Source organism: Cucumis melo, chromosome 2, assembly GCF_025177605.1.
Source record: "Cucumis melo cultivar AY chromosome 2, USDA_Cmelo_AY_1.0, whole genome shotgun sequence".
Classification (NCBI taxonomy): Eukaryota; Viridiplantae; Streptophyta; class Magnoliopsida; order Cucurbitales; family Cucurbitaceae; genus Cucumis; species Cucumis melo.
Window position 1 is genome coordinate 17,053,788 of NC_066858.1, and position 115,629 is coordinate 17,169,416.

General features: G+C 32.0%; 7 protein-coding genes and 2 long non-coding RNA genes across 31 annotated transcripts; 5 read left to right on the forward strand and 4 right to left on the reverse strand.

The window, feature by feature from the left end:
* Window positions 1–9,835: 9,835 nt before the first annotated feature.
* LOC103501526 (uncharacterized) lies at window positions 9,836–11,920 on the reverse strand. Of its 7 annotated transcripts, none has more exons than XR_540335.3 (4): window positions 11,335–11,920; window positions 10,850–10,898; window positions 10,341–10,379; window positions 9,836–10,183 (listed from the first exon to the last, which is right to left on the reverse strand). It is a non-coding gene; the product is annotated as an uncharacterized LOC103501526 (long non-coding RNA). The 7 variants fall into 7 exon arrangements; XR_007818552.1 differs by having other exon boundaries at window positions 9,836–10,180; window positions 11,280–11,920; XR_007818547.1 differs by having other exon boundaries at window positions 11,280–11,920.
* A 29,084-nt stretch (window positions 11,921–41,004) lies between these two features.
* On the forward strand, window positions 41,005–44,908 carry LOC103501527 (sodium/pyruvate cotransporter BASS2, chloroplastic). Of its 2 annotated transcripts, XM_008465123.3 has the most exons (13): window positions 41,005–41,458; window positions 41,541–41,661; window positions 41,812–41,938; window positions 42,062–42,103; window positions 42,203–42,316; window positions 42,421–42,483; window positions 42,589–42,716; window positions 43,209–43,290; window positions 43,742–43,793; window positions 43,902–43,999; window positions 44,110–44,268; window positions 44,382–44,471; window positions 44,603–44,908. In XM_008465123.3, the coding sequence occupies exons 1-13, from the start codon at window positions 41,350–41,352 to the stop codon at window positions 44,678–44,680; spliced, it is 1,263 nt and encodes a 420-aa protein (XP_008463345.2). In that variant the 5' UTR covers window positions 41,005–41,349; the 3' UTR covers window positions 44,681–44,908. The 2 variants fall into 2 exon arrangements, with proteins under 2 accessions (XP_008463345.2, XP_050936529.1); XM_051080572.1 differs by lacking the exons at window positions 44,110–44,268; window positions 44,382–44,471; window positions 44,603–44,908 and adding an exon at window positions 44,075–44,093 and having other exon boundaries at window positions 41,140–41,458.
* Window positions 44,909–48,971: 4,063 nt separating this feature from the next.
* On the reverse strand, window positions 48,972–52,390 carry LOC127148202 (uncharacterized). The gene is made up of 3 exons (XR_007819009.1): window positions 52,252–52,390; window positions 50,263–50,332; window positions 48,972–49,523 (listed from the first exon to the last, which is right to left on the reverse strand). It is a non-coding gene; the product is annotated as an uncharacterized LOC127148202 (long non-coding RNA).
* A 5,895-nt stretch (window positions 52,391–58,285) lies between these two features.
* Window positions 58,286–63,024, forward strand: LOC103501528 (transcriptional corepressor LEUNIG-like). Of its 11 annotated transcripts, none has more exons than XM_051080754.1 (10): window positions 58,286–59,298; window positions 59,501–59,598; window positions 59,700–59,809; window positions 60,013–60,228; window positions 60,300–60,376; window positions 60,480–60,570; window positions 60,648–60,711; window positions 61,226–61,275; window positions 62,070–62,336; window positions 62,821–63,024. In XM_051080754.1, exons 1-10 carry the CDS (start codon window positions 59,234–59,236, stop codon window positions 63,007–63,009), a joined length of 1,227 nt encoding a protein of 408 aa, XP_050936711.1. In that variant the 5' UTR covers window positions 58,286–59,233; the 3' UTR covers window positions 63,010–63,024. The 11 variants fall into 11 exon arrangements, with proteins under 11 accessions (XP_050936711.1, XP_050936718.1, XP_050936713.1 ...); XM_051080761.1 differs by having other exon boundaries at window positions 62,175–62,336; XM_051080756.1 differs by having other exon boundaries at window positions 60,480–60,555.
* A 284-nt stretch (window positions 63,025–63,308) lies between these two features.
* Window positions 63,309–66,296, forward strand: LOC127146286 (transcriptional corepressor LEUNIG-like). 2 transcript variants are annotated; one of them, XM_051080767.1, is made up of 7 exons: window positions 63,309–63,445; window positions 63,582–63,691; window positions 63,859–64,008; window positions 64,174–64,329; window positions 64,449–64,565; window positions 65,272–65,478; window positions 65,916–66,296. In XM_051080767.1, the coding sequence occupies exons 1-7, from the start codon at window positions 63,337–63,339 to the stop codon at window positions 66,054–66,056; spliced, it is 990 nt and encodes a 329-aa protein (XP_050936724.1). In that variant the 5' UTR covers window positions 63,309–63,336; the 3' UTR covers window positions 66,057–66,296. The 2 variants fall into 2 exon arrangements, with proteins under 2 accessions (XP_050936724.1, XP_050936725.1); XM_051080768.1 differs by having other exon boundaries at window positions 63,314–63,421.
* An 8,725-nt stretch (window positions 66,297–75,021) lies between these two features.
* Window positions 75,022–87,501, forward strand: LOC103501529 (uncharacterized). Of its 4 annotated transcripts, none has more exons than XM_008465127.3 (8): window positions 75,022–75,229; window positions 75,309–75,598; window positions 75,803–75,970; window positions 83,128–83,287; window positions 83,513–83,773; window positions 85,981–86,160; window positions 86,673–86,941; window positions 87,039–87,501. In XM_008465127.3, exons 2-8 carry the CDS (start codon window positions 75,353–75,355, stop codon window positions 87,201–87,203), a joined length of 1,449 nt encoding a protein of 482 aa, XP_008463349.1. In that variant the 5' UTR covers window positions 75,022–75,229; window positions 75,309–75,352; the 3' UTR covers window positions 87,204–87,501. The 4 variants fall into 4 exon arrangements, with proteins under 4 accessions (XP_008463349.1, XP_016903017.1, XP_050937633.1 ...); XM_017047528.2 differs by having other exon boundaries at window positions 75,022–75,218; XM_051081676.1 differs by lacking the exon at window positions 83,128–83,287 and having other exon boundaries at window positions 75,026–75,218; window positions 83,527–83,773.
* Window positions 87,502–94,026: 6,525 nt separating this feature from the next.
* LOC103501530 (protein PGR) lies at window positions 94,027–96,908 on the forward strand. Of its 2 annotated transcripts, none has more exons than XM_051080681.1 (6): window positions 94,027–94,163; window positions 94,266–94,418; window positions 94,548–94,661; window positions 95,385–95,607; window positions 95,971–96,219; window positions 96,658–96,908. In XM_051080681.1, the coding sequence occupies exons 1-6, from the start codon at window positions 94,054–94,056 to the stop codon at window positions 96,787–96,789; spliced, it is 981 nt and encodes a 326-aa protein (XP_050936638.1). In that variant the 5' UTR covers window positions 94,027–94,053; the 3' UTR covers window positions 96,790–96,908. The 2 variants fall into 2 exon arrangements, with proteins under 2 accessions (XP_050936638.1, XP_050936639.1); XM_051080682.1 differs by having other exon boundaries at window positions 94,091–94,147.
* An 840-nt stretch (window positions 96,909–97,748) lies between these two features.
* LOC103501531 (auxin-responsive protein IAA16-like) lies at window positions 97,749–99,361 on the reverse strand. Its single transcript, XM_008465131.3, has 5 exons — window positions 98,907–99,361; window positions 98,601–98,807; window positions 98,248–98,362; window positions 98,044–98,105; window positions 97,749–97,925 (listed from the first exon to the last, which is right to left on the reverse strand). The coding sequence occupies exons 1-5, from the start codon at window positions 99,145–99,147 to the stop codon at window positions 97,909–97,911; spliced, it is 642 nt and encodes a 213-aa protein (XP_008463353.1). The 5' UTR covers window positions 99,148–99,361; the 3' UTR covers window positions 97,749–97,908.
* Window positions 99,362–106,255: 6,894 nt separating this feature from the next.
* LOC103501532 (palmitoyl-acyl carrier protein thioesterase, chloroplastic-like) lies at window positions 106,256–109,860 on the reverse strand. Its single transcript, XM_051080677.1, has 7 exons — window positions 109,546–109,860; window positions 108,190–108,814; window positions 107,910–108,043; window positions 107,521–107,634; window positions 107,226–107,397; window positions 107,063–107,131; window positions 106,256–106,983 (listed from the first exon to the last, which is right to left on the reverse strand). The coding sequence occupies exons 2-7, from the start codon at window positions 108,679–108,681 to the stop codon at window positions 106,714–106,716; spliced, it is 1,251 nt and encodes a 416-aa protein (XP_050936634.1). The 5' UTR covers window positions 108,682–108,814; window positions 109,546–109,860; the 3' UTR covers window positions 106,256–106,713.
* Window positions 109,861–115,629: the final 5,769 nt, after the last annotated feature.

The window sequence follows — 115,629 nt, forward strand, 5'->3', positions numbered from 1 at the left end:
AAAAGTTAAAGATCAAAAGCTTGTAAAATAAAAAAACATATTTATTTATTTGAGTTTTTTAAAAATATAAAAAAAGGCAAAATATTAACTATTCCAAAAATGAAAAAAGTCTACAGACTCATCATCTAAAGTACAAAAAATGTCTCGTCAATAATGTGTAATATATTTGGTAACGTGATTTGGTATCGATCGTTTAGATTTGACTATTTTTTGGAGTTTAATTTGGTTATACAAGATCGTTTAGCGATTTTTTTTTTTTCAAAATTTAGTATAAATGATTTTTTTAATATTCTTTATACATAATCTTTTAGTTTTGGTTACCTAATTTATATGATAAAAAAAATGGCGGGGATGAGAAAAAGAAATGGTTAAATTTATGATTTGTTATATTTAGGAAAGTTTCCCTTATTTATTTTGAAAATAAGAAACCGTAAAAAATAGAAAAACTCACCAAATATTTAGTGAAGCATAATAAATTTTGTTTTTTAATGATTTTTTTATGAATGGTAAATAGTTTGTTTTTTTTATTTTTGAAAAACCCTCTATTTATAATCTAAATTTATTTTTTTAATCTCTTTTATAATTGTTCTAGAAATATTCATCGAAATCGATATTTTATTGAAACTTTATTGAAATTTCTTTAAAATTAAAATTTCTATACTTTCGTCGGTATCAATATTTTAAACATCGAATAAACAATAACAATAGAAGCAAAGCATAAGAAATAGAAGAGAAATTAAAAAGAGAGCAAATATTCAACCCAATTGTGATCTGTAGTATAACATACAACATAACACTATTCGGTGAGAGGTTACACACTTTTATAACACATGTAGAGATATATCAAAATGAACTAAAATGCATACAAATATAGCAAAATGTTGTTGTGTATCCGTAAGAGATAGTGATATACTAACGTCATCTATCATTGGTGGACACTAATTTTAGATACTATGCATGTCTATCGGTGAAATAGTATATTACTATTAAAATTTTGTTATATTTGTAAATATTTTTAACAGTTTTATCATTTTAAAAAGTTTATTTATAACAACTTTATACATTTTAAAAAGCATGTCAATTTAAATTCTAAACTAATAACAATATCTATTTGAATTCTAAACTCCTATAGGTGTCTAGGGGAAGGAAATGAAGAAGGGAGAAAGGAATAAGGAAAATTGGAAATTATGAAAAAGAAAGGATTATGATAATTTTGTTTGGGGAAAGAATAAAAGGTAGGATTATAGGGGATTATTATAATTCTTCTTTGGGGAAGGATTATGCGGGAAGAAATACGATGGATTATGATAATCTTTGTTTGGGGAAAGAAATAAGTGGGAAGAATTATGACAAAAAAATTTATTCTTATTATTTTTTTAATTCGTACAAATGTATTTTTTAAAATTCGTATTATAAATTCAATACACAAATATTCGTAGTTTATTTATCGAAATTTGGAATTTTTATCAGAAAACATGTTTCATTAGTTTTTGTAAATATGATGTCAATTTTGAACATTTTGTATGCAAGTTTTTCATGCCAAAAAATTAATTGATGCATTACATGCAAAAGAAATTACATTTATTTTCTTTAAATTGACGTTGTAAGTGCAAAATCGGAAAATTGCATATCGTTAATAATTAATTTAAAAAACGAAGACCAACATAATAGCATTGAAATGAAATGAAATACAATAAACAAATGTTTTTTTAATGCAGTTAAATAGTGAACGTCAATTACATCGTACATCAGGATAATACAAAATAAATAAAAACAATGAAAACCAAAACAAAAACGGATCATGGTTTAATCGAACAGATAATCATGGATTATCGTGGATGTAACAACTCTATTTTAAAATATATAATAATAATAATAATAATAATAATAAATTTCTTAATTTAAAATAATAATGATAATATCACAACTTTTGAAGAAGAAATAGAGGGATTAAGAGAAAAAAAGAGAAGGATCGATAGAGATTGGGAGGAAGAAATTAAAGAGGAGGATTAAGAAGTAATAAAGAAAGATTAAACTTATTCCTTTCTTCTCCCTTATTCCTTTCCCCTTCGTTATTCTTTGTTCCAAAGGTGGGGACTTTCCTTTCCTTTCTCTTTCCAAATATCCCTTAATATTAAATAAGTCAATTTAAAAAGACTTTAAAAAATAAAAAATAAAAAAATAAAAGTTCAAAGTTTCAAATAAAACAAAAGTCAAACTTTGATAGACATTGATCGTAGAAACCTATTAGTGTCTATCGTTGATAAGATTTAAAACTTTCCTATACTTTGTAAATATTTTAGTTTATTTTGTTATATTTAAAAATATACTAAAGTAAAATAATATTTAAGTTTTTTCTAGTCCAATATTAAACAAAATAAAAAAGAAAACTTTGACTTTTTTTCTTCAATATTATAATATCTTAACCAATTGAACATATTTAAAAAGTAAATTTGAGTACAGTACGATGAGAAATTATAATTAGCAACACTTTACGAATTGATAATTTAAGTTCTATAACAACATTATTCTTGAAAATCATAAATATAGAAAAAATTATTATTGATATGGTTTATTCCTGATACAACTCTATTAATCTCTCACTCATACTCTCTTATTATTAACGATAGAAAAAATAGGGAAAATATTTGTTAAAAGTCAAATTCGGAATACATAATATGCAAAAGAAAGCTGAACTCAAGAATTTTGCCATGTCCCTAACTTTTTATACATTTATGAGATACATGTAATTATACCATCTAAATTTGTCATATATTATTTATTTATTTTCTACACAAATAAAATCAATAAATGGAAAATCTATTTTTCATCTTAGAAAATACTATTCTTTTCTATAAAAATGCGTAACTTATTATAATCTAAAGTACTGCTAAGATAATATAACACCCTAAATAATTTTACAATATACAAGATATTTTTCCTTTTGTCACATAACTTAGAATTTTCCATTAAATTAAAAAAAAATTAAATATAAAAGAAATTCAAATTATACCCATGTTTAACTATGTCTATTAGGATTTTATAAATATTTATATTAATTTTATCATTTACGATAAATTCAATTAAACTTATATCATTTCATACCAAACATGTGTGTCATGATTTATATATATAATAAACCACGTAGGTTATTGTACTCAAACTCCTTTTTAAAAACTTATGTGCATTATAATATATATAATAAATTATATATGTACACGAAAGGGTAGAGAGTCGTGAAGCACGACGCATGACAAAATTTAATATCATAGTGAGAAAAGGCCATGCTGTTTGTTTTGTTTTGTTTTTTTTGTTTTTTTGTTTTTCTTTTGGAGTAAATTAAGACAAAGTTCTACGCATTGTCTACTAGAAACTAATTATAAAATTCAACTACAAACCTTTGGTACTGATTTTTTTTTTCATTTATAAATTTGGGGTGTCACGAAGTTTTCTGAAAAATATGAACTTTTTCTTTTTTATTTCTTCTATGTCGTTACCTCATGTCTAACGTACTTGTAGGGCTTTTAAAAAGTGTTTATGTTGTTGAATTGATTATTTTAGTTTTGGAGTTATAATAGTATGTTGGCTATATAATAATTTGCATTTGGGAGTGAAAACTATTGATCTAATCAAAGTTACAATAGTTGAATTTAGGGTGTAGACTATTTTACTTTGTGTATTAAATATAAACACCGTAACAAGGAGGAAAAAAAATGATGAACAGAGAAAATAATAAATATAGTAACAAAGAGAGATTTTTTTAAAAAAAAATATTGTAGTTAATTATTATATGATATGTTCCGAAAGAATTATTATATGTTTTAATAGTTGAAAATACCAACTATTATAATTGGAGCCCATGAGCTATAATAGCTCACTCCTCCCACCTAATATTGTGGCCTAAATACCCACAGGTAGAATACTTGCTTAAGTTTTTGGTTCAAGTGGATTGTGTATGTGTTTTAAATGTTAGGGAGGAGTGAGTTGCGCTTGGGAGTGAGCTTATTTCAATATGAATTGTTTTTTTAAAAAAGATATTGTAATACAACTTGGGGGTGAGGAATTTGAACCTGAGATCTTTTATCCTCGAGTACCAAATAGGTGTTAGTTGAGTTGAATCTATGTTACCAATGTGCACTAGTTAGGAGTCTCTTGAAATAGGAATATGAGATATAATTTTAATGATAGGTCACATTTCATTGGAGTCACTTAGAGATGGAGAAGTTTGTTATTTCATTGAAACATGATTGATCTTTTGAAGCTCATATGCAAGGTAACTAGTTTACTTAGACCAATAGTTAGATTGTAATTGATTTAATTCTGAGACTGCTTAATCAAATTTTTGTGAAGGATACGTGAACTTTTGCTCCTCCTTTGTTGTTGGTCTATGCTCATGCTTAAGGGTTGTTAGATCATTTGGCTCTGGTCTTCAACGACGAGGCTCAATTGGTCTGCCATTGGCCTATTTTTTGTTTCTTCAATATCTTGACTAATTCTACTGATTATGTGGAAGTGGTTAGAGGTAGCTAGAGTAGGTGAGATGACTTTTCTACCTTAGTGAGTATGCAGTAGAACCTTTAAATCTATATTGAAGAATAAGTGTGGTTATTCGATTAATGTGATTGGCATAAAGGTAGCTAAAGCACCATAGGGAATGAAATTGATGCGTGTTGAGCTAGGAAAGCCCCCAATTCAATTAAGTTACAATGTCATGCTAGGGAAGAAACGCCATCATAAATTCAATTATTTCATGGCTTGTTATTTGGAATCAATTATAGATGCGATATCATAATTTATGTTCTTTTGGTAAGGTTGTTTGGAGGACATGCTTTTGTATGGAAGGTTTTTTATATAGAATCTCACATTGGGAAGAAAACTTAGTTATGTTTGTCATTATAACACAATTAATCGACTAAAAAGTAATATTTGGTGTCATGCCCTGCTCCAATTCACTCTATGTGATGGAAAGGAGACGCGACCGCCCAGACATCCTATGCGAGATTCTCCGCAAAGTAACAAGTCGAACAACTAATAATTAGCAAAATTAAAGGACAGTCACAAAGAAATTTAATGTGAAATGTAAACTTTGATGAACTTCAAGAATTTCATTGATAATTCGAATATATATACATCCAGTACTTTTACAACATTTGTCACAAAACTAGTAAACATGACTCAACAAGACTTGGACTTTTCTTGCCTAGCTATTATATGCTATGTGAGTATACAATGGCCACTGGCCATTGCCAGACAATGCAATTAAGGAGGCACGATAGGCAGTCAAGACTGCAAGTTCAACGTTGGAAGTCCTTCGTTATCTAGAGAGAATAAAACAAAACATTTATGTAATGACCCAACTACTTATACTAAGCCGAAGTCATTATTAATTTAAAAGATAAGTAAAATTTCTTAAATTTAAAAATAGAAAATAAAACAAAACCTCAAATACTCATTAAAAATCATAAATAAATGTACATAAAGATAAAATTAAATAAAATCCTAACTCGAGCTCTATCTAGTTTTAAGAGAAAAATAAATAAATGAAGAAAAATAAAATAAAATAAAGTAAAAAGTGCATCTGATCAATGTCATAAAGCGGAAGCAAAAAAGATCTCTATGGCTAGCCATGGTCACTTCTTGTCATTCGCCAACTTGCCTATGCCCTTACCTCTACCTCTGCCTGAAAAATTAAACAAGAAAGAGTGAGTATAAAAATATACTCAGTAAGGGACCCACTACTAGTCCCGCTAGGTGACTATTAACTTCCTATTAGAGTCCTGTAAAGTAGTATCCCTAAACTGGCATGTTCCTGAATACGTGTAATCTGTGATCTCGTAGGAACATATCTGGTTTTCGGTGAATCCAAAGGAACACCTAGGACAACGGGTCTTTAGTGTACCCGAAGGAAACACTAAGACAATCAGGCCAGTGATCCCGTCGAGTCACTCATAATCATGTCTATGTCTATGTCATATTGGATTGGTGATCCCGTCGGACCACAGTCATAAAAGGTGGTGATTTCGAAGGACACCCATGCGGGTACGACTCTAATAGCTAAACTTAACCTAACCATAGCATGTAACATAACATACATCATCATAAGCATGTCATAAGTATCGATCATGTCATTTTAATCAAACATTGTCATCAAAGACATAACACAGACGTCATCATCCATATACTACCAGTAATAAACATGTTAACATCCATCATCATCAAACACCCTTATAATAGTAGTCATTATCAGTAGCATCCAGTTGTACATTTTAGCCATCACTAATGCATAACCATGAGTACATGCAGTCTCTAACATTTTGTTCGAGGGTCTAATAGTAAAATCTCTTACCTGGAGATTAGTTAAAACTGAGATTTTCCTAACAATCGTGGTCAAGCTTCTCAAGGAAAATATCCTAAGCAACAAGGATAAATAACTAAGTTTAAATAATTTAACTCGCAGTTGATTAAGGATCCAAAAATCCAGTTGATTTAACTTACCCAAAATCGAGGCTAAAATCGATTTACACTTAGTTGGATAAATTCCCAGCTCGGTTTCTACTTAAAATCAAAATTATGGGAAAAAATGCCAAAAATAAACTAGATGACTTGAAAATGGCTTGGCGGCTCAAGGCTGAAGAGAAGGGTGGCTAGAGTAGAAGGTAAAACGGCTGGCGGGTGGCTTGAGACCGCGGCTCGACGCGAGGACACGCACGCGGCTAAAGAGAAACGGCTGCGTGCGGCTCGAAGCGGAAGTTGACGGCACTGGTCAGCGACTCGGGTTGGGGCGTGCGTGCAGCTCGGACTGCGCACGAAGTCGGCTCTTCGAACGGACGGAGCGTGTTTGTTGACGATGGCGAGCGACGAACCGTGACGACAAGCAGACGACTGACAACTCGTGATAGAGACACTGATGGCTACAGATGTGCGACGGAGGCGGATAGCTGGCAAAATACGAATAGCAAGGATGATTGGCTGGATGCAGCGACTACGACGGAAAACCACGGCGGCACAGCGGTCGGCTCGACTTACGACGGAGGAGATGGAAGCGGCGATGGCGTCGAAAAACTTGGGAGGCTAGGGTTTTCTTGAGGAAGATAAAGATGAATAAGGTTTTCACACATCCCAAAGCCCTATTTAATAAAAAAAACTTCTTTTATTTTTTATTTTTTCCTTTTTCTCTTTCCAAAAAATCTTCACTCTCTCTTCATTTAAAACCCACAAAATCTTTTCTTTAAAATTAAATTTCCCTCTCTCTCCAATCCACTCACCTTTATCTTTCAAAAAAATATAATAACCCTAAATAATTACATTATCTTTATAATATAATTATTTTATCTTCAAAATCACTTAATTAAAAAAAAAAATCAATGCACACTTAAACAAATTTCCACAAATACAACAATTGGAAATTTTTTCCAAAACATCTAATAAGTTTCAATAAAATTCAACAATTAAATAACACCCAAAAATTCAAAGATTAAACTTAAGATATTTATAAATAAATTACCTTAAATTTTGGGGTGTTACAATTTGAAAGGTTAGACGAAAATGCCTAATGAGGTGGGATCTTTTACCAATCGTCGTAATCAAATCAAATTTGCTTTATCACAACATGATCATTTGTCCAACCAAGCGTTATAGCAAAAAGGTAAATCAATTATCCAATTTCAGAGAAACATTTGTTCAAAACATTCGTCGTTTTTATTTATTCAATATTGTATAAATCTCAAGGATGTCTCCCTTTATTATTCATCACAACATTTATCACGTTGTATGCTTCTTGCACTCTAAATCACGTTGTATGCTTTTGTCATGTTACGACCATGTGGAGAAATCTCAATGCACTAGCAATTATCATCAATTTCCTTATGCATAACACCTTCTAATGCCAGATCACACAACAAGCAAATGACATCCAATACCAAATCACTCAGCAAGTATGAGGCATCCTATTCAAGATCACACAATATGAATAGAACATCCTATCATATAGGGTACAAGAATATTCTTATTTTCTTTTTAACATCTCACAAGCATTTTTCAATTAATATCAACATTGTAAATAATATATGTCACATGTTTAAATCATGATTATCATATGAGGTTCAGGAGAATGGTTTTCGAAAAATTTCCTTCCCTTGGAATTTCACACACTACACTGGCTAAGTAGTTTATTGTCTCATTCTAGTTCTTTAATTCATTCATATGTCATACACACTGTGGGAATTTGAAAGCAAGAGGAAATTCATAACATTATGGTTTCAAAGAAAATATGTTTAAGGATTCAAATATGTTTTATAAATCCCTTTTATTTTGGAAAGTATTTGTAAGAAGAACCACTCACAGTCACAGTCAACTAGCTCCTTAACCTAGCTTCCTCGATCAAAGAGCCTCCCTTTCACTTCTAGGGAAATGAGCTCGTTCTGCATCTTGAATCCTTCGATATCCCCCCAGTTCTTATTTAACAAATTCAGGGTAAAAGCAACTTCAAAATGACTTAATTCCTCTATTTATAGATCTCCGGTGAGTTTTTCCATGCCGAAATGATTGTCCTAGCCAACGGCGAGAAGTGGCTCAATCTCAAAATGCCACGTGTCTCTTTCATTCCCTTATCCTGAACTCGGATTGGGTAGTAGGGTTCAATCAATCGTTGACCCATTAACATCAAGACCACATCACTATTCCTAGGTGAAGTAGCCCAATCTTGCTCAATTGTTTGTCATGTAACTCTCTTCGCGTAGAGGCCCTTCATCGCATAATCACTTCACGCAGTATCCTTATTGTAGGGCCTTCATCGCATTAGCAGTGCGCAACTAGAGCCTTACATTTGCTGAGTTGCTTGATGTGTTGTTTATTACTTTTGGCATGAACGTACTATGTATATCCATGGTTCTACGTTGCCTCCTCCTCAAATGATTAATCTTGGTTGTTCAGTTTGAGATTCTTATTTGTTGTTCTAAAGTGGTTTGAGCCTTCTCTCGTGGGAATCCAAGTGTCCTCGCTTCTCTGGAGATATTTTTTCCTTGAGTCAAGTGTGATTTATATATTTTTGTTTTGTTAATATCTCACTATTCATTCTCTTGGTTGATTGTGTTTGTGATGTTTTGTTCGTCCCTTGACCTTAATCTTAGTTTGTGAGATCTCTGTTTCGTCTTTTTTTTTCTTTAACAATTCAATACTTTTCCAACTTTGACATACTCAACATTTAAAAAATAGATAATAAAAGATCTGTTAGATATATATAAAAGTGAATGTTGTATCAAATAAATTCATAAACTTTCAATTTTGTGTTGGCATGGATTCTACGAAATGTTGAATACTTAAAGTTATATACTTAATAATTAATTGAACACAAGATTAAAAGTTTAAAAAATTATTTGAGGACATTAGAGAATGTGCTCGACTTGAACTTCTTTAGAGCAAATGAAAAAGGATAAATAACATTTTAAATTAGCATATTGTACTTTCATTGTGATTAATGACTAGGTCCAGGAGAAAAATCAAGACACACTAACGACAATAGAGAAGCCTAATATTCTGTAAATGAGGAAGATTTAGAGAAACTTGATTAAAAATACTTGCAGGAGACCTCAAGTATACCTACCTCACCCACACTTGTTGAGGGGTGAACGTGAATGAAAGCTTAAAAAAGATGACAGGTTGTTCCCAATCTTTGCAAAATAGAAAATAAATAAATAAAAAGATTGATTTAAAATCACAATTCTAACCATTCAGCCAACTTTATATATACTGTATCACGTCAGGGAATACTAATAATTCGTATAAAATTTTAAACACTCAGAGGAAGATTTCTTTGGACGATGCACACAATCAGCCATGACATATGAATGTATGTATGATCCCATTTACCTACAATTTCCAATCAAAACTCAATTACAATGTTACAACAACACACTTGCATATCCCTCCCCAAAAACTAGATGAATAAGATTACTAAATAAGTTCAGTTATGTTGTAAAGCTTTTTTTTTTTTTATAAACCAGCAATGTAAAAAAACAACAATAGAACTAGGAATATTCAGTGACCAAAATTCTAAAAGGTTACAAACCACAAAGACAAAACTAGGATAAGTTGCTTTCTGCATTGCCTTCATTGCAGATGGTCCTGTTCTTAGAGCATCTACCGTCTTCGTTGTAGCTAAAAATCTTGGCCATACACAACCCTACTATAAAAGAAATAAGATAGCTACATTTCAACTGGAAGCCATAAAGACAATAGCAAAAGCCAAAAGAGATCAACGAAAGAAAGGAACCTCCAATACAACCTCCACTAAGAAAGGAACTTCAAAGTAACAAACTCTAAAGTTTTACCTGAAAGTTTACCTAATATCAATGAACAATTGTTTATTGATCTTCCTTGGCCTACAACAAATATACAGATGCATAATAATCGATCCCAACAACAAGCAAAGCCAACAGAAAACAACCACTCTATGGTTACTAGATCAAAGTCAAGACAACAAAAAAATCATAACACCTTTCTTAACATTCTTTTCCTATAGAGCCTAAAAACTAAAAGGAAACACTTCATATACTTGAAACGTAACACCATCATTTTCCATTAAACAAGGATCGATATACTCCGCAAGAATCTATAAGTAACCAACAAGCTTAAAATTAACCAGTAGCATATGAGAAAATAGGAAGGAAAAAAGTATCCTTGTTCTTTTTAAAATTTTGTCCACATGCAGCCTAAGATGATTAAAATGAGATGATTAAAATGAGATGATTAAAATTTTGGCCCATAATGACTTTGCTACAGGGGACAGTTTAGATACATGTCAAAGTATAGTCAAGTTGCTTGAGGTAAGATAAATTTTTTTGTGTAATACCTTCAATTCCAAGAAGTTGACTAAAGCTTGAACTTGAACCATCAATTTCCTACACATTAACATGATTCAAATTGAGAATCTATGGTTCTATTGCCTTAAGAGTGAACTAAGCAAAAATGAGAAGTGAAAATGTACATCTATGAGATGGCAACATTTTCTTATAAGCACGAAAAACTACTCGACAATAAACTTAAGTGAACCAATAAATGAAACTGGATGTGAAACCAAAAGACAATGCAGAACAGTCTGGGTGATATTGAATGGAAATAAATTAAAACTATACAAACTTTTAAATCTTAAATTTTGTCGAGGATACCATACATATTGAAAATTGCGACCAATCTCATAGTTTTTATACTACTCCCATTACCAATTGTTATCTAACAAATTTACCATCTACAAACAAATTAAACATATTGACAACATTAACCTTTGGGACAATATCAACATATTGGAAGCAACATGAGGAAGATCGAAATTAATACTTTTAATCCATGGACAAGCCTTTACTAAAATACTCAAACAAGTCCCATTCCTCCTCCAACATCCACCAGACATCAAACGCCGTCAAAAATCTCTTCACACCTGCAACGACCTAACTTTCAAACAAATCAAACATGAGGTTCAGAAGCAACATTCAACAAGGTCGTTCAAATTCTAATGAACTCCATTAATCAAGAAACGACGAATGAAGTATTTACGACGAGTCAGCGACAAGTCTGGCGAGCAAGGAAGCGACGACGTTCGGATGGTAGCAGAGGCCTCCGGCGACATTCGGATGGTAGTAGGTATCGGCAGCATTTCGATGGTAGCAGGTAGAGGCGACGTGGAGAGAATCGCGTCAACATCGAACTGCTATGAAGAGAATTGCGTCGTCATTTGAACTGTCGTGGAGAGAATTGTGTCACCGTCAAACTGCCGTGGAAAGTTGTGTCACTGTCGAACGTACTGTGGCGGTCTATGATGATGAGAACGTATTGCGACGGTTGGAGTAGATAGAGAGCAGTGGGGAGAGGCGGCAAACGTGGAGACGATGGAGGCATGGGTAAGGGTTTTTGGAAGAAAAGGGAAAATGAAAGGATTTGAGGGAAAGATTTAATAAAAAATTTTATTAAAATAATTTTTAATAAATTTATTTTGTTAAGTTTATTTTAATAAATTTATTTAATGAAAGTAATACTTTTATTTTTATATTTTTATATTTTTTATACTTAACATTTATAGAACATTTATAAATAAAAATTTAATTATACTTGACGTTCCACGTCAGGTAAATATTAACGATACTTAACGCGAAAAATATCAAGTAAACTCTACACTATACTTAACGTTAAAAAACTGTGAATTAAAATATCTACTATACTTGACGCGAAACAAAATGTCAAGTAAAAGATAACGTAAAATAATTCGAAAATTTTATTTTTTTTCAAACTATACTTGACGCATTTTTCACGTCAAATAAATGTCTGTTATACTTGACACGAATAAAATAGTTCGAAAATTTTCGTGTAAACTCCGCATTTTTTAGACTATACTTGACGTTTTTTCTTTAAAATGGTTAATACTTGATTTTTTTTCGATAAAAACGTCAAGTATGTAAAAGTAGCTAGTGTAAAGTAAAGTAGATTTTGTAGTAGTGCTTGTTTCGGTCGTTTGCATTCTAGCAGTTGAATAAGTTGCTTCTCTAGCAGCTGCTCTAACATGTCTGCAATATCAGAATCAGGAAATGGATAAATTTTTTCTTGTCTTTCTTTAAGAGTTGGGAGTTGCTTTTTGTGCCATCATATTTTCTTTCAATTTTTGTTTCTATCCTTTTAGAGAAAGATTTCAAAGGAGTCGCATGAATAACCATAAACTCATGACACTGTTTGCAATCTTTTAGTGTCATTGATTTCATTCTTGTCATTTCTCATTTTTTGAACCAAGAAATCTTTTCCTCTCCTATTGGCAATATTCACTTCCATATCGTGAGCGCGAGTCACCAACTCTTTGAACGTGCGGGGTTTTATTTCCTGCAAAATATAGAGAAGTTCCTAGTGAATGTCTTGGGTGCACATCTCCACTATAGATAGTTTTCTGATCTTGTCTTTGCAATCCAGGCAGCTCTCCATCGGTTTAATTATGTAGTCGATGACTAGCTCTCCCTTTCGTTATTTGGTGTTTGTCAACTCCATCATGCTAACGACACGCCAAGGGCTATAGAAGTGGTTGAGAAACTTCTTTTCTAGCTGTTGCTAGCTGTCAATGACTTTCAACTTCATATTGGTATATCACTCGAAAGCATTTCCTTTTAAACTTCGAACGAACTGCCTAACAAGTTGGTCTCCTCTTGATCCTGTGTTCGCGCATGTTTCGACGAAGTGAATGATGTGCTACTTCGAGTTGCCCTTTCCATGGAACTGTTGGAATTTTGGATGTTGGTACCCAAGCAACATTCTTAAGTTGTTAATTCTTTTAGTGTACGGCTTAGAGTACATGAAAGAAGTTTGCAACGAGCCTACATACTGAGATTTGATGGAGTTCTCAATCATATCTTGTAGCTGTTGAACTAAGAGGGAAGCAACAAAAATTGATTGTTGTTGTGGTTGATTTTCTTGGACCACATTCTTTCCTTTGTCACCAGTTTAGACAATAAGAATTTGACTCAAGTAAGTAGTTTCACGAGTTTGCATTTGATCTTTCAAGGCAGGGATTTCAAGATCTCGCTCCTCCACAACTTTCATTAGGAAATTTATTTTTCTCTCCATCTCTTCCATAGCGGCCTTGACTGTTACATCAGCCATCATGACAGACACTACTTCAAGGAGTGATTCCTTCTTTGATAGATCAGAAGCAGGAGTAGAGTTGTCGAACGAAGGCTTCACTCTGATGATGATCTCGCCTTTAGGAGATTCCATCATTTGTTCCTAACTTTTCTTTGTAAGGACAAAACTTTGTTCTTATTCTTGCATGTTCCTCTTTGAGTGACTCAGCTGGGCGATAAGTCTAGTGTAAGTGTCGTTTGCGACAGTAGCTTTGAATGCAACTTTCCTTAGTGTCATTAGTTTGCTTATAGATTTGAATGACGAGAGAGAGATGAAAGGTAGAGATCTCTCATTGGACGTGCCAATTTGTTAACACTAGATTTCTGGAGAAATTTGATTCGTGGAGTTGAACTTATGTTGATGTTGTATTTACGTTGATTTGATGCGATGTGGTTCGATCTCTAGAATTTGATCCTCTAATTCTCTCTTGGCTAGATGCTTACACTTGATTTAAGGAAGTGGAGCACGTGATGATCTTGAAGATCAAAGGAGCTTCAATCTTCAAGAGTTGGTTGACTTCAGGAATTAAGAAGTCTTCTGGCTCTTAAGAGTTCTCTGTAGACCTTTTATGGACTTGGGCCTAGTTAATCCCTAGACCATACCCATGAACTCAACCAAATGAGTTTGTGTCATATTTAACTTTTGGGCTAAATAGCCTAGTTTTTGGCTCAATTAAATTTTAACCCTAGTAAATAATATTTAATTGAATCAAAATAATTAATTTGATCCAACAGTCATACTAAACACATGTGGCATTATCAAAATTGGCCAATTTATGTCTTTAATTTTAATTTGGGACACGTCAATTTTTAATTAATCTCAAATTTAATTATTTTAATAAATGAAGTGGCAATTTTGGTTCAAAAATTTCTTATTCAACTCCATGAAATTGAGAGAAAGGGGAGAAAATAGAGAAATTTGAAAATTTTGAGTTTTTCTAATTTTATATTTTATTTATTTTATTTTATATTTTATTTATTTTAATATTATATTTTTCCAATATCCATGTTTCGATTGTGCCTTATTCTTACGATAAATAACAAAATTTACTTCAAATTACCATAGTTGATCTTATATGACAAAATATTAATGATAAGTAGCTAGACCAGAAAAAAAAAAACAACTTAAAAAAATTGTACTGGCAAATAACAAAATATTAATAAAAATTTTATTGAAATTACAATAGACTTTCTAAATGAATAAACATCGTAAACAAGATATTGTAATGGGGGATTGCTAAAGAAAGTCGCAAAAAGACATGAGTCAAAGTTTTGGAGCTGTTGCATTAACTCCCTACCAAACAACAAACTTCTCTAGCTATTTAAAGCAAATTTCTTTTAATTAAAGCAAATTTCTTCTAATCCATCCAAATTGAGATAATTCTAAATAAATAATACTACCAATATGTTTAACAAATTAATAGTTACACACGAAGAAAAATCACCCAAGAACAATTTGAATGAAAAATGAGAGAAAAAGAAAAAGAAAATGACAAGTGAAAAAAAAGAGTGAAAAAAAAATGTTAAAACAAGTTTTAAAAAAAAAAGCTGAAATTGTGGTTGATCTTGAGTTTATATAACTTAATTTCGTGGTCAAATGGAATAGGAGTGAAGTGATTGGTAGAAAAAAAAAAAAGAGAGAGGAAAGGGAAAAAGTAAGTGAAACCCATTAAAAAGGTAATAAAGATTACACGAAAAAAAGTAAGTTTTAAAATGGGGTTTAATTATTAGATAATCTAAAAGGCTACTCCTCATGGGTTTTCTAAAATTAAAAGATTTTAAAAGTATTTTTAGAAGGAGTATTTAAAAAAATACAGTGGTTTTTGAAAATATTGATATAAATAGGATAGTTTGAAAATAAATGATAGGAATAAAATAGTTTAACAAACTATTAGAAAAAATAGAGTGATTTTGGATTTGGAAGGTTTTCATTGATACAAGTCGGCATCTGACCCGTTTGACACCACATGGAACGTGACTGTATGGAAGTCGTGTACCAAATACACAACTTTCTTTAAAAGAATTAATTTTTTATGTGCGTTCCCACTTTTAACGCATAAAGCCAAAATCTAATTTTAACCCATTAAATTCCATTTCTACCAAACTAATTTGATCACTTCCTAAGGAATGGGTTTCAATTTAATTGATGTTCTCCCAATAAAATTTTTAAAGAAAACAAAACCCTATCCCAAGCAATCAGGTTGTAGACTCCATTTCTCATATATCTAATTCTAACCATAGTTTTTAGATAATTTTTTAGCTGATTTGGAAAACACACTCCATTTTTTGAAATGTTTTATAAAGCCTTTTTTAACACCCATTAATTTGGTATTGTTGTTGCACTTCAGTCTTCAAACACAAAACTTGTCCAGATCCAGACACTAGTAATTAAAGAAAGAAAATCACAAATGAATGGCAGCAGAACAGATAGATGGATAAAAGAAACAGAAACTACAAAAGAAAAATTATATTAGTAGATGGCTGAGTCGCGAAACTCGTTCTCTTTAAGACGTTTCACGACTCTGCTCTGAATTGTACAAACAGATTGTTGCTTCGTCATCCCTAGGATAAAACAGCCTCACTCGTCAGTTGATTTTGCATAGAAATCAAACTGGTAATCTATAAATCACTCAAAGCTCGACAAATACACACATAGCTCGGGAGATTTGAATAGGAAGTGAATGAAGAGAAGATCATTTTTCTATGTTGTGTCTAGAAATGAAAACTGAGGGATGTATATATAGTGGTGGAGGATCAGCAACGGTTAAAAGAATTTAATTGTGAAACGTCACGAATTTATTATAATAAAACATTTAACGGTCAAAAAATTAATTCGTAACGTTTAACTGTCAAAAAATTAATTTGTAATAAATGTTAAAACGTTTCATATTTCTTACAAATTTTTCATTCAATAATTTCCCACTTGAAAAATTTTTACTATCAGTACCCCACTTGAAAATTTTAAAAAATATTTTCATCGAGTAGTGTCTGTCTCTATAGTGCTATGCTTTAAGTAAAGGTGTCTGATGACTTGAACTTTTACGTAGTGCCAATATAGTTTAGAGTATTGTAAAGTAACTTGTAGTTGTGAACTTTACTTCTAACGATATCGCACACACAACATTATTTGAGCGAAGTTTTAAAATAGTCTGTGATTTATGGCCTTGCACGTATATCCCAGTTCAATGAATGCTCTAGAAATCTGCCCAGAATTTCATAGGAAGCAGCCCTCACTTCCACATTCACAAAGGTGGATCTATCAAGAGTACTCCAGTAGCTAGGTACCCTACTTGATATCAAGTACAGATTTCATTAAGAACAGAGTTCAGCCTCATTATACGCTTCAGGATGTCATGCTAATCACTAAATCATAAGAATGAAACTTTTAATTATTTAGCATGATTCTCGTCATATTACTTGTGATCAGTTATTACCCATTGAAATTGTTTCTTGGGATCTCCAGTCTTTCAAGTTGGGTTTACCTCACATTAATTCAAGTTTTAATAGGCTTGAGTCCCATTCTTTCTAAGGTTTTAAAAACCTTTTCTCTAGTGAGTCCTTTCGTCAAAAGATCAGCCAAGTTATCGTCAGACCGTACATAATCCATTATCACTGCACCAGTAATGAGCAATTCTCTAATGATACTGTGCTTAGGACATATCTGTCGTCTCTTACCGTTATAGTAATAGTTTTGAACTTTTGCGATAGCTGCAGTACTATCTTAATGGATTAGTATTGCTGGTATCGATCTTTCCCATGTGGGAATCTCTGATAACAAGCTTTGAAGCCAACTTGCTTCTTCATTAGTAGTAGCTAGTACTATCATCTCTAACTCCATCTTTGACTGGGCTAAAATTGTTTGTTTCTTGGATTTTCAAGCCACAGCTTCTTCTGTTATTTTAAAAATATAGCCACTTATAGCCTTTGAGTCATCTGAGAGGGAGTTCCAATCAGCATCGATGTAACCTTCAAGTACAGTGGAAAACTTGTTATAATGTAATCCTAGGTTTTGGGTTTTCTTAAGGTATCTCATTACTCTCTCTATTGCATTCCAATGTTCTAGACTGAGTCTACTGGTAAACCTACACAGTAATCCTATGGTGTAAGCTATGTCTGGTCTAGTGCAATCAGCAGCATACCTCAAACTACCTATGATACTAGCATACTCGGATTGGTTAACACTGTCACCAGTGTTCTTGAATAATTTCACACTAGAGTCATAAGGTGTACAAGCTGGTTTACTTTCGAAGTAGTTGTACTTCTTTAGAATCTTTTCTATGTAATGAGATTGATCTAAAGAAATTCCATTTTCAGTTCTTGCAATTTTGATGCCTAAGATTACATCAGCTTCACCTAGGTCTTTCATGTCAAAGTTTGCGCTCAACATAGATTTTACATCATTTATGATGTGCAAGTTTGATCCAAAGATTAACATGTCGTCTACGTACAGGCATATGATAATACATACCCTACCTTCAGTCTTATAGTAGATGCATTCGTCACTTTCATTTACTTTGAATCCTTTTGACATGAGTAAGTTGTTAAACTTTTCGTGCCATTGCTTGGGAGCTTGTTTAAGGTCATAGAAGGATTTATCTAGTTTACGAACTTTGGTTTCTTGGCCGTGAACTATGAAACCTTCAGGTTGTTTCATATAAATCTCTTCTTCTAAATCACCATTTAGGAAAGCAGTTTTGACATCCATCTGATGGATTAAAAGATTGTTCAGGGCAGCTATAGATATCAACACTCTAATTCAGGTGATTCTAGTGATCGAGGAAAAAGTATCAAAGAAATCTATATTCTCCCTCTACCTAAATCTTTTTGCTACTAATCTAGCCTTATATTTATTTACTGATCCATCAGGTTTGAGTTTCTTCCTTAAAACTCATTTGCAGCTTATAGCTTTACATCCGGAGGGTAGATCTACTAGGTGCTAAGTTCTATTGGATTCAAGAGAATCCATTTCATCATTGATAGCTTCTTGCCATAAATTGGCATCTACTAAGGATAAGGCTTCTCTTAGATCTTTTGGATCTTCTACGTTGTACATTTTGAAGTCTTCTTCAAAGTCTTTTACTATTCTAGTTCTCTTGCTTCTTCTAGGTTCAGGATCTACTTCCTTGTCTTGGGATTGGATCCTAATTGAAGATAGACTACTGGAACTTGAGCCTCCATTAGTTTGACTATTTAAGCCCTCGCTATTTCTAGATTTAAAAGGAAATCTATCCTCGAAAAAATCTACATCATTCGATTCTATGATTACTTTGTTTTCTAAGTCAGAGAACCTATAGGCTTTACTGTGTTCAACATATCCTATGAAGACACATTCATAGGCTCTACTTGCTAATTTTCTTCTTTTTGAATCAGGTATTCTAACATAAGCTAGACAACTTCAAGTTCTAAGATAAGACAAGTTTGGTGTTTTATGTTTAAGGACTTCGTATGGTGAATTTTTACTGTTTGATTTAGGAATCTTATTAAGGACATAATTAATAGTTTTAATTATTTCACTCCACCAAGATGATATTGCTTTTGACTTAAGTAAGATAACAACTACTAACTCAGTTAGAGTTATATTCTTTCTTTCTGCTTTTCCATTCATTTCAGGAGAATAAGGTGCAGTAGTTTCATGAATTATTCCTTTTGAGTTATAAAACTCATTGAAGGCAACTGAATCATATTCAGTTCCTCTTATCACTATGAAGTCTCTTAATTATTTTGTTAAATTAACTCTATATTTCAGTTACAAAAACTTTGAACATGTCATAGGCATCTCTTTTATTTTTTAACCAGATAAATAAAAGTGTAGTCAGAACAGTCATCTATAAAGGTAATTACATACCTTTTACTGTTTCTAGTTAAGGTGCCATCAAATTCACATAAGTCAGAATAAATTAATTCTAAAGGCTCTGTTACTTTAGTTACAGACTTATGCGAGGTTTTAGTTATCTTAGTTTGACTACAACATGCACATTTCTCAAAATCATGCAGAGATAACTTAGGTATAAGATTTAACCTACTTATGTTGCTAATTAACCTTTTATTAACATGACAAAGTCTAGCATGTCAAGCATTAAAAGAAGACAACATGTAAGTAGAGGATGCAATCTTATTCATTTACAGATTCAATTTGAACATGACATCAGTAGTGTAACCCTTCCCCACAAAAACATTGTTTTTAGTTAAGGTAAACAAGTCTGATCCTATGGTTTGTGTGAATCCAGCCATGTTGAGGAGATATCCGGAGACCAAATTCTTTCAAATTTATGGAGTATGCATAACTTCCTTCAGCACAAGCATCTTGTCGGATGTGAATTTCAGTTCTACTTCTCCAATACCGGCCACCTTGGTTGTGTGATGATCTCTTAGAAAGATATTCCTATCCTTAACCTCATTATATTTTCTAAAAAGATTAAGATCATGACAGGCATGGCGGGATGCACCGGTGTCTAGCCATTAACCTTCAGACCCTCAATTACATTAACTTCAAAAATTATAGTTACTAATTCATCTTCTATCAGGTTCGCCTACGCAGCAGGATGACTCCTATTTCTACAATTTATAGCTAAATGACCAGGCTTATTATAATTATAACAAATAATTTGTACCGTACTTCTAGACTGGGGGTTGTTTTGTTTGTTGGATCCTCGTTTCATCTTGTTTCCTTTTGGCTTCAGGTCCGGTTTCAGAATTGCAGTGGGCTTCTTTCTGGGGATAGCGTTCACCTCTTCTTTTTTATCATGCATCTTTGCTTTCTCCTCTATCCTTAGCCTCATGATTAGACTTTCCAATGCGAACTCCTTGGTTTTGTGCCTTAAAGTGTTCTTGAAATCCTTCCACAATGGATGTAATTTATCAATAATAACAGCAACTTGAAATTGATCATCAAGTGGCATACCTTGACTAATAATCTCGTGGGTTTTTTTTTCTGGATTTCATGTGACTGTGCCTCCATGGATCTGTCATCAGTCATTTAATATCTCAGGTATCGACTGACAGCGTACTTCTTCAACCTCGTTTCCTCAGTATCATACTTCTTTTGTAGTAGTCATGGTACTGTAATAGTCATATAGTTCATCAATAAGACCATTAAGAATTGAGCTCTTATAGATGAAGTCGGTTTCTATCCAGATGGCGAGGTTCTTTAGTTGTTCTTCTGTAGGATCTTTTTCTTAAACCTTTGGCTTTTCAGTAGTGCAAGCAGTAGCCACTTTCTTCAGCATAAGGAAAAGCAACATTTTTTATTTCCACCTTTTGAAATGTGCTCCTTCAAATCGGAATGGACGATTGAGATCAAAAGACATCAAATCAGATTGGAATTGTCCGGCCATCACAGCAGAAAAGATTCGTCTTAAAATTGTTGTTGCACTTCGGTCTTTAAACACAAAACTCCTCCAAATTCGGGCACCAGTAATTAAAGAAAGAAAATAGCAAATGAACGGCAGCAAAATAGATGGATAAAAGAAACAGAAACTACAAAAGAAAAATTATATTAGTAGATGGCTGAGTCGCAGAACTCGCTCTCTTTAAGACGTTTTGCGGCTCTACTCTGAATTGTGCAAATAGATTGTTGTCCTGTCGTCCCTAGGATAAAACAGCCTCACTCGTCAGTTGATTTTGCACAAAACTAAAATGGGTATTCTATAAATCACTCAAAACTCGACATACACACACACAACTTGGGAGACTTGAACAGGAAGTGAATGAAGAGAAGATCATTTTTCTATGTTGTGTCTAGAAATGAAAACTGAGGGATGTATATATAGTGGTGGAGGATCAGCAACGATCAAAAGAATTTAATTGTGAAACGTCACAAAATTTATTATAATAAAACGTTCAACAGTCAAAAAATTAATTTGTAACGTTTAACAGTCAAAAAATTAATTTGTAACATTCAACGGTAAAAAAATTAATTCGTAACGTTTTAATGTCAAAAAATTAATTTGTAATAAACGTTAAAACGTTTCATAATTTCTTACAAATTTTTCATCCAATAGGTATTGGCCAACCTCCCTCCATATTTAAATTTGAGAAATAAAACATATTGCTAATTTTCAATTGAAATCTATCGTGAACGTTTCAATTAATTTTACTTTGTCAATAGAGAGATTATCCAGACTGTAAAAAGAAATCACAAATTGCTATATAGCTTTCAAAGTTTGATCTCTATTTTAATTTGAGAATGTATAAGAATAATCCACTAAAACAAAATAGTATCATCCATATAATTTGTCTAACGTGACATTTGTATAAAAAAAATTCAAAGTAATATAAATTATATTGCTTTTAGAAAACAGACTTCTAAAATTAATATAAATAGTAGGATTCATGAAAACAATTCTTTCTTTTTGTACTTTTCCTTATTCTCATTACTATGCATCATCCACTCAATATCTCCAATTTGACCACTCAATCTGTATTTTATAGTGTGTCAAACTGAACCATATTCAACTGACGTACAGATATATACGTTAAGATACGTTGTTAGAACTTTTCTATATTCTTTGTTGTACTCTAAATAATTCAAAATTTACTCTCTTGTTGGTTTTGAAAACTCTTTTGATTAAAAACGATACTAAACCTATATCTCGGGATCAAAAGTGTAATTATTACAAGAAAAATTTGAAAGTATAACAATTTTAGAGTTGCATTTGGTGGGATGTCAAAACAGAAACTTAATAAAATGTATAGCAAAGAGGGCAGCTGCACAATATTTTTTTAATGAAATTTCAAAAAACCACCAGAAGAGTGAAGTGAGCAAAGGGTTTGCGTTTAAACAAGGAAAACTACTATCAAGTTAAAACGACTTTCTAAGAATAATACAATTTATACGCTACTGTTCGAAGCATTTCATATAACATAAATAAATTGTAAGGAAAGAAAAGAATTAATTACAAAAAACAACTAAGTACACGACATATACATCGACTTCGTCAAAGAAAGAGTTTTATAATCGTAGTACCTCGTTTACGAATGCTTAAACCTTTACAACCTGAAGATACAAACAAAAAATGAGCTTGTTATTACATATGCGTGCCCATAAAGATAACGTATTATAAAAAAATGAATGACAAAATGAAAATGAAACATACCTTAACCACAAATGAAACTTCACAAATCCATGGAACGGTTCAAAAAATCAAACAAAGTGTGAGTACATAATGTATGTAAAAGAAGGTAGTCTCAGAGTTAATTTGATTCTCGCAAAGACGTTCAAGAAGAACGCATTTACGGTACCATTTTTTGCGGTGGACTTGATAACATCATACGTAAAACAGAAGCAACCAAATAGAGACATAAAATAGAGATCCTTCTAATGTGTTTCATGGAGACATATTCAGAAAACAATGATCAGTGTCACAACATAGTACGGGAACAAACATGGAGCATTGAAAACAGCAAGCATTACTTGTGACAGTGCATAGGGAAAAAAAACCATAGGGAGAACAGAGTACAACAAGCATACTTGTTAGTACAATTAAGAAATAAAGTGTCAAAATTTTGAAGAATATACAAATTTTCAAAATCAAACAATGAAGCATTTTTGGAACAGAGTACAACACAGTAGGCATGACATTTTTTTCAACAGTTGGCATGACATTTTATTACATAGGCTACAGGAATAGATATAATTGAGGATGTGAGAGCAATTGAATACAACAATTGAAATGGAAGATGTTCTAAAACAAATCAAAACATGTTCAAGATACGAAATTCTAACAAAATTTAGCACATTAGGAGGCAGAACAAGTTATGATCACATATGGACAGAAAACAAAGGAATACATGAGAAAAATAGAGAGTCAGGATGAGTAAACAAATTCAGAATACATGTGAATAACAGAGAGTGCGGATGATAGAACAAATTCGGAATACATGTGAAAAATAGAGAGCGCGGATGATTAATCAACTTCACAGACGAGGCATTAAACAAAAATTCAACAGAAGCCCTAAATTAAACTCATCACCGCGAACAGGAATGAATATTGGACCGATAATAAGAACAAAAATTACACAAAACAATCAGATTGACCACCACAATGCTCATCATAGGCTGACCATACCTTTGGTGCACACCGAGAACCCCTATCGTGCTCCGTCATGCCCGTACTCGAATTCCTTTCACCGATTTAGTGTAGCATCTACCATAAAATGGTTGTTCGGTATAAAAAAAGTGTAGTAAACTCGTTTTAGGACTGGCAAGAGTGGGGAGCGGCAAGGGTTTCTTCGGCAGACGAAGGGTATGAAAATATGGAGAGAGGATGAGAAACGTTTCGGAGGTCACGCACGTTGGTGGCAACCGATCAACGAAACAGAGAGAATAAGAAGGATTTCGGGAAGAGTAGGGCAAAAAATGGAGCACGAAAAACACGGACATCTCCTTCGAAAGAAGATGAAGGAGATGTAAATTAATTTCAAGACGAAGAGAGAAGATATCGGTAAACGGGAGGTAATCAGAAAAAAAAAAGGAAGATAATGAGAGGAAAACGGAAAAAAAAAATCGCGAGAAGAACTACGGCATCGGATCGAAAAATGCTAGGGTTAGGAGAGGCGTACGACGGGTAAGGCAGTAGGAGAAGATAGGTTAAAAGGGGATTAGGATAACCCTAATCCCCTTTGAACAAAATACTTGGGCCAAACAAGGTTTGGCCCAAATTCTTTTTCCTTTTCTCCCTTTACCCGAGGCCCAAACATCCCCTTAGAGATTTGTAACAAAGGTAAATTATCAAACATATAAAACGATTAAGATTATTTTAAAGTGACTCTTTTACACTTGTATCGCAATGTGAAAAACAACCTAGTGCTACAATTTTAGGGAAGCCAGTAAGGTATATTGAATGTATTTATTTGAATAATTGAGGTATTTTTAATGGGTTATTTGATATTGTAGATCTTTAATAAGAGAAAATCTGCACAAACTAGAGTTTTAATTTGATCAATTGACATGTTGCAATAAGCTCCTTGTATTATATGTTGATTAAGTTAAAAGTAGAGATATCTATGGAGTGGAGCCCGAAACGAAGTGGGGATTCCCCGTGGGGACTTCAAGGGAAAATATTTTCCTTTTTTTAAGTTTGATATCATTTTTCAATCACATTTACTTAAAATGTATATACATTTCCAATGTTGTTTTATTTTTTATAGAATATTATCAATTTTCTTATTTAAAACAATTAAAATGTCAAACTTGCATTGTTTACAAAAATAAAAATTCAACTATTATACATTTAGAAATCCATCCATAAAATTCAGAAATCCCCACAAAAAAATAAAATCAAAGATTAATACATAAGTATTCTAACAAAGTCTTCAATCACATTATATTTTTTAAAACACAACAACATATTTTTTTAAGAAAAAATTTTACGAATCACAAGTTAAGACACAACATATACATATACTTTTTAAGAAAAGTTAACAACGTAGAAACAGAATTAGTGAAAAAAAAATAAAGAAATGGAATAGAGAAAAGAAGGAAGGAAAGGATATCAAAATAGGTTTTCCTTTACTCTTTTACCATATTATTAAGTAAATAAATAAATAAATAAATATTTATATTTATATTTAATTATATTTTTTGTTTGGGGCAAGGTGGGGGATTGGGCTGGGGTCAAGGTCGGGGAATGTATTCCCCGTCCCCGACCTCGTGTTGCCAATGAGGAAAAATATTTTCCCACCTTTTCCGTGTATTCAAGGATTTCCCGCCTCGTTCGGGATGGGTCTCGCAAATTAAATGGACATCTCTAGTTAGGGAAAATTAGTCAATTTCATATATATATATATATATATATATATATATATATATATATATCACATGTAATCTAGCTAGCGTTCCCGATGAGTGGGGAGTGGTTGGAGATCTTAACCAAGCCCGATATCGAAGAAGAGAGCAGAAGGTTGAGAGATAGCAAGGGATTTGATAATTAATTAGAAGAAAAGAAAAGTCGAAAAAGACCTAGCACTTCAATTTGGAAGATGTGTCTCACATCCAAAATAATAACAAGAACCAAAAGAGTAAAATCATAAAATTACAATTACCAAAACCCCACCCGTCGAAACATTAGCAAAGCAAGTGTTTGAGACTACTAGCATGCCAATGTGGGACAAAAGCATCGTCCTTTACAATGACCTAAACTATAGGTACTATCAAATATAGGAACGATAATGGCATGAGTATGACAACAAAATTATACATATTATCACCACCAACGCACTTTAATTATATAACTAACATGCCTTGGTATTTATAATCTTTGTCCTGTCTTTTGCTTATGGGCCTTAGCCCACAAGTCCTTTCCAACAACAATTATAGAGTAGCAATAATCAAATCAGAAATGGGATAGCAAAATTAATACTGTAATGAGGTTAGCTAAGAAGGAAGAACAAATGGTGGGTTTAAGAAGAAACAAAAAGTTGGAAAAGGCAAAGTCACAAAGATGTGATCGAGATCGTGGATGAAGGGAAAAGGTCGAGCATTGTTTCGGAACTTCCATTCTTTTTATTATTTCTTTTACATATACGAGAATCGAGTAATTTGCCCTCTTTTAATTAGACATCAAATAAGAAAAAAAGCTTAGTTAAAACACATAATAAACTATAGGGGTCTAATTGATCAAGTTAAAACTTTAACTTGATCAAAACTCAAAGTTTATGGTTCAAAAATACACCTAAACTTTGGAAGGTTAAGTAAAAAAAATGCCTCTAGACTTTGTAATTTGTATAAAAAATACCCATAAACTTTTGAAAAGTTTCAACAATGCTCTAAACTTTTAAAAAGGGTTAAAAAATACTAATATCGTTAGTTTTTGATGAAAATTGTTAAAGTTTTGTTTAAAAAATACCACTGAACTATTGAAAAAGTTTCATAAATGTCATTGAACTTAAAAAAGGTTTTTTTAAAAAATACTCTCATTGATCCAAATTTTAAACCAATTTTCTCCCCTCTCAAAATAAAAACCTAAATTTTAAGTTAAAACCATAACCTTAAGCTTATTTGATTATTAAAACATAATGATAGATCATGAACACAACCAATCTCTATAATTATTGTTGTAATAAACATACAGTCAATTATCAAATAAAAAAATGAATTTGACTATTAATAGATAGAAATGGTCTGATAGATCTATTAGTGTGAGATTTTTTTTATTTTACTAATTATTGTTTTAGTACGTGAGATTTTTTGAAATTTTATGTTTTAAGAAAGGTTTAAAATATTAATGTTGATATCAAAGTCTTAATTTTACATAAATTTTCATTTTGATGTATATTTATGGAAAAATTATAAAAAAAACTTCAAAAAAATCAATTTAAATTATGAAATAAATATTTTATTATTTGCAAATAAGTAAACATGTCTATTATTTATATTAGCGTTATTTTGTTGTTTATTTTTGTGATTCGTAGATTTTTTTTAAGATGTAATGGAAGTATCGACTTACTCTTTCTATCGATATCAAACCCATGAAAATGAAAAAATATCGACAAAAATATCGATATATCAATGAAAGCTTAAAATTATGGTTTTAACTTAAAATTTTGGTTTTTATTTTGATGTTGAAATTTTTGGGATAAAAAATGAATTAATGAGAATATTTTTAATTTTTTAAAAAATTTAAAGATATTTATTTAACTTTTCAATAGTTTGAGGATAAAACTATAACAATTTCCGTTTAAAATGAATAGTAAAAATATTTGAATTATTTTAAAAATTTTAAGAGCGTTTTTTTTTATTTTGAAAATATAAGAGGATCGGAGAGAAATCACACATTTTAGTGACATTTTTTATAGAGGCGACAAGAAGAATAAAAAAATCTAAGGTTTACTTTGGATAAATGTCAAATTTATTTTTAAATTATCAAAATAGCAAAACAGTTAATTTCCACATAATAAATAGGATAACTATGCCTTAAATACCCCTACCTACTTTAGAATATAGACTCCTAAATACAATAGTAAGAAAAACCACAAATATCATGTAATTAATACATACTATGCACTCCCTTCAATTTTCTAGTTTTTCCTCTCAAAAAAATAAATCATCTTCTGTAAAGCTTTCCGACGTATTTGTTCTTCCGTTTTTTAAAAAACGCTTTCCGACACATTTCCATCGTCGCTTTTCCACCGTAGCTTTCTCTTCCGTTTTCCACCGTCGCTTTTCCACCATCGATTTCTCTTCCGTCACTTTTACACCGTTTGCACACCCTTCCTTTTTTAATCGGTTTGCACCACCCAAAGTATCAGTGAGTTGTTTCGTTTCACGCTTCTGTTCCTTCTTCAACCTTTGGATTTTTCCTATGTTTTCTGCATGCATCGGTAAAAAATACCGAGTTATCAAAAAAAATTTCAAATTTTCTCCGGTTCTAACATTCTTCAAATTTTCAAATGGCTTTCCACTCGCACCATCGCTTTCCACCTTCTTCTTTTAGTACAAATTTTCGTTTCCCTTAATTCCGGTTGATTGTCTTCCGGTGAATCTTCTATTTTTGTTTCCCTTAATTCCAGTTGGTTGGCAAAATTAAAGATAGATCACATTTTATTTAGCATGATTTTAGAGAGGGTTGGGATTTGATTCTAAATTTAAGTATTTCCATTATATTTGCCATAATTAAATCATATTTTATTTGGCATGATTTTAGGGAGGGTTGGGATTTGATTCTAAATTTAAATTTCCATTATATTTGTCATAATTTTAGGGAATGGTTGGAATTTGAATTTGAATTTTACTTGAGATTTGAAATTTAAATCTTTTAAATGATTTTTCGTTACTTTTTAAATATTTTTGTTAATAGTTAATTATTGCATCATCTTTATCATTATTTTAAGAAGTATTCATTGCATTAACATTATAGAACGTTAATAGCTAAAGTTTGAATATATAATTATTGAAGGTAAAAATCGGAATAATTAGGAGATATTGAAACCAATTGAATATGTTTAGAGATTTTTGAAAGAATATAATAATTTTTTGATTTATTTAATAATTATCATAAGTGGGTGTGTTCACAAATACACTGTAATCGAATATGTGATATTTTATTTGATTTTTCTATCTCCTTAAATATACTGTATTTGAATCTGGACAGTTCTCATCCATTGAGTTTTATTTGATCATTGTCGGGGAATTTCGATATAAGTAACATAATCCAAGACACATCCTTATCATCAACAATCCAAATGAGTTTCAAATTGTTGCAATCTTTCCAGTAAACGGTCAACCTAGAGACAGAAATTTCTGAATTTGGAAAAAGTCTACGTTGGATACAATTTGCAAATTCTTGAAACGAGGATGAAACTGGAACATATACATCAAGGAGGCGATAGTCAATATACCGGCAAGACTCAATCCATCTACCATCGAATACGATCTTCACTCGTTGTAAAGCCATGGAAAAAATTCAAAGGGAACACGTTTATCGAATAAAGTATTCACTGCTAGATTGTATATAGGAGGGATGAATATTAAATTAAATTATTGTTTCATATATTATATGGGTACCTGTTTCATTTGTAAGGATCATGTTTTAATTTGATGTAATGGTCGGATATTACGAAAATATGGTAGACAAGGGCAAAGAAATAAAATGTATATAGTATAATCTTATGAATATAATGTTGGAAAGGCAATATTAGTTATTTTTCTAAAGTAGTTTAGAATATAAAGATGTTAAAATTTCAAAAAATAATATGTTTTGCTCCATTCTTTGTTGAAATTTATGTTTTAATGGCCATGAACGTTCTGGTGAAATTTCAAAAAGATTGTCTTTCGGTGAATCTTGTGTTTGGTTTCGATTAATTCCGGTTTGTTTGCAACATTAAAGATAGATTACAATTTTAGGGATATTCCCAATTTTAGGGATAATTCCGGTTTGTGTTTTAGCATGATTTTATGGATAGTTGGGATTTGAATCTAAACTTATGTATTCTCATTATATTTGCCATAATTTTAGGGAATGGTTGGAATTTAAATTTGAATTCTAGATATTTGAATTTTGAATGTTTTAAATGCTTTTCCGTTAGGTTTTTTAATGTTTTTGTATATGGTTAATTATTGCATCATGTTTATCATTATTTTAGGAAGGAATAATTCATTGCATTAAAATTTTAGAACCTATTCATTGCGTAATAGCTATTGAAGGAAAAAATTGATGGCTAAAGTTTGAATATATAATTATTGAAGGGAAAAATTGGAATAATTAGGGGATATTGAAATCAATTGAATATGGTTAGAGATCTTTGAAATAATATAATAATTATTTGATTTGGTTAATAATTATTATAAGTGGGTGTGTTTACAGATACACTGTAATCAGCTATGTAATGTTTTGTTTGATTTCCCAGGTTCCTTAAATATACTGTATTTGATTATGGACAGTTCTCATCCGTTGAGGGGCATTTTCGGTCGAAAAAAGTTGAAAATTATTCCAGATAGTTAGTTTTACCGTAAATTAAAAAAAAAAACAGTTTGCTATTTTGACAATTTTCATTCTTATGTTTGTCATTTCCACGAATTTTCCTTTTTTATACTTTTCAGTCTGGGAAAGCTGGAGACCGGAAATTGAGTGGCCCATGGGACACGCGCCAACGACAGCTTTTTATGTTCATTGGAAGAGTAGTTGAAAGCGACAAGGGCGACGGTAGGAGCCCACCTCTTGGCATCAAGTGTCGTCATTTCCAAACTCATTCGCCGTCCAATCCCACTGTTCCCTTTCCCTGCGCTTCCAAACAAAACTAGAATTAGCAATGGAATCTGTTGAGCCATAGATTGGACTTTGGCCCAGTCCATTATTTCTTCAGTGGACCACCGCCCCTCATAACCCCCCTGGCCCAACCAAAATCAGAACTTGTTGCAAGCAAAGGTTTCATGTGAGAGAATAGTTAAAACAAAGTTGGATTGACATCCCTGGTAAATAAAATACTCTTTCACTAACCATGAGATTTTTAATTACATTTCTCGTTGCTATATTTAAATTTTGAAAAAAAATTAACATCTTTTCTTATATCTAATCTCTTTTTTTTTTTTTTTCTATTTTAGTTATATATTAACAAAAAAAAAATAGTTACATAAATCTCCTTAAGTTTTCGTACATGATATATACCACATGTAAAGGTAGCTATGGAAAGAATAAATAGATTTCAGATTGCTTATATATGACTACAGCTTACATGAAAACTAGTGAAAGTTGAATTCCATCATGTTGGAACATCCATCGTTAAACAATTTTTTGTTGACATCTTAAAATATTTAAATATTTGAAATTTTACCGGAGATGACCTAACACACTTCACAACATTTTTGATTTGAATGATAGACACATGCAAATTTTTTAAAGCATTACTAACAATTAAATTAAGGATTCAAGAGCAACTATCTAACATGAATAAATTCATCATCCAATACCAATCCATTTTTGTCTGTAAATTTTTTAACCAAATATGTAATGTACATCATTTGAACTAATAGTAAAATGCCCAACTTTGTAAGCATTTTTCAATGGCTCTACCTATTGTATTTCTTTTATGATTAGCCATTTGGCAAAAGTTCAAAGTTCGTTTATGCAAAATTCAAATCATTGTCAAAGAAATGAGTCATAATAACCATATAATTAATATTCTGCACAAAAGTCCATGAATCAGTTGAACTCTTTGACCACTCCGAGTTAATGCACTCTTTAACATTTTTTTTTTCGTCATATACATTTGAAAACAATCGTTTGCAACAGTCACTCTTGATAAAATCACAAACTTTGGATTTAATGTCTGACAAAATTTACGAAATCTTTCACTTTCTACAAACTTAAATGGCAATTCACATCCAAGATGACCATACAAGCAAACATTAATCTACAAGTTTCTTGGGTGAAGGATGTAGTCTGATCAAACTACTTTTAGAATCTCCCTCCCCTTCAACATTTTAATTTCTTCTAATTTATTTGTATACTTCTTACATTTGTCTAAATGTCTTTTTAGATTAGTTGTACTATTTCTTTTTGAATCACAAACACATATAGCCTCAGAGTGTTTACAAGCAACCCTAAGATATTTAGGATCACATCCTTCTATTATCAATCAATGATAATCAGAAAACTGTGGAACTAGCATCTTCACTACTAGAAAAATGAGTTTTAATCACACTACTAACCAAGATACTGTGTCGTTAAAAAAAAAAAGAGTGAGGTGAAGTAAATTGTGTCATTGAAAATAAATATACAAATTATTTCTCGACACAATTTTCGTGTCGTTAATTAATGATATAATTTTTGTGTGATTAAAAAAATTTCTAATAAAAAAGTACTTATTCCAAAATTTTCTCTTTCTTTGTAATTTCCCTAACTAATCTTTTAGTTTGTTTTTTTTTTTTTTTTTGTAAAGGCATTGTCTTAAATGTAAGGGTGGAGAATTGAACCCGAGACCTCTTGTCCATAGGTATATATAGATGCCAATTGAGTTAAGCTCATGTTAGCTTGTTTGAAATTAATTTATTAGACTTGTGAAAGACAGAATAATTTGTTAGGTCTGATATTTACTTCACAACCTGCATATTACATTTTGTATTTATTTTCCGAACATGTATTATTTCTCAACTTGTATATTATTTTTAATATATTATTTTATATTATTTTTAATATATTTATTTTCAACCGGCATATTATTTTCAATATATTATTTCTCAACCTGTATATTATTTTTCAACCTATATATTATTTTTCAACATGTATATTATTTCCAACTTGTATATTATTTTCCAACCTGTATTTATTATATTTCACATTGTTTTGCTATTATTATTATTATTATTATTATTATTATTATTATTATTATTATTTATTTATTTATTTATTTATTTATTTATTTATTTATTTATTTATTTATTTATTTTTAATTTCTATAATTGCAAAATGTATGAAAAATTCATTTGTTTTTGCCATATGGATATAAAAATTTGAGAAGAGAGAGAAGTAATGTTTATTTATGGATTTTATGATTTAAATTTCATAAATACATGAAATTTCTCATTTTAAAAAATTAATTAATAAATTGTTTATAAACAAAATATATCAATAATTTTATATTTTAAAACGGGACTGAATAATGTTTTCTTTGGAATTTATTAATTCTTTTTATACATGAAATTTTCCATTAAATGTCTGTGATGGAGATCAAAATATCAAAGTTCGATATTTTAGTATTCTTGAAGTGAATAAAAAAAATTGAAACAAAAAATAAATTCCATTTTTCTAATGGCTTTCATGTCACCCATATAATTATTCATTCATGCTTATCTTTTTTCTTAGATGTGAATTGATAACCATGAGACATTTTAAAAAAACCAAATAAAAAACTTTGTTCAAAACCTCCGTAATTTAGTTTAAAAGATAAATTTTTGTAACTATTTTGATGGGTGTTGTAGGGTGCTAATACATTCCCTATACACAATTGACTCTCAAACCTTAAATCTGAATTTTGCGTAAACCAATGTTTTTTTTGTGACCAATCACATCTTAATATGGTTGGTGGGGACTCCGAATCTACTATTTATTAAGATTAAATAATTGAGTATGTCAGCCGCTTCGCGTGGCGATCACGTTGTGGCAAAGGTAAGAGGGCGATGGATATTCAATTTATTTGAGAATTTCTTTTATTTATTTCTACTTTTTGTCTGTGAATTAAATTTGCATCTAAAAAAACTTGTTTTGATTCTTATTACAAATTCTGTTGACATTCCCTATACATTCTTTTATGTTTTCCTTTTTCTACTAACCACTTTTCTTTCAAGCTTTGGTTTCAAGAATTTTTATTAGCAACCATTCCCTTGGGTCTGACATCCTAATTTGCCATCAAGCTACGGTAAAAAGTAAGGATAAATCTATTTTTTTTAAGTTAAATTGGTAAGTTTCTTACACTTTTTCTTGGTTCTTGGCTTGCAATTAGTATATTACATTTTCCAATTAGTAAAAAAATTTCATTTTTCCTCGTTTAGATGACTTTTTTTGTTTTTTCAAACTTCTGACAATCTATAAAATATTAGCTATGTAAGTTTTATTATCATCTAATTTTAACATTTACGAATAGTGATAGACTAAATTTAAAACTATAGGAGGATAAGATACAAAAATAAGACTTCTCAATTTAAGCCATTAAGGATTTACTTATGTGTTGTATGTCAATGATGATGTTTTCTTGTGTTATGGTTCCCAAGGAAAAACAAGAATTATTTGAATAAATATATTGTCTACTCGATTTTTTAGGTTGAATTCGATAGAAAAGGAATTACAAGAGATCTTTGATAGCAACACTTCTCAATCCTCATGGTAAGAAAGTTTTAAAACTTACTTATTTTGCAACTGCATTTTATATATTATTTGGATTTTTGGAGTCACACTACAAGAAAATGGAGCATTCCTGACTCCAAAAAGGACGTTGGCATAAAGAACGTTGGGAATAAGGGCTTTCCTGATGCCATCAACACCGCGTCGAGAGACGCGTCGGGAAAACCCTCTTTCCCGCGCATCACGAAGGCGTCAGCAAGTATTCGTCGGGAAAATGGTAAATTAATTTTAAAAAACGAACTATTCCCGACACCATGCACAGTGTGTCGGGAGCGGCGTCAGGAATAGGAGTTTTTTCCGACGCAGCCCTAAGCGTTGGAAAAACCGTTTAATGAGCGTCGGGAATTCCCCTTTTTCCAATGCTTTTTGGGGGATTTCTCGATGCCGCAGCACTGCGTCAGAAAATCTCCTTTTTAATCGTTTTAGTTCTGTATTTTACAGAACTGAAACTGAGAGGGGAAAAGAAAGGAGAAGCCGAGAGGGGAAAAGAGAGATCCGTCGCCGTTTCCATCGCCCTTCCACCGTTGTTCCGCTGTCGTCCGTCGCCGCCGTTTGCCACTTTAGGTAAGTGAAAATTTAAAATTTATTTAGTTTAAATTTATGTTTTAGGGTTTTTTTTAGGAAAATTATTTTAGGATTTTCTTTTGGAATAGATTTTTGTTTGTTAAATGTATTTTTGTATAGAATGTGTGTAATTTGTGGTTGAATTGAAATTTGAATGGTTTAGGGTTAGGTTTATTTAGAAAATTGAATTGAGGGGGGGGGGGGGGGAGTTTATAGTTAAATGAAAATTGAATGGGGGTTGAATTAGGGGAGAGAGTTTATTGTTAAATTGAAAATTGAATTGGGAGGGGAGGTTTATATTTGAATTGAAAATTAAAATCGGAGGGGAGGGGGGGGTTAATAGTTAAATTGAATTTTTTTTTTTTTTTTTGGGGGGGGGGGGGGGGGAGAGAGATTTATAGTTAAATTGAAAATTGAATTGGGGGAGGGGGGTTTAAGTTAAATTGAAAATTGAAATTGGAGGGGGGAGGGTTAATAGTTAAATTGAATTTGGGGGTTAATAGTTAAATTGAATATACTAAATTAATATAAAAATATGCATGAATATACTAAATTAATATAAAGATCTAAGAAAAACTTGAGAGAGATGACGATGAGGACAAAACTTTAATATAAAGATTGTCTTAACAGGATATCCATCTACGATCTGAGATGGTTATCCTGCAGTTATGGTAGCTTTTTTGTTTTGAATTTGTTTATGTTTGGGATGGCTATCCTGCCGTTATGGTAGCCTTTTTTGTTTTGAATTTGCTGGTTTCAAGGGGTGGTAGTAGGATAGCTTGAAGTATTTTGTTGTTAATAATTAGGTTGTGTTGGCTATCCTGTAGTTATGGTAGCTTATGTAGTTTGGAGGGGTTTGTAGGATGCGAAGATTTTGAAGTATTTTGTTGTTAATAATTAAGTTGTGTTGGCTATCCTGCAGTTATGGTAGCCTCTGTAGTTTGGAGGGGTTTGTAGGATGCGAAAATATTTTGTTGTTAATAATTAGGTTGTGTTGGCTATTCTGCAGTTATGGTAGCCTTTATAGTTTGAACTTAGTTATTGAAAAATAGTGAAAATTCAGGGGAGTAAGTTATGGATGTGACAGAGTGAGAGAGATATGTTTATAATCAAACCTATTTATGTTTTAGGGACTTAAACGATGGATAAGGGTTGGATGAAACTTAGAAATAAGTTATCCCTCAAGTATAGACATGGAGTGACCCAATTTTTAGAATTTTCCAAGTTTCACGTTGATGCTTACGGACGATTAAGGTGTCCATGCAAGAGATGTTTGAATTTAAATTGGAGCTCATTAGAGGGTGTGGAACGACATCTACTGACTATTGGAATATCCCCCTATTATACAGAATGGATGTATCATGGAGAGTCATTAAGCTATAGAGGTACAGAAAACTTTGAGGAATGAACTAGTAGTAATCCTTTTAATAAAGGAACTAGTAGTAGACAATTTAATGAAGAAGGTGATATCTTTGGTATGCTAAATGATTTACAAGCCCCTATTGAACATGAAGAAGAAATAGATGAATTTCGTTTAGAAGATGAAATGCCGATGAATGTTGGGGTAAATATAGATGAAGATGGAACAAACAATATATTTCAAGATTTATTAAATCAAGCACGTAATGAGTTGTACCCCGGTTGTTCTGAATTTTCGTCGTTGAATTTTTTGGTTAAGTTGATGCATGTGAAAGTTCTAAATGGTTGGAGTAACAAGTCGTTCGACATGTTGTTAGAACTCTTAAGAACAGCGTTTCCAATGTATGGCTATTTAAGTGTCGGTGGTATGACACCGACGTAAACAAAAGTCAAAGAACACATGTTGAAGTAGGGTACAAATCTCTCAACACATCCCGTTTTTGGTACGCGGAGGAACCTGTAATTCTTGCAACTCAAGCACATCAAGTTTTTTACGTAGATGGTCCAAAAAATGGTAGCAATTGAAACGTTGTGCAAGTCATCCAAAATAAGCGTATATGGGACGTGCCAGAAGTGAAGGATGTTCAGAATGACCATATTAATATACTAGAAGTTGTTGTAAGCCATCAAGTGGATGACCACATCGAGGATGACACTCTATGCAGAAATGACGTTGATCCCACAATCGTTGAAAGATCGATTGTGCGTCATGTCACTGACGACTTCATCGACGATGTGGATGAACACTTGTCACATGCAAGCGATGACGAATTATAGTGACAAATTAAACCACGTACCCACATATTTATATCTAGTTTATATATTTTGATTCTAGCTATGTGTTCGTATTTGGTTATTGAATGTTTGTTTTTTATGTCCATAGCCATTATGTCATATCGACGATAAAATTTTATGGAGACAGACGATATGTTCCTCCAGTTTGAGGTCGATTTAGATAACATCGCGGGAGGGTCGTCATCTGTGGGCGACAATACGGGTGAGTCTAAGAATTTTCTTCATTTTAACTTACAAATATTTCATGTTCTTTTTTCTAACTTTATATATTATTATCGATTTATTGAGCATGGTCTTCTTCTCAACAAACGACTCCGACTCCTAGGAGACGTGCGCATTCTCGACTCTTGGAGTTAGAGTGCCACGTTGCAATAAATGAGCGCATTCTGATGACGATCGCCCCTAGAGCGGAGAAGTCTATTTCTCCACACGCCGTTCGCTTCAACCAGGCGATAGGCGTGTACATGCGAAAGACATTTCCCATCCGCTGTCTTAAGTGTGTAGACGTTGGGAGAGAATACATTGAGGTCGTCAAGGGCGACCTCCAGGTAATTAAATGCACTACACATTTATATATGATTTCATTTGAAACATATCTAACTTTAACCAATCTAATGTGTTATGTTTGTAATGTGTAACGATTGTTTGTGCTTGATTTCAATGATCAAGCAATGAACAGGTTTGTTGAGCATCAGATGCTCACGATCTTTAAAGAGTTTTGGGCCGACTGTCATAGACATTTCAAAAAGTACAGCGACCCGAAGGAGGCTCGTGCCAACTCACCAAACGCATTGGTTGGACGTGATGAAGATTGACACTTCCTCTGCGACCATGATATCAGCCGTGCATTCCAGGTATTTGTCATGATTAATTATGATAACAAGTTTTAATATGTATAAGAAATAAACAATATAATTGTTTTAATGCAGGAGCAATCACGGACGAACAAGGCTGCTAGACAGAAGCAGCCTTACAATCATAGTAGCGGGTCCAAGTCGTTTCTACAACGACAGTATGAGCTCGCTGAAAGAAAAGGGGAGTCGGTCGATCGTGTGGAATTGTTCCGGGAAACACACGTTCGAGCTGGGACATTTGTGTCGCAGGCCACCGAGGATGCGCATGTAAGTTATGCCCTTATTAATTATCCACTTTCATTATATATTTTTGCGCGTTACCTAACATAGTTTTTAAATTTGTTGCAGAATCAAATGCTGGAACTCCAATCCCAGCCTACCCCAGAGGGTAGTCAGCCACTCTCTGAGGATGAGATATGCGATCAGGTGTTGGGTAGACGACCAGGCTACTCAAAAGGCCTTGGTTGGGGACCCAAGCCGAAGGCCCGCAGAACGGCGAGTGCAAGCAGTTCGTCGACATCTTATTCGCAGTCCACAGAAAAAGAGATTGAATTACAAGCTAAACTTCATGAAGCTTTGGAATGGGTTGAAGTACAAGATAGAAATCACCAAGCATTAGCTTCACAAGTGGAAAGTATGAAAAAGATGATAGAAGAACTAACTTGTGCACAACACGAACCACCACATGATCCCTAGCTCTACGATATGTATATGTCTTTATTATTCTTAAGTTTTTGCAATATATGATTATGTACTATACTAAGTTATTTTTATACCATTTTTAGGACCGAAGGTGTAGAATAACGCGCATACGCACCTCGTTGGGAGACTTTTTCTTAATGTTTATGTTTTTTCTATTTTGAGAACTATATTTTGTTGTAGTGAACTTATTCGTATTATTAATTTTAATTCTATTTTTTTAATTTGTGTTTGTATATTTCTTAATTTGTTTTAATTTATATTTAATTTGTTTTAATTTAATCCAAAACGTTGGAAAAAAATTTTTAGCAATCCGAACATCATTGTGAATGTTTGAGCAAAATATTATAAGGAAAAAAGTAGAAATAAAATATTTAAAATATATATATAAAAAGGAATTCCCGACGTAAAGAAACGTCGAGAAAAAACGTCGGAAAAGAGGTTTTCCCGACGCCTTTCTCCTGACGTTCTTCCCGACGCCGTTTGGTACGTCGGGATATCCTTTCCCGACGTACTTTTCATTTTCGCCGACATTTTTTGGCGTCGGGAGTACCCCCGTTTCTTGTAGTGTCACCTTATGATGTAAATTTTTAGAGTGTTTGTTATTTGTTACATTGTTGTTTTCTCATAAAATTGGTTGCAACTTTTGTTCTTGGACTAACTTTGAGAATGAGGAATGGAGATTTAGTAGAAGAAAGAGGTAAGTGTGCTTTATGTTTTGCAACCGTAACTTAACTATTTTGTTTTAGGAATCATGTTGACATATACTTAGGAATGTTGTTTTGACTATTCTGCAGTGGTAGCCATTGAAAAGCTATTTTGTGTGATTCGCTTAGACATGTGTTTTAGGAATCGTGTTGACATGTACTTAGGAACTTGATATTTTGTTACGTTGACTATCCTGTAGTTATGGTAGTCATTAAAAAGTTATTTTGTTCGTTCTGCTTAAACATATGTTATAGGAATCATGTTGTTTTGTAATGACTTTGGAGAAGGGGGGAAGGGGGGAAGGGAAAGTAAGTTTATGCTAAGTTTCAACTTGATGTGAACTAGAACATTGCTTGGTCTATAAAGATCGGTACATGATTTTTTAGATCCTATACCAACATTGTTTAGATCTTGTACCAAATTGAAAAAAAATAAATTGTAGTCATATCTAAACGATAACCAAATCTAAACGATCGCAAATATATTACGCGCATGTTGTTGACGGCATGGTTGATGGGGCATTTTTGGTATTTTACATGGTGGATCTCTTGACTTTTTCTATTTTCGAAATTGTTTTGTACAGTATAAATATTCAATTTGTGATATTTTTAAAAAGACCCCTAAAATATATATTTGCTATTTTTTTTTTATTATTTACAAGTTTGAAGGAGAGAAATGTTAAAATGGGATAAATATTTGGTGCATTTTCTCACGTTGTCTCTTTTTAAGATCCTCAAACTTTAGACTAGCTAGAAGGAAAGAGATTAAAACTTTTGTTTAAGGTAAGAATCTTCCGAACTTTTGTCCTACTATAAGCAATTTTTAGCTAAGCTTGAAAGATCTCACTATTTTTCTTTGTATTTTTTTCCGAGTTTAGAATTTTTGGCTTTTTTCCTTTTTTTTTTTCTTTTTCTATAGGCTTTCCTTTTGCACTAAAAGAACTCCCCTCAATTCAAAAACATTCTCATTTTGGAGATGTGTGATTATTTAACGTAATATGAAACTTTTTCCTAAATGTAAATGAGCCAAGAGGATGGAATGAAAGTGAAATTTTGGTTAATTTTGATGTTTTTACCCAAAACAAAAAAAAGATATCAATATTTATCTTTATTTCCAACCCTCCCTCTTACATTAATTCAAAAGGAATAATGATACAAGATAAATGAAAATAAACAGAAAAAAAAAAATTATAAAAAATGATACCAAATATAACAAAATTTTATATTCTATCAATAATAGATACTTATATACTTCTATATCAGAGACATTGATAGAAGTTTATCCGTTTCTACCTTTGATAGAATCCAATTTTTGTTATACTTTTGTAAATATTTTAGTTTATTTTACTATATTTGAAAATATGCCTTGAAAAAATAGTATCAAAAGAGGTTGCTCCACAGATTTTTTAAAGATATAATGGAAATATCAATTCACTCATTCAATTGATATCGTGAAAATATCGAAAGAAATATCTACATATCAATGAAAATTTAAAACTATGGTTTTAACTTAAAATTTTGGTATTTATTTTGGGTGGTAAGATATTGAGTGTGAAAATGTGATTAATTAGAGTATTTTTTTAATGTTTTCTACGTAATGAAATTTTTCAAAAGTTTAGAAACATGTATTTTTTTAAAGACAATTTTAACGATTTTCTTCCCGAGTAATGATATGATTATTTTTTAACTCTTTCTAAAAGTTAGCATCTTTTAAACTTTTGAAATTTAAAAGAAGATTTCTGATTAACCTAAAAGTTTATGAGCATTTTTTATAATTTAGCATAAAGTTTATTATTATGGTTAGTTCAAAAAGTGTTTAGAAATTAAAACAATAAAGATTATGAACATTAAGCCGTTGACTCTAATTCTATCATGAAAAGATTCTAATCTGTTCGTAAAGTGGCTTAATTGTTAAACTTATTCTGTCAGAAGCACATAATGCTCACAATATGTGTTTTTTAGTTTTTTATTCTTTAATCATAACAAATAACGAACCCTTAAACTTCCAAGAACTTAGAACAAACAAACAAACCCATTAATTTAATCAGCCGTAATTTTCTGGACGAAACCGATCATTTCTGACACGCTTTTTTGGTGAGGTGTAAATATAGTTCAAGTTCAATCACCGGCCCTACATTTGGAAAATTTTGCAAAAATCAGATTGAAATGACCCGTGAGTGAATTACAAGTGGGGTTCTCTCGATTCTTACCTCGCAAACATTATCTTCAATTCTCTTTCCCTACTGGGTAAGAATCTAAAATCTCACACCCCCTTTTACAAAAACACTTCCTCCTCTATTGGATTCAGTTAACAGCTACTGCTACAATGGCGTCAATCTCCAAATTCGCTTTCAATGATTGTAGAATCATGAGATTTGATGCTCTCTACAACCGAAGCTTCCACTTCTCAGCTGGAAAGTTTCAATCCCATCTGGGTATGTTTTATGCTTATAGTTTAGGGAGATTCTCTATCTGGGTGTAGTGATTTTTGCTTCTTGTTCTTGTTTTTTGATTTAGACGTTAGGGGAAAGTTGTGTTTATCTGATAGTGGGAGAAGACGTTTAGTGGTGGCTCAGTCTATGCTGCTTAAACCTCTTGTTTCTTCTGCTTCTCCTTGTGCAATTGGAGTCACGTCAAGGTATGAGAGATATGGTTTTATATTGTATAATGTGTTGTGATCAATCATTAATTTGTTGATTTTTAGGATAGATGAGTTTTTATTATACTCATACGTGTTGATGAACATATATTTGATATATTGGAGAGTTAAATACAACTATGAACGCAGGAAACTCCAAATTTTGTGCAAAGCTGCTAGTGATGTATCTGGAGAAATCGTCCCTGGTGATTCTCCTGATGGAATGAGCACGTATGAACGAGTTATTGAAACTTTAACCACACTTTTTCCTGTTTGGGTATGTTTATTAGCTTTGTTTTTGCTTTTACTTATGAATATGGAACTAGTGGACTAGTTATTGTTCATTTTGTATTTTCGGGAGCATTGGCTTATTAGATCAATATTTTTCATCTGTCAACAGGTTATCCTTGGAACCATTATAGGCATCTACAAACCCGCTGCAGTAATTGCTTGTTCTCAATTCTTCTTGATAGTTTTAACAGAAGATCTTGTTGTTAGATGATTGGTGAATCAAGTAACATTCATCAGAGTCTTCTTGCAGGTAACTTGGTTGGAGACTGACCTTTTTACTGTGGGATTGGGTTTTCTTATGCTTTCAATGGGATTGACACTGACGTTTGAGGATTTCAGGCGTTGTTTAAGAAATCCATGGACTGTAAGACAACATCCTTTTCTTTTGAGCTGTCTTTTGAGTTGTAGAACACTGATAAGAATATGTGTATGTTAATATTGTTTCACATTTTTATTTTCTTGTTGCAGGTTGGTGTTGGATTTCTTGCTCAATACTTGATTAAGCCTATGCTTGGCTTTGTCATTGCCATGGTAACAATTACATGTAGTCTCTTTCTTATAGTAGAATCTTAGAGCTCAATAACAAGCGGAAATGATAGAACAGACAAACATAACAACCAATTTATGTATTTTCAGACTCTCAAACTGTCTGCTCCTCTTGCAACTGGTCTTATTTTGGTCTCATGCTGCCCTGGGGGACAGGCATCAAATGTTGCCACTTATATATCTAAAGGAAATGTTGCACTTTCCGTTCTCATGACAACGTAAGACCTGCTTGATCCTATGATCCTCCTGTTCCCAATAGAGCTGATTCTATCGAACCTTCCTTTACACATTGATATTCTACGGCGTTTGATCTTTGTTTCTGCATGCATGTCTTTACCAAGGATGAACATTGATATCAATGGAAGACGAAAATGTTGAAATCTCAATTTTACAAGATTGAGATAGTAATAAAATGTCCACTTTCATTACCATTTTTGTAAATTCATAGAAAGGCAAAATTGAAAAAGAAAAATTTTAAATAATAAATAATCATTTTATTCTTAATAGTTATTATTTGTTATATTTTTAGACTAATTATATTTTATTCCTTATATTTTATTTTTCATGGTTTTTTCTTTACGATAGGGTTGAAATGTCGATTCACCTTTTATAATAATGTCAAATCTATGAATATGTGGAAATATTGACTGACGTGTCGAAAGAAATTTAGTTTCATGATCATGACTAGCATTCTGTTGGAACTCATATAGGTGTTCAACTATTGGCGCCATCATCATGACTCCGTTGCTTACAAAGCTTCTTGCTGGACAACTAGTTCCAGTTGATGCTGCTGTAAGTTCAGATAAACTAACCCTTCCAACTATGGACATAAATAAATGACCTTTAGGTTCATTCTTGGAAGTAGTAACTTTAGGGGCTTAAATAAATGGTCAAATGCCACATATCAATCAACCAATAAAAAACAGAAATCTCATTTTTTTTAAAAAAAAAAACAATCAGTGGGTTACGCAATTCAGCCCGACTTATATGATCGCGTGTTATATTTCTGAAATCCATCTAGGCTGTTTGGTTCTTTCATACAGTTTGATCAAAGGAATGAGCTTTTTTTGTTGGACTTTTAACATTTATCATTGAAGAAAGAAACTGAAAAAAGTAACAAATATTTGGGAAACAGGGTATTTGATATGATGCTGTTTTTACTTGATAGTTTACGGTTTCTTGATCTTATCCTCTAATTATTTTTAGCCTAAGGTTGTTTTTTCTTTCATTATTATCCTTTCAGGGTCTTGCCATCAGCACATTTCAGGTGGTTTTGGTTCCAACTGTTGTTGGAGGTAACTTTATAAAAAAGAAAATCCCCTTGTGAACAATATAGATATCCAAATTAGTTATACACCAACGATGAATTAATCATCCTCTATCATTATTTCTCTTGGCTGCAGTTTTAGCTAATGAATTCTTTCCCAAATTCACTTCAAAGATTATCACAGTGACACCATTGATTGGAGTTATCCTCACAACTCTCCTCTGTGCCAGCCCTGTAAGTTTCGAAACTATTAGTCTATTATACAGTGATAGACTGAATTTTGACTCTCCCTATCTCATTCCTTTGTAGTAACAAGTTGCTTTCCTCTATGTCTCATGTTGAAGATTGGGCAAGTTGCAGAAGTTTTGAAAACTCAAGGAGCACAACTGTTGCTCCCAGTAGCCATCCTCCATGGTGCAGCATTTGCTCTAGGCTATTGGCTTTCAAAATTATCGTTCGGTGAATCCACTTCTCGCACGATTTCGATTGAATGTGGAATGCAGGTAAAATTGGCTTGACAAGAAAGAAGGCAATAGAGGGCGGAGGGTTCTTAATCAAGTTACCAGAAACCTTAAATGAAACATGTTTTGAATCTACAATTTGACTTGTTTTGTAGAGCTCTGCACTTGGGTTTTTACTTGCTCAAAAGCATTTCACGAACCCCCTCGTCGCCGTCCCATCCGCAGTTAGCGTCGTCTGTATGGCAGTAAGTGTTTCTTCTGTGTTTATTTGCTGCCATCTTTGTTCTTTTGCTTCTTTTATACCACTACATCAATTCATTTGTTTAGAAACGTTGGTATAAAAATTTATATTTCTCATTTGGTATTATCCCAACAGCTTGGTGGCAGTGCTCTTGCTGTCTTCTGGAGGAACATGCCGATTCCTGCTGATGACAAAGACGATTTCAAAGAATGAAAAGAAAAGAAAAGAAAGAAGTACAAGTTTTAGATCTTTGCTAGTTTACATTGGTCCTATTCATTAGTACGAGCTTTAGATCTTTGCTAGATACATTGGTTCTATTCATTTGTTAGCAATTGCTAATGTTGTTGAGATGTTTTTTATGGTAGTAATGTTTGAAGTTCATGGGAATTTTGGGAAATTTTATATGAATTTAGTAAATGAAATTTTAGTTGTTGTGCTTAATTAGACATTATTATTATTATTATTATTATTATATGTAAAATTGTAGTTTATATTTGTAATGACAATGTTAATGTTAGCAGAAAATTTGGAGTGATAAAAGTTGTCTGAATTAGCAAATGTGGTTTATACTATAATGGATGATTTTTAGTTGGTGAATAATTTCCTAACCTAGAGTTCTGAATTTATATGCTTCTTTTTCTTGTTGCTATGATTTAGGTATATTATATATTACAGCTTAAAAATTGATTCTGTCCCTTTTTTATTTGGGATCAAATCAAAATAGGATTTGAAGTGGAATTTTACCCTTGTTTTATGTAGTTGGAAAAAAGTTTGGAACATTTTCTTCTTGCTGGGAAGATTTGGAATGTCCAACGATGAAGGGGCATATATTAAATTTCCATCGACAGGTTGATGGTACCACATTTTTATAGATTTGTTATCAATATAAGGGCTGAATTAACAGATCTATCTAATAAAACCATATGAAAGATAAACAACTTTTAAAAATTGAAGTCTTCCTCTTTTATATTTTGAAAGAATTAGCCTATTACATCACTTATCAATTAATAGTATTTCATATCTAGATTTCAACAAATATCTTTTAAAGGGTAGTTACACAAATGTCATATTAATGTGTTAAAACTAGATCCATAGTCTCTATGATTTTGTAGAAACCACAAATTGAATTGAAATATCTAGATGATCAAGTCATTCCTCACATTTAAAAAAGTGTGATTTCATTTTATTGTTCTTTGATTATTATTTCATTGTCATCTAATTACTAATGACATTGATTGTTATCTAATTGCTATTTGATATTGATTGTTGCCAAGATCCTATCTTATACTTATATTAGGTGTCATCTGATGATTGTCCGATTACTCTAAAATGGTTGCCAATGATATTGTTGTTATTTGGTTATTATATGATATTAATTGCAATAATATAAACCACTATATGATTGTTGTCTCATCAGTTTTTGATACAATTATTTATGAAACCTAATTCTTATTTGATACTAATGGTTAGTGATACCAATTGTTATATCATTGTTTTTCTTTTATTACTACATGATATTGATTGCTATTTGATTGTTGTATGATTCTATTTGATATTTATTGTAATGTGATTTTACATTTATTTTAATATGATTAATAATGATACAAATCGTTATCTAATTATCTTATTATAATTTGATACTAATTGTCAAAGATAGTTATTGTTATTTGATTTCTGAATGATTACTATCTGATATTAAATCTAAATGATATTGATTGTTATTTGACAATGATGGTCAACTGATTGTTATTTGATACTCATCGTTAATAATATTTATTGGTTATCTTATTATTGTGTAACTGTGTTATTTGACATCAATTGTTAGTTAACTGTTAATGAAATTGATTATAATCTGATTGATTTTTTATTGCTATATGATTACTTACTGATACAAAATAAAAAAAAAATAAAAAATAGAAAATTGTAATGAAACGAATGTCTTATGGAGCATTCTTAAGAAGTCGTTTGGATTGAGGGAAATGACATGGAAATAAGAGTGCGAATAAATATAGGACCCACATCCTCTTGTTTGGTACAAGTTTTGATTAATTTTTTTTAAAGGAAGATACATTCAAGTACTAATTAGAAACTTGTCAACCCCAACAAAGTCATTGGAGGGAAACTTTGTTGGAGGGAAACCAATCTGAGACCTCACAAGAAACCCCACCTACTATTCTAGAGCCGGAAAAAGAAACGTGAACAAAACAGATCCCAAAATTGTCATGCACTAAAGCAGCTCAAGCCAAGCGATTAGTCAACTTGTTCGCAGGATGCAAGCAATACAAAAAAGACTAAACATTAGCATACGAAGTCGGGCCAAAACGTCCTTTACAAAACCTGACAACTCATATAGATCCACAAACACGAGTTAAGACACCAATCAACTCAGAACAATCAAACTCGATAATAATCATGAGAAGGGGCCCACAACCAAAGATGAAAACATGCAAAACTCTAACCATAGCAAGGACTTCAAGGATCTTGATGTGGCAATTGAAATGCATCCTCTCATAACCAGAAAGAATGAGAGATCTTGATAGAGGCATGAACCAACCAACCGATACCACTAGCATGATCATGATCACTCCAAGAGGCATACAAGTTGAGCTTCCAACAACTATTGACTTGTGGAGTCCAAAGCTCATGACTCATTGAAGTCTCTCTTATAAAAGAAGAACCAAACCCGTCAAACCCAACAAACTCCTCCACATGCAAGGAGATCCTATCCAACAACGTTTTCCTATCCAGGGACTTGTAGCTAGAACTAATCATAATCAAGTAGTTCCACAAATCCACAATAGGATGGCCGTTGGGCATGAGAGTAGGTCAGTCTCATGCATCTTTTATACCCATGAATGATGCCTAGTGGGTTTGGTTGATGCTCTCTCTCTCTCTTCTCCTAATTCATGCATTTATATCTTTTATGTCATGTATATATTAGTAAAAGATAATTTGTTCCCACCAAATTTTGATAACATTATCATGCACAATCAAATCCAATCATCCTTGATTTTTAACAAACATCCTAAATTCTTAAATATCTTTCAAACCTTAAACCAAACAGTACTTGTAAGGTTTGACTCAAACATAAAAAAGAAAAAAGAACACAAAGAAGAAGAGATGGAGATAGCTCCCATCTCCATATCCATTTTCTTTCATCCATATTCTCCATTATCTCTCCCAATCAAGCACTAAAACATGGTGGCAACCCTATTGTTAATAAAATTGAAGGCCAAATTAAGCGTTGAGGTGTCATGGTCTTTCCACACACAGAGCCACCGCCCTCCAATCAATTGAGGAAAGGAAATAATTTATTATTAAAAATAGTTTTTTTGATTTATTTTTTTGTATAAATTTTATTGGGTTAAAATAAAAACACTTTCGTGGAAGACCACCGTACATTCCTTAAGAAGGCCTATACAAGCCTGTGCTCTCTTCTAAACAATATAAAAATTAACACACAAAATTTCTCCTCCCTTCTCTACGTACCTTTCTTCCCTCCTCTCTTCTTCGCTTTTGTCTTCTTTCGTTTTACATCTTTGAGTACGTACCCTATTTCTATTCATTTGTAGATTTTGATTTGGAGTAAGGAAGTTTGAACCTAAAATCTCTTGTTCGTGGATATATACAGATATCAATTAAGTTAAATTCATATTGGCTATGTAACAACTTTACACATATGCATGAAACTATATAGGATATTTGACATGTCCATGTAAATTTAACTAAAAATTTAAAGTAAAAAAATATTTGGTTTGGATCATTCTTTGAATATCTCAAACTTAAATTTTCAAAAAGAGTATGGTTTGAAATCTTAAGTATTCCTCTAAACAAATTCAATATGATGGAGAAACTTACCATCTAATTCACTTGAATAACAGTTTTAAAGAGTTTCCTTTAAAAACTCATAAATGCCTTTGGCCACTACTTAAGATTTTAGCTTCAATGCTCAAATCTTTATTTGAGTTTTAGAATTATCAGATGTAAAATTTAATATTTAAATATATTTTAACAATTAATTTCAGAATCCACATATATTTAGGTGCTAGGTTAAAATAGAGTACTCATATTCTTTAAACTTCATGTAAAATTTCATCTGATAATGTGTAAAATTTAATATTTAAATCTAACCATGGTTTTCTAGAATCGCAAATATAGTTTTAAAAAAATGTAAGTAAAGGGCCTGTTTGGTAACATTTCTGTTTCCTGTTTCCTGTTTTTTTTTTTTCAGAACAAGAAACAGGAACGTGTTTGATAACTGTTTATGTTTCTTGTTTCTTTAAAAAAAAAAACAAAAACAAAAAATGTGTTTGGTAAATGTTTCTTTTTTCCTGTTTTTATTATTTCTTGTAGATGCTGTTGACTCACATCTAATTTTTATTTTATTAATTTTATTCTATTTGGTAACTGCTCCTCTTAAAAATTTATTTTTATTTTATTTATTTTATTTTATTTTATTCACGTGTAATTCAATTAAACATTAAATAAAAATTTATGTCATGCATTAAACATAAAAATGAAAATTATCAAAAGTACTTTATATCATTTAATACAAAGAAGTCTCACTGCACAAATAAAAAGAATAACATAAACATAAAATTGTATTTATCCTTCAAATGTTGCCCAAATTTGATTTGCAATATCATCTCTCACTGTGCCATTTCTCGTAGATATTGTCGACTCACATCTAATTCAATTATATCATTCCGCAAATTGGCCGACAAATTATGTGTATCTTCAACGATCATTAATTCATTGCTAAAGTCATTGAAAAGATTATCTTGACGATCATTCAATCTAATATAATTGTGAACTGTGCAACATGCTATCGGTATATATTTTTGTGTCTTGATCAGGTAAGGAGGCATTTGCTTAAGAATAGAAAATCGAGCCTTCAGCAAACCAAAACAATGTTCAATGACATTTCGCAATGAAGAATGTCGATAATTAAACACTTCTTCTCTACCTCGAGGGCGATGTCTCCTTTCTCTAAAATCTCGTAAATGATATCTTTGACCTCAAAATGGTGCTAAAAATCCTAACATATTTGAATATCCTGAAACGACAAGATGGTATTGATCTACATATAATAAAGCAAATAAAAAATTATCATAAAGTTAAATATGGAATTAAAGTTCTTAATAACATATCAAATGAACAAACACAAATTATATTCCATGTCCTGTTAGTTTTTCTTCCACGAAACGGTATTTGTTTATTTTGGGGAATACTTGCAACAACATGAGTGTCATTAATAGCACCAATACAATCCTAAAGGATAATAAAAAACACAAATATATTTCAAAATATTATATTTCTGAAAATAAATCAAAACATTAACGCATTACCTTAAAGAAAGGGTAATATTTTGAATTTGATACGATCTCCATTGGTACAGTGTTCATATTGGGTGGGTGAATAATTTCTCTACCAAGCTTACAAACTTTCCTCAAAACAAGGTTAAAAGCTAGAGAAATAGTATGACCCAAATGTTGAAATCTTTCTGTTGCTATATGATTGCTTTCATTATGTGATATGATTAATAAGAATATAGCAACTTTTTCTTGAACGGTAAAATATCTAGATGATTTCAGATTCGTCTTTGATTTTAAATCTTCACAAACCTTATGAATGTAATTCTTTTTATCCTAAAACAATCAAAACATCTACTATCGTTCCATTTAACAAATCAATCACATTATCATGTCCTCTCAGTACAGAGGTTCTACATGGTTGTTTTGAAGATTGTATCATGTGCAAGCTCATGTAGAATAAAGTAAAAAGGATGAAGATACCTTCGTCATCGTCGTCAGAATCAAAATCGTCATCAGAATGATTATCTTGAATCAAGTCCATATCAATTCACTAGTATATCCATAAATCAAACACAAAAAAGGTACAAATTCATCTCAGTACATAAAACGTAGTCATGTTAAATATATTTGGTACATGATCGTTTAGATTTGGTTATTTTTTCAATTATGTTTGTTACATGATCGTTTAATTTGGTTACATTTAAATTTGGTACACGGTCGTTTAGATTTAACTCAAAATTTGGTACGTGATCGTTTAGATTTATTTTTTTAATTCTTTTGATACACGATCGTTTAGATTTGTCTACATGATAATTTATTTTTTTACATGATCATTTACATTTGGCTACTCCAACCTAAATAATATATGATGAACCAAATAACAGTTTGAAAACAAAAAAGAAGAAAAGAAAAGACGAAGATGGAAGAAAAAATTTTTTATGTAACTTTCCCAAACCATAATGTCAAACATACAAAATCCATGTTCAAGTCTAATATTAAAAAAATAGATGTCATCATCCTAAAACAATCCCTAAGTGACATCTAAAGACTATTTATGAAATCTCTCTTCCTTGAATCGGGCATGCGTAAAAATAACTTTCTCCAAGCAAGATCTCCGTGCAAGAGTTTCAGTATTTTGGAATAAGTCTCTCCATCAACATCCTCCATTGTATTTAAAATGTCTAAACATTCCATCAACTCTTCATGGAGATCATCTTTTTTGCTTGATGTTTGGCTCTCATCAACTTCACTAGATGTACAACCAAAAGATCTTTTCTCAAGGATGTCATTCTTTCTCTTTGCATTCTCCGCATATACATCTAAGAATGATGAGAAGAAACTGTCAAATTCATCTCTATTTCTTTGAACTCGTTTTTTGCTTTTACCTTTATCCTTCTCTTCAACACCAACGTTTGTGTTGCTTGCAACATCATTTTCATTTTTATCTTCAGAATATGAAATAAGTCTTGTTGACGGGCAAGCACCAACGTTTGTGTTGCTTGCAACATCATTTTCATTTTTATCTTCAGAATCTGAAATAAGTCTTGTTGACGAGCAAACATTTACACCTGTTGCAGTAGTATCTCTAAAAATCCTTACAAGCTTTTCATAATGTGGGCAACCACTTTTTCTAAACTTTTTAGCTCTCTTATTCACCTATAGAAAATGAAAACTTTTTTGCTCTCTTATTTGCCTATAGATGATTAGAAATGGAAAAAGAAATGCAACTATTATACCTTAAAAAGCTCGTTCCATTGCTCCTCTTCAAGATTGATGGTACACCTAATAATGGATCCCAACCATTTCCTATCATATCACTCAATATCTTTTTGAAGTCTTTGTAAATTTGTTTTAATTTGTTGAACTTATTTTTCAATTGATCATGAGAATAATTATATCATGTACTAGCATTTAGTTGGTTTCTCGTATAATTCCAACTAGTTTTTGTAAATGTTGTAGTTGGTCGATTGCCTTTTGCAATGTCTTCATCCATTAAGTCTACAAACAAAGCTTCACTCTTATCTGACCATGGTCCCTCACCTTTTAATCCATCAATCTCACACAACGTCATCGACACAAAATTTTTCAGTTGATTTTTGTGACATCTAGAATGTAATAGTAATTATGGATTGAGAGCCATAAAAAAAACATATAAACACAACACCAGCAAAAAAAAAAAAAAAGAACAAATCTGAAGAAAAAAACCCATCAGGAAAAAAAAAGGATTGAGAGCCTTTTAAAGCCATGGATTTCTATCATCCCCTTTTAAAACCATGGATTTCTCAATTTCCCTTAACATAGAACACAAAAAGGGAAAACAATCTTGTAGGAGAAAGAGGAATTGAGAGCCATAAAAAAAACACACAAAAACACAACAAACACCTATGGTCATTCTCAGCAAAAAAAATTAATCTAAAGGAAAAATTCATCAGTAAAATCGACAAGAGAAAAAGGGATTGAGAGCCATACCTTTAGTCGGAGAACGAGGAAGAAACAAAGCACGAAGAGAGCTGGAGAATAAAAGGAGAATAAAGAGAGAAGAATAATCGCCGGAGAAGAAAGCCCGAGAACGAAGAGGAGAAATGGAAGGAGAGAATAGGAACGAAATGAGGAGAAACTCTTTTTTATCGTTCCCACAAATTTCTTATTAAACCAGAAATGTTTCCTAATTATTTTGGGAACAAGAAACAAGAACGTTACCAAACACGAAAAATTAGAAATAAAAATGGGAAATGGGAACATTACCAAATAGGCCGTAAATTTCCTTTTGTCATTGTTCCAATTTTACCCTCATGTGAGCATTCTCATGTATATCTATATATCATTTTCCTTGACAATTTAAATTTAAACTGTCGAATTTGGAATCTAAATTTGAATTCCATCATGATTTTGAATAGAATTTGATTCTATCGGAAGAAAATTTGGAGACCTAACAGTTTGAGGAAAAATTTAAATTCCACTCAAATTTTAACGTTCTCAATGGAATTTGTTTAAGCTTACAAAATTTACAATTGGATTTTAGTCAAACTTTGATTTGGAAAATGAGACTTTCTAGTAGATTTTGCCTCTATTTGAATTGAATTGTGATTTTTAAAATCAATTCCTATATCAAATCTTACCAAAATGAGAGGATCTCATGGGATTCCTTTTTTTATTTTTTATTTTTCTGGGATAAATTAACCTAAAAAAATAAAAACTTTCTATCACTAACTCATATTCTTGAAAACTTTATTACAACTAACCTTAATTCCCATTATTATTATTCTCTATTAAACTAAACGTTTTTGTTTCTTTCTCTCCAACTAATTTTTTAAATGCATATTTTACCAACATTCTACCAAAACATTTATTCTCAACCATCAGCAATGGGACAAGAGAAGTCTCTCTCAGACATTAATTCTCATTCTCTACTCTTCACTAAATAAATTTCTCTCTAATCGTTCTCTCTCAAAATATTTATAGGTGAAAGTTCAATTTCTCTATCACTTTCATATTTGCTCAAATCCGTCTTTAGAAATAAACAATCGGATAGTAAGTGTGAGCAATTTATTTTTTTTTCTCTACATGATCGTTTATAAAACATTAAATGATAACGGCGATCTTTAAACACGATTGTGTAATAAAGTTCAAAATGGAGAATCCTTATTTCTTCTGCAAAAAGAAAAGTCATATCAAGAAAGATTGTCCCAAGTACGCTAAATGGCATGTAAAGAAAGGTAAACTTCTTACTTTGCTTTGTTCTGAAGTTAATTTAGCTTCTGTACCAACAGATACTTGGTGAGGAGATTATGGTTCTACTACTCACATAAGTATATCCATGCAAGGTTCCTTATGGAGCCTACCGCCAAATGATGCTAAAATATTCATCTATGTGGGTGATGGTAAACCAGTTGAAGTTGAAGCGATTGGCAATTTTAAATTACTTTTAAAAACTGGTTGTTTTTGGATTTGAATGAGACTTTTATTGTACCGTCATTTAGACGGAACTTAGTTTCTATTTCCAGTTTGGACAAATTTGGTTTTTCTTGTTCTTTTGGAAATAATAAAGTTAGTCTTTTTCAAAACTCCAAACTTATTGGTACCGATTCTTTAATTGATACCCTATATATGCTTGATTCTTATGCTTCGTCTAACAAGATCTGCTGTTTAAATCATATGGTACAAAGCATAAATTAAATGAAGAATTATGCTATGTTGTGGCACAAGCGTTTAGGTCACATCTCTAAACATAGAATTCAAAGACTTGTGTCAAATGGATTCTTGATTCTCTTGATTTAAGCAAATTTGAAGTCTGTGTGAAATGTATTAAGGGAAAACAGACAAACATAAGAAAATTAGGTGTCAACAGATGTTCAGACATCTTATAACTAATACATACAGACATTTGTGGCCCATTCCCTACGACTTTTTGGAATGAACAACAATACTTTATTACGTTCATAGACGATTATTCAAGATATGGGTACCTATATTTAATTCATGAGAAGTCTCAATCTTTGGACGTTTTCAAGTCTTTTAAAGCTGAAGTTGAACTTCAACTTGGAAAGAAAATTAAGGCTAACAAGTCTGATCTTGGTGGTGAATAATACGGTAGATATGATGGATCAGGTGAATAACGTGCAGGACCCTTTGCCAAATACCTAGAGAAATGTGGAATCGTCTCGCAATACACTATGCCAAGGAAACCTAGCATGAATGGTGTAACGAAAAGGCAAAATAGAACACTTAAGGATATGGTAAGAAGTATGATTAGTCATTCTTTTTAACCAGAATCCCTCTGGGGTGAGGCACTAAAGGTTGCAACATATATCCTCAATAGGGTACCTACTAAAGCAATAGTTAAAATCCCTTATGAGTTGTAAACAGGAAAGAAGCCTAGTATTATTCATTTTCACGTCTGAGGTTACCCAACTGAGGCTAGGCCTTACAGGCCTAACAAAAGAAAATTGGACCCAAGAACTATTAGCTGCTATTTTGTTGGGTATTCTGAGCATTCTCAGGGTTTCAAGTCTTATGATCCCACATCTAAATGTTTTTTTTAGACCAAAAATGCCAAATTTCTTGAGGATGTTGAGTTTGAAGGGGAAGATAACATAAAGAAAGTTGTCTTTGAAGAGGAATTAGTTTCTCTTCCTAATGTGGGCATAGATGATGTTTAGACTCCAATTCCTGACTTTATTATGAAACTAATTATAGAACAAGACAACAATGAAGTTCCTGAAGTGCAAACTCAACAATCTTAAGAAGTTTCATTAAGGAGGTCCACTAGAAAAAATAGAAGTGCAATTTCAAATGATTATATTGTGTGTTTTTAAGAACATCAGGATGATATTGGCATAATGGAAGATGATCCAATCAACTTTCAACAAGCTCTACAAAATTCTAAACTCTCAAAAGTGGATATGGAAGAGAAAATAAAATCCATGAAAGACAATGACGTTTAAGAACTTGTCGAATTGTCATCAGGAGTGAAACCCTTAGGTTGTAAATGAACACATAAAACCAAAGAGGATTCACAAGGCAAAATCGAAAGATATATAGCTCGTCTTGTCGCAAAAGGTTTTACTCAAAAGGAAGGTATTGATTATAAAGAGACTTTCTCTCCGGTTTCATCGAAAGACTCTTTTCAGGGTAATCGTGATATTAGTAGCTCACTTAGATTTGAAGCTACATCAGATGGATGTGAAAACTGTGTTTCTCAATGGAAACATTGTTGAGACAATTTATATGGTACAACTAGAAAACTTTGTAACTAATAATTCAAAGTCTATGGGGTGTGCAAATTTGAAGAAATCCATCTATAGTCTCAAACAAGCCTCTCATCAATGGTATCACAAATTTCATGAAGTAATTACCTCTTTTGGTTTTGAGGTGACTATAGTAGAAGATTGTGTATATCACAAGTCTAGTGGGAGTAAATCTATTTTCCTAGTGTTATATGTTGATGACATACTCATAGCAAGTAATGATGTAGGTTTATTGCATGACACTAAGAGGTTTCTCAAAAGGAATTTTGAGATGAAGGATCTTGGTGATGATTCTTTTGTATTAGGAATAGAAATACAGCGAGATTGCTCTGGTATTTTGAGATTATTACAAAAGAACTACATTAAAAAAATTTGAGTAGATTTGACATGAAAGATTGTGCACCAAGAGATACCCTCGTTGCTAAAGGTGATAAATTTCATTTAAGTCAATGCTCTGAGACCACACTTATGATTAAGAAGATGCATAAGGTTCCCCATGCATAAGTTATTGGAAGCCTAATGTGTTCATAGTTGGAGCATTAGATAAATATTTGAGCAACTCGAGGATGGATCATAAGAGAGTAGTCAATCGGGTTATAAGATATTTACAAAGAACAAAGGGTTATATCCTTACTTATCGGAGATCATAAGATCATTTGGTATTCTGAATCTGATTATGTTGGATGCCAATACAGTTTATGATCCACTTCAAGCTATAACTTCATGTTGGTTGAAGGAGTTATATTTTGGAAAAGTATTAAACAAACACTTATGGCTTCTTTTTCCATAGATGTGAAGTTTATAGCATGTTATGAGGCATCTAGTCATGGAATATGGTTGCGAAATTTTGTCACTAGGCTGCAAATAGTAGTTGAAAAAGACCAACAAAATTATTTTATGACAACAACTCAGCAGTAATGTATTCCAATAACATCTGAAGCAATACAATGTCAAAGCAGGTAGATGTAAAGCTTCTAATTTTGAAAGAAAAAGTTCAGAATGGTCAAATTTTTTATAAAACACATAAAGAACAAACTCGATGCTGACAATCCATTGACTAAAAGTACACCACTAAAGTTTTCCTTGAGTATGTTGCTTATATTGGTGTTAGTCAATTTCTGATTCCATGTTTAGTGGGAGTTTGTTATTAAGGATGTTCTTTGACCTTAATTTGTTTACTTTCTATCTAGAACAAAGTTGTTGGTTTATGTTTTTATCATCTGAACTTGTTTATCATGCATGCAGTTTGCAAATGCGGTTTAGCATAAAGTTTTTAAATAATGATCTCACTATAGAATTTGGATAAGTTGGAAACAAGCATGATCTATATCACTTTGCATATAGTTTCCATGCTATCACTTTGCATATAGTTTCCATCCATACTTGATCTATGTTATTGAATGTATTGGAATTGGTGATCGAGGAAGGTTTAGTTACAAGGATAGTGACAAAAGTCGCCTTGGTTCCATGATCCTAATTGAACTAGTATAGAAAGAACCTTAGGGCTATGGTCCCCAATATACCAAAACAATAGGCACTCAATCTTTTTATCCCATCAAGATAAAAATCTCACTGAGGGCATTCAGGGTTTTGGTTGAGGAAGACAATAGTTATTTTATAGCCATCATCAATTCAAGGAAATGAATTCTAGTATGTAACTTATTCTTAACAATTTGGCATGAATGAGCTTAGGTTAATCTATTATATAGATTTAAAGTATTTATTCTAACAAAGCTTGCCAATGAAAGCAATTCAATAACAAGATGGGAAGAAAAAGAGACAAGAAGATGGGAGTTTGGAAAGTGAAAAAAATTTTGGCATAAAGATTTTTTTTAGGAAAAGGAAAGAGGAAATTGAAATCGAAAAGAGGAAGAAGAGTTGAAGAGACACACGTGAATTTTTTTTTTTTTGGTATTTATAAAAATAAATTAACCTACTTTTATATTGGAAAATTGTCAAAAATAAAATATTTGAAAAAATACTTACATCTCGTAGAAAAATCCTCGAGTGGAATGAATTTTGTCTTGGTTTTGTTATATGGAAGGTAAATAATTTGTCGATTTTTTTTACTTTTGAAAAAAATTCTTTTTTATTTACTCAGTATTATCAATAAGTTTTACCATATTTGTAATATATTAAATAGAGATAATAAAAACTTAATTTTATCCAAAGACTTTGGTACATGGTAAAAATTATATTTCTCCGAAGATAATTAACTTAACCCAACTCAAACTCAAACGAGTGTTTTAAATACAAGAAAATAAAGCTCTACAACCTCCCCTATCTCATAATCATTTGTAACGTTTATGATATTACATACGAAATTCAACACAAAGTATACTAAATTACAAAATATTAGTCCATGGCCTCTCTATTTAGTAGTTTAAAACCAACTTCTTCTTCAAAATAATAATAAATAATAGTAATTTAAAAGAGTTTGGTAAAGAAATCCTTAATTTATTAAAAACAATCAAATTTCTAATAAAAGTTCAAACTAAAATTTCCCTAAGAAAAATATGAACTTTTTTCTAAAAATGATTTAAACCAACATACCTAGACACAATCATTAAAATGGCAGGCAGAATCAAATATGTAATTTCCCAGAGAAAATTTGACCCCATGGAAGTTCAGAAACTTAGGCAGTAAGGTATAATATGTTACATGCCGCTTTTATTTGTAAAAACAAAAAACTAAAAGGATCCATTTTCACGGAGCAATTACGCGTGTCAATGGACATAGCCGCAGCAGAAGGAATCAGACTAAAACCCATTTTTCAATTACGCATCTTCTTCTTAAAAAAAACACTTTCTCGAAACCCAAGAGTGATTTACCGAGTATTGTTATTATTATTCGTCGGTTTCTTTAACTTTCCTTCCGTTTTCTCTTCTTCCGGCGGGAGCAAATAATACTGTAATCATGTCCCAAGCTATGTTGGACGATGTTGATAAAATAATGCGAGTACCATGCACCTGAGTTTTCCTGTTGCATTGATAATTACCATATTCCATGTTTTTGTTTTCCTTTGATTTGTTCTTCTGTCTTTGTCCTTCATTGAATCTCTATGGGTTTCATACCTTTCTTTTGAATTTTTTTGGTGGCTTTGGTTTCTACTGATTCAGATGCTGTATTATGCTTTTCTCTTCATCTCCCCTGTGTTGTACCGAGGAACTGGTGTTACCCATTTGGAATATTCACTTGTTGCCATTTTGGAAAGGGCATTTCGCCCATTTTTTTGGTTTTTTGTTTTTCTCTTTCTTTGTGGAGATGGGATTCGAATCTACTCAATAATGGCTGACCCATTTGTTGGCTGCTTCTTGAACACACGTTTTCCACTTGGTTTTGCTCTAATGCTCTGTTCTTGAAGTTTGTGCTCTCGTTGGTTTTGAGTGACAGCATTTTTTGTTGTTTGTTTGTTGAGTTGGTGGATACTAGGGCTTTAAGGTTCCTAGGCATCTGTACGGATTCTATTTGGCCACTTTTTTCCACGTAAATATTGGTTAGACCAGCGGATAAGAAGGCTTGTAACAGTAGCGTGGCTTTTCATGTGGCTGTTTGTTTGAGATGAAGTTACTGTTTACTTTTTTTTTTTTTTTTTTTTGTGAAAGAATGAAGTTACTGTTGATTATCTGTGATCATGTAGAAATAATCATTTTGAAATCTGTAGTATTATATATTTTTGTGTTTTATTGGCATTGGACCAGTGGATGAGTTCTTCTGATGAGAGACAAATAACAGTAATGCATATATATAAAAAGATTGAAGATGAGAGGTGAGGAATTTGAAAAGCAGTTTGATGTTTCAGTAAACGAGAATATTAAATATATTATTGCTGAAACTGATTAGACTCTGTAGTTCAACCTGATAGTTTTTTTTTTTCAGTCTCGTACTTCTGCCTTGATTTTTTAAAAAAACTTATTCATGTGTGTGTTTTCCAATCTTTCTGGGGTTTATTCTCGTTCTTTTGGACATAGGCTGGATGCTTATATCTACGATTACCTCTTGAAGAGAAAACTATATGCTTCTGCAAGGTCTTTTCTGGCTGAAGGAAAAATTCTCAGGGATCCAGTGGGTAAGACTGTTATAGATCACTGTAATTCAAACCCAGCGTATCTACTGACTTCCATATATCCGTAGCTTACTTTGCCTTCTGTTTTGAATCCCATTATTCAGCTTTTGATGCTCCGGGTGGTTTCCTTTTGGAATGGTGGTCTGTGTTCTGGGATTTGTTTATTGCCCGCATAAACCCACAGCACTCAGAAGCTGCTACATCTTACATCAAGGTTCATTTTCTATTAAGATTTTAGCTGAATTAGTTGCCCCTCCGAGTGTTTCATGTAGAGGAAGAATGCTGCATTAGACAAAATAGTTTACCAAAGTTGTTATGGTGCCACATCCCTTATTGCATGCAGCTTTCATGTATTGGTATCTGTAACAGATTGGATAAGTATTTCTTGAAAACTTGATTTTATTTTGGATTCGACAGTCTCAGTTGATGAAAGATGGAGATTTACAGCTACAAGAACACTATTATTTACAGAAGACTCAGCAGAGTCCTACTCCAACTGCTAATAGGCTTGTTTTGAACAATTCACTCAATATACAGAACCCTTCAGTTGCAAATGAAATGGCTGCAAAAATGTATGAGGAGAATTTTACACTTCCTATTCAAAGAGATACACTAGCCAATGTGCTCCCAAAGGTATTCTTGAAGATCTCAATGTAATTTAATTTTCACCTTTTTCCACGATATTCAAGTAAATGTTCTCGCAGAAAAGATTTCTCAAACATGTAAGCCAGCCTCCAGCCTCAATGTTTGGAGTATCTTCCATGAATGCTCAACCTATGAGGTGTCTCTCGTAACATTTTGGGTCCTGCTATGTTTGTTTGAACAGGTATACTTACTACTTTTAATTGTTTCATGTTTAATGTTCGTGAACATTGGATTTCTAGCCAGAGCCAAATACCTGCGGACAAGTTAACTAGTATCGATACTCAATACCAGGGTCAACAGCTTCCAGGGTCCAAAGTAATTATTAATAAAGTATGAAAATATGTTGTTTCCACTTTCTCTCATGTTCTCAGATGTAACTTTTTATTATGCCACCTGTGTTGAAACAGAAATTGAAAGGGCAGATGAAGTCAAGTATGAACTCCAGAGTTAGCACAGCGGAAGGAATTGCTGGTACCCCCCCCCCCAAAAAAAAAAAAAAAAAACACACACACACACAAACACAGAAAAAAAGGACCAGAAAAAACCAATGCCATATTTAATGCTTTCACATTTAGTTCATCATATTTGATTCAGGAATTATGTTTGAAGTGGTTTGAAGGTTGTCAAAATAATGAAAATTGAATAGCATTTAACTAATAACTTATATTTTTTTTTTAAATGGAAACTAGGCTCTTTATTAATAATAACAAAAGAGGCTAATGCTCAAAGTACAAGAGTACTATAGTAAGAACAAAAAGGACTAAGGCTAAAACTACAATAAACTAAAAACATATTTAGAATTGTGATAGTGTTTGACTGGTAGTTCAGATAGTGGTTTCTGTAATCTCATATTAGAAGTGCCCGAGAGTTACTTTGTAGCCTCCATGGTTCTTTCGGGATTATTTGTTACTCAACAAAATGTTTGGATTAACCCCACCCCAAGTATTCCTTAATTCATTATGATGATGCTTTCTTGGTTCTTCAGGTTCAAATCAGGGCACTAGTCGTTTTCCTTTGAATGGAAGGCCTTCAACGGTACGTGTATTTAAACTTGATGCTCGTGAATTATGCATTCTCCTTGTACGATTGTTGTTCTCTCTTGTTTTTTTAAAAAAAATGAACAACCTTATTAAATGCTGAGATTATCTGTAATAAGAGAAATAACCAATGTATTCTATAAGGAGTGTGAGATCTCTTCATTTATTAATGTAGAATCCTAAATATACATCTTCAAGATGGTGCCTCTTTGAGTTTACCAATTTTTAATCATTCTTTTTTTTTTTCTGACAGAATATGGCTGTATGGACTTTATGACTTTTAATACCATATTAGATAAGCATGAAATATCATCTCAAATTCAATTAATAATGAAATAAGTAACTCTTCTATCTTATAAAAAATGTGAGATCTCTCCATTGTTTCGATGTGAAATTCTCAACAAACTTGTATAAATGTTTATTGGAGAATGTAAGTTGGAAAATTAATCAGCATTTTATGTTTTTCTCAAGAATAATACTTGATTTAGAGTTACTGGTGTAAGTTACAGAAAGAGGCATGTACTTGGTCCCTCAAGTGAAGATGAGGCTAATATTGGAGATCTTGCTGACCACTTGGTAGGAATCTCATCTTAAGTTTTTTGACAAGTATGAGGAGAAATGCATAAAGGAAAAAGAGAAAATAGATATTTTTTATTGCTTTTTCCAAGAAAGTTAAATAACTGTCAGGTTTTTAGTGGCAGCCATTCCTGCGAAGTAGTCAAAGAAGAAGTGTTCCTAAATTAATATGATGATGAGATTTAGGACCTTTCTGATTACTTTTACTGCTCTTAGGGATTGGATCCTCTAAGCTTGGGGCAACTGCAACAACCCAATTCATTCATTCAATTCTCTCATAATTCCAGTCGATTTCAGCTGGAGCATGAATTTATGTTTCAGGCACCTCAAAACCTGGGAGTAGATTCTGCCAATGTGGCATGCATAAGACCGGGAGTGCCTTTAAGTCAAAATCTCAATACAGGGAAGGGTAGCCAATTATGTTCTGTGGATTTGTCTGATGTTGATTCAATGGCACCAGTTTGTCATCCTGCTTTACCACGTGTAAGTGCTGATATGCTGATCAAAGTATGGATTTTTTCTTTGGTTAAACTTTGCTCATTGTACTTTGAGTTTCATCCATTTCAGTCCCAGTACTTCCAAATGTTCAAATTTAATCCACATACTTCCAATAAATCTTAAAATTAGTTCTAATTATTTGTTTGAAGTATTTTTATATCAAACTTGTAAAATTATGAATATGTTTCTATAATTTACGAAGGAAAGATCAGTAGGGTCTTTGTGATGCGGTCCTTTTTTTTCTTTTTTTTTTCCTTTTTGGAGCTATAAAGTATAGACAGAGAATTTTCTCGCAAGTAGGCTTAATTTTTAAAACCAGTAAACTTAAATCAGAATGTTATCAAACAGGGCCTCTCTTACGTTTTTGTCAAGTCTTCCCCCTTAAAGAAAATATCAGTGTTTAACATTCATCAGCTACAGCCGCAGCAATTAAAGATTGATAACTAAAAGGTAGCAACAATTCTTGCAGCATCCAGTTTTGAGTCAACATTCTCAGAATTCAAATCACACAATTCAGCAGCAAGATAAAATAACCAGTTCAGGGATCACAAACATTGATGGCTGTACGTCCAATAACTTTCAGGCTAATCAGGTTGACAAACTTACACATTTATGTTTCCAAATGATATTAGATATGGATTACCTTCTTGTCCACTAGATGTATATGTTCTTGGATTACTGCACTGCAGAGTTAAATGGGCAATTCTGTCTGTCTATTTTTTTTCTCAAAGTTAGTGTTGTAGTTTTTATTGGTGTAGTAGTCTATAGTGATAAGTTTTTGTTAGAAAAGGTACCATATTGTTATATAAGGAAGTTTGTCATACGAGTCTTAAGTCTTTTCTACTCAGCCATCTTCTTCTAGGTGCTGATTAAAGTATTTTCTCATTGATAATACTTATGAGTCTACTTAGCATAAACAAATGAAAAGAGAACAATAATGCTCAATTTGGCATTTAAATAATGATTTGACACATGGCAGGTTGATATGGACGGTCTCATAGATGATGAACCATTAGATGATGTGGAATCTTTCCTATCTCCTAATGAATCAGACGAGAGAGATAATGTAGGTCTGTTTTCTGACTCTACCAAAGGTATGGTGAACTCTTTAAGAATAGCAGGAGACTGTAACTGTAGGTCTGTTATCTCAATGGACTGTAATTGTAATTTGATCGAGGAAATTCAGTTTTACATTTTTCATCCTTATTCAGTCCTTTCTTGTAACTGAAGGCCCCACACTGAAGGAAATTCATGTAATTCCTGCAAATACAAGAAAGTTCGATTGCTGCTGCTTCTCATCTGATGGAAAACTACTTGCTAGTGGTGGGAGTGACAAAAAGGTTAAATATATTCATATTAAGTGGGTTATGAAAATTATTAAATCTCTTACTGGTCGAACTTTTAGTGTTCTTGATGATTTATCAAGTATGGTGCCATGTTGATTTATTGAAGTACGTATGCAATATGTTTAGTTTCTAGGACATTTCTCAACAATTTTATGGTGCAGGCTACAGTGTGGTGCACAAGGTCTTTTAAAGTGAGGTCTACACTTGATGAACATTCACAATGGATAACTGATGTTCGCTTTAGTCCAAGGACATTAAAGATCGCAACATCTTCAGGCGATGGGACTGTCAAGGTTTGGGATGTTGATAATGTAAGCGAGCCAGCTTTTTTTATCAAATGGCCTTAATCCATTATATGTTGTATTCTTATAGTCTGACAACTGACAAGTGCCTACAATATTCTAGAGAACAAGAATTTTCTTTGTTAAGCTTTAAGAATAACGACTCTTTCTACTTGACTCTGAGACATTTTACAGCATGGCCAATCACTTCGAACTTTCACCGGACATTCAACTGGAGTCGCATCATTGGACTTTCATCCTAGTAAAGATGATCTCATTTGTTCTTCTGATATTAGTAACGAGATCAGGTACTGGAGCATTAAAAATGGTAGTTGTGTTGGCATTTTTAAGGTATAAACTCAAACTCATGCTTTAATTCTGATTTCTTCGTATTAAACTGCACCTGGTATTTATTTGTGAAACATCAACTGTGCATCGCAATATACTAATATGTTTGACAACTAAATCAGGGTGGTGCGACAAAGTTGAGGTTTCAACCGAATAATGGAAGAATGCTCGCTGCAGCAGCGGGAAAAGTTGTTTCCATAATTGACATAGAAACCCAAGTTTGCAGACTTAAAGTACAGGTTTGTTGATGTGTAGTTTACTCTTTTGTGATTTGAGTTTCCTTATAAACTTGCAAAATCAAATTTTAGGATAAGCAATTAGTAACAACCACCATATTATGCCTTTCGTGGATTGTTTACTTATTTATTAAATTGAGGATTTAGAAGAAAGGAAATTCTCTATATGCAAACTTGTTCTTTCATTGATTGTTAGGATGATTTGGAAAATGTTGAACTGAGAACTTGAGTGAGTATTTCCTATTTTGTTTTTGTCTTGATTTCGACTTTCCTCTTTGCTACTCGAGGAAGTAGCATGGCTATGCACATTACAGATCAATTCATTGTTCTCATACCAATCAAATTCGATTTCATAATCATCAAACCCTTGAGACCTTGTAGACAATTGAAAAGGGAGTAAATTATTAAGTATGCTCTGTAAATGGAAGCTTAAGTGAGTATAATTTAGTCTATGGTCGATATTTACTGGTAGTTGTTCAGTTTACACCTAACTGTTAGAATAATCAAAACTACAGCTTAGACCCGTAAGTTTGCTGAGGTAAGTGAGGTCAGAAGAGTAAAAGAAGCGGATGAAAAATCACAAATCTTACAATACACGTGGTCAATGTCTCATTATTTTAGCTTCACATTAATCCCAAAATAGCGAGGTTGACGCACCATCCATGTCAGTTCTAACCTCTCCTTTGAACTTTCTGGTTTGCCATTTCAGGGTCACAAAAAAAATATTCATTCTGTGTGCTGGGATCCATCTGGTGAATATCTAGCATCTACCAGTGACGATGTAGCTAAAGTTTGGAAATTTGGTTCCGGCAGCAAAGGAGACTGCATTCATGAGTTGAACTGCAATGGAAACACATTTCATACTTGTGTTTTTCATCCCACCAATACTTCTGTTTTGATCATTGGCTCTCATGAGGTTGGTCACTGCCATTTAATTTCACATGCTATTTTATTAACTCTTCAGTGAAAATTTGGCAATATTCTCTGGAAGCAAATAATGTATCTATAATGCTTTGGTCCTTCAAAGCCACTTCAAGTTGTTTAATTTGTACAGTCTCATATTGCACATGGGCAAAAGAGAATTCTACATAACTTGAGCCGACGCTGAACTTTTAATGTTTGTGTTTAAGTTCTATAATTTTTGTGCACTGTTGCTTGCAATTACTAATCCACCTGGACAGGTAGAAACATTTAATGATGTGATAAAAGATGAATTGACAAATGCTCTGATTGGATAAGATTACTTGATATAACTACAATTGATTTTGCACACTTTCTGTCTTCTGATATTATTTAGCTCCAAAGTTTCAACATTGAGATTGTTCTGTTTTAAATGGAATTGTTGGTTTCCAGTCACTGGAGCTTTGGGACATGACAGAAAACAAGACAAGGACACTGCAAGCTCATGAAAAGTTGGTAACAGCCTTGGATGCATCAAATGCTTCTGGTTTAGTTGCTTCGGCAAGTCACGACTGTGTCAAGATCTGGCAGTAACGAAATTGACGAGCTCTCTTCTCCAGCGAAAATACCATCATAACGTTGTCTGTTGATAACCATAGATCTCGTCATTTTTGTTTGTATTTAGATTGTGACAAACTAAAACCAAACTAATGTTTCTGTAAGGACATCGGCAGAAGATGTCCTTTCTTTTAGTATACTGTAAAAAATATAGCGAAAAAGCTAATGGAAAACAAATCACTAGACAGCTTGACACCCATGGCTGATGTTCCTCAACTCTTCTTGTTGTTTAAGCTTTTGAAACGGTTAACACAATCTCTTGCAAATTAATATGTCCATTGTCGTACTTAAATCTGTCAGTAAACTAAAATTAGAAGTGATTTAAATTTTGAATTAGTCCTCTTGACGTTAATATTATATAGTTTTAATTTTTCTCCACAAGGTTCTCTAGTTTGGCTTCAATAAACACACAAACCTAACTTATGTCTATTGTAATAAGTTACTTTTTTGAATCAATAAAATAAAAATTTTCGCCAATTTGAATGCTTATAAATTTATAATTATTTTAATAACTTTTTAAATTAAATATAAGGCATGTAATGTAATCATTTTGTGGGCAAGAAATCATATATTTGCCTCTTTCATTGAACTAGCCTAATACTAAGAGCTCCTTTTCGTTTCTTGAAAACGTTTCTAAAAAGAAAGTTAAAATTGAGTTTCTTTGATTCCGCTATTTTAGTTAATGCTGTTTTGAAATGTCCAAAGCAATGGTTTGAACTAAAAACATATAACTTAAATCAGTATGTGGAATTTCATCTATAATATGCTTAAATGTGTGTATCGCCAAAAGCTCATATGGCATGGAGGTGGGTGAAAGTAAATTTTGTTCACACATTGAATGAAAGCAACAAAAAGTGAGATCCTTGGACGGAGATAAAAACAAAACAAAACAAAGATGAGATACTGACCTTGATGGTTATTGGTTACTTTGTGAGATTTCTAAAATCTGCTTCCGTTGTTGTTGGTCAAAGGGTTTTGTGTTTATATATATTTACTTCCTTTTCCAAGAATGAATAGCCACCTCAATTACTTTAATTCATAAATGTCTTCATACTATGGAGCTTCGACTTTACCTGTAACGATGTTATTGACGTTAATTAGAATATTTTTGGAAAATATTATTCTTACAAAATATTTTTTTTAAGTGTATTTTAATTTAGTTATATATAGGGTCGTAATCTTTGATTATTAATCAATGAAATGCCAATATTCTATACAAACTAACAGATATTATACAAAAATTACTGTGAATCAATTTTGTGTCTTCTTTCATTAATCATTAGAAGTTGGAAGTAGAAAAAATTTTCTAAATTCGAAAAACAAACTAATCATTATCCTAATTAATAAAAGAAATTAATTCTATCCTAACTAATAAAAGAAATTAATTCTAACCCTAATAAATCAAAGAAGTTAATCCAAATTATGATGAATTAACAATTTGACCATAATATCTTAATCCTACCACATCATTCTAGAAACTTATCCTCAGTTATATAACAAAAAATGAAAAACAAAGGTTATAATCTAATAGAGTTATAATCTAATAGATAGATAGTGAAAATTCTTGTCTTTTAACACGACGTGAAGCTCCCTTCTATTGTGTCATTGAGGGGCAGTTTGGGTTGAGGTAATGGGGATAAGAATAATATTGATGGGAATTAATGATGTCTGAGAATAGTAAATCTAGGAATAAGATTTTTGGGAATTAAGGGTATCTATGTTTGTGTTTGGTTGTGCATGTGAATGATATTTAAGAATGTATGAGAATAAATCCTTCTTGTATTTCATTTATAAAATTGATCATGAAAACTCTAGAAGATTTTAATACATTAATTGATAAACAATAAACCTAACTCAAAGTTTTGAGAAAAATTAATTATTTAACGATCAAATAATAATATTAATTAAATTATTAATTATTAATATTTGTAAAATGAGTAATTTGATAGGATAATTTTGATGAATTTATATAATTTGATGTAATGAAATAATGATAAATTAATTATAAAATTATTAAAAAATATTAACAATAATGATAATTAACTAGCTATAAATATAATTAATTATTTAATAGTTTTACTGCATTAGTTGTTTATCATTTATTTAAAAATAATCATGAGTATATATATGTGTATATATAAACTAGTTTATTAAATTAAAATAAAAAGTAAGTATATATTAAATTAAGATGGTTAAATGCTAATATATTTTATACCACAAATTTTAATTTTTCATGTAATTAATTTAAAATAATTAATTTTAGTAATATATAAAATAAAAAAATTTTAAAAATGTATTAAAAGAAGGAGGAGAGTGGAGAAGAAGAAAACCCATCATTTTGAATGGGAATACCTTATTCTCATGCCTACGCTACAAAATTGTGTACCAAATAAGGGCATGGTTATATCATATCTATTACCACCCTTATTCTTATCCCAATTCCCTAAATCAAAACCGCCCATAAATGATGACAAACTCCAACTAAAATTTTCTAAATATGAGTTCGAATTAAATTGATACTCCATGAAAATGAAAATTTGTTCAACTTGAAATGGAATTTTGGGAGTATTTTTACAAATAATTTGTTTTTTAAATAATGATAAAAATGGTACAAAAGAAATTTCAGAAATTGAGTATACATGACTCCAAACTATAAAAAAAAAAAAAAATAGGGTAGTTTTCGAAGAAAGTAGTGTATCCGGTACACGACTTTCATTAATATACCTCACTTGGATTAAAACAAATCGTGGATTCAATACACGACTTTTCAACATTTATTATTATTATTAAAGCAAAAATAGAAAGTAGATGCTTTGAAATGTATAACTTTGTTATTTGTTTTTTTTTTTAACTATTATTAAAAAAATAAAAAGTTAAAACTTTGTTATTTGTTTTAAAAATTTATAACTTATATCAAAAGTTACAATTTTAGTCTTGAATTTTATAGATAATTCAAAATGCATCAATTAAATAAAAATTCTATAAATTCTCTAATGAAATTAATGAAATTAATTTTTTTTTTGACCTAAAACAATGCTAGGTTTCTTAAAAACATATTGTCGCAAAAGAAAAAGAATGAAGTTCATAAATTAGAAATGAAATAAAAGTAAAAATTGTAAGTTTGTAACCCGGTTCTTATACTACAATTTAATTTGTAAATTATATGGAAATATTTTACAACACAATTTTAAATTAGGTAATTGTATATTTAAAAATATTGAAATGATTTATTTTTTTTCTTATTTGGCATGATTAGTACCAAAAATTTAAGTTTGGCAAATGAAAAAGTTACCAAAAATAATTTGTTAGGAGTAAATTAGGAAAAACTCACATTTTACATTATTATTTCTGAAATAAATATAATTATACATGGTAAATTGTTTTAGGTAATTATATATATGATTTGGATCTTTTAAAAATCATAACAAAGCGGCAAAATATTTTCACTATATAAAATAATTCTGAAAACGAAAAAAGCCCACAAGCTCACTGGAAAATACAAAAAATATCACATCAACAACGCGCATAATATATTTAGTACATGATCATTCGTTTATATTTGGTCATTTAGATTTGGATAGCGAAATCTAAATGATTTATTTTTTAATTCTACGATCGTTTAATTTGGTTATACGATCATTTAGATTTGGGTAACTAAATTTGAACAACGATTTATTTTTTAAATTATATGTACACGATTGTTTAATTTGGTTACACGATCGTTTAGATTTGGCTATCCCAATCTAAACGATTTTTTTAGGATTTTTTGTACACGATCGTAGATTTGGCTATTTTTTTTACACGATCATTTAGATTGGTAGCCAAATCTAAACGACGTTTTTTTCGGTCTTTTATATTTAGTACTATATTGAACAATCAAATAAAAGTTTGGAAAAAAATATTTTATATTTGATACACGATATTGAACAAAAAAAAAGAACAAAAGACGATGTAACAGATGAAGAAGGGAAGAAAGACGCAAGAGCATACCTGAAATATTTAAAAAATGGCTAACTTCATGGGCTTTGTTACATGGGCCGTAAATATTTTACCGGTTTGTTATATTTATGAAATTTTTTCTATATAATTACCCAAAAATTTAATTTTGTTAAAAGAAGAAGTTTTCAAGAAAAAGAAAGTATTATGAGTAAATTAGGAAAAACCAACGTTTTACATTATTATTTATGGAACAAATATAATCATATATAGTAAATTGTTTTATTTAATGAGAAAGTAATTATATATATACAACTAACTCATCAGAGTTGTGGACGAGTCCACGACTTCAATGCCTTGTCATGTCAAAGTCGTGGATCACATTCATGACTTCACTACCCTATTTTTGTCCATAGTTTTTCCTTTACCCAATTTTTGATATTATTTTTTAAAATAATATTATTTATAAAAATTTGGAATTATGTCTTGTGTGGTGTGGTCCATTAGGCCCAATGTGATAAAAGTGCCCGTCACAAGAAAATACGAAAATTGTCATTGTCTCCAACTTATCTTCTTCTTCATTGTGAGTAGTGGTCAGTTCAACCACCTTAGCCATGCCAGCGATTACATAACAATACCCACATTTTTATATCCTAAACATGTGATTTTCTATGTTGCTTTGCAATCGACTTGAATTAAGTCTTCAAGTTTCTTCAAATAAGTTTGTTCGTAGAAAATTTCTTTTTCTACATCTCCAACAACTTAAATTTCAACATCTCTAATGCTGTGATTGTTGAGGTCGATGCCCTAAATCTCGTGGTCTTGTACTTTGTAATTGTACTATACAAGCATTTTATTTATCTAATAAAATAAAATAGTGTTTTTATTTTATTTGGCATTTAGTTGCATTAACCTACAAAAGCAATAAACTAACATCCAATGTTATCTACCGTAACCTAAACATGTGTGTGGAGACATACATGTGGATAATGGTTAAGTGATGACCTAAATGGTCTGAAGTAGATGGATAAGGTTGGATATCTTATTCTAATGACACTATGAATACAACCTGCTTTGTAGTTGTTATAATTGTTCTAAAATGCTACAAATAATTTGAATATAATCATTCATGTTGATACATTACGGCGGACATGAATAATTATAATCAAATTATTCATAGGTGACTTGACTTGAATCTCAAAAAGTTTGTATAAGAGCGGACCATGGGGTAAAAAACAAAAATGTTTTCAAGTAAAGGTCCATAATAGATAGGTTTTTGGTATGTTGAATCAATTTGGGCAATTTTTTGAAATTGTGGGGTTCTTTGAATAAAGTTGGTCAGTATGAGTGAGAGCAGTAAGTTGTGCTGACTAACTGAATTCTCCATCTTCATCCCTACCCTCGTCAATTGAGGGAAATGGGGTCCCTGCGGGGACTCATCCCCCGATTCCCCAGTTAATTCCCATTATGCAAAATTCCCAAGTCCTTTTTCTCTTTTTATTGTCCCAATTTCCCTATCTTATTTGTAAACTAAAAAAAGGAGTATAGGTCCAAACATTAATTCTTTAAATTCTAGGTAAAAAAATGAAGTGAAAAATGGCTACTCATAGATACAAATTTGAAGAAAAAAATATTTCTCGACGAAGACAAAGTCATTGGCGACAAAAGTTGGACTCTGATAGAACCTGTGCTCGACAGTAGTGGAGTTGACTACTTTTATTGGGTAATAGTGGTAGTTGAGTAGAGAAAGAAATGAAGAGATGAGAATCTGAGAGTATGGTTATGGGAGTGAAGGAGATGATGAGATGGGAGAGGAGATTTAGGTTTAAGCATGGACTAATCGAGGTCGGCATCTTCGATCAAGGACAATTTTTAGATAAAAATCAATGATTATTTAACTAAAGACCTTAAAAGGTCTTCTATTAAATCGAGGATTCTCCGACGTGATCCTAGTTGGGACCCTATGGAAACTTGACCTCATGAGTTTTTTGTCTTATTAATAAGGGATAAAATGATATTTTCATTTTGTGGCGTCATCCAAATTTAAAAAAAATAAGATGTTAGAAAAATACTTTTTTAAAAAATGTTATTTTGAGAAAAATTATATTGACATAACAATTCCAAAAATTATTTATCAAAATAATGCACTCTCAAAAAATTTCTCTCTCTTTAGTCAAGTCTTCAAGACTCGACCATTGTCTTTTTTCTTCAACTTTAATTTTTTTTTCATTTTTCATTTAAATTTAAAATTTTTCTGGTGTGTAAGAAGCATCTGTAAAAGTCTCTTTTAGTAATCATTTGTCTCAAAAATTATAGTTCAAAATCACTTTGATTCCATCCAAACTTGTCGGTGAACTGCTATTATTGACCGACTCTCCACCTCCACTTTTATCTTCCTCTTCCCATAAATCCATTATTTGCTCTCATTCTTCCATGCTAGAATTTTGAAAATTTGAAACCTAAACTTAATTTTATTCCTCTGGCTGTGAGGATTTATTTCTCTCTTCCTCTGTGCTATATCAAAGTTCTCTTTAGTATATATGTATACATATACGTACGTATATGTTTGTATATATGTGTATGTATGTGCATGTATGTGTATATACATGTGTATATGTACATACATATATGTAGGTATATGTATGTATGTATATGTTTGTATATATGTGTATGTATGTATATATATTTTGTATGTATGTATATATATGTATATGTATGTATATATACGTACGTATGCATATGTATGTATGTATCTATATATGTATATGGAAATTGAAAATATAATTGCAACTATTAAAATTAATTTCATTTAAATTTTAAATTTTTTCAATGCAAGAAGGAGATTTACTCTTCTCACAAGTTATTTTTTTCAAATAAAAGTCGAGCATATTTTTTTAAATGTAGGTCGACTCGACCTCTTGTTTTTCTTAAATGCATTACTTTTGTAAATATTTCCAAATAGCATTATTTAGATGACATTATTTTAATAAAAGATCCTTAATTTTGTCACCAAAATACTGTTTAGATTAGAAATAATTTTTTAATAAATCAAATATATTTTTAAGAAATGATCAAGATCAACTATGTTTGTAGATATTTTAAAAAATAACAAAATGAACAAGATAATAAAATTTTATATTCAACTAATGATAAACATTGAATATGTCAGTGTCTATAATTAATTAGATTTGAAATTTTACTATATTTTGTAAATATTTTGTCAATGTTACCGTTTTGACAATTCTCTTTTTTTAAGCATCACAATTTAGGCAACCTTTCAAAAATTAAGGGAAATTTGCGTAGGTAACTTAAAATAAAAGACTCAAATGAAAAATGGGTGTCGTTGTTTTTAAAACCAATGAAAAATGACCATTTGCTTATATCATCATAGTGTAAAATTACCCCTTATTATAGTGAGTTATTATAATCCTACGTTGTCATAGTTTGTGTTTTGAGTTCAATTAATTGTCATTAACACTATTTCAAAACTCTCAATTTGTTATCATATTTACTATTTGCTACAGTTTTTACTATTTGATATTCATCATTTTTTATTCTTTGCTATAATGTTTATTATTTACTTATCGTACTATAATAGTCTAAACACCAAACACATACTATTTATTGGGTGGTTAGTTAGTATAGTCCTAGATATTCTTTGTCCCAAATGGTGATAATCTAAGGATTATAATTGTTTGAGGATTATAATAGTCTGCATTTGGGGTACATACTATTGGAGTCTGAGTTATTATAGTCTGTGTTTGGGGTGCAAATTATTATAGTTTGTGTTTGAGTGCAGATTATTATAGTCTGTATTATTATAATCTGTGTTTAGGGTGAAAACTATTATAATATTGGTTTTTCACTACTCTCTTTTGACATTTATATATACTACACACGAAATGCACATTTTTCTTCAATTGATTTTATCAAATTTAGTTAATTGGGATGCTTATTTAATAAATTTAGTTTCAAACTGGGTTTTTCACCTATTTATTTTTTACTATTTAGGTTTTGAACTTTATATATTTTACTTAGACTATAAGTTTTGGTCATTTAAATTTTAATAATTTTGATTCTAATATGATAATAATATTATTAACATTCTTATAAAACTTAAGAAAATTATTATTTTCCTTTTTACTTTTGAATTTGTTCTAGAAAAATATCATTTAACTTTAAACGTTTCAAATTAAAAATGGAAATTGATTTGATGGTCAAGGTGACATTAAATATCTAATGTGAGATTAATTTTCATAAATGATATTACAATCCTTTAATTTTTTAATGTTACGTAAATTTTTATCTAATTTTTTAACTAAACAAAATCTTTAAAAAGATATATGAACAAATTCATTAGACAATTTTTCTCGTGGTATGATTGAAATTTGTAAAATATATTATAACCTAAAATGGGGAGTGAGAAATAGTAACAAAGTAGAAAGAGGGGAGTGGGAATAGTAATAGAGGAGAAATTTGGGAAAGAGTAGAATAGTCCTAATCCCAATTCTAATCTAGGGTTATAATAACCCTTGCGCCATACATGGAGTGAGCTAAAATAATCAGCTTCACTCTTGTATAGTATGAGTGGCCAAACACCCCTTAAATATTTTCTTTTTCTTTTTTATTTACAATTTTTTGTTTTTTCTTTCTTTCTTCTTCTTTCCTTTTTTTTTCTTTCCACTTCTTCTTTCGTTTTTGTACTTTTTTCTTCTTTTTTGGATTTCATTTTTCATTTTTCATTTTTCTTTTGAATTTTTACTATTCCATTTATTTTTATGTTTTTTTAGTATTAAGTATCATGTAATACCATACATATAACATAAATATAACATAAAGTATCAAGTATTGAACATCTAACATCTAAGTAGTTAGTATATAGTACTGAGGAGCTAATATCTAATATCAATTATATAACATAGAGCAACAAATATCATGCATCGAGTAATGCTTCTCATATGATTCTCAAAGATGAATTAGTATATTTACAAAGCAGTAGTGCAAGCAGAAAATTACCTTCATTCCCATTTAGAAACTAGGTCATTTTTCATTTGCCTTCCAACGGTTGGGATATGAAATCACCAAAAAGGGAAAAAGAAAATTAGGCAACAACATAAAAGAACAAACGAAACTTCATGCTCCCATGAGGCCGTGCGTGCGATTTTAGAACTTGGGCCAAATTTCTCAGGAAAGTGTGCATTGGTACAAATTTGGTAAACAAGATTTCAAATTATAACTTTGAAAATTCATGCCAAACACTGTAATTGATTTCAAGTTCGTTCTGATTTGAAGCCAGTTCAAATCCTAGGGTTCCAAACTTCATTCCAGCTGAGCCCATGGCGGATGCTTCCGTCGCTGTTCTTGAAACATTACGACTTAGGGGATGGAATTTCGCCGATTCAGACGAAGTTAAGGCCGTAATCATGATCGGTAGCGCCTTGGCCGATGATCCGAGTTCGGTCGTTGATTCTGTGGAGTCGGAGCTCATAAACATGGATCTCAGGTCCATTGGAGGCAAGTCCTTGTCTGAACCTGCTCTTCTTCGCAAGTCTTCTCGTATTCTCGGCCCAATAGTTCTCCAGGTGAATTGGACTCCTCTTATGTCTTTTGTTTTTGTTGGTGAAAGGGATGAAGTTGATTTTGTGTTTGTTCTTCTTTATTTTGTATTCTTGCGTTTCTTTCGCTGACTAGAAACTCAGGGTAGCTCTGTTTTCTCTTTTTCTCTTTCTGAAGAAAATTATTTTTACCTATGATTTACTAGTAGATGATTTCAGCTGTTTTAGCAGATATCATCTGTAAAAGACATATCGCGAAGCAGCCTAGATGGTATCTTGAAGGCTTCTAATGGTCGGCGTCTCCTACGGTTCGGTCTCACTGATGGACACTCTGAGCTTACTGCTATAGAGTACTCCCATATACCATTTATTCCTGATGACATTCCTCCTGGCACCAAGGTACATCGGATAATTTCTCCTTGCTTGTTTTTCTAACTACTATATTTTGAACCGTTTAAGTTCTTGGCTTCTTTTTCCTCCTTAACAGTTGAATTTCTTGATAGAAGCCGATTGTCTTGACTAAATCTTTCTTTAAAGTTAAGCTGTAAATATGTATGTGGCTACCCTATGATGCATAAGTCCTTTGGGCATATGGCATCAAGTTGCTTCACGTGGTTCAGACTGACAGCATTTTTACCATTTATCAGCAACCACAAAGAGCCCGGTACTCGTTTGAGATGCAGTGATTACGAACATGTAAAGTTGGGTCAACTATACTATTGAGCTCTTTTTTATGGGAAATGTACATCTAATGTTATTGGATTGAACAACTTTTCATAACTGGAACGTTGAAGGCAGCTAGCAAGTAAGTTAGTAACTGTTAAAAGATAATTGATGGCTGCAGGCCGAAGCATTTATTTGTTTTCCTTAATGAACATGTTTGATGTGGGGTTCCATCCTCATTGACTGAACTTCCAACTTCTTATGGGATGTGGTCGCTGGGTGCTGGAATCTGAAATATGGAAGATCTCTTAATGAGTGGGAGGAGGTAGAATACCTAATTTTAATTCAAGGAATAGGCAAATTCAACCTTCTTTGCATGGTTGGGTATCAATGCAAAGAAGAATTTCATGACATGGAAGAATAGGCAACGTCAAGCGAACTTATGACGTGGAAGAACTTAATGTCCAAAAGGGCAAGATCAACTGTTATGCAGCTTGTTTTGTCTAATATTCTTACTATTTCTCATCCTTATTCTTAATCCCTGATAATGTAGCTAACACAAGTGGGAAAGAAAATTAGGAAATTCCACTGATGAGACTTTAATCAGTGCAATTTTAATCAAATAAATAGTCGGAAGTTGAAACAGGCTTCTCTTCCATTGAAATAGGAGGATTGGAGATGGGAAACGTCAAACAGAGAAGTGCTCAATCTTCATTGCCCAATGCTGCTAGAAGAATTTTACATTAGCAGGATGCTTGGTGGTTTAAAATGGTTAGACCGTAGTATAATTTGGAAAAGAATGGGTAGTGGGTGAAGGCAAGGTGGAAAGGAAGTCGAAAGAAAATCCTAGTGTCTGTAATTGCATTAGTAAGGTGGCACAATAGTAATGACTGTCAAGAAATGTGCCTCCATCTTTTATGGAGGAGGGGCCTGTGCATTCCCAAGATTTGTTATTTGATGGTTCCATCTTATTATTTTCGCAATAAAAAATTATGTTGATTCAAAATCAGAGTTGGATCCTCGCCTCTAGCAGAGATTTAAGAAGAGCAAAGTGATGTATTGGTTCCTTTGTCCTCTTGCTCGGCATGTTTACTTGATACATATTTTGGATGCTAAATGTCGGTGGTTAGGTAGTTTTAAGTTCTTCACATGAAAATCCGTTTTTAACCACCTTTCTAGCAGATAAAGAAATCCACCTTTCTAAGTATTGAGTATTGCAACTATTCTTATCTAAGCTAGATTATTTGGAAATCGGTAATGCCTCAAAGCATCAATGTCTTTCATGGGCTGCAACTTTCTTAAGACTAAATGGTAAATACAACTGCAACTTTCTTAAGACTAAATGGTAAATACACCTGTTGAGATTCAAAAGGTGTTTCCACTCCCTAACTGGACCTTTTCTTCTAACTGATATTCTCTTTACAACAATTAGATGAAGGTCTGAATCATTTTCTTCATCCATGGTTTTGCTAACTCCTGCTAGAATAAGCCTTTAACTTCTGACAGGTTCTCCTTCTAACCTTAGAAACTATAGTTCAACTGCTATCCATTAGAATTTTAAAATTCTTTAATCTAATGCCATCAAGTATCAAAACCATCCTATAGGGATTGTGAAAAATGAAGACCTCTTAGTCGTATATTATATAGCTCAATAATGGGAGGAGATGTGAGAGAAAACACCAGTATGATGATACATTTTATTGATATCCAAACGTAATTACAATATTTAATGTACATAGGAAGCAAAAACAGCACTACTAGGATCTCAATCCTTCCCTAATTGAAGCAAAGATACAGTAATCAAATTTAAAACAAAAGAAAAGACAGAACAATGTAACAAGAAAACAAGGAGTGAGATAGTCCTCTTGACTTCACCAAAATTCTGCTCTAACTGTTTCTGCTATCTCCCCATCCTAAATCCCTCTCCAATCCTAACTAACTGTTGGGCCCACCACTATAGTTTCCTCTTTCCGGATTCTCCTCCACATCTCTAACTAACATATCTTGTGCCAACTTCCCTTTATTTCTCCCTTTATTTCTCCTATTATATGTGAATAATGTTGGTGGTTTAACATTACTCTACTCCTCAAAATCCACCTTGTCCTTAAGGTGGAAGTCAGGAAACTGATGTTTGAAGTCATTACAGTTTTCCCACGTGGCCTCATGGGGTGGTAACCTTTTCCAACTTATCCGTACCTCCCAATCCTTTGTGTTAGGATTCTTTCTGTACCCGTATACTTCATCTGGTTGTGTCATCCATTTATGGTTTTTTGTTAGCTAAGAATCAAGCTGTTGTAATCGAGTATGATCCCCTAATACCCTCTTCAGCTGGGAAACATGGAAAACTGGATGAGTAGCTGCTGTACTGGGCAATTCCAGCTTATATGCTACTGGACCTATCTTTTCTAACACTCTGTAAGGACCAAAGTATTTTGAGGATAGTTTTTCGTTGTGCTTCCTTTGCAGTGATAGTTGTTTATATGGTCTGAGTTTTAGGAAAACCATATCATCAATTTGGAATTCAACTACTCTCCTCTTCAAATCCGCCTGTTTCTTCATTTTCTCTTGGTCTATGCGTAAGTGTTCCTTTAAATAGAATTGGGTGTTTCCATATCTCCATAATAGAGCAAAAGAGGTGGAAGCCTTCCATAAATAGCATGGAACGATGTAATGCCAATTGAGCTATTGTAGGTGGTATTATACCAATATTCAGCCCTGCGTAGCCAATTTGTCCACTCCTTTGGTCTTTCCCACAAAAGCACTGGAGATAAGCTTCTACCCCTCTGTTAACCACCTCTGTTTGACCATCGGTTTGCGGATGATATGCTAAGCTTCTATGGAGTTTTGTGCCTGCTAACTTAAATAGTTAATTCCAAAAGTTATTAACAAACACCCTGTCTCGATCAGAAACAATAGATCTTGGGTATCCGTGTAACCTAACAATTTCCTTCACAAAGAGTTCAATAACAAATTTAGCAATATAGGGGTGTTTGAGTGCCATGAAGTGTGCGTATTCACTCATCCTATCTACCACTACAAATATAACTTCAAAACCAGGAGACTTAGGTAATCCATCCATGAAATCCATAGATATATCACATATGGTATCCGGTATTTCTAAGGGAGTTAGCAATCCAGCTGGCGACAAAGCTAGTGTTTTATTCTTTTGACAAATCAAACACTCTTCACAGTACTTCTTTATATCCTTCTTCATACCAACCCAATACAGTTCTCCAATAATTCTTTTATAGGTTCTCAAGAATCCAGAATGTCCACCAAATACTGAATCATGATAGGTATGTAAAATGGTAGGTAATAAAGAGGAATTCTTGGAAATTACTAACCTCCCTTTGAATTGCAATACTCCTTGGTGCATTGTGAAATTTGGAAACTTCTCTGGATCTTGCTCAACTATACTTCTAATCTCCTTCAATTTTGGGTCATTCTCAGCCTCTTATTGTATTTTGGCCAAATCAATGAGGGCAGGAGCTGAAAGTTGGTTCAGATGGACTGTAAGTGGCAGCCCCCTAGATAGTGCATCGGTAGCTTTGTTTTCTAACCTTGGTTTATAAACCACTTCAAAAGAGTATCCAAGCAACTTAGCAATCCATTTCTGATCTTGTGGTTGGATGACATGCTGTTCTAGCAAGAACTTCAGTGACCTCTGATCAATTTTCACAATGAACTTGCGGCCCAAAAGATATGGCCTCCATCTCTGCACTTTAAATACTATAACTATCAATTCCCTCTCATATACCGGTCTGGCCTTGTCCCTCATGCTTAAAGTTCGACTAAAATAGGCAATAGGTCGTTTAGCTTGAGTTAACACAACCTCCACTCCATAGCCAGATGCATCCGTTTCAATTTCAAAAGGCAAATTGAAATCTGGCATTGCTAACACGGGCAAGGTCATTATAGCTGTCTTTAGCTTTTCAAAGGAAGCTTTGGCTTCTTCATTCCACTTGAAACTCCCATTCTTCAACAGCTGAGTAAGGGGTCTTACTATGCTACCATAATTTTGTACAAATCCACCTAATACCCAGTCAAACCCAAAAATCGTCTTACCTCACGTACATTGGTTGGAGCAGGTCATTCTCTAATAGCCCTAATCTTCTTGGGATCCACTTCTACTCCTTTTTCAAAGATAACATGCCCTAAATAGTTCACTCTTTCCTTAGCCAAACTGCACTTGCCCATATTAGCATACAACTCATTTGCCCTCAGAATTTCCAGCACCAATTCCAAGTGTTGTATATGTTCTTCCAATTCCTTGGTGTATACTATGATTTCATCAAAGAAAACTAGTACAAACCTCCTCATATATGGCCTGAAAATTGCATTCATTAAGGCTTGGAAAGTAGAAGGTACATTAGTCAAACTAAAAGGCATGACTAGGAATTCATAATGCCCTTCATGAGTGCGAAAGACGGCAATGTTTTTTTATGTGCATAGCGATAAGGCCTCACATTGATTGGGTTAGCTCTATCCCTCTCTTGGGTGGCAATGTTTCTGGCCATTCAAACACATCTGAAAATTTATTTGACAATGGAGGGATGAAATTATCTATAGTTGTTTCAAATTCCTCTTCATAAAAGGTTGCCACTGGTACCTTCCCTTCAATAGCTTGACATTCCACCAAAAATCCTTGGTCTTCCCCTTCCCAAGTTTTCATCATGCTCTTCAAACTCACTCGCTTCTTAGTGAGGCTTGGATCCCCACGAATTATGACCTTTCTTCCTCCGTGCTAAAAGGACATCACCAAGTGCTTCCAATCCACTTCAGTCACTCCAAGAGAATGCATTCACTGCATACCAAGTATGACATCAACACCACCCAGCTCAAGTGGCAAGAAGCTGTCCACTACTTTCCAATCGTCCAACAATACCTCTACTTTCCCACAAATTCCTTTTCCATTAATGGCTGCTCCTGAACCCAGAATCACACCATAATTGGTTGTAGCTTTCAATGGTAGATTCAGGTTGGTTACCAATTTTTCAGATATAAAGTTGTGGGTAGCCCCACAGCTAGTTAGCACCCCCACATCCTCATCCTTCACCTTCATAGTTCTAGGATTGGTCAACCCCACCACCGAATTAATGGATATCTCTATGTTCAAATTCTCCATTGTTCCTACCTTAATAACTTTCTCATCCACCACTTCTTCTCCTCCATCTTCCTCTATTATCTCAAACTCTTCTCCACTCTTCCGTACTACCAGAATTCTTAACTCTTTGTGTTCTTTAGCTTTACAACGATGGCCAGCAAGATATTTCTTTTCACACTTAAAACATAACCCCTTTTCCCTCTTAGCCTAAAATTTAGCATCTGTCAAACGCTTGGAAGGTCCTTCTCTTCGGTTATCCGCCACCGTGACTCCTTTGAGTGTGACTGTTTTCATTGGAGTATTTCCACTGGTCGTGGCTGCCATTGCTTTGGTCTCAGTCCCTTCCTTTGTCTTAGGCAGATTATACTGGAACTTACTTCCATACACACTGATTAACCCACATTCCTTCCTCACTCTCTCTGTTCTGAATCTTAAGAGCCAGCTTCATCATTTGGGCTAACCCTCGTGGTTCCAGAACATCAACTTTGGTCTTCAACCATGGGCTGAGCCCATTCATGAAAGTCTCCTCAAGCACCACCGTTTGTAAGAATGCTATCAGAGCTAGATATTTGTCAAATCTATTCCGATACTCCTCCATCATGCTCTCTTGTTTGACCGTAAAAAACCTGTCCACCAACGTACCATCCCTGATCGTTTGAAACCTTCTTAACATCTTTTGCTTCAAATCATCCCAGCTCGTGAAAGATTCACGCTCATTCTGAGATCGATACCAGCCGAGAGCCGGACCATCAAAGCTAATAATAACCACTGACATCTTCTCTGATTTGGTTAGGTTGTGAATCTTGAAATAACGGTCTGCTCGAAACAACCATGAGTCAGGGTCTGTTCCATTGAAGATCGGCATTTTTACCTTCTTAAACTTGCTCCTAGTGCCTTATCATCCTCACTCTTCCGTTCTCCCTTCAATTCCCCAGCCAACACTTTTATTGTAAAGTCGCTTCCCATTCCCCCACTCGGAGATCCTTCCAATTCAATCGTTGTAACTGCCTTCTCTCGAATGATTCCTTCGATGTATTTCAAGATTGCTTGCTGTTGTGTTTGTTGTTTCTCCATTTGTGCATTTATATTTTCAATACTCTTCGAAATCAAGGACATATTCTCCTCCATTACGGGTAGCTTCTTCAACTCTGTTCGCATTTCCCTAATTTTCTGTTCCACAAAATCCTACCATTTTTCGCTTTTCTTGGCCATCGTCTTACGCTTTCCTAGATTCTAATGCTCTGATACCAAATTGATAGAACACCAGTATGGTGATTCTACTTTTATTGATATCCAAACGTAATTATAATATTCGATGTAAACAGAAAGCAAAAACAACACTACTAGGATCTCAATCCTTCCCTAACTGAAGCAAAGATACAGTAATCAAATTTAAAACAAAATAAAAGACAGAACAATGTAACAAGAAAACAAGGAAAATTCAGAACCAATGTACTACTACTCTTGTCTCTCAAGGAGTGAGATAGTCCTCTTGACTTCGCCAAAATTCTGCACAAACTATTTCTGCTATCTCCTCGGCCTAAATTCCTCTCCAATCCCAACTAACTATTGTGCCCACCACTATAGTTTCCTCTTTCTGAATTCTCCTCCACATCTCTAACTAACATATCCTGTGCCAACTTCCCCTTATTTTTCCTATTATTTCTCCTATTATATGTGAATAATATTGGTGGTTTAAAAGTTTCCTATTTGGTTTTTACAATGATGTTTTACAAAGAAAAACCCAAACAGGTATATTTCTGTAACTGCTGTCGTTCTTGTACGACAGTTCGACAGATGGAGAAGCAGCATTCCACTTGTTCTTGGACGCCCCAGTTCGACAGATGGAGAAGCAGCATTCCACTTGTTCTTGGACGCCCCATTTTCTCTTAGAGGAGCCGGGCCTATTGGTGTTTCTGTGCTAGCTATAGTTCAAGAAGCAAGCCAAGGTTCTCTAGTGATCCATTTAATTGATCCACTTATGAAAGTTGGTTTTAATTGATACAATAATCAGCTTGGGTTTTAATTGATATGACCTCTTTCTCCCTTTTCTTGTAAAAGTGTTTAAGACCTAAGCTTACTGAAGTTCGCAAAATTTTTGCCTGTCTCTGTTTTTTACTTGACTCCATGATATGAAAAAGGACCACTTTATTAAAATGTCTTTTAACGTGCAGCTTTCTGGTTGCAGATTCGTTTGGAAAATAAAGCTCCAGTGCATAGTGGAATAGCATGTTTAGGTCCAAAAGGGTTATCGGTGCTTGGAGGTGTAGTTCCAACACTTTATGAAGAATGGAAAATGAACCAAAAATACTCCGGTTTATCCCGTGCATCCATAAGATTGTCACAGGGAGGAGATATTGATGGTCCACCACCATTTGAGAAGTTGCAAGTTGGAGTGCCTTCACAAAAACTTGGTCGGAAAGGAAAATTTTCATGTCAGTATTTCAGCTTAAGGGCCTATATTCTTGTACTACTTTTATTTCTGTTGTATTGCTTATTGCGACTGTTGCTTAAATTAGTCTTTGCTTTCTTCATTAAAAAATTATCATTTAGAGTGCAAGTTTCGGGACTTGGGTTGCTAGCGATCCTTAATGCATATTTTAGGTACTACATCTTTCCATGTTAGATTTTCAGCACCAGATGGGTGAAAGGTGGCGATCTTTATTAAGAAGAAATCAGTTCATACAAGCATAAACCCTAGAGTTCGATCTCTGCTGATCAACTCTGATGGAAGAAGAATATGGGTTAATTGGGTTCTCAGTTAATATTCTAAGTTAATTTACTTTTTACTCCCACTTGTAATAGAACTCTATAAGTAGGAGTACTCAATACAGGTGGAGGTGAAAAGAAAATTAACTAATTACTCAATTACCCCCTATTCTTCCAACACCAAACTCTCCCCTAACCGCTCCCTCTCCATATGGTTTCCCTTTCCCCAAACTCTAACTAACTGCCCTCCCTTTTTACTGAAGCTTATGTTGTACCCCTCCCTTCTCTCATTCCATGTGGTCCCTTTCTACGACAACTCCTTTTCCCATTCTACTCTTATTCTTCCTTTGATATTGATACACAATTGGAGGCTTAACATTACGTCCACCTTCGAAACTGTTTCTAAAAGTCACCGATAGCCTCCCAGGTTGCATCATGTGCCTGTAAGTCTTTCCATCCAATCAGTGCTTCCCAACCACCCGTTGTTGGATTCCTACGGTAACCAAATTCCTCTTATGGTTCAGTCACCCATTCAAACTTCTTCGAAGATGTAGATAATGCTGGTTGCACCACCTTCTGCTCTCCTAAAGCTTTCTTCAACTGAGAAACATGAAACATAAGGTGAATTGAAGCAGCCTCAGCAATGCCAATCGATAAGCTAACTTACCCACTTGAGCTTCAACACGGTAAGGCCCAAAATACTTGGGAGACAACTTCTAATTCCTCCGTGTTATCACCAAAGACTGCCAATAAGATTGAAGCTTCAAATAAACCCAATCACCTTCTGCAAATTCAACTTCCCTCCCATTTCAATTGACAAACTTCTTTATCTTCTCTTGAGCTGCACGCAAATGTTCTTTCAACATACCCAAAATTAAGTCCCTTTCTTGCAACTGCTGATCCAAAGTTGAATTAGATGCTTGATCACCATAAGCAATTAGTTCTGGTGGAAGGTAACCATAATCTGCTTGGAACGATACATTTTCAAAGCAGTTTGAATGGGTGACTGAGCCACAAGAAGTGCTTGCTTATCACAAAAATTCAGCAACTGGTGGTTGGGAGAGATTGATTGGTTGGAAAGTGGTGTTGAACATCCTAGATTCTTGGGTTCTTGATGTTTCTTTAACTCTTTCCTAGGTTTCTTGATTTTAGTTGAGGTTTATTATTCTTGTTTCTTGTTCAAAAGAAAGTTAGTTAAAAAAAATAACCAACTCATAACTAAATCTTGTTTAGCTTTCGGCCTATAAAAGGCTCCATATTCATTAATAAAATCATCTTGAGGTATTATTCATAAAAAAAACTCTCCATGCTTTGCATCAAAAAGGCTTACTGATACATGATGCCACTTGGGAGATTATTGATGGCTTTCAGCAACAGTTTCCTGCTTTTTTCCTTGTGGACAAGGTGGTTTTGGAGGGGGAGTTCAACCATTGTACTTCAGAACGATACAAACAATTGTAAGACATGGATAGAAAATGAGCTAATTTTAGAAAACGGAAAACGAAATGGTTACCAAACGGGACCTAAAGAAACACGTTGGTTCAACAGAGGAATAAGGGTAGGATGGAAAAATTGAATGTAGGGTACCACGGGAAATGAGTGAGAGGAGAAGTATATAAGTTCCTGTTAAATGAGAGTAAAGTTAGTTAGAGTTTGGGAAAGGAAACTATCTCGTGAGAGAGGTTAGGGGAGAGAATTATCTGAGATTGTACTCTAGGGTTGAACATTGTACGGTCTATTTTCTTCTTAATAAAGATCTATACCTTTCATATTCACACTATGAAATTTTGGACCATCTTATGATTGTGTGTGTGTGAGTTTTTTGGTTTGCTTAATGTGTCATGTGTACAGAGACATTGATAAATTTATTCTTTGTTACTGCACATTTTATTTTTAAGTTCTTTGATTCAAATAATGAAGAGAGTAGTTACAGATCAACAGGAGTCATCTTCAAAGAGCAATAGGCCTTCTGCCGATTCAGGAAATGTTGAAGGTAAATCGACTATACAGCAACAAAGCACAGACGTGAAAGCTACCAATTCTGTCAATTCTGTTTCCCATTTAGAAAAGGCTGAGGAAAAACCAAGCAGCTCTGAAACAAGACCAAAGGAAGGTAAAATATGACATATTTAGAAAAGGTTCAAATTGTACATACATGGATATCGTTTTAGAAACACAGACCTATTAGGTTAAATTTATTTAGAGATCCTTCTATCTCATAGTTCCGATAATTTTGTTTTCAGATCTGTAAATTACACTCATTGAACCAACGTGTTTCTTTAGGTCTCGTTTGGTAACCATTTCGTTTTCCGTTTTCTAAAATTAGCTCATTTTCTATCCATGTCTTACAATTGTTTGTATCGTTCTGAAGTACAATGGTTGAATTCTTAGCTAAATTACAAAAATAAAAATAACTTTTTGAAAGCTACTTGTTTTAGTTTTCAAATTTTGGCTTAGTTTTTAAAATCATCAATAAATAGTAGATAACAAAGAAAGAAAGTAGAAAGTTGAAGGTGAAAGTAGTGTTTATAAACTTAATTTTCATAAAAAAAAAGAAATTAGAAATGGTTACCAAACGGGGCATTAGTAAAACCATAATAATTCATCTTCTTATGTTTCCTCTAGTTGTGGAAGCTGTTCCTGTCCAAAATCAGGCTGCCTCTCAGAAACTACTTTACAAAATGAGTCGACCAAGTGGAAACCGTCCGCCTTTCAAGAATAGAAACCACAGGGGGAAGGGCAGAATGGAAGATCAGGAGGTCTATACTCTAGAAGAGTATGAAAGGAGAAAATCAGGGACCAGTCAATTACCAAAAGAGACATCTTCATATACGAATCATGATGAAGAACTTGCACGGCAACTTCAAAATAAATTTGATTTGGAAGACTTTCATGTTAGTTTCAGTCTGTTTTCCAATGCATATGCTTCTGATATAACATTTTGCTATTATTTTCATTAAATGTTTAATATGGCTGCAATAACTTGTTTAGGTACAAGACAGTACAAGCAGAACAAACGTGGAAGATATAAGAATGAGCATGTTCAACTTCGAAAGGGATACGTATACACCACATGGTAGTGGGAGAGGGAGGGGAGGAGGAGGACGAGGGAGAAGAGGAAGAGGACGAGGATGGGGAAGAGGAAGGCATTATTGAATGGTTACATCTTCATTTTGCATTAAAATGTTTTATCTACAATTATGAATTTTTCATGTTTTATGCTTAGTTCTATTTAGGATTGGCTCAAACTTATTTTGAGCATTTTGTTACCAAGTTTTGGCTTAGGTTTAGTGGGTTGGTGTATAGCCATACTTTTTATTGAATTACATTCCTTGGATCCCTAAACTATGGTTTTATGAACTCCATTTTTGTTTTTGTAGATACGCAAATGAAAGCTTGTGAGTGATGAGATACAACCTTATTTGGTAAATACAAAATTTTGTGTTGGCATGCATTTCTATGCTATTATTGAAGATTTAGGGTGGGCTTAAAATACATTTTCACTTGTTTAATTTAAAAATAAGTTACAGTAGAAAAAAACTGAAGTGACCTTTATAATGTATTTTAATTAGATTTATCAAGAATTTGAATAAAAGTACGTTACTTAAAATCATTTTTCCTCTAGTTAATCTAAATGGGTTCGAAAGTATTTAATTTTAGAAAGAAAAGCTAAACTAAACGAGAATTTCTTTATGGAGATTTTCCATCTCAACCCCACAAAAATGAGCAAAGAATCATAGGTTTGTGGGAAATGGAAATAAAACTGGGGGAATAGAGAATCTTGTGGGAGATGGAGAATAAAATTGGGGGCAGTGATATTTTACCCTTCGAGTACCCTTAGTTCAAGTATTCACAACTCACATATGTTTTTGTTTGTTTGTTTTTACCCAAAAAAAAAAATATTTTAAATGTCAATTTTGATGGATATTTTTGGAAAAATTATATTAAACAAATTTAAATTAGAAAATAAATATTTATATTAGTGATATTTTGGTGAATTTTTCATTTGCTGATTTTTCTATGATATAGTGAAAATATTGATTCATCTCTTATATCGATGTCAAAACTCCAATAAAAGAAGATGAAATGGAAGGAAATATAAAATTTAATACTATATATATATGTGTGTGTATGTATACCTTAGTTATTATTTTAGTGAATTATCTATTTATATCTATATCTGTAGTATATATGAAAATATGGATGAGGAGAAATTTTCTCTCTCATTTATGCCTCTTGTCATAAGGCTTTTTACTGTTACTTTAACGAGCAATTCAGTCATTTGTCCAATTTTACTCATTCACTTCAGATTAATTCAATTCAAAAATTATATTAAATGTCACAATTTCTAAATACTAAACCCCACTAAAAAAAACATTTAACTCACACACACTCGTAAATATCTTTAATATAATATTTTGTTCAAACTTTTGATCTTCTTCAAATTTATAATCAATACTTTTTATTTGCTCACTCTATATTACCATAAATATGGATATGTCTAGGTTAGACCTAACTCAAGTAACATTTATCGTTTTTTCTTCATTCTTTATCCAAAATACAAATTTCTTCTCTCTTATCGTCTTGACATGGTTATTTCATGTAGAAGATTTTCTTTTCAGTGGTCAATTGCTCAAACTTAAACTTTGTACATAGGTTGATGATATAGATGTTCAAGAATGAAACAAAGTTGTTGGTTTCTTTCTTAAATGTTCGTTAACGTTGTGGACATAGTTGTAATTATTGTACGTATATAGTAATGATTTTTGTTGATTTTTTTCTTCAACTTTATTTGTAGATACTTCTAAATTTCCTTTTAAAACTTTTAATTTTCAATTATTTAAAAGTGAGGAGTCGAAAAAATACATGTTTCTAAATATATGTATGTCTTTCTTCATAATATGTTTTTCTATTTCTCTCTCAATCCCAAGTTTCTTTCACTCTCCTATCTTATCCTTCAATTCATCTATCTCACATAATAACATTCTTCTCTCTCAATCTAACCAAATATAATTATAAATTGTTAATATTAAATAAGATGGTATATAAAAGATTGCTTATTTTTTATTTGCAAAACTACCGGAACTCTATAGTTTGTTAAACATTAATTCCACCGTAAGCTATAAATTAAAATAAAAATTGAGAATTAATTTATAGACAATTAAAACATATAGTTAAATAGTTCTACATTCTTATATAAATTTGGTAAATGGAATCTTTAAATAAAAACTAAGTTAAATTCCTTCACATACACTTAAAACAATTTCATAAGTATGTCATAGAAATTTAAATTTTTATTAGTTAAATAATTTTTACAAAAAAATAAATAAAAATAAATTAATGATTAAATATTCAAAAAAAAAAAAAAAAAAAAACACCTTGTAAACTATCTTTCTTTTCCTACGGTTATGTAAGATTTTTCTTCAACTCTTTTTCATTGACGTATCCCTTTATTTATTTTTTTTTCTTTATAATTGATATAACCAACTTTGGCATTTGATTCTTTCAAATTATCTTTTAATAAAACTTTGACATTTGACAAGCACGTGTTGTTCTAGTATATTTCAAAAGCTCACATACTGAGAATAATTTAAATATTTAACAATTAAATAGATTATAGTTCTAGCTTAACAAACAAAAATTGACTATTCAATTCTCATAGGTTAATTTCCAAATAAAAATGTTTCTTACGGTCAAGTTAAGTACCTCAACCTAGACGAAACAATCTTTAAATGGAATTTTCTTTAAACAGAATTGTCTTAGTCAGTTTTACTTCTAATTCATTAATCTCTTAATTAAAAGTTAATTAATTGATTAATATCTAAATGAATTGTAAACCTCATTAAAACAATTTGACTAAAAGATAATCTTCAAGATTTATTCTCATATTTGAAAGATAAAATAATATTATTTTAAAAAAAAAACTTATTAGCAATTATACAAAATTTTAGAACTCACAAATAAAAGGAAAAGGGGAAAAAAAAAAGAAAAGAAAAGAAACAAGAGATACATGGATGAAACACAAAATATATATAGAAAAAAATAGAAAATTCTAAAAACATGAAATCCGAAATAGCTTCGATCTATAATTAATAGAAACTAATAATAATAATATTTCAGAATGAAAGTGCGTCAATTAAAAACATTCATAACTGAATTAGTTTAAAAGCTAAAATTTGAATTTAACAAATAAACAAAAAAAGGCACGATTAACTCCACACCTTAAGTTAACACTCGGATTAATAACTGAAGTGACAACTAAAGCAACAAATAGTAAAAGCAGTAATCAGAATACCGAGAATTGGTGACCCAGTTCAATGATGTAGCATCTACAGTTGGAGGTATCCTTGACCCATAGTAAGAAATCATATATTGCCACATGAAATAATTCATGAGTACATAATGATGGCCTACAGTACTAACATCATTACAAATACTCAATATGTTGTACATAGTTGTACTGATACATAAACCAAACATAAGATCACTATAATTGCCACATTAACACTCCATGTGAATCTGAAGTCACCAGGCATTAATAATGTCAAGTTTCCACATTTGATCATTTATAACCTCTTTGATTGAAAACGTCTTCAACAACAGTTGTAGAGACCTAATGTCATCTAAGATACACTCACCTTAGTCTCCAATTTACCATTGAATGATACCTTTAGTTTCTTCAAATCGTTCTCACTATCTATACCCACCAAAAGCACAATCTGTACAGAATAAAACACCAAAACCCAAATGAGCCAACAGAACACTAAAAATAGACCCAATCCATACCGAACAAATTAGATAATAGCAGAATCTAAACAATCCAATCCAGCAAGAATAAATAAATAAAGGAAAGTGGGACCAACACACTTGACAACAACTTACCACTTGACAACAACTTTCCACTTAGTTGAGAGTAGTTGAGTGAAACTTTACCCAAAACTCTTATATTACATCTATTGTGCTTATGAAGATAAAATCGCAAAAACTCAAGAAGTTTCATGGTAAAAAAGTCAACAACAGGTCCTATTAATTGTGTCTAATTCTTTTTAGAGAACCTTTCTTTCTTTTAGAAATTAAAAGGAATCAGACATGAAGAAAGTAAAAACGTACACAACCACAACAAAGGAAACACAAACAAATACAGAGAATAAAATCATCACACCATCAAGATCATACTTAAAAATAAACAATGGAGAGAATAGAATGACCTATGCATGCCAAATTTTGAGAACTAAAATAATAATACTAAACATCCTTTAAAAAATCAAAATTAATGCATAATTTACGACTATTCAAGACCATAACATCCAAGATTTACACTACATAGCATTAGAGGGGGAGTTTCAGAATGATCTTGTTGGTAATTGTAACTCAAAAATATTGATCTAATTACCTCAAGAAAACTTTAATGTAATGACAAAATAGGGGCCATTTTTAAAACCATTTTTAAAACGACTGCAAAAATCCTCCCACCTCAATCACAAAAAAAAAAAAGAAAAGAAAAAAGAAAAAAACACAACCTACCAAAAAGAATTCGGCCATGTGAAAGTTTGTGACAATCACTAAGAACAATTTTCTCTTCCAATCCCAATTTAATTACAAGAGTACTCTCTCAAAAAATTTGTATTACTCACTTTTTTTCTTTTTCTTAAACTAAGGAATATATAAAGGAAATTTAACTAGAGTTAGTACGAGTGATTCTAATGGATGAGACTTGAAACTAGAGGCATAGGCTCTTTTAATAGACTTGAAGCAGATCCAAAATTCTTTATTTTTGTCCATGTGGTATAAACTTTAGTTGTAATATTTTGCCAAAAACGCAACACAAACAATAGAAAACAACTAAACAAGTGAGATGCACGTTGGATTGCTGCAGTATTCTAACCCTTGTCGACATAAAATATATTGTACTTCGTTGATGGACAGACAAAATTGTGAAGAATGAAGTTTGAAAAAGTAAAAGCGAATACAAAAAATTCTTGATTGATCTGCCTTTTTTTGTTCCATTTTCATTTTTACTTTTTGCAATTGAATTGATATGTAACATCATTCGAGTTGAGATATTTAAATTTTTATTACCTCCAATGCTATACTAAATAAAAATTAAAAAAGAAAGAGAAATGCTCAAATTATTTATATATATATATGTGTGTGTGTGTGTGGAGTAGTAGAAATGGTTTATTACTTTAATTTATTATTTAAAACATGTAGGTTTACATTTCAGCCTTCTTGAGGAACAATAACTACTCTTCATTTAGGATTTGTTTATGGGTATTTTAATAGATCCATTTACATGTAGGTTGGATATTTTATTCGTCAGAATGATTTTGTAGAAATTAGTTTATGGGTTTCTTAATAATTTATGGGAAACGTAAGATTAGAGTCAAATAATTTACCTGTGGATGACAGATTTTTAAGAATTATTTAATAAAAAATTATTAGTTTATGATCACTAAATTAGGATTTGTTTAATTAGGAGTGATTTCTGACCATTATTTTTTAATCGACTAGAAATGTCACCTTCTAAAATTATTTGGTCTATATATAGATTCTATTAACATAATTTTAGACGTGTATTGGATGTCACATTTTTAAGAATTTATTTTATAGAAATTTGTTACATAAAAACGTCGTGGCATTTTGAATTTATTAGATCCATATTTTGATCCTATTAAAAATAGGATAAAATCAATCTTAACTTTTCTTTTTCATTATTATTATCGTAATAAATTGTCTATTTAGTACATATAAAAGTATGGATGGGGAGAAACTTTCTCTTTTATTTATGTCTCTCTCGTTGTAAGGTTATTATTTTTATAGGTAATTCAATCATTTATCCAATTTTATTCATTTACTTCAAATTAATTCAATTCAAAAGTCATATTAAATCCCACTAAAAAGCATTAATCTCACACACTCATAACACTACAAGAAATCGAGGGGTTCTCGATGCACAAAACGGTGTCAAAAGAAGGAATATTGGGATAGATGGCTATTCCCGACACCATTTTGCCTACGTCGAGACACGGCGAAAATATTATTTTAATATTACCTTTTTCCAACATTTCATGAAGGGCATCGGAAAATAGGAGGCCATTCCCGATGTTTAGGACTAAGGCATTAGGAATAGTTCATCAATTAAATTAAATATATAACTTTTTTCGATGTCCCATGAAGTTAGTTTAGGTTAGATTGGGTTAACATGTTTATAGTTTTGTTTTTTTGAAGTTAGTTTAAGATTGAATGGTAAATTAGTTTTAGGATATTGTTTAATTGAATATTTGAAAGGAATGGTTTATAGAATTAGAGAGGAGGGTTGAGGATGAACTTTTGAGGGGAGAGGGGTTGAATTGGAATTTTGAAGGGTGATTGAATTAAACTTTTCAAGGGGGTAAGGAGGTTTAATTAAGTGCAGGAAGGGGGTAGGTAGTTTGAATTGAAAATTTGATGGTTCAGGGATGAAAATTTTAGGATATGAAATTGAAAATTTTACAATAAACTCTAATACCACTTATTAGAATAAATACTTTAAATCTATATAATATATTAACCCAAGATCATTTATGTCAAATTGTCAAGAATGAGTTACATACTAGATTCCATTGTCGAGAATAAGTTGCATACCAGATTCCATCTTCGAGTAATCAATAATGGTTGTAAAATGACTATTGTCTTAATAACTATAAAATAGCTATTGTCTTCCTCAACCAAAACCTTGAATGCCTTTAGTGGGATATTCCTCTCGAAGGGACACAAGAAAGACCGAATCTTATTGCTTTGATATGTTGAAGGCATGAGCCTAAGTTTTGTTATATACTAATTCAATCTAGGAATAAGCTTCTTCGGATTGCATAATTAAATAAAATAACATATTAATTTACCTGCTCATACTTTACGGACCATCTTTCATATATACATAGATAATAAAAGTTTGGAAAGGGCGAGCGAAAGTGAGCATAGCCAATTAGGCATACTCTCGATTAAGACTTTTAATTAAGGTTTTGAAATGACCATATTCTCCTTACACAATTTAAAAAATCCCAGCAATGTCCTCAATGTCTCCAAGTTCCGTGGGATGCATCGTGGAAGCTTTGTTGGAAGTTGGAACCTCCCCTCGTATTCTCTTTTTTCTTCATTTAGATGATACAGATTACTTGATTCTATTTCACAATTTCATACTTTCTAATCCCATTTCCGCTTCAATTAAGCGACTTGCAGATCAAAAATGGAGTATAATCTAATTCAGCCATCTGTCGCGGTAATAATCGCATCAATTATCGCTTTCCGAGCTTACCGTAGAAAATCGTTGAACCTCTCTGGAGCTCTTGCCGGATTTATTGTCATGTCAACCCATTTTGCTATCAACTACAGGTTTGTCAATTTTAGACTTGCTTGGTTATGAGAAAGCTGAATCTTGGTAGTTTTATTATCCAATTTGATTGTGAATTCCCAATTCTCTTCAACTGTTATTTGATGTTATCGTGAATTCTTCTTTTTAAGGTATGGTGCTGTGCTTCTTGTATTCTTTTTTACTTCATCTAAGCTTACTAAGGTTGGGGAAGAGAAGAAACGAGTCGTTGATGCTGATTTTAAGGAAGGTGGTCAAAGAAATTGGTAATTTTACTTCCTTATACTTTAGGATATTCACTTCTTAACTTTTGATTTGTTGTTCAGGTGGAACATAATGAAATTTGTGCTTTAGTTTAGTCTCTGCTCTGATTCTATTCCTTGAATGCTAGAGCTTATAGTTTTAAAACAGCTCATCCAAGGAAGTTGATTGATCTGTTTTGCATATAAGTTTTATACTTGGGGGTCCTGTTATTAGAGCTGCTGATCTGATTTCAACATGGTCGGGTCATTTGAACTTTCCATATGGATCAAATTTTGTACAGTTTTATTCAACTGTAAGTTTCGATCTATGATTCAATTTAATGCTGAATATAGTCTATGGTATCTTCACAAGCTCAAATCTTGATGGATAAATAGGAATTTCTGTTTCTCCTTGTTTGGCAACAAACCATTAGTTCAAAAGAGTTTTTTTTTCTTATAAAATTTTTTTTAACTGTGATCAAGTCAAAGATTCGATAGAGAAGTATGTCACTCTTATCATGCATGTTGAAAATCCCACGGTCGAAAAATGAAGACCTCATAATGTTTATAAGATACATTTGCTACTTCTCTTATTGTCAATTGATTTTGAGATAGAAGTTCATGTTTATCTAATAATGCTTACAAGTGACATGGTGATTGTTTGTGATTCGATATGTCAGAAAGACAGAAACTATCCTACCAAAGTTTTTGCAATACCATTGATGCTCTGTTATTGCTCCTTTTCAGGGTTCAAGTTCTATTTAATAGTGGTATTGCTACGGTTTTGGCTGTGATTATTTGGAAAATTACTGGATGGCAAGATAAATGCCTGGACTCTAAAGACTCAGCTCTTGTCACTGCTCTCATTGGGGGCATTCTAGGGCACTACTCCTGCTGCAATGGGGATACATGGTCTTCTGAGCTTGGAATTCTTGGTGATGCAACACCTCGATTAATCACAAACTTCAAGGTGTTCAATCTATGTCGATATTTCTTGATTCTAACATTTTCTGTCTAGTTTCTTAAATCATTTATCTCTTCCTCTTGTATTGTTGTTCTCTGCTGGTTGGATACAGGACCTTTCTGGTCTATTTTAGCCACTGCACATCTCAAGCTTAAGTTATGGGGGAACCATTTTGTTTGAGCTGAAATTTTTCATTCATGTTGAATTTGAAACGGCGAAAAGCCGAGTATCTTCTTTCTGAATGCGAATTTCCTTTGATTTCAAAATATGGTAGTATTTTTTACTAGCCTGTTTATCATCTACCTAAACTCATATCCAATGTACAAATGAACTATGGTTGATTTGGATGTTCTTTCTTTCTGGATGTAGCCTGTTCGAAAGGGTACAAATGGTGCAGTAACAAATGCAGGGCTCCTTGCTGCTACTGCTGCAGGTGCTGTCATAGGACTGACGTTTGTTCTCCTAGGATTTTTCACTGCGAAATGTGATTATAGCACAACGCTGAAACAGCTATTGGTAATTCCTCTAGCAGCCGTGGCTGGACTTTGTGGAAGTGTCATAGACTCTCTTTTGGGAGCAACAGTGCAATTCAGTGGATTCTGCACAGTTCGTAATAAGGTATTCCCATTTCCCTCATCCATGATTCCTACACCCTTTGAATGACTGATTCTGTTTTAGCAAACTGAAAGAACAGAATTACGGTCTTCCAGAGATTAAATATATATAGATAGATAGATATGTTGTTGTATTTTAGGGGGTATTTGGCTCAATTGACCCAAGGACTTCGTGGACTCATGACTAGAAAACATTGATTTATCATATTGACTCCTTACATTGTGTGTTCCAAGAGTTCACAACTCTTCGAAATTAACCAACTCATTGCCCCAAACGCCTATTGTCTTAAGTAAATAACTAAAAACCACGAAGTTGCAACTTAGAGGGAGACCAATTAACCTGCTAACCAATTAACTACTGAAATAAGGAGTATTCAATCAATCACAATGCATTTGATAATATGGTTATTTGACACTCAAGAGAGGAGTTTTCTTTGTGCAGGTTGTAGGAAAACCAGGACCAACAGTAAAAAGGATATCAGGTCTCAACATTCTTGATAACAATGCTGTGAACCTTGTGTCAGTATTATTAACCACAATGCTTACTTCGCTTGCCTGCATCTACATTTTTTGAACGATATCTTCCATTGCGAGATAATGCTTTAGGCATGTTATACAGTTTTCTTTATCAAATAAAGTTATGGGAATAAGCAAGATAATCATTCTTTAATGCAAGAAACTTGGATTTGCTTAGGTTATTGTGTGTTCCTCTGTTTCTGGCTCCTGTTCTTGGTAGTGAGTTTGATTGGCATCATGAGAATATAAATTCACAAGCTTTTGGATTGATTAGTTTTTAGTAACCAAGCACCCTTGCTTTGCGCGTCTCATGTAAATGCTGGTTTTGATCCACTCAAGATTTGGATTCTCAACATTTCAAGCTTAGCTTAGTAGTGGATAAAAAGCCAAGTATCATCTTGAAGATCGATGGTTCGAGATTGACGAGAATCGAAATCTTGAGTAGAGTGAGTAAGTTCGATCTTCTACCTTCGCAATTACTGAACTGAAAAAGAAAATATCTCCACAAGATTTGGCTTGTAGGTAACAGATGTAGACTGGTGAGTTAGTTATTTGGCGTGTCATTAATTGGTTTGACCCAGTATATCATAAGCCATTTTCATAGCTTTTTCTGTCTTCATTTTCATAGCTAGTTGGAGTTGATGCAATTTTGACAATTACTATCTTATCCATTGTAATATTTAAGTGATTACAAAAAAAAAAAAAAAAAAAAAAAAAAAAATTTAAAATATTGGATTAAGGGAAATATATTTGGGTTGTATTTTTCCATGTCTCTATAAAAGGAAAAAACTTGTTCTGACGAACAATTTATAAAAAAAAGATAGCTATACTCCAGATATCAATAAAAGCAAAACAAATTAAGTATTGTTTTTTCTTTTTCCACATATCAATAAGACATCAATTTGAATTTGATAACTCAAAGAAAACTGAGGGGAAGATGTTCAAAGTTAGGACTTATAAACAAGTGATTAATATTTGAGCACTTTAAGCCATGTTAACAACTGTACAACAACAATAAACAACAACAAACTGTAGTTATGTAAATATTACTTTTTTTATTATACAAAATTAACAAAAGCCTAATCACATCAAAATGCATATTCATTCAATACTTGGAACAAATTCAAAAAGAAAAGCTGCCCACATCCAAAACCTCTCTCTCCCTTCCTCCTTTTCTTTATGGTGTTCTTGAAGCTGCACATAATTAAGTGAACAACAAACTCATAAATTAATTAACAGATTCCACTTGGCTACATATCTTTAATTAAAAGAATCTCAACCCCTAAAATAGAATATACTTAATTAAACTTACCGGTGCCAATGGCATCTGAACCTTTCATCAAACGAATACGTTTGCAAGACTCAATGAATAATCTGCACATTTTGAAAAGTTGATAATTAATTAGAAGGGAAATTAATTGATAATAATTAGTTAAATAAGATGAAATTGAAAGTTGTGGTAAAAACAATAATAATAATAATAATAATAATGATGAAATATTATCATCAAACTTACTTCCATGGGACATCTCCAACTAACATCCAATCTCCATCTTTATCTTCATAAGTCGGTAAGTATTCATCTGCTCTTTTCACTGGGTTCAAATTGTTTCCTTCTTCTAAGTAATCACCTATGATAATTTATCACATGTGTTAAATTATAATTTAAATTCAAAATGCATTTTTACACGTGGACTGTTACGAATAGAAAAAAAATTTGAAACTATTTAAAAAATAGAAAAAAAAAATTAAATGGAATTTTATTATATTTTATTAATAGTTTCAATATTTGCTTATTTTTTAGAATGGTCGTTGTTGATCAAATTAATTTAACTGCAATGGAATTATATGTTTATTGGGAGTACTCACAAGAAATAGGGAAGGAGGTAAACAAATGGTGAAAAGCGTCGAATAGCTGTTGGTAGCCATTGAAGATCTGAAGGTCAAGCTTACGCAGATATGGCGCACCATCGGCCCCAACTTTAACATACTTAGTAGCACTTGTACTGTTCATTTCTATTGTCTTTTTTCTGTATGATCTCACCGGCGGCCAACCCATGACTGCCCGCTTTTCCCCTATAATATACAAAATATATTCCATATATATTAACAACAAAAAATACATTAAAATTTTAATTCCCATACTCAATCAGTATACATATTAATGAAACGTACCATTTCCAGAAGAGCCATGCTGTGGCTCATCATCAAGACTGATGTCACGCGGTTTGCTTGTCGAGCTCCCGACACAGCCGGCATCAACAGTATCGTGGAAACAACGTTTTGCGTTGGATTTATGATGAGTTGTTGGCCGGAACTCGGCTCCGGGAAGTCCCAATGTGAGCTCAGTTTCATCGAAATTGATTTGAGTAAAATCAGATTCGGGCGAATCCGGAACTGTCTCCGACGAGGACATAACTAACTAATAATGGGAATGAACTCAAAATAGATTCTTATGTTCTTCTCTGTTGCAGAAATTTCTTAAATTTGTAATGAACTATAATTGTTTGGTTTGTGGTTTACAGTTCATATATTATATATATATATATATATATATATATATATATAGAGAGAGAGAGAGAGAGAGAGAGAGAGAGAGAGAAGTTAGAAGAAAAGATATAAAGTTAGAAATAGAAGTAATGGAGTATGGAGGTGAGATGATTATTGTATTTGGAAAAAAGGGACAAATAGTAAGAGGACACGTGGGGTAGGGTTGTTTAATAAATCCATAATTAAAATTAAATAAGGCCACACGTACCGAAGTTTTGTTTGAGGGAAGAAACATGGAATTGAAATTAAGGTGTGGGTCTTGTCTTTGTCGGTACATTCAATCTCAATGCTTTTTTCGTTTTTTTAAATTTTCTTTTTCCTTTTTACTTTCATTTTAACACCCAATATTATATAATTCAAATCCTTCTACCTTCAATATTATTTCTTAAATGAGAAAAATGTTTTTTATATATATATATATATATATATATATATATATATAACAATCTAGTATAATATCCACATTGTAAAAGCCCAACAATAATTACACGCTCAATTATGTATAATTACAAGAATGTATTTTCTTTAAATAGAAAAAAAAAACGGATTATTATCAAAATTATAGATCTATTTCTATTATCCAACCATTTATTGTTAGTTGTTGTATGGTTATCACACTCTTATATATGTGTGTGTACAAGAGAAGAGGAAATTTAATTTGCATCTAAGCTAGCTTGTAGGTAGGGGGTGGGTTTTATAGGATAAGAAGACAAGTGGCAGCAATCAATTAATTGTTTCAAAACCTATAAGTACACCCCATATATATATATATATATATATATATGTATATATATCACAATGATTTTAATGTGATTGTTTACGAAGGAGAGAGAGAGAGAGAGAGAGAGATACCAAGTTTTATGAGGTAAGACGATTCAAATTGAAGTCCAATATATGATAGGTTTTGACGTTAACTTAAAAGATTATAATTCATATTCGACTTTTAGATTTTGTTTGTTTAATTTTTTTATAAAATAATTAGTTGCAAATGTAAGAATGGGAGAATTGGAAGAGGATCAATTTTTATACATCATTGTCAGAAGAAAGTAATTAATTTTCAGAAAAGGAAAAGAGAAAAAGGGTGGGGTCATTGTGTATGCATTTGTTTTTGCATAAGAATCACATTTATGAGACAGAAGGAGGCAATTATGGGAATATGATTGGAGGGGTAGAAGTAGTAGTAGTAGTAGTAGTAGAAGAAGAAGAAGAAGAAGAAGAAGAAGAAATAGGCCTTGAAGAAAGTGGGTGAGGTGGCACATTGAATGTGGCCCACAGTGTACAAAAAAAGTCAAATGTGAGGAAGTGATTTTGACTCTTGAAAGTGTTTTTTATTTATTTTGGGAGACAAAAACATGGGGAAGCCTTCCACCTTGTCGCCTCCTTGTTCCCTTCCCCCTTCTTCTCTTTACCATTCATCGTATCATCCCTATATCCTTTTCCCCCTTCATTTTTATTTATTTTTTTATTTTTTTATTTTATATATATATATATAAAAAATGTTGAAGTCAGACTAATAGTCCGTTTGATTTTGTCGACTCAATTAGAAACCAAATCAAGCTAATGGTTTTACAAAGAAGGAATACAAATCAATGCCCAATAAATAACAAAACTAATTACTTGGTTTTCTTTTTATTTGGTTTGGTTTATCGTTCATTTGGTCTTCACTTTTTGGTATGTATTTTCCCTTTTTTTTCAATTCTTTTATTTTTATTTATACTTTTGTTTTAAATTGGTTTTTTCTGTTAATTTTAAACTAAAATTAGATTTATTTCTTTTTTTAGATTGAAATTTGATTTTTTTTTTTTTTGTCATAATAATTAAAATGCTAAAAGATACTTAATGTTAGAGTTCATTTTGAAAGGTGTATACATATACCCTTAGCTCAGTTTAGGTTTGTTTCATTTTCAAATAAAAAGATTGATCTAAACCAATACTTTTCTTGGTTTTCTCTAAATATAAACCTAACATGTTTGATTTTATACTAAACAACCAAACTCAACCATTCAATCGATTTGAATTGGTTTGGTTTTTTTGTTCCACCCATATTTAAAAAATGTGGATCAAAACTTCAACTAAATAGATAGTTTATACTTTTTTAAAACAAATTAAAACGTGTGTTATTACATCAAGAGAAAATATCAATTAATACACCTATATTTTGACATTATGCATCGATTTAATTACATCATTCATTATATTCTATTTAGATAAATATTGTGTGAGATTTGTAATTTTATCAACGAAGTCTCCAAATTTTCATAAGTGAACAAATTTAAATTCTCGTTTTAAAAATAAATTTTATCAACCAAAAATTTGAAAAGATTTACGTGGCATGAACTATTTTCAAACATAAATTTAATAATATGTCTAAATTGATTGACCTGTATAAATTCAGAAGAAGTTAATGTTAAAATCAATAAACTTAGGAAAATTGAGGAATTTTCATCAATACAATTACTAATTTAAAGTTTAACCTAATTTTGTTTTACAATTATAATAAATATGACAATTTAGATTTATGTTAGATACGAAATGGGAAGCACATTAGAGGAGCCAAAATAGGTTTGAAGAAAAATAAAGAGATATATAAAAACACATTTATTTTTTCTTCGATAGCTCCATGCAATAATTTAGACAGTTTTCTTTTTTAATAATTTCCAATAAATAGATTATTTGAAAGATCATAATAATAAGTGATTACCAAACAAATGGATAGGGATGGCTATCAAATATGATAGGTAGTGATAAAGTAAAGTTGCATGGTGACATGACAAAATATTATTAACTATATTAATTTTTGGATCACCTAATTGCATGAATCAATTATCAATATCTTATACTGTTCCAATATTCAATTTGTTTAATTTGAATTAATTAATATCACTTTTTCGAAAAAAGACAATTTAAATAAGGATAATTAATTTAAACCATAAATTGTTTGTTTAATAAAAGAAAGATTCCCACTAAAACACACAGAAAATAAAATTGCCATTAGTGTGTGTACCAAACTTCTTCCTTCTATAATTTTAAAAAACTTGAATATATAAACATTAAAACCAATAGTTTGATTTGATATTTATAAACTTAATTTTTAAAAACAAAAAAGAAAAAATAAGATCCAAATTTTTAAACTTTGATTTTAGTAGGACGTGGTTGTTACAATAATTTTCATCCATGAATAATGAATTTTTCTTAAACTTGAGATCAGGAATATAAGTTTTGTCGTTGAAAGAAATCCTCGGTCTTAGGAAACCTAAACAATCTTGTTTTGAAGTGTGTTTCAAATAAGAATACGAAAGGAGTACCAAAGTAAAATAATAAAGGTGGGAGTCTCTCAAGCTTAGATGAGACTAAATTCTTTATAATTATGAGTGAAAATGTAATGTGAGAGTCCATGTAAAACTGTCCATCAAATAAGTATTTCGTTATTATAATCAATAAAGTCATTTTCATCGAACACGTCATCTTCCAATGTAAATTTTATTACACCGAACTAAATTCAACCAAATCTATTGTTTTTTAAATTGTTTGTAACATTGTGTCTAAGTTGTGTAGTCATATATTTAATTTCACCTGAATTTTAAGACTTTAATTGATATTAAATAGACCAGTAAATTAAATTTAAACTTTTTTTCTAATATATATGTTTAATATTCATTACAAAATTGAAAATAATTTAAGGAAAACTGTTGGATATTAAATTTATTTACAGTTGAACTAAGTAAGTATTTATTTTATAGATCTAAAAGGAATAGTATATTTTGTGTAGAACAATGTGATCCGATCCCATTCCAACAATACTAATACAATAAAATTAATTAGGCTCTTATCCATAAACTAACTTAACTATATATATATATATACACAATATAGAAAGGGCCATTCCTTGGTTTATGAGCATAATTAATAATGAATAGATAACCATAATTATGTTGAAAGGCATGCAATGATGGCTTTGGCATCTGTTATCTCTCAAACAAAGCATAATGTGGATAATTGTTATGAACAAATACATTGCATTAACATTTCTTATTTATTGTTTGAATTTGTTAAATTTAAAAATGATGTATGTATGTAGTTGTTAAGAAGGCATCAATGAATGTGTTTGCTTTTTCACAAACATACACACACACACCCACTTAATTAATTTAATTAGTAGAGCAGTTCATGTACTTACTTGATTATACTAAATCAAGCACCTTGGATCCTCAATCTTTATCCTCTTTTTACGCTTAGTTCTTATATAATTAATATGTAATATAATGGCCAGGATACCCACAAAAAAAAAAAAAAAAAAAAAAGTAGTTTTATTGTGATTTTTATTGTATACTACACATTGCTTTATCATAAAGAAAATAAAGGGTTTTTTGTCAGAAATATTATAATTGAGGAGGAGTGGGTGCAATTATAGAAATTCTACTTTTTTTTTTTTTTTTTTTAATTTTATGTATCAATAATGAGATTGTTGTCTGATAAATAGTTATAATTGGATTGTTTTTTTTTTTTTTTTTTTTTTTTTAAGAGAGGAAATAATAATTATGATAATTAATAAAGGTATATGCTTGATTTTGCAAAAGGAGATCCATGAATTTGTCTTTATAACGGTCAGCTAAATCATGATTATATTTCTTAATTTACCATTTAGGTTTTGAATAGCTTATGCCTTATCTATATAATATATTGTTTTGGAGTCTAAAGTTTAATCTTCAATAAATATATATAGGGAGAGATGGTTGAACTAAAAAAGGAAATTTGAGAAAAGCAGTTTAGCAATTGGCATATTTGGACCTAATTCTATCGTATGAATTCCCTTAACTATGTTTTGCACTAACAAAACAAAAAGATTAGTGTAGGTTTTGAAATACTTAAGAGTGCTTGAATTTTTGTCTATTAAGTTGCAGGATATTTAACCCAAATATATGGTAATTATTGACATGCTATCTGACTATCTATATCCTATGTCCATCCATTCCTTTTTTACCCTCACGTCTGCTCATTTTGTACTAAAATGGAAATTGCAATATCCAATTTGTCGATTCACGTAGATCCAACTCTTCTGAACTACCAATTTGCCCAAATTTCATTTGAGTCCACAAAACTCAACGGTAGAAATCTTAATTTGATATTCTTCAAAACCATTCCTATTGTTGCACTTCACTGATAGTAGTAAATTGAGAAGCTTTCACGTCAAGACAGATCGCCTATATCTTTGCCTTGTATCTCGCATAAGAATATTGGTATCCTGATCAAGTCACCTACTGATCACCTCGCCAATTGATCTAAACGTCAATTGATCAAGACATCTAGTGGTCAAAACATCTAGTTAAAAACACAATCACAAAACAAAAACTAGTTAGAAAATAGCTAAGTCGCGGATCTCGCTCTCTTTAAGACGTTTCGAACAGATATGTTGCCTCACTGCCCCAAGATAAAACAACCTCATTCTTCATTTAGTTTTGCATTGAAATTACTTGAAATTCTCAATACTCAAAATCGACATTGTGTTGCTCGAAACACTGAAAGAGAATTTTAAGAGAGAAATCATAGTGTTTTCTATATGTATTTCTTTTTTTAAATGCAAAATGAGGAATGAAATGAGCTTATATAGCGAGGAGACAAAATAGAGTCGTTGGTAATTAAATAAGAAGATTTAATTATGAAAACGTTTGTAGTTAATGTGAAGATTATGTTGAGAATTAAATGTAAAACGGTAATTAAAGGATCATATCATTTAGCATAGGATGTCAACTAATGCGATAAGATATTCTAACATCTCACATAGCTAGCATTACCATGTAGTCATGATCAATATAACATAATTTGCAAAATTCAATAACTCTATCACGTAAGACTCTCAAAACTATCAATCGCATAGCGTAGTTCTTATTGTACATTGTGTGTGTTGTTATCACGTAAAGAAATTTTCATTCAAAAATTAATAAAGAACCAGGGCGAACTCGGAGATTACAAATGGCAGATTGCTAAGAATCCGCAAGTGAAGACAGCTATTGCTTATTCACCATTCAAAGAAACTCGCGATAGATTGTCCTCTGGGTCACATGTTAACTTTGAAAATATTTGATTTTTCTTTTAGTTAAAATTGGTTTTTAATTAATTTTCTAACTAATCAAAGACAACTAAAAAACATAAAAGTATTCATAGCCAAAAATGCATTGTCCTAAAAAACAAAAAAAGTAAACAAACAGCAATTAAATTGAAGTGGATAGCATAGATAGGCAGCACGTGAAATTAATTAATTTCTTCTTTTTTCTGGAAAGAAAATCATATTAATAAAAATATATTTCAACGTGGAACTATCCCAGCATGACCAAAAATCTCCACTCATAATAATTAAAAAAAAAAAAAAAAAAAAAATTAAATATATGGTAAATATTAATTGGACCACAGAGAAGAAATAACTTTCGTCAGCAGGAATTCCTCGTGGTTCTCCGTCAAGAAAAAGAAAATATTCCAAATGAGAACCAAAACTGACATCTTAAAAGAACCAATAATAATAAGGCTGGGGATGAAACCAAAGAGGGAAGGAAGAAACAAAAACAGGCAAGAGTGGCCAAACACATTGTCCACTGCAAAACATTCATATCTTTATGTTACTACTTATTCTCAGTTGCTATTTTCTCAAATTATTAGCCATTTAAGATAAGGTTAGTTATATAGATAACAAACAGAATCAACTTTTAAAAGCAAGAGAAAAGACAAAGGTAGGGTCATTATTCATTGCACAACGTGAAGAGTGGAAGGCCGCCTAGCTGGAACCGGCAAAGCAGATATTTACTTCGTTGGTCCAGCTACGAAGCCAGGCTGCAAAATATAACAATAAAACACAAGGTATCAAATCAATTATATCATCCGTAACGTGCTGCAAAACCTATTCTTAATTCTCGATCATCAACCACGTAATAGGTAAACAAGAATTAAAAATTAAAAATTAAGGACCACTCATACACCACACAAGAAAAAAATATTACACATTTTCAACTCTAATTGAATGAAAGAAATCGACAAATAATGAAAAACCCAGGAACAGTCAGCCAGAGCGTTTAACCTAAAGACCGAAACATTAGAGAGGTGTTATCTATATTTTTACCTTCCCGTTGAGACAATGGGTGAGAGCGGACAATAAAAGAATTGACTAATTACAATGGGAACTGCATGTTTTTCTGTTCTTTTTTTTTTTCCCCAAGGAAAACAGATGGTTTAGGGAAGGACTGGAAAAAAAAAATATACATATACATATATATATAAAGATCATATAATTAAATATATGGGGATTTTTTCAAATCGGAGAAGAAACAGCAGCAGGACTCTATAACACAAGCAATGAATGCACAAGGGTGGGCCAATTAGAGACTCCAGCTACGAGATAGCTTCTTGAATTGATGTTCTTTTCTTTCCTCTTTTATTTTGCCTTTTAAGTATTTCCGGCTGGAATCTGATCCAGCATTCCGAAGTTTGTTGCATGTTTGGGCCTCCATTCAGTTCTTCCTCTAACAATCTCGGCTCCGTTATCAAGTCGAAGCAGGTGCTGGCACTCGATGTCGCCGGCATCCGCTAAATTGGTGATACCAGCACCAGATACAGCAGTAAGAGATTGAAGCACACTGTCCCTTCCACATTCCCTCCTGTATTCTAAAGTCATAGTAGAGAGTTCATGACTCTCCAGGATTGGTAATGGCGCACTCTGTGATTACCAAGTTTTGTTGTCAGAGCCAGCAGCAAGAGCAGCGAAAAAGAAAACAACGATTTGAGAAGAAAACTACCTCAAGTATCCAGCCAATGTACTTGACGTTGTTAACGTGCTGGTTGATATCTAAATCACTCCATCTAGGCTGGAATTCAATATACATGTCATTCACAAGAACGAAACTAGGAAGCCTCCACCTAGTAAATCATATTTAACCTAGAGGAAGTGTTATAACTTACTGTTAAACCTGTACGAATGTAATCAGCACTATCATCGTCAAGTTTTGGGAGTTTTCTACCATCTTCTTCTACAATGGGAGGTGAATCTGCAAAGTAAGGTTCTATTTCACCTCTAACTTCACCAGGAATCTTTGATAATTTTCTTGTCTGCTTATTCATCATCACCCAGACACTGCCATTGGAGGGAAAATAAGAACAGTCCCAGTTATTAGAATAATTATTTAGATCCGTCTTTTCTCTTTCCTTCTTTTGAGATGCAAAGAACTACCACCAGGAGAATTGAGGAAACATATACCTTGAGGCCCTAGTGAGAGTTTCACCAGTTTTGCAATCACGAACAAGCCAATCTCGTCGCATGCCATTCTTCCCAGATGCACAGACCCAAGTGTCTACTTGAACAACATCACCCCTGCAAAAAAGGGCTTTGTCAGGCATTAAAATATCCTTAAGAGCTTTAACCTTTAAATAATTTGCAAGGACCTAACTACTCAGATGGGATCATAAACCATGGGATGTGATGTTTTCCAGATACCAGATAATAAGCTGTGGAAGTGAACATCTGAACCATTCATCTTGCATAATCAATAGAAAAATAGAGCTAATGCATAGAAGAACAAATCAATGTATGGGCGTAAACTATTTTCCTTTTAGGAATACATATAAAAGAAACGTATGGAAGCTTACCAAGTAGGGTATCTATCTACCACAACTTGCATCTTCGCCACTACCCATATCAAGTTTTTTTTACACATTTCTGGTGTAGAACCAAATCCATCACCTAGTAGTCCAGCAGTTTTTACGTGATTAAGTGCAGTTTCCTGTATTAAGAAACAAGATGACATCTTACTGCTTCGAATATATGAAAGAATAGAAGAATTAACAACCTTACTTTTCATTGAACATGCAAGCAGAAAATTTTAAAATCTACACCAAATAAGCATCATAGGAATGATTAATCATGTACCTGTAAATGATTCATTAATGTTTCTATAGACGCTGTTCGATCTGCACCAATTTCATATGATCTAATTGAAAAATTCTGCCGAAACACAAGACCATCCTGAACAATTCTCCCCAAACCAAATGGATCAATAAGCATGTCAGGGCGCCTAGGCTTCCAGTCGAGCATCATCCATTGCTTCTCAGCAGCCAGAAAGATGGTGGTGATAGCAGCAAGAAGCATACTCCAGTCAGGTAGTAGGTTAATGAAAGTCCTCGGAGGAGGTGATGTAGTCAAATCATCGTCAAACTTGACACCCTCAATTCCAACAGAAGTACCATTTATCTTTGGAGGAGCTTGGGCACTTGCCTTAACTTGCAAACCACGAGAAGAAGATTTTGGCCTGCTTCCTCCAGGATTGACAGATCCACTACCGAATTTAGTTGACCCAGCACCAGAATCCGAGGATGGAGAAATAGCAGGAAAAAAGGCAGAAGTAGCTGCCGTGGCAACCATGACGAAGTATGTGCTAGAAACACAGTCAATATACCAAACCAGATACTTGTTTCAACGAAATTCCCTCTATCAATTGAACCCTACGTACACGCAAGATGGCTGGGTTCTTCTCGAGGAAATAGCCATCATCAACCTGTAGGCAGTCACATGGAATTTAGAAATCCATTATGAAAAATTCATGAGGTCGAGATATAAAAGTCGCGAATGTCAATACATCCTACGAATTTATTCTTTCTTTCTCTCTTTCTTTCTTTCTATCTTTCTTTACAGCAATAAAATAATTAACTTAAATAATCACAAAAGCGATGAAATCACATGAGAGCTTAATAATATTCGAGGGAAAAACGTCAGGAGTATCCAATATCCATAATAGAAAAGAAGGCATAGGGATCAAAAAGATTAGAACCAAACAAACAAAATTACAAAGGCATTTCAAAACAAAACTAGGGAGAAGTACAATGTAAAACACGATTTAGAGGAGAAATTCAAGAAAAGAAAAGAAAAGAAAAGAAAAGAAAAGAAAAGAAAAGAAAGCATGACAGAAGAAAACAAAAGTCTGATCCAAGATCTTGAAGAAAGAAAGAAAAAGAAGTAAAATGATAAAAATGTAGTGTGTAAGAAAAAAGAAAAGGCAATAAGAATGAAGGAATGCATGAGGAGAAAAGAGAAAAGTGCTGAGTTGCATGGCGATAAGAAGATGAGAAGAAACATATGGTAAATCTAGAAGAAAAGAGAAAGCAGATGGTAATGGAACAGAAGGGAAGAAAAAGAGAAAACATGTTGGAGCAATAAGAAGAAAAAACAAGAAACAGAAAACGTGCAGATCTCGGATTTAAGCGAAAAAAGGAGAGAAGTCCGGGGTACCTTTGGGGAGGGGGGGGGGGGGGGGGGGGGGGGAAGGGAAGAAGAAGAGGAAAATGGGGAATGAAGGTGAAAAGGGAAGGAGTTGAAATGGAGATGTGTCCTGAAAGGGCGGGGATCGTAGGGTTTGAAGAATGAAAGAATGAAAGAATGAAAAAATGGGTGGAGTTAAATTTAGATTGTTCGGAAAATGGAGAAAAGGGGAAATGAGGGCAACCGGCAACGGTTGGTGTGGTGTTAAGTGGTGGGGAATTGTTTGTTTGTTTGTTTGTTTTTCTTTTCTTTTCTTTTTTAAAAACACCCCCTCTTCAAAGTGTTCAAATAAACAAATACATTTACATTTTATTTATTTATATACAAATGCATCCCCACAGCCTGCCTTCTGCTTCTTCCTTCTTCCTTCTTCCTTCTTCTTTCTTTCTTCTTTCTTCTTTCTTCTTTCTTCTTTCTTCTTTCTTCTTTCTTCTTTCTTCTTTCTTCTTTCTTCTTCTTTCCTTCCTTTCCAGTCCACAGTGTTCTGATGTTTAATTTACTATTATGCCCTTCTTTCACATTGCACTTTTCTCACTTTTCTTCCAGAATCATCTTCTCTTGTTTTTTCTTTTAGTATTTAAATATGAATTCACTTAGTTTTATATTACAATAACTCATTTAGTATGTGGTTTAGTTTTTGAATTTTATAAAACCTATAATCTATGTTTAAATTAGAATTTAAAATGTGGATTCATCCTGTAAATTTGAATTGTGTATTTTGTAGATCTATATGCATATATTGAAATTTCGTTTTAGTTTTAAAATAATGCATTCCTCTTCTTTTCTTTCTTTTCTTTTTTCTTTTTTTTTTTTTTGGTTCTTTTAAGTTTTAAAATATTATAATTAATGCTTCCTTTTCTTTTCTTTTTTCCAAAGTAATTGTCAATAATTATGATGTGAAAACTTCTTAGAGCTTAATGGTGATGAAAAATTAGTGGATACTAATTTAAATTTTAAAATTAATTAATAACAATGAGATAGAAAATGTCTAAATTCTGTAACTTTAAATTTTGATTTTATTTTTAATTTTAGATTGAATCAATTTAAATTTTGAATTTTCGTAAGTTTATCTATTAACACGTCTTCCTTCGTACTTAGCTTAAAAAATATTGTGCTGAAACAAATAAAGGTTTCAATTAAACTTCCAACTTGTTATATTTTAAAATTATCAAACTAGATTAACAAAATAGATAATTAGAAATAATGTATCGACATCCACATACTTTTTTCCACAAGATCTTTTTTTCCACGAGATCTGATGTGTATTTTTCATATTCATATTTTTCAAAAGCCAATAATAATAATACAAGTTTCTAAAGTTTTGAAAACTGGGATGAAAAAAGAGAAAGTATATATATTTGTTATAACGTAGGGAAGTTTGTTTTACATATTTAATTATTCATCCTAAATTAATTAGATAAAATTTATTAGTTGGGTATGAAATTGTTGAAGTTAATTTACTCAATCAATTTATATTGCAATGAATATTAGTCAAAGTAGTAGTAATAATAATAATAATAATAATAATAATAATAATAATAATAATAATAATAATAATAATAATATGGTTTCTTAAAGAATAAAATTTAGGTTAGGATGTTAAAATAGAATTAATTAAGGCGTGAAGAGATAAAAAAAAAAAAAGAAGGTACCATGTGAAACAAATTGCTTTTCTATTATTTCTTAAAACTTCAATCAATCAATCAATCATATCAAATCAAATCAACTAATCATATATAAAACAACTAATGAATTAATTAAAAATAAAGAAAACTTGTAAGTGAAAAGGAAATAAAGTTGAGTTAAATTGGAATAATATAATTTGAAGGGGTAGGGAAGAAGAGTAAATAATGGGTTTTAATTATAGAGAAAGGGGTTGGGGTGGGCAATTGGGCATTAGCCAAAAGAATTTGAAGAAGGTTTTATTATTTGTTGGCAACAAACAAAATTGACCAAAATATTATCAATCTATCAATATCCCAATCAACTAAAATTAATTAAAAGAATATATAATGGGTAGCTCAACTGTACTTCCCTTTCTTTGAATTTTATTCAATTTGACTTTCTTTTTCTTCTCTCTCTTTCATTATTTTCCTTTTATTTTTGTGCTCAATCCCTTCCTTCCTCTCATTTCTTTAATACTTCAAATCATAATCCTTTTTAAATAAATATTATTCATTTTACTATCAGTTTTCTTAGCTTAATCCATGCTTTTGTAATGTTAATATGACATAATTTTCAAAATCCAATTAATTATCCAACAAAATCAATTTTTTCTTTTGTTTTTAAAAACTTAGTTTATTATCGGTTAGTTTTTTACAATAATTTGCATCTTTTTTAAATATAAAAGTTGAAATTTTAGGGTATCTTTTCTTCTCTAAAATTCTATTATCATCTTGTTGATTTACTTTTAGTTTCTTTTGGTCAAATTAGGTAGATTGGGTTTTGGGCTGTATTGTTCTTTAAAAAATAATTATTTAAGAAAGAAAATTCAGAAGAAGTGGATATAATTTTTTTTAGTATAACACAAATGTGGTGATAGGATATTAAACTTTTAACTTATACAAAATAATTTATATCAATTATCGATTAGAAAGTGGTTGGTGACCAAACAAACAAACAAAATGGAGAGAGTAAAAAGAAGAGTTAGCAAAAGTAGATTTGGTCTGTTAATTGAATTTGGGAGAAACAGCTCAGCTCAAAAGGCGGTGGAATTATTGTTCATAATATTAAGGTGACACGTGTGGATTGCCAGTTGTAAAAAAAAAGTCATTGTCAATGCCTTTTCTCCATCTTCTTCTTCTTCTCCGTTTTCATAGTCTTCTCTTCCCCATCCCCTTGCACCTTACCCGTTGGCCTACCTTTTAAAACGCGGTCGACCTGCCGTGCCCCGCCCTGCCCCGCCCTGCCCTGCCGCCCCTATTTTTATTTATTTTTATTTTTTTTAACCTTCAAATACTCTTCTTATTACTTTTTACTTTTCACTTTTTGTTATTAGGATTTCTAAATTTTTAATTTTTTAATAATTTATTCTTACTCTTTTATTAATTTTATAATAAGTAGTATGTGAGTGAGTCGATGGCTTAATTATTTTAATATCAAAAGAAAATTGTAAATTGTCGAACAATTTTTTTTAAAAAAATTATACACTAACATCTTTTAAAAAATATAAAAAAACGACAAATTATTTATATCGTATATAACAATTCAGAAAATGAAAAAAATCCATAGACCGACCGTGTAAAATATCAAAAATGCTTCATCAACAATCCACCTAATATATTTGGTAATGTTATTTGGTACACGATTGTGTAGACATCTAAACGATCGTTTAGATTTGGCACCATTTTTTTTTCAATATTTTTTATACACCATTTGCGTAAAAAAGAAAAGTAGAAAGACAATTTTTTTCAATATTTTTTTACACAACCTTTTAGTTTTTGGTTACCCTAATTTAAATGTCTAACTAATTTCTTCAATATTCTTTATAAGTTAAAAAAAGAAAAGAAGGAAGAAGATATAGTGAAAAAAAATCTAAAAAAAGAAAGATGGAAGAAATAGCATGAGTACACAACAAGAAGAGGATAAAATATCGCATAGACGAATAAAGGATGGAATGACAAATTTGAAATATTTAAATAATAGACTAAATTTATAGACAGACTATAGTTATATTTAGGAAAGCTTCGTTATATAGAAAAAATTATAGCAAATAATAAATAGTATTTATTGTAGGAAAAAAGTGGTAAATTTAGTTTTAAATAGAGGTTCCTCCAACCAATTCTTAACAATTTTATTACTTTTATTTAGTTAAATATATGGTTTAATTTTAGTCTCAATCCATGAGAAGGAAGCAGTTGTGTAGTTAAATAATAATGCTTTAAATAAGATTTAAAAGTGGTGTTGTTTAATTAATTTCAACTTTAGGTTAAAATAAATTGATATAATATAGCTTTACGGTATTGCATCATTCTATTAATTTTCCACATCGTTTACTTGAGGGAAATTAATGAAAACGATTGTACGTGAAAAACAATATCCAATCATAATTAAAAACTACGCCATAGTTCGCACACGTAACTATACTACTACTCTACAATTCTCACTCAATATAACAAAAGAGTTGTAATACAAAGTGTGTAGAGTTGTAGGCTAAAAACAAAAATCTTTAAATGTTCAATCACATTACTAAACTATCTTAAAAAATTTTATGAATCCTTTTGATGTGAAAAAAAAAATATACTCTTCTTCTCTACATTTTCTGCGTCTGCACTGTAAGGAGTTACCTAATTGTTCCTAAGTTTAGTTCGTACGTACAAAGGTCATTAGCTACTTGATTTCTGTCTACTCAATCCTCAATGCTCGACACACGTACCTCGTTCTCCAAATTAACGGAAAAATAAATACATTTTTAAGTTACTTAATACCCGCTTTACTCAATGCACACTACCATATTGCTCGCTACTCAATCTTCAATTCCTTCAGTTAACTTTTTGGCAAAAAGATCGTTGTTGTCCTCTCATAACGTTTTCTATTCTTGTATTGAAAATTTTGATGCTCTATGGTTGTATCCTCCTCATCTCCGATTCATTGTTTTCTTACAATTCATCATGCTTCTGGATGTCTCTGATACTTGCAGAATGTAACATTCACTTTGAAGCACATGCATTTTAGTAGTTGTTTGATACTCGGTCTTAGTTGAAGCATACTCATATCGTTTTTCTTGTCCCATTGTGAACTTCGAAAATAGAATCTACATTTTTTTGCTACCCTCATTTTCAATACGAAGAGCTAGGATTTAATGTTAACGAACACCAACCATAGGATTATGTTTACGAACACCAACCATATAGTATCAAGCATCGATGTCAAGTATATGATGTCGTGTAACAAGCATACGATGGTCGAGTACCATGTTTAGAGTGATGTAAGGAACATCGAGTATCAGTATGTCATGCATCGAGTAGCGAGTAAAATTAAAGGATTTATCGTTGACTAATTATAATTTTTTTTCATTTTATTTTCTGTGCAGCATGGCAAGTCAATTCAAAATTCCTATGGAAATGGATTTTCTAGCCAAACTACTAGCTTGTCTTCCCACGTCACACTAGTTAGTAAGATACTGAAGGAGAAGCTTGTGTTCTGTTGATTCATCGATATGGACGTAAAATTCAATCCACTTGTTCATTTCATCCTACTGCGGGAATGAAAGACAACACGATGGACGTCATGCCTTTCAATTTGAATGGCATGACGTGACGTTCACCAAGGATGATTTCTTATTGGAGACGGGGTTGTCACGATTGACACCCAATTCAGAATGGGCTTCAAGAGCTAAACGTGAACTGGACGTCGTCGTCATCCTCTAATAATACAATAGAAGAATCGAAATTTTCTATTAATGCAATAAGAGAATCAAAATCTAACTTATATTTTACCTGCCTAACTATAATGCACTATGATGTACTGCACTAGTCACTTTGTATATCCGTTCTCTCGGTGCAATAAATGTCATTGTTGTCATGACTTGGTCACCCTTTAAACGACCTTTATTATAACATTGTTTCATTTTTTTTATATATAATCTTTTTGGGAGGAATCAAGAATCGAGTAGCGAGCAATGTTATAGTATGCATCGAGTAAAGTGTGTATCAAATACCTTAAAAATGTATTTTTTTTTTTTTGTTAATTAGGAAAACGAGGTACCGTATATCGAACATCGAAGATCGAATAATGAGCGGCTCTTGTACATACAAATTGAATTTAAAGGCAAACAAGTGTGAATGTTGACACAATGAAAAGGCCACTTTTCATTGTAGCCCACTTCTCGTTACTCAAGGGAAAGAGAAGGAATCTTTTTGAGGCAATAATAATAATAATAATAATAATAATAATAATAATAATAATAATAATAATAATAATAATAATAATAATAATAATAATAAAACTGTGTCAGGGAAGTAGGAAAAGGCACGTGGCGCATTAAAATGAAAACGACTTGTCCCAACTCATTACCAACGTAGGTTTTTATTTTCCACAATAAATAAACCAACA

Coding starts and splice junctions, on each gene's coding strand:
- LOC103501527 (XM_008465123.3), top strand. CDS start 41,350: ATGGCGTCAATCTCCAAATTCGCTTTCAATGATTGTAGAATCATGAGA. Junction 42,317..42,420: donor GTTTAAGAAATCCATGGACT/GTAAGACAACAT, acceptor TTCTTGTTGCAG/GTTGGTGTTGGATTTCTTGC. Junction 42,717..43,208: donor CTTTCCGTTCTCATGACAAC/GTAAGACCTGCT, acceptor GAACTCATATAG/GTGTTCAACTATTGGCGCCA.
- LOC103501528 (XM_051080754.1), top strand. CDS start 59,234: ATGAGTTCTTCTGATGAGAGACAAATAACAGTAATGCATATATATAAA. Junction 59,599..59,699: donor AATTCTCAGGGATCCAGTGG/GTAAGACTGTTA, acceptor CCCATTATTCAG/CTTTTGATGCTCCGGGTGGT. Junction 60,377..60,479: donor ATGAATGCTCAACCTATGAG/GTGTCTCTCGTA, acceptor TTGGATTTCTAG/CCAGAGCCAAATACCTGCGG.
- LOC127146286 (XM_051080767.1), top strand. CDS start 63,337: ATGGACGGTCTCATAGATGATGAACCATTAGATGATGTGGAATCTTTC. Junction 63,692..63,858: donor GTGGTGGGAGTGACAAAAAG/GTTAAATATATT, acceptor TTTATGGTGCAG/GCTACAGTGTGGTGCACAAG. Junction 64,009..64,173: donor AGGTTTGGGATGTTGATAAT/GTAAGCGAGCCA, acceptor GACATTTTACAG/CATGGCCAATCACTTCGAAC.
- LOC103501529 (XM_008465127.3), top strand. CDS start 75,353: ATGGCGGATGCTTCCGTCGCTGTTCTTGAAACATTACGACTTAGGGGA. Junction 83,288..83,512: donor AGTTCAAGAAGCAAGCCAAG/GTTCTCTAGTGA, acceptor TTTAACGTGCAG/CTTTCTGGTTGCAGATTCGT. Junction 86,161..86,672: donor TGAAACAAGACCAAAGGAAG/GTAAAATATGAC, acceptor TGTTTCCTCTAG/TTGTGGAAGCTGTTCCTGTC.
- LOC103501530 (XM_051080681.1), top strand. CDS start 94,054: ATGACCATATTCTCCTTACACAATTTAAAAAATCCCAGCAATGTCCTC. Junction 95,608..95,970: donor GATTAATCACAAACTTCAAG/GTGTTCAATCTA, acceptor TTCTGGATGTAG/CCTGTTCGAAAGGGTACAAA. Junction 96,220..96,657: donor TCTGCACAGTTCGTAATAAG/GTATTCCCATTT, acceptor TTCTTTGTGCAG/GTTGTAGGAAAACCAGGACC.
- LOC103501531 (XM_008465131.3), bottom strand. CDS start 99,147: ATGTCCTCGTCGGAGACAGTTCCGGATTCGCCCGAATCTGATTTTACT. Junction 98,808..98,906: donor GCATGGCTCTTCTGGAAATG/GTACGTTTCATT, acceptor TGTATATTATAG/GGGAAAAGCGGGCAGTCATG. Junction 98,363..98,600: donor TACCTCCTTCCCTATTTCTT/GTGAGTACTCCC, acceptor AAATTATCATAG/GTGATTACTTAGAAGAAGGA.
- LOC103501532 (XM_051080677.1), bottom strand. CDS start 108,681: ATGGTTGCCACGGCAGCTACTTCTGCCTTTTTTCCTGCTATTTCTCCA. Junction 108,044..108,189: donor CATTAATGAATCATTTACAG/GTACATGATTAA, acceptor TTCTTAATACAG/GAAACTGCACTTAATCACGT. Junction 107,635..107,909: donor GTAGATAGATACCCTACTTG/GTAAGCTTCCAT, acceptor CCTTTTTTGCAG/GGGTGATGTTGTTCAAGTAG.